Below are 140,903 nucleotides of genomic sequence, written 5' to 3' on the forward strand. Positions count from 1 at the left end.
AAGCCGTGAGCCGCGTCCGCCAAACCCTAGCGCCCCGCGCCACGTGAGCCCTTTCCCCCGTGCACCGAGTGGTTGACTCGTGGGCCCGTCTCCGGATCCGGCACGATGGACCCGGTCCACCGGGCCGCCTCCCTCTCCCCCGCGCCCCCTCTGTTGGGCCGCCTCCCCGTGGCCGCGCCGGCCCAATGGCTCGGCCGAGCCGCTAAAATCCATTGGGCCGCGCCCAAGCGCCTGAGAAAGTCTGAAATTTTCCCCTCCTTCTTTCTTTTTCAAAAAGGGTTTAATTAAATCCTTTTCCTTTGATTAGAAAATCCATTCAACCTTAGAAAATCCATATCTCCTGATCCGTAATTCCGATTGACCCCGTTCCACTTCCAATAATTCCGTAAAATTGAGATCTATCTAATGGCACTATTAATTAGTCTAAATAGGGTCTTTCTTTCGGTCTTTTGTTTAGGTTTTTTATTGTTTGCGTATAATTGCGGTTGCGGATTTTCATCAATCAAGGATTTCTCGAAGATTCGTGAAGCTTCGTGAAGATCTTGAGCAAGGCAAGTCACCCTTTGTTCAAATTGCTCCTATAATTGGAAAATCATTATTATTTTGTTTGCAACTTGCATTATTAGAATCACACACCTAATTTGCTTGGCCTCGGTTTGCGTGCCAAACCGACGGACCTACCCAGTAGTCACACTAATTCCTATAGGTTGTACTACCCTAATTCCTTGTCGCTCCACCCTTGTGGTACTTCGGTATCCGTGCTCTCTGAGCGCGTATACCAAATATCACACATACACCGTTGATTGTCGAAAACTTGGGAAATGGGTTTGACAAGCCTTGAAAACCCGACACGTGGTGTCGGCGTGTTTGAAAATAAAATAGTTTGTGAAAACTCGCGATGCGGGTGCCGTGCCTACGTGGCGTTGTCTCATATTCGCATATAAGGACCGATTCCTGTGGGAAACTCATCGAGCATAATCAAAGTGCAACCACAAGGTGGAATGGGACACCCTGGCTAAGTAACTAGTCGGTTCAGGGAAACCACACATGCCAATATTTGGAGCCAACCCGGGTTCCTGGTAAGGCAAGAACGCGAAGCTTGCCAGATTACCGATCGAGGTGGTTGGAATTTTGTGAAAACTAAAATGGCCTATATTTATGTGAGGATTTGATCCTTCTATGTGGCATGAGGTAACCCTGGATCAGCTTGGGAAAGGCTTTGTTGCGAACCTCCGATACCGACGGGTGTTCGGAATAAGTTCGTATCTTGTGGGTAAAGTGTACCCCTCTGCAGAGGCTAACTAACTGTTCGAACAGGCGTGCCCACGGTCATGGACGGATGTGAGGTGGTTCTCGTTGCGTAGATTTGTTTGCCAGCGCTTTGTGAAAAGTTGTTGTGGTGTGGGAATCGTAACCAGAATCAGCCTATGTGGCAGATGGATGACTTGAGTGGTCAGAAATGAATCTGTGTGATTCGGGATGTCTGCGGGCATCATAGACTAGGCTTCCCAAGTGGAAGCGGATTGTTGTGCTGCTGGGTAGCTGGACTCTGAGAGTCCGCAAAAATGAAAAAGGCTCTGGGAGCTGCCTAATCAAGTGAAATGGCTCTGGGAGCCGAGAAGTAATGATCTGACCCGGGAGGTCGGTACATTACCAATTGAGTTGTTGAAAAGCATCTCTTAAAGTTGAATCGAGACGCAAGTCTCTTTTCGACCCAAACCTGAAAAGAAATAAATCACTTAGTGGTTTCAAAATGGATTTCAAACAAAAGATTTGCAAAACAACCTTGCCTCTCTTCCAAGCTTGCATTAAACACTTAAATTCCCGTGACTTTCTGAGTACGAAAGTACTCACCCTTGCTCTATATAAATATATATAGTTCCTCCGCCCTGAAGAGAAGATGAAGTGAAGTGAAGAGTAGGGTTTCGTCCTGGTTCCCAGTCGTCGCCTGTGGTGTTGAGTGTTAGTCCGTTGGTTCCACTACTGCTGCTGTTGTTGGTATTTCCTCGTCCGTGTCGTCGGTTGCATTCTCGGGCTGTTCTGAGTTGCAACCTAAGTTAAGGTAAATAAGTACTCTATTTATTTTAAGGATTGCAATGATTCATATTTGTCACCGTAGGTACCAGCGCTATGTCCTGGGACTGATACTGAGATCGCGGTTTTGTAGGAAGCGGTTCGCGCCGTTTTTCCTACGGCACGCTCCTGTCAGGTGCCGTTGTACGGCGGTGCCGGATTGGGGTGTGACAGTTCCATGTGTAGGTGAATTGATGCCCGGAGAGTATTTGCGGTGATGGACCGGGAGTCGGCTTGGGGATAAGACGACGTCCAGGGTGGTCAGAGATCATGCGGGATACTAAGGCTAGAGTTCAATACACGTGAAAGGTGAAGGTTCCATATGGCATATGATGGAGGTATTGTGTGCGTATGGGATGCGGAGTCGAATTTGGAAGGAGTCCAAATTTGGTGGAATTGGTTATGTAAAGTTTGTTTCTTGTACGAGAAGGTTTCCTAGGGTGATTAGGACTTCTAGTATGAGTTTGGTTTGTGGCTTTAGGTTGCCTACCTCGGGTATAAATAGAGAGGGAGCGTGAAGCTTCCCGGTATCGCTTTTGAGAGCAATTGAGTTGATAGTTGAGTTAGGGTTTCGAGTTTAGTCGAGATTTTTGTAATGAGAGTTGTTGGTGCACTTTGTAAACACGGAGAGAATCATTAAAGTCGTCATCTACTTTAAGAGTTCTTTGATTTGTGTTTCACCGGGTTTCGGCGGTGTAACCGGCGGCACACCGACGGTCAGACCAGCGGCATCGCAGCGGTCAGACCGGCTGGCACAAGGCGGTCAGACCAGCGACGTTGACAGGCGCGGCAGGCGATCCATCGAATTTGAGAATAACTTTTATTTCCGCTAAAAGTTTTGGTTTTTGGGCATATCAACCATTCACCCCCCCTGGTTGGCTTAGTTATTGTGATTCGATCCTACACTTTTCAGCCGTTTGAAAAAACGTGCTAACAAAAATCGAGGTAAAATCTATATCTTGATCAGAAATTGCTTGTCGATCTGATTTACGATTGGACTTTACCGTTGTATTGTTGCAAGATATATATACTCTCTCCGTACTCGTAAAGGAAGTCGTTTAGGACAATGTTTAAGTCAAACCTTGGGAATATAAATCATGAATAACTCTCAAATTGTTGAGTTTGAAAATGTAAAAATTATATGAATAGATTTGTCTTGAAAAATACTTTTATATAAGTATACATATATCACTTTTCAATAATTATTTTTATGGAAACAAGAGGTCAAAGTTGTGTTTTGGAGACCGTGTCGCTGTCCAAAACGACTTCCTTTACGAGTACGGAGGGAGTAGTTCATTTCTATAGGCGGTGCTGCACAATCACCTAAAAAATCTATTTCGTCAGCATTTTTGTAGTAGTACTTTTTTTAAAAAAAAACAAGATCTTAGATGATTGCACTATGATGAAAAAGATTTATATGTGTTAATCATTGAAATTCGATATTTTACATGAGAGAAGTGAATGTTCTAACTAAATTTCGACCATGTCGAATATTTGAAGTTTTGATTTTTAGTATTTTTTTCAATATTTAATTCGTTGGAACTCAATGTTTTATGCAGTGAATATCAATGTTTCATTCATTTAAAATGTCGTGTCTCTATGAAACATTTCATGTAGTGCACATTTAGTATATAGTATAGTGATAAAAATAACTTTCCACGTGTAATAAATGGAACATGGCCTGACACTTTTTTGGAAAAATCGGGCCCTCCACTCACCCGTACCTTCGGTCGGGCTTCATACCCTTGTTTCATATACGTGTCTTAACATCCCTCAACTATATGTTGAGTTTCATTCACATCCCGGCCTCAACTACAAAATCGGATGTGGACCATACTTTAACTACCAAATTAGTGCAAATCAAGTCCCTTGGCAGTTGGGACAGCGGTTTCGTGAAGCGGTGCAAACCCGATTTTGTGGTTAGGGGACACCAATAAAACTCGATCAATATTAATATTAATGTACATAAAGAGCATCTCCAACGGTCTCTCTAAATCTGACTCTCAGCATTTCTATTTGGCTAGTTTGTTAATTTTTAGAGAGCCAAATTTGCATTTTACTCTAACAGCCTCTCCATTACACTATCCAATCTGACACCCCATTACACTCTCCAATCTAACAATGCGTCCCACATATCAGCCCTTCTTTACTTCATCCTCCTCCTCCCATATGCCATTCACGGCCACCAGACCCTCCCTCCCTCGTCATCGTGCCGCCACCATAGTGTCCTCCCTCCCTCGCCACCGCACGCTCCCTAGCTCCTTCGCATTGTTGATAGCAGCTCTCTCTTTCCACCCGCACCCAAATATGTGTTGTCAGCCCATCTTGAGCTCCCACACAACTGAGACGGTGCATGTACAGAGGCAGTGGAGGCTGCGGGTGCAGGAGCCGCGGAAGCAACCTAGTCCACGGCCATGACCACAGCAGGCGATGAAGCAGAGGCCATCGACGGCGATGCACACCTTCTTCTCAGGCAATCAGGCTTCCTTGCTGAGGCGGAGGAGCGATGAAGGAGGGCATCGGTCCAGGCGGCGGTGAGGACAGGATTGGTGGTGGTCTCGGGGGAAGCTCTTGGTCGAGCACTCCGATGGCGGCAGCGATGGTGGTGGATTGGGAGGTCGCGGTGGGAAAGAGAGGAGGGACGTGGAGAGATGCATAGGCGACAAGGTGACCTCGCCGTTGTCGTCACCGAATTGCTCCTCGTCTTGCTATTTTTGTCACCGAGCTTCTCATCCCCATCCACCCCACGGCCCCTACACCCATCACTAGACGATGAGCTCAATGTGGAAGATAATGACGGCGACGGGGTCTAGAGGCTATGGGCAGCCGTGAATGGCTGTCGTTGGGATCTAGACGCCGGTGTAGATGCCGGCGGAGCTCGGAGTGGAGAGAGGGGTGGAACCGTATGGAAGGGGGCAGCGCCAGGACGATGCACCGTTCTCCATGGAGCCATCGAGCGATGCAAGTATGGGGGAGGTGGTGGGATCCACTTTTGGCTAGTGGAGGAGGCTGGTAACATTTGACCTTTCAAGAGACTTGTTTAACCACCTAGATGGCTTGAAGAATTTGATGGGTAGTCTGTTAGAGCTTTTTTTTTCCTTTGATGACCAAATTTTGGCTTGAAGAGTCTGTTGACGCGAAAAACACACACTGGTCTAGGAGATCTGCTTAGCTCCAGTACAAGTCCAAATCTTGGTGAGGTGTAGGCGTGCCAGTCAGTTTGATCCTATAACTGACAAGATATGTAAACAGTAGATCAATGAGACGATCGGCTGACAAGCTGATGGAGTTATTCCAGCCGATAGCGATAGGGTTTTGAGCTATCGGATATGTGTTTGATGTAGATAATGATATAAAGGCCGTCGGCTGATGATGATGCAATATAACAATAATATAATCCAGTAGAAACCAATCGGCTAACAATATGATATGATAGAACAAGTACTGATCCGATGGTTAAAGCATACATCGGCTGGAGGCCCGATGTCATAAAATCCACAAGATTAGATAAATCAATGAAACCTTTGTTGCCATCGGCTAAATCCAACTTATATGTATATGCAATCCTTATAAGCCGATGCAACGTCCAGATAACTTATCGGCTAGCACCCCGATGAAACACTAGCATGAACCTATCGGCTTAATAAGATTTATATTATCAACAACAATCTAGTAGGTCGAACCTAACCGATGCAGTACAAGATTGTATATGATAATCTAATATTCGATGAGCCGATAGATCTGTCTAATGTGATGGATATAGTAAATCTATTTACAACAGCATTGTGATTGTAGAGATATATCGGCTAAGACAGAAGATCAGACCTAACTGAAACAATTCCAACTAAACCGATGCGTCTCTAAACACAATGCAATTAGAGATAGAATTGAGATATCAGGTAGGCAAATATATCAACCAAACCAGAGCGATCCAAGAGATCGAAGCGATGCAGCCTTGAATAACACCAACGTAGCCAACAGATTCACCAGGGCCGGCGGAACGTATGTAGGACTTACCCCTTTATCGGAGATCGAACTAAACCGATGCAGCCCCACGTCAGGTGCCAAATTTCACCGGATGATAAGTAAAAACCTCGGGAAATAGGGTGGCGATGCGCTGAGAGAAGTATTGATCGAGAAATAATTTACAATGATCCCGGATGTACATATTTATACCCATGGGTAGATACTAGTTCTTGTAGGACAAGAAAGAAACTTTCCTAAAGATAAAAGGAAAACATAAAGTCCTTATTATAGTACACTAAACACACTTTTCTAAAGATAGAAGGAAACTAACAAGTATTGCCTAATTAATAGATAAACCGCCATGCCGCATCCTCTTTGAACTCGGTCACTTCTGGATAAGCTTCCTTTAACAGATTAATTTCCTTAACCGAATATAGCACGAATCTGACTATTGGCGACGTGATAATTCTCTCAGGGGCTTACCAAATTTCACTGTTAACAGTCAAAATAGATATTCTGTTGGTGAGACGCTCTAAAGTGGACTTTTTTCCAATAGGGATGGCAACAGGAAGCACATTAGCTAATTAGCAAGAGCATTGTAGCATAGCTGCATAGGCCCGTGGGCATGTCCTTAGCATATAGAAATTGGGAATAAGTTCACTTGGGGTCCCTCCATTTGTCGCCTAGTCCGATTTTCATCCCTTGATCATAAAACCGGGTAAGACGGGTCCCCCAACTTACAAAACCGTTTAAATAAGGTCCCTCAGCAGTATTGTGTCTGGTTTTAGCCGACGTGGTGCCTATGTGGCTAATTTGACTCGGTCTTCATCTGAAGTGGCAATGACATGGTGCTTACGTGGCAATTTGACTTGGAAAATAAAAAAATTGTGACCCCACATATCAGTTATAAAAAAAATTAATTAAAAATGACGGGGCCCACGTGGACCCCACATGTCATTCTCACCCCTCCTATTCTTCTTCCTCTGTCCCCATCTCTATCCCCTCTCCTCTCTCCAGGCACGATAGGGAGGCTGCAGCGCGCGGCGGCCGGCGGGAGAGGAGGAGGCGGAGGTCGGCGAGCGGGGGCAAGGCGGGGAGGGAGGAGCGTCACCAGAGCACCACCGCCAGGTCGTCGACGCGGAGCCCCACATCGGGCTAGATTACGTCTAGCTCGGTGATCCAGACGGGCGCGCCGCCCGCCGCGGCGAGCTTGTCCAGCGTGGCGCGGATGACCCGCCCACCGACCGGGCTGTGCATGCGCCCCTGCACCCCGATCCCACCCACCACCGCGCCGCAGTGCGTCGACCAGCTCGAGTGGAGGTGGGACAGAAGGCCGTGGAGGCGGCCTTGCACCGCGGCGGCGAGGTCGTCGCGGCCGAGGTCCTTGACCCACTGACCGCTGCTGCACGTTGCCGTCGACGGCCCAGAAGACGCAGTGGCCGCGCGCAGACTTGCCGTGACCCTATCTCTACTAGACTTGCCTTTAACTAATCAAGCACGACTCAGGCCACACACATGTACTGATAAATATGCACGCATGTATGCAACGCCCAATTAATAATCTACTGACTCGGATAAACTCAACGTAAAACTGAACTTATACAGCATGGTTACTTCCAACAGACGGCCCAGTCGAAGTTGTCGCAGAAGAAATCGACGACATTGGACCATCTTGTTGATGCAGGATCCGAACGGGAAGCAGTTCTCCAGCTGCATCACTCGGATCGACGCTCCGGACATGGTCGCGCCGCCGCCCAACTCGAGTCAGTCGCCGTTGTGGCGGTGCCATTCCCGGAGCAGGACCACCTCAACCAGCTCCTGCATCTGTCGCTGCAGCTCGCGTCGCTCGGCCTTGAGGTGCACTACACCGCGCCGACGCCGCACGTCCGCCAGGCACGAGCACGTGTGCACGGCGACGGGCAGCCGGCGGCGACGACCTTGTGTCCCTTCTCCCTCACGACATCCTTCCTCCCTCCTCCCCTCTCCCTCCCGGCATCCTTCCTCCCTCCTCGAGCTCCCTGGCAGGCGAGCGCGCACAAGAGAGATGGCCGGCGGCCGCTCCTCTCCATCTTCGCCGCCGTCGTCATCGTCGGCCACATCTGGTAACCCCCAACCCCCTAGTGCAAGAGAGAGATGAAGAGAGGGGAGATGGGGAGAGAGGAGGAAGAAGAAGAGGGGTGAGTAGACTGACATGTGGGGCCCACGTGGGTCCCACCATTTTTATTATTTTGTGTGTGAAACTGACATGTGGGTCTAGGGCTGGACGGAAAGCTCGTGGCTCGTTAGCTCGCTCGGCTCGCGCCAAGCTCGGCTCGGCTCGTTTCATTTTCCTAACGAGCCGAGCTGGCATTTTAGCTCGTTAGAGATAACGAGCCAGCTCGAGCTGGCTCGCGAGCCTTAACGAGCTGAGGTAGCTAGCCCATGTTGTTGTGGACTTGTGTGGCCATATGTGTTTGAAGGCCCATATGTGCATCAAAACCCTAGCTCTACTCCCCATCCCCAATCCCCACCCAAGCCGCCGCCAGCCCTCAACGCCCGCACAACTCTTCCCCCAGCGCCCGACACGCTCCTCCCCAGCGCCGACGCGGCCGTGGACGCCGCCACCCACACCGCTCTTCCCTGGCGCCCCTCCTTAGCTCCTTCCCTTGTTCGCTTTCTCTCTTGTCCCCAAAACTCACGAGCTAAAAGCTCGAGCTTGCAGACGAGCTTGGTTTATAGCTCGTTACGATAACGAGCCGAGCCGAGCTAGCTCGTTATCCTAACGAGACAGACTGAGCCGAGCCGAGCCAGCTTGACATCCACCCCTATGTGGGTCCCACAGGTTTTATTATTGTTTTGAGATATAATTGCCATGTAAGCGCCACGTCAATGCCACGTGGGACAGAGACCTAGTCAAACCAGCCACGTAGGCGCCACATTAGCCAAAACCGCTATCCAAACCGCCTTAGGACCTTATGTGCCCGGTTTTCGTAAGTTGGGGGACGGGTTGTACCCCGGTTTTGGGGTTTAGGGACAAAAATATCAGACTGGGCGACAAATAGAGGGACCTAAAGTGAACTTATTCCTAGAAACTGTGAGCCGCGTGGTCCACCAAATTAACTAGCCCACCAAAAAAAGTAGAAAAAGAATGTTTATGGGCTCTTGAGGCTGGTGATCCCCGATTCAGCCCACGCAAATTTGGATGCAAATCGGCCCAAAATATATCAGGAAATGTGGTGCATTCATCATTTCTTCATCATTTCATCCCACCTCTGTTTGTGCCGCGCTTGAGCACATACAATTCACCTACAACGCTACAAGTTCACTTAAAAATTAAACTTCAAAGTTCCAAAAATTTTGGGTTATACTCCAAAGCACAACCAAACCAAGCAGTCTCTATAAGGCCATCTTATTAATTGCATTGTTCTCCTACAGTGATAAATTGACGCTACATCACTACTAGGGAAAACCTAATGGGTGTTGGTTGGGAATACTACATAGGAGTTGGATTCCTAACGGCACCCTAATAGCTACACTGATGAGGGACGTCAACACCTATATCATGTTAAGACCCTACACTCATAAAGTTCCACAAGCCAAAAAAAAAAGAAGAAGAAAACCGACTTGATGAAACCGGTGTGATTCATCAAGCCGATGCTTCGAGTGATCCACAACATCCACATCTAAGAACAAGTCAAGAACACGTCACATCCATATACAACAACACATCAGGAAACATTTAATATACCTTCTCCTCTAACATCAAGAACAACTATAGCATTACATCAACACACTAAGAACATAAGATTACATGAATTGGACTTATGGCCACACCTTGCTAGAGAGAGGGAGGGTGCAGTTATCATTGCCAATTCCATGCACAAGAGCCACCGCCGTCACCGAATCTGCCCATGAGAGCTTCCGCCGTCGTGGTCAAGGATTAGGATATGCTTCCCTTGAGTACGTCGACGGGGAGAAGGCCAAGGCGCCATTGAGACGGAAGAGGCCACGATGCTGCAGTGGCGGAGAGGAGAAGGGAATGGGCTATGGAGGCAGAGAGGAGAGGAGTAGGGATTGTGGCGGAGATGGTGGCTCCGGTGAGGAGACAAGAGGACGAAGAGAGGAGATGGAACGGGGATGGACAATGAAAAGGATAAGGATGAGGGGAAAGGAAGCAAAAGTGGAGAGAGGATAAGGAAGCAGGCAGTTTTTTTTTCTCCCACCTCACTCAGCTCGGCGTACGTATCTGCTCGATATGTGTTAGTTTAATAAAAAAAGGCATCGATGATAATTTTATATGTGACGGTTAACTTTTAAAACAGGCATCAAAAACCGACACCTAGAAGATGTTATAGGTGTCGGTTTTTAATTTTGAACTCTTGTGAGGGGTTAGGAAACATGAAAAGCTTCACATATATATATATATATATATATATATATATATATATATATATATCAGTTTTAGATGAACTGGCACCTATGAGCATGTCTCCTACCAAGGGTTCTATAATAGTATGTCTTTTTCGTCTTCTATTAATGCTGCCAACCAAACACCCATTCAAGAATTGTTCGATCTCCCCGCTGTTTGGACCTGGGACTGAAATTTTAGTCCCTGCCACATCGGATGTCTAGACACTAATTAAAAGTATTAAATGTATACTAATGACAAAACCCATTTCATAACCCCGGACTAATTCGCGAGATCTATTGAGCCTAATTAATCCATGATTAGGCTATATAATGCTACAGTAAACATGTATTAATGATGGATTAATTAGGCTTAAAAAATTTGTCTCACGAATTAGCTCTCAATTATGAAATTAGTTTTATTATTAGACTACGTTTAATACTTCTAATTAGTGTTAAACATCCGATATGACAGGGACTAAAATTTAGTCCTGGATCCAAACACCAACCTGCCCAAACCGCAGCAGTTGGAAAACGAAGAAACAATCATCATGATAAGAATCCTTAGCCCACAGCAACAGCAAAGTCATCAGCTACTCTATAACTAGCAACATTTATGCTCCTCTACCTTCTCTCTGACTCTCTACTAGTAATACAGTACTATACTACTCTTCTTCTTCCTTCCAACCTCCTCAACTCCAAACCAACACCTCCCCAATAAATCCATCCAACCCCATCACACAATCACCACCATCTTCTCCATCTCGTTTTGTCAAACCAAACCATACAATCAGAAGCAGCAGAAGCTAGCTAGATATAGCTACTCCAGCCATGGCGCCGCCACGGTGCACCGCTCTACTGCTGCTGGCGTCTCTCCTCCTCTTCTTCCTCTGCATCTCAGCTACTCATGAGGCTGCGAGAACAGCATCAGGCCAACCGATCCAAGAACAAGAACAAGAACAGCATGGCAAGGTATGTGGCAGCAGGCCAATGTCGCCGTCGTCATTTGTTAGAACTAATCGACCACCGCATCGGTTCATGAAATCATGGAGATCGCGCTGCCATCGAGAGCTGATCGAATTCTATGGCGATTTAGGTTTTCAATTACTCTTTGTGTACATATGTGTACTTTGTGTAGGTGGAGGAGGAGACGATGGCGGCGAGCTTCGCGGCGGTGGAAGAGCAGTGTGGAGGGGAAGAAGGAGAGGAGGAGGAGTGCTTGATGAGGAGGACGCTGGTGGCGCACACAGACTACATCTACACCCAGGGAAATCACAACTGATAGTTAGTACAATCTACTACTATATGGTAGCCTAGCTCATGCAGCAGCGAAAATTGGATGAATTTACAATTCGCTTTGATTTCTGTTTGCTCCAATCAGTTCACTTTCACTGTGACTGATTGATGTCATCTTATCTTATCCAATCATTAATTGCTGCTGCTGACTTCTCTCTGTATGATCAATGGATCAAAATGCGTGTCAACTTCAGGGTTTTTTTTTCCAGATAATGTCTCCTCAGTTATATATAGTATATCATATCACAGGTGTTCTTTCAATATTTGTTTTTCGGAATGGCTACAATCTTTCGATTTCTTGGCCCTTAGATGATGCTTTGAGGTTCATAATAGGCATGATCTGAAATAAAAATCGCGTGGACGTGGTTGTAGGGATTCAAACTGACAACCTGCGCGCAGGTTATGAAAGTGTGTCACTGCCAAGTGAACTAACCCCTCTTTATGTTCTTACTTCTTACAATCAAGTTACAAACAACGTACATACTAGTTACATATTCATTACGTATCAATTACAGTCTATTTATACTTTAGGTCATCACCAATGTATATAGTAAAGTGATCCATATAGATGGGACCCACATAAATAGTTTTTATCTATGGCAATCTCCACAATGTATATGGATACAAGGTATCATTAGGAGAAGAAAGAAGAGTAGAGATAGATAATATAATTTATTCCATATGGATAGTCCATATGCATATAGATACCTTTTGTTATTTTTTCTATATGGAATAGTTGCACAATGGCAATAGGTAGCTGAATGGAATATTCTATTGCTTATGTACTACTTTTACACCATATTATGGATGCCTTATAGTTACATAGTAATTACATTTGACAGAAAATTAGTCCAATGTTATATAGCTAGTCCTTTCTTTTTTGAGTTGGGTGTTCAATTATGTAAAAGTAGGTGATCGATCTAGCAAACTTAGTTGTTGTTTGTCTGGTCCAAAGTCACTGTGTTTGGATTGAGTAGGAACACGGGGAAGGGGAAGGATCTGCTGCTTTGTAGGTCATCTAGGACACATGGGATGTTGGTCTTTATAGCCATGATTGCTCAACTTTCGAGGAGGGACACGTGTACGCAGCTCACTTGCTCGCGTGAGCGATCTCTCTCCAACCAATAGGGCAATATATATATATGTTGTCGATAGCCAATTCATCATAAAAGCTTAAGCTTTTATATCTTTAGTTGGTAAGAGTTAAATATAATGATAAATTGGTAGCTAGCATTATTAAGAACCAATCAAATAGATAGGATTCATCATACAAAGTCCTCTTTTTGAAACACATAGCATATATTCATGATTAAATACAATACTCTGTGGGCAGAGAAGTGTATGGATTATAAGCGTAATGCTTAATAGCGAAAAAGACAATTTACAGGTAACATTTTTATATAAGTATGTTCTTAGTGGCTCAAAGGCTAATATAAAAAATAAACTAAGATGAGATGGTAAATGTTGAGCATACGGTGTGTACATGAGACTGTAACCAGGCCAATGGGTTGTCAGTAGAAACAGATTAATTAATTAGTTCAAAATCAATTCAAAACTTCACACAACCACACTTAAATAAGGTTAACCCATACCTAATAATAATAGATCCATCATCAACCGAACATGGACCTTGTTTGATGTTGTCATTTGCTAGCTTGTGACCCTTGTCGCATGTGCCACAGTCTTTGTCATGTTCTTAAGAGTACAAGTTGACTTGCTTGCCACATGAAAATGGACAACGAGTCAGAGCCCAAGGCTGAAAGCACGAGGCTCACCTAATTCGTCTTCTTTCCAAATGTTAATTCAACTTGATCGCTAGATTGATGAGCATCTAATATGGAGCATATCTGCCAAACTACTAATCAAATCGTCTTCACCGGCCAAAGGTTTCAGCCGTACGGCTTTTAATCAGTTGTAAACTAGGAGGAAATGGCCCTTTCTGCCGACGAATCTGGCGCATTCTCTGCCAAATTTCAGTTTGTTGATGTATACTGAATTACTGATCAAGTCATTAAGTCAATCTTGGATTTGTATGCATGTATATTCTGATCTTAGATTGATCAACATAAAACAAGTCAATCTTGGATTTGTATCACTGAAAAAGAACACAAATTGAATTCCATCATTGGAGGATGGTGCACATTGATCAAATTCCTCAGATGATCTAGTCTAATAAACACTGTACAACTGATAGTCCCAGCACTAGGTAGCACACTTTAGTAAAATGGGGGGTCTTTTAGCCAGAAGTTGCAAAACTAATGTTTAACAGAAATTTTATGGTTTTTGAAAAAGTATCTTGAAGTATCTAAATTTTACACTAAATTTTTTGATATCTGGAGGTATCAAATTTTATATTAGAAAGTGTGCTACCTCCCAATACTTTTTTTAAGAATGATAAAGTTACCTAATTAATGTTTAATTACACTCACTCGTGCAGAGGTGAGAGGAGAGATGTCAATTGAGATACCGATGGTATATCTGATGCACAGTAACCCATCAGGCCATATGTATACAGTCGAAAACTCAGCCAAAGCTCATTGTATTTTACCGTGTCATGGAATCAGATCAAAATATCAGATGCAGTAAGAAACAGCTAGCTAAAGTGTCAAACCAGATAATGATGTCATGCCGTGGCATCATCGATCTTGCTCCAGATCACTAGAAGACACATCTTCATCATCAGCTATCGGAATTCGTAATCGTCGTGCTTCATGTGCCACCGGTCTCCATTTTCAAGTTCCAACCATCCATCCAGGTCATCATTATCGTCGTCATTATTTGTCTTCTCTTTTTTTTTCAGGTCTTTATTTGTCTTCTGAAAGAGCAAGTTTAATAGTATAGCCCTACTAGCTCCAAATCATATATAGCCAATGTAATAGCCAATTCATATAATAGTTGCCTACTATACTACAAATACCTAGTCCCACCTATTATACACACATTACGTCTTGGAGCCCGTGCTGCAGCTGGCTACAAATCTGTAGCCCGTTGCTCTTCTCTCTCTTCTTTTATCTCTTTAAAATATGTTTATAGCTGACTTATAGTCTGCTATTGTACCTGCTCTCATAGCTCTTGATTAATTGCTCATCGATTGTGGCGGAGCTAGAAAATCTTCAAAACTCAAAAGCAGGCAAAACTTGCTTATACATCTTATATCTTCAAGGTTTCCACTAAATTTTGACGGAATCTAATAAATTTTGAGAGAATTTAATAGAAATTTTGGAGACAAGCATGACTGCATGAGGTTTAGAATTATGTGAAAGTTAGATACAAGTTAAACTGTAATTACATAAAATAATTACATGTAAGTTACAATATAATTACACTACAATTATACCATATTATACTCAATATTTTTTAAAAAAAATTATCAAGAAATATATAGCAAAATCTTTTCCGACTCATCTGTGGCCATGGCCCATGGAAACGCGATGGGCTGGGCCGCTGTTGTCTAGGATCGGGAGGAGTAGCTGTGGCCTGTTCCCGCTGTTTGGCGGGCTGCTGGGCCTAATTTACGCTCACATATTTCATGGGCTTTGCATATTTCAAACAGCCGATCGATTGTTAACACAGGCAGGCAGGCAGGCAGGCAGGAAGGCACACAAGTGCAGAAAATACAACATGAGCTGATAGGGGAGCTGGATTCATCTCAGCTCGCAGGAAATCGATCTGAACATTGCAATCACCAACGTGGAAAATGGGATGATTCACCCATTGATTCACTGTCTGCACAACACGTTAGAAGGGAAATGTTTCCTCATCTCTAATATATCATCCGAACAACTATAAAAAATAAAAAGATATATTAATATGTACGGTACTATATCAGTCCACAAATATGTCAGTTCAAATAAGATTTATACAAGCTATAAAAAAACAAATATGATTATGAATATACTTGTCAGAGTTTAATTTATCTTTTTTTATAATTTATATAAGTCATATATGGATTTACATGTTTAGTGATATGTATATATTCAAATATGAACCTATCTCTTGTTAAAATTTTGCAATAACTATTGGCATATAGAATTTGAGGGAACATGCTCTCAGGAGTTTAGAATCTTTTTCCCAAGCTTCTGACTATCTGAGGTCGATCCAGGCATCCAGCGCATGCATGTTTGCTGATTAATTATCTGGCACAGACAAGAACTCATTTCCCTGGACTTGAGGCCTTCATCTCCTGCATGATCCAACTTCCAATTCCAAGAAATGCCTTCCCCGGTCAGACTTGAGTTCGCTCCAAGAAATGACACGACTGTAGTATATATTCCCCTCAGGAAGAGAGTTGACCATACCGAGGAATGCATGCACCATCCAATGGCGGAGCTAGGTTTGGAGGAAAGGGGGGGGGCTCAGCCTTCCTCTTCCTCCTCCAGCCCCCTCTCTCCCCCCCTTTTTTTTCTTCCTCTCCCTCTTCCCCCCCCCCCCCCCTCTCCTCCCTCACATTTCCGGAGTCTAGCGGGGTAGCGGGGGCTCGAGCCCCCCCCCCCCTCAGCCCCCATGCTGGCTCTGCCGCTGGCACCATCCGACCATTCTGGAGGGCTTATCCTCCTCTGATTGTCTCGACGACTAGATCAGTGAGGCATTTATATACTTCCTCTATTTTTTATATGATATACTATATCCGTATTTTAATGTAAGACGTCGTTGACCTTTTCATCAGCATTTAATCATTCGTCCTATTCAAAGTTTTTGTGCAAATATAAAAATATTCAATGATAAATCAAGTCACAATAAAATAAATGATAATTAAAAAAACTAAGAGGAATGGTCAAACATTGGTCAAAAAGTCAAGGGCATAATACATTAAAATACAGAGGAATATTAGTTATATCATTTTTAACTAACTAACTTAAGTCAACGGCGTTATCAGTGTATTATAATGTATTTTAATGTATTATGCCCTCAAATAACCCAGATGGTATTTTAATGTATTATGCCCTCAAATAACTTAATCTTAAATTCGCTCCTATAGAGATTTAAACTCAGGACCTTAAAGTACTACTCAGGTCACTACAACCACTAAGCTACATGCCCTCGTGGTTGTTCGACAAAATAACAGCCCCATCGTTTGGCCTAATCAGCCAAAGAATAAGCCAAATTTTAAATTTTTGAAATTTTGAAGTTGATTTTGAAATGCTTTTAACGTAATTTTTGTTAATGTTGGCTTTTAAGTCGCTACGAACAAATCTACAAAAGTTTTACTTATAAATTAATTTTAACTTTTTAATAAGCCATTTTAGACAAAATGGGCAACCGATGGGAGCCTAAGAATGAGCGGGAGAGAGTATTTCCTGACAAAAATTATACAAATTTCAATTTCATACTAGCTGGTTGTTTAAGCTATATATATCGTACAAATATTTGAGCTCTTTATACTGACCAACTCATCCCGAACCAAAAACTTGATTTCCCCGTATCATGTGCATATATATAATAAATCGCTTAAACTACTCCTTCCATCCGATTTTTAGTATGACACAATTAATTTTAGAAATACGTTTGACCAAAAGTTGAAGCATCATCTACTAAAACCCAGATGGTATTATCAGTGTTGAGTAGTATATATATGGTAGATGGGGTGGGTTCCCATTAGATTAATACTTCCATCGAATTTCTATCATTTAGATCTTATACCAAAGTATAGTGATTTTTAGCATTATTTACAGTATTATTTATCACATTAATCACCTCTTTTTCTCAAAATTCTTCCCATCTTTCCCCCACCCATCCCTTTGTTGAGGGTCACTAGAATGGTTATTTTTTTCTTAACTTTAATTTAAACAACCCAGAAATTTTTTTATATTTTACTCCAAAACGGAGGGACTATTTTGTAACCACAGCCGCTTGGGCATGTGGTAACCTGCAACTCTGCAGGCCAGTGGGTTGTCAGTAGAACTCGAATCTCGGATTTGATTCAGAACTTAAATACAGTACTAAAATATAATCGAGTACAAGTTGACATGTTGCCACATGCTCGTCCCAAAATAAATCAATCTAGAATGGGATGTGACTCATTCGACAGGTTTGTCCATATTCGTTGTTTTAGGATGGGTCATATCCTATCCTATCCTAGGTTGAGTTATTTTAGGACGGAGGGAATATAATGAGTCTCATTCTGCTTAAGAAAAACTGGACTGCAAAGCCTTCGGTCTAAAAAAACAAATGGGCAATGAGTCATAGCCCAGCTGAAAGCACGAAGCTCACGTCATTCGTTTTCTTCCCAGTATTAGCTCAACAGTTCAACCTGATCACCAGGTTGAGATGAGCATCTGTTTCTGCTGAAGAATCTGCAGGCGCATTCTCTGCCAAATTTTCAGTTCGCCCCTATGTATTTAAGTCAACCTTGAGATTTTGATGATATGTATAATAATATAAACATGGACTGTATATTTCTTTCACTGAAAGAGGACGAATTGAATTTCATCATTTTGATACACGTTGGAGGAATCAGATAATATTGATCAAATTCCTCAGATGATCTAGTCTCTACACACTGTACAACTGCTAATCACACCACTAGCTGGCTCACTTCAGTAACTTCCCCAAAAAAAGAGAAGAAAATGGGGTCTTGCATAGCAAGTTGCAAAGCTGATATTTGCATTCACTTCGTACAGAGAAGAGAGGAGGTAAATTTTGCAACAGCAGCATGTAGTCGAAAACTCAGCCAAGCCCATTGTATTTTGCCGTGTCATGGAACCAGAACATCAGATGCAGGAAGCTAGAGTATCCAAACCAGCTAACGTTGTCACGCTGTGGCATCATCTTCCTCCAGATCACTAAAAGACACGTCTTCATCATCTGCTATTGGAATCATCGTGTTCCCTGCACCACCAGTCTCCTCCTCTTCCAACCATTCATCCTCGTCATCATCATCGTCATCGTTACTGTTCTTCTGAATGGCAACTCTTGATTGCTCACTGAGGTTAGTGGTCGATGGCTGTTTCTGTCGTTCTTCAGAATTATCCTCTAGTTTTATCCCAGACAACTGTCCAGGCTCTTCATTTGCTACTGTATCTTGTGCAGTGAAATCTTGGATCCTTTCTTCCATCCTGGCTTGTGAGAACTCAGTAGCATCTTTCAATACTGGCACAAGTTGTACAGGTACACTGCTGGTGATGTCATCTGCGCGAAGACCTCCAGAGTCATTGAGTGTATCATCTGATTGCATTTCCAGAATTACTGGTTGAGGCGCGCCATAGTTGACGTTGCTGAAGGATGTGGCCCTTGCAGAATCATCTTCATTCTTTAATATGCCCACAACCTCTACAGGAGAAGGCACATTACCATCTATATTACTGGAAGAAGCAGCTACCATGTCTTCGTTGCTGTCTGGCTTTGACTCAGATTGCAAATTGCGTGATAGCTTCTTTCTAGCTTCCAAAATCTGTTTCAAGTCAATCAGCAGTAAGAGTAAGTATGGTACTATCAATCAATGAAATGGAATGGCAGCAACTGATTGTCTTGATTTGTGAGAAAGCAAAACCATCAAGCAACAGGGAAAGAAAAAGAATGAAAAAGCCCGTTACTTATTATCAAATAGCAACTAGGAATTTCCAGAGAAACCATTACAAAACTTTGTAATTAGGCCAAAAGTAATTCATCCAACAGCGGTAACAGTGAAATAGTCGCTAACTTTATTCATAACTTATAGCAGAACTCAGGATCACACCATCAAAAAGAGGAAGAGAATGTTGGAGGATGCATTTCTTGATAGACTTATATGAAATATAAGAGTTGATTAGCATAATGCAACACAGACTAGATAGGTGAGAAGTTCCACCTGGGCACGGACCTGCAAAGTTGGAACATATCATTTGTGCATTATATGATATTTCTACGATTAGACAATCATGGTTTGTGAGGATGCAATCATATTTTACAACTGCCTAAAAATCCCAGACTCGATATTTTGACAAGATTACACTATGCTTCTAGAGAACATCTTCTCAAAGCAGTAATACAGATTCAACTGAAGGGAAAAAGTACCTCACTGAATCTCACTCATTCATAACTTATTGAAAATGATGCAAAATTCCCATACATTTGGGACTACATTTTCCATGTCGTACAGCTACAATTCCCACATTAGCAAGAATGCCTACTCAGAACACTAACATAATCCCGCACCTAATAGTCTACCTTATCCATCTGGAGTCTGGACCATATCTATCCAGATTAATTGCCCCAAACTAGAGCCTGGACCTTCATGTATTCTCACGCAGTGACCAGTAAGCCCCAACGGGAGCGAATGGCAAGATCCACCTCCTCAGAGCTCCAGCGCAGGTTCAAGTGAACTCTCCCACTCCGAGCATAGACAAGGATACAACGCAGGCAGTTCCATGTGGCAAGGAAGGCGGCTCCTCCAAGCTCTGGCGCTGACAAAATCTGACCAAGGTGCAGACAAGGACACGAGGCAAGAGGTGAGGAAGGCGGCTCCAAGCAGCAAGCCAGCATGGTAGGCAGTGATGGATACAGCATACGAGGGGAGCTGCTTGCGAGCTTTAGCTCTCTTTCTTGATACGAACATTGAGGAGAGCAAACTTGCCTTCATCCCAGCCTTCAGACCTTTACCTTATCCATTAATCAACATTCATACCATCCACCATATTATGTACCATGCGGATTTTACACTCCTCCTTGCAAGAGGGTTCCAGCAACAACATCCTTTATCTTTTTCGGTTTCCCTTTATACCTGGAAGCATGTTCAGATATTCAGAGATCCCACTTTGCGTAAAGGCGTACCTTAAGGCGATCACTCTTTCCGCATTGAATTCAGCAACACCTTGTAATGTGCTGTTCCTCATGTCAATGGCAAGAACCCATGCTTTGTCATCTAAGTAGTTGACCTTAGTCATGAGGTAAACAATGTCATGGTCGTGCATGCTGAGAACAGGATGACCTGTGTGGAGCCGCACCATGGTTAGCTGAGGTATGCCTTGGTCGTCTAGCAGCTCAGGCAGCTTTTCATAATGCACTGGGTTATTTTCAAAAGAGACCTGAGAAGCATCAAGTTTACAGTTCTGGTGCCAATCCTCAAAAGGATTAGAGCTGATCCTGCTCCATGTGGCAACTGTCCAGCCATTGGAAATGTAGTTGCCTCGGGTAAACGAGCCTGGCTTGATGTGAATCTGCAGCTCAACATACCTGATAAGACCTTTGATGACACTAACGTCACGAGTATTTCTTGGGCAGCCTCGCAGCTTCCTGGTTGCCATGAGGGGGGGTGGGAGCGAGACATAGAGGAACACTGGGTTGTCCTTGAGCACGTCACAGAAGAGGATGCCCTTCCAGAGGTCAACCCAGCCTATGGTGCCAGCTTCTCCTCCAACAGTGATGACCTTGGCAAAACTGTGGTCGCCGTGAGACATTGAATGTGGACGTGGCAAGCCCCGTTTGCTGATCCAGCTCTCGGCATTCGAGTGTAATAGGTGGAGGTCGTAACGCCCAGGCACTGATCCGTTAGTGAGGGCGGGGATGACGTACAAGGCAGGATGGTCGATGTGGGGTTGGTAGCGTATGATGCCAACACTGTGGTCATCGAATAACGGGGCATAGGGATCATTAGGATCAAAGCAAGGGCCAGGGTGCGGGAGCAACTTGAGCGAAGGCCAGCCAGCCTGAACCTGGTAGAGGTAGTAGTTGCTCCTGCTAGGCCTGTAGATGGTGCCGCGAGGACCTAGCGCGATGCAGAGGACAAGGACGTCGCCCTGCGTGGCGACGACCTTGGGCACACACGTAAAGACGGTGTGATCGTAGCCAGGGCAATATACACAGACATGGGAGACGAGCGGCGGTGGCGCGGCGCAGATGGTGACCTGCACCTCCATGCCGCAGCTGAGCCTGCAAGTGGCGGTGGTCGCGTTGCGGCAGTCGGCAATGTAGGTCAGCAAGTCAAGTAGGCACGTCGCCGGAAGGGCATCGTCATCGTCATCGTTGCGCCGTGGGTGTGTCGGCGGACACAGCCGCAGAAATTCCTCATCCTCCATGACTCTCATCTCCTTCTCCTCCTTCTCTTGCTATGTTTCTCCAACCCGGGCAAGCGAAGCCGTGAGGTTTATAGTTGGGAAGTGGGGATTTCAGTCGGCTACATGGACATGGATTCCCAATCGGATTGGAAGAGGAGGAATCCTTCCCGATTCGGATTCGTGGAGGCAATGTGGTGGAGGAGGAGGAGGAGGAGGGGAATGACTACCTGTGGGGTGGAGAGGAGGTCGGCGTCGTCCTTGCTGAGCTTGGGATGGAGCAGCACGAAGTAGATCTTCCAGAAGCATCCCTCGCTCATGTGGCTCGGGCAGAGCTCGATCCGCAGATCGGCCAGCTCCGGCGCCACGCTCTCGACGGCGAGCGCGTGGTCCTGCTGCGCGTCGGTCATGTCGAAATCTGCGATTCCCCACATCCATGGATCAATGCAAACGCCATTAACAAGGCGGAGCGAGCGAGTGGAGCACGATGGCACGAACCGTCGTCGTCGTCGGGGAGGAGGGGGAAGTCGAGCCAGAGCTCGGGCCGCGTGGCGGCGTCCCGCGCGAAGGCGACCGCCTCCTCGGTGAACCCGGCCGCCTCGGCCTCCGCCGCCTCGGGGGGAAGAAGCGAGGAGGCGATCTTGGCGAGATCCGCGACGGCCTGACGCCCGGGGAGCCGCGCGAGGCCGGCGCGGAACCGGCCGGCGATCTCGGCCGGGTCAGGCGCGCGCGGGATCCCTCTCCCGCCTCCGGCGTGGGGCGGCGGCGCGAGGAAGGAGGCGAGGCCATGGAAGCGGTTGGCGAGGGCGTCGGTGAGCTCCGAGAGGTCCTCGCGGACGCCGCGAGGCGGGGACGCGGATGCCGAGGCGGAGGCGGAGGCGGCGGACGGGGGGAGGTCTTCGCCGTCGTCCGGCTCCTCGGGGGCGAGGAGGGAGTTGGCGATAGAGCGCGCGAGCCACGCCATTGCCGGCGGCGAGGCGGCGGCGGCGGCGAAGGGGGAATTGGTTTGCTTGTGTGTTTTGCTTGGCGTGTGCGTTCTGCGTTGTCTAGTCACTGTCTGGTGGGGCCGGTAGTTGGGGGAGGTTTAGCCAAATCGCAGTATAAGCGCTAATTACTTGGATACGTATTCCATGAAGGAATACGTAAAATTCGATAATACGTCTTCGGGGTTGCAAAGCCGCACGGTTAGAGCTGATTTGACATGTAGCTTTGATGCCTTTCACGTTAAAATACCTTGATTGTCTAACATTTACATGTAACCTTAACTGCCTTTTTCTACCAAGAGTTTGGCGTAATTTTTTTTAACATCATGATAGCTCCGTTTGATTCACACTTATGAAAAAAAAAGATTTATTTCTATATATATATGTTTGGTGGCTGCATATCGGCCTTTGGATTTTAATCCAATGATCTGAGATTTGCAAAAGTTTAGCTTTCTGATAGATAACTTAGGAAGCTCCTAGACCTTGCGATTTAAAAAAGAAGTCCTAGATTTTCTTTTAAAATAACTTCTGAATTTTATAATAAATAATTCATTCATTCTTACCATGAAATCTTATTATAATATATAAGATAATCTATACTTCGTTCATCCATTCAGACCTTTCACATTGGGGGCTCATATCCCGCATGTGCGCATCGCGAGATTAAATTGCGCGCGGGATTGATGGTGCGGAGTCGCCTTTCTCTTTTTTTTTCTTTTTTATGTTTTCTTTTTGCTTTTTTTCTAGGAAAAAATAACCTCCCACACATTTTATTTCTTATTTTAAGGCGCGGAAAATTGTGATAGGTACAGAGAGTTAACTATAATAAACTTTTAAAAATTTAAGATTTAAAACTTTTTAACTCAAGATTTCAAACTTTCGACGTAGGTTTGAAAGCTTTTAAGTCAAGATTTGAAACTTTCAACTCAAGAATTTTTTTTTTGAAATTTTCGCTTAGATTTGAAAACTTTCAGGTCAAGATTTAAAAATTTTCAACTCGGATTTGAAAACTTTCAGTTCAGACTTGAAAACTTTCAAATCGGATTTGAAAAATTTCAAATCATGATTTGAAACTTTTAACTCGAATTCGAAAACTTTCAACTGAAGATTTGAAACTTTCAACACAAATTTAAAAAAAATCAAGTCAAGATTTGAAAACTTTTAACTTAAATTTAAAAATTTTCACTCAAAATTCAAAATATTCAATTTAAATTTGAAAATTTTCATCTCAAAATTCAAAACATTCAACTTAAATTTAAAAAACTTTCAACTCAAATTCAAAACTCTCAAGTCTCAACTGATATTTAAGGTGAAAGATTCAATTTATAAAATATCGCAAAAAAAAAATCATGCACGTGCGTGGAGAAAAGAAAGGGAGCGGTTTCCATGAAAAAAAAGGAAAAAAGAGAGAAACTAGCCGATTTCTCTAAAAAAAAAGAGAGAGAAATTAGCGCCGTGGCCGTTGGCATCGCAGACACTGCCAACACTTACACGCTAATTAGCAAATTTGTTCACATTAGTCATAGACCCCAAATTTCTTATATGCATGAGGCAGTCATTTTTTTTTCCTTTGCAAAATTTCAAACGCGTGTTGATGTGTCGCTGTTTGAGTTTGACTGTGAGTCTCTGACTGCTTTAGAGGAAGGCGTTTCCTGCCAAACTGGAAAGCACATCCTAGTCGACATATCCTTTTTAAATTTGATGTTGTCCACGTTCAAATATCTTGACACTGATATGTCTAAACCTTATATACCTTTATTCCAGCAGAGTTTGGCATGATTTTTCTGTTAATAACTAGAGTACTTCAATATGAAAGCTCCTATTGGTTCACACTTACGCAAATCAAGCATCTCTTCAAGACTTCAAGACAATAACTTGACTAGTCGGCTACTTAATTAGCCATCCTCTCATCATCCACACATTCAACCATTTCCAGAGATAAGTTGTCTCTGAGAATGGTTGAATAAGATGGCCACGGTTGGGAAATGTGCAGGGGAAGATCAGTTGAAAAGTACAACACTGAATTATTGACTTCTTATAATAATCCTGCACAGTGGAGTCCAGCTCTACACCAAGATATCTAATCCCCTAGTAGTGATGATTAAGCACTAAACATTATTGGTTAACAAATCTTCCAACATTGACACTATCTTCCTTGCTGTTACCAAGTCAAAGACCCCATCATCCCCTTAGTGTTCTTATTCCAAGCTTCATTAATTTTCCTTGGAAAAGAAATTATTTGAGCTTCTCATTTTCTCAATCAATTCCATTTCAGCTAGCCTGCAGCTACCATGCAATTGCTTCCAAGCTGAAGCCAAGAACAGCAGCGATGGCGCAATCGCGTTCACACGCCATGGCCGCGTTCGCCTTCGTCGTCGTCTTCCTCCTCTCCGGCGCGCCGGGAGCCCGGTCGCAGCAGCCGTACGGCTCGCAGGTGGCCGACTGCCCCAACAAGCACAACGACACCGGCCTCCTGGGCTACTTCTGCAGCAGCGGCGGCGGCGGCGGCGGCGCGCCGTCGTCGTCGTCGTCGTCGTGCCAGACCTACCTCACCTTCCACGCCACGCCGCGCTACCCCGACCTCGCCGCCATCGCGTCGCTCCTCGGCGCCGACGCGTCCAGCCTCGCCGCCGCGAACTCCGCGGCGTTGCCCACCGCGGCGCTCGCGCCGGGCGCCAAGGTGCTCGTCCCGGCGACCTGCTCCTGCACGGGCGCCGCCTACTACCAGCGGAACGCGACGTACGTGGCGGTCGCCGGCGACACGCTGCTGGTGATCGCGAACGACACGTTCCAGGGCCTGTCCACGTGCCAGGCGGTGCAGGAGCAGGCCCTCGGCGACGCGCCGGCGAGGTCGCTCCTGGCGGGGCAGCGCGTCACCGTGCCGCTCCGGTGCGCGTGCCCGAGCGCCGCCCAGGCCGCCGCCGGCGTGAGGTACCTGGTGACGTACCTGGTCGACGAGTTCGACGAGGTGGGCGCCATCGCTGCGAGGTTCGGCGTCGACGCCGGGAACATCTCGGCGGCCAACGAGATGGCCATTACTGACACCATATACCCTTTCACAACGCTGCTCATCCCCGTCAAGTCCAAGCCCGACGTGTCGCAGCTCCGGTCGCCGCCGCCGCCGCCTCCTCCGCCGCCGGCGGCGCCTGCTCCGACCACGAACCGCAAGAACCACACCGGAGTCTACGTCGGCATCGGTGCGGCCGCCGTGGCTGTTCTCGCCGTGGTCACCGCCGTTGTGGCTGCCCTTGCTGTGAGGGCGAGGAGGCAGCGACGGCGAGCCACCGCCGCTGTCGCCGCCGCCGGAGGCAAGGGCGGTAAAGGCAACGACAAGGCGTCGCCGGCGTTCACCGGCGGCGAGGTGTCCGTGTCGATCAGCGAGGCGTTCTCGGGCCTCTCCGACATCAAGTCCTCCCTGAAGGTGTTCACCTACGCGGAGCTCGCGGCGGCGACCGACGGCTTCAGCCCGGACCGCCGCGTCGGCGGGTCGGTGTACCGCGCCGTGTTCAACGGCGACGCGGCCGCCGTGGAGGTCGTGGACCGGGACGTGTCGGCGGAGGTGGAGATCATGAGGAAGATCAACCACCTCAACCTTGTCAGGCTCATCGGCCTCTGCCACCACCGCGGCCGGTGGTACCTCGTCTCGGAGTACGCCGAGCACGGCACGCTCCGCGACCGCCTCCTCGCCGGCGGCGGCGCGCCGCCGCTGAGCTGGTCGCAGCGCGTGCAGGTGGCCCTCGACGTCGCCGAGGGGCTCCGCTACCTGCACGGGTACACGCGGCCGCCGTACGTGCACATGGACGTCAGCAGCGACAGCGTCCTCCTCGCCGGCGGCGCCGACCTCCGCGGCAAGCTCCGCAACTTCGGCGGCGCCAGGGTCATCCGCGGCGGCGGCGGCGAGGCGTTCACGATGACGAGCAACATCGCCGGGACGCGCGGGTACACGGCGCCGGAGTACCTGGAGCACGGCGTCGTGTCGCCCAAGGCCGACGTGTACTCCCTCGGCGTCGTGCTCCTGGAGCTCGTCACCGGCAAGGGCGTCGACGAGCTGGAGGCCGACGGCGCCGGCGACCCGTTCGCCGGCATGAACGCGCTGGCCGGAGACCTCGACGGCGGCAGCGAAGACGACGCGGCGGTGACGAGGAGAATGGAGGAGTTCTTGGACCCGGCGATGGCGGCGACCGGGAGCAGCTGCCCGCGCGAGGCCGTGGCGATGATGGTGAAGCTGATCGAGAGGTGCGTCCGCCGCGACGCGGCGGCGCGGCCGGGAATGGGGGAGGTGGCGCAGCATCTGCTGATGTTGCACGGCGTCTCCGGCGACGGCTGGCACAGCTCGCTGGAGCACTACCGGAGCTCCGGCGGCGACGGCGGCGAACAGCCATAGTTCATAGCGGTGGCTAAGCATCAGAGACGATTAAAGATACTTATTAGTAGGATTTTAATTTTTTTTGAGATGAGAAGATACATAGGATGCAATTAGTTCAGTTCATATTATCAAAGATGATTTCACCGTCATTTCAATTTTTCAGCCGGTATAAAAAACAGCAAATGTATTTAAGTGCTCCTATACTTATTTGAAAAAGAATGAAGCGTATTTACATTCTACTATGGGTATTATGGCCCCCATCGTTTCGCTTATTGGTACAAACGAAAAACAATTTTCAATTTGTGAATAAAACTTTTATATACACGTTCTTAGCGATCTAAAAGCAAAGCTGAAAAATAAACTTCTATGAAAAAAACCTCAAAATCAACTCCAAATTTAAGGATGAAAATTCAAATTTTAGCTGATAAGCATGAGCATAAGCGAACCGATGGCCGCCTATGTCGTCTGTGTCACTGTGTGCTCCCCCATATTTAAAATTCTAAAATCACACAACCTAACATAGGATCAACATGACTAAAATGTTTTTTTATGTAGTATCGTATCATATGAGTTGATTTTATGGATTAGTTTGTACAACAACTATCAAAATGTTCTTCGTAAAAAATAAATTAGAGTGCACTTGTGTTGAATATATTATAATATGTAATGGCAAGCAATTACTCCATTTATCAAAAAAAGTCAAATCATGTTATCCCCAAATTTGATTTTTTATGGAACAGAGAGATTATATATTATTGTTGGGATAACCTCGACGGTTGATTCAATGGGATCCCCTATGTCGTGAGTCTTGGAATGCACTTCATTATTCCTATGCCACCGTCCGTCCCTAAATTCCGTAACAGCATACTCCTTTCATTTCAAAATAAGATCATCTTTTCTCATTTATTTGTTCTTGAATAAGTTCATCTTTAAGCAATCACTGTATTAGTATTTGTGAAAGTAAGTAGAGAAAATGGAGGACAGTTGCATTGCGATTTGATAAATTAAGGGTAATATAGTCTTTTTATTTTTTTTATTGATATGTGTAGGACGGTTGAAAAATAAACTTTTTTTTTTGATGAAGTTCTACTCCTGCCCATTTCAAAAATCTGATGGCTCCGTCATCAAACGCCGCTTAAAAATTTAATTCCCTCTAAATTCTACATCTATACTATTTATAAAGTTACAACCCATTACATTCTAAAATTTAACATGTAAAGTTATCACATCATCATCCATTAATAATTATTACCACATCAATTTAAATGGTTTATAGCCTTTTCCAATGATCGATTGAAAATACAAATTCTATACATTTACGTCGTCTAGCTATATTACACGTTACTTTTATTATAATCATATTAAATTTTTACAGTAACACACAGGTTCTCATCTAGTTAAGTAGATGTTCATGTCAGTTAGTTGGTGCCTAATTTTTACTAGCAATTTTAGCTTGCTTATAGGGAGGGGGTTACGGGTTTTGTGGACTCACTGGTTGAGATTAAATCGAACTGTTGTTGAGCAGAATAAAATCACTACAACAAATGAACAGAAATCCATTGTCGTCTAGTCCGGTCAGGATACCTGGCTTTCACCCAGGCGACCCGGGTTCAAATCCCGGCAATGGAAGCTCTTTTTATTTTTCTATTTTTAGTTTTTTGCCTTTTTGGCATTTGTTGCGTTTCTGTTTCACCTAACACTCTGACTGTGAGCATACTGAATTTTTTTAGCACAAATTTGTTCATCTTATTAATGTATATGTGTTGCTGATTCAACTTTAAATGCCTATTTAGCATGGCTCCAGCGCCAGCTAGAGCTAAAATGAAAGTGAAGCTAGATAAAGTACTCTCATAAAATGAAATAAAAAGATAGAGCTGGGTTTCGGTAGTTCGGCTGTTCCACAACTATACTTCATATACTTCAGATCCAACTCCTGAGTTAAATTTTATGAGTTGAAACTCTATCAAATAGACTCTAAGATTGTGTTCGGGAGTGAGGATTGGGAACGTGAAGCAAAGAACGCAGCCTAAATGTTTCCTTAAACATTATCATAAAAAAGAAAAAAATATCACCAAAGATGTACAAATTTCGATGAGAATTTTCATCTTTTTTTGTCACTGTTTGTCTAATATTGCAATTCTCATCTCGGCCGTCCAATCTCCGATCCGACGACCACCGCTCACCGTTGTAGGGTTCAACGCCGCCGCCGCCGCCGCCGCCGTCTGCACCCGCGTCAGCGCTCCACAAAGCAACCCGGCTGCGGCGGCGGCGCCACCCACCTGCTTCATTGCTCACTCCGGCGGCGATGGCCGACGACGTCGCGCCGCGCACCGCCTCCGCCTACCTCGACCCCTCCTACTGGTTTGGTTCCCCTTTTTTCTTTTTCCTTCTCTTCTCTGCTCGCGGCTCGCCGGCGCGGCAGCGGATGGGTCTCGCTGATGTGATGGCTGGCCTGTGTGCGCGCGCGCAGGGACGAGCGGTTCGGGAAGGAGGAGCACTATGAGTGGTTCAAGGATTTCTCCCACTTCCGCCACCTCCTCGCCCCGCTCCTCTCCCCTTCCATCTCGGTTCGTCTCGCCTCCTCTCTTCCCCCCACGAATCCCTCCTGATATCATCTTTGGGTGGGGGGAATTTGTTTTTTGTGGGTTCTTGAAATTTGAAGTCTGGGGGTGAAATGAAATCATCTCGAATTCGTGTTGCGCTAGGTTCTTGAGGTTGGGTGTGGCAACTCGCGGCTCGGGGAGGAGCTGCTGCGGGAGGGCGTCGCCGGCGGCATCACCTGCGTTGACCTCTCGCCCGTCGCCGTCCAGCGGATGCGTGACCGCCTCGCGGAGCAGGGCACCGAGGGTAAATTTTTCACTGGTTTATAGTCGTTATGAATCACTAAAATCTGAAGAAATTGTTTGTGGTCCTTACCAATGGCACTGCCATTTGGGATTTTGGGGGTGAAATGTTGGCCTTCTGCTTCTTGCAGGTGTGGAGGTTGTGGTGGCGGACATGCTTGATCTGCCGTTCGATCGTGAGAGCTTCGATCTCGTGATTGAGAAAGGCACCATGGTATTGGTACTGCTGAGTTTGATGTTGCCATAAGAAATGAAGATTCAGCGTTCATGAATGCGAAAGGAAAAAAAAACTTAGCATTGAACTTAAACACTAAGATTTATAGGAGTCAGGCATCCAATATATGACCCGAAAAATCACTGATAGACCATGGTGTGTGCTGTGTTGATTGCAATTCAAAGAAAACAAATTAACTATAAACCTTACTTTATATATAAGTTAACATAAAAAATGTTTACTTTTGGATATTTTGGAAATGCACATACAGGGAAAGGGGACCGGTCCAACACTCATGCTTATAAATATTTCGTCCTTTAGAACAACTCAATGAGATGCTTTCTGTGCTCACTTCATTCTGAGACCCTTGTCCATCATATAATTCAAATGTCGTGAACCAATGCTGTATCTTTTTGTCAGGACGTATTATTTGTGGACAGTGGTGATCCTTGGAACCCAAATCCTACAACAGTGGATAATGTGATGAAAATGCTTGAAGGTATCCACAAGGTTTTGAAGCCTGAAGGCATATTTGTATCAATTACCTTTGGACAGGTTATTGAGATTCCGATTCATTATGTCTGTTATCTGTATTTGATTTCTGGTTTTTCAGTATGATATTTGTGCATGCTACAGAAATTCTGCAAATATGTAAATACCCATTATGTATAATTACATATATATGACTATATTAAAAAATGATAGTTGCCAAAGAATGTTTCCAGAGGATTATGGAACTAATGTAACTTACCTCACTTTATGGCTTATTCGTTCATCTAATCTTCTCTTTCTAATATTCTGTTTATCTAATCTTATCTGGCAGCCACATTTCCGTCGTCGATTTTTTGAAGCACCTGGGTTTACATGGTCTGTTGAGTGGAGCACCTTTGGTGATGGCTTCCATTATTTCTTCTATATTCTTAAAAAGGTTTAATTGAAAAGCATTCCTTTGATTTCTTGGTCCTCATCAATTCGGTTAAGAGTTTTGCACTGTAGATGTTATGACTCCATTAAAAGTTTTGCGCTGTAGAACCTAACTCTAGATGAAAGTTGCCCTCCTCCTCATGGGAAAGTTCTATTTCTAATTATCTTTTGATTAATCTCCAGGGCAAGAGGTTGTTGGATTCCAACGGTAACCAACATACACAGCCTGCTGCTCCAAGCATTAATATGTTCCATGAAGAGCTTGAGAGTGAGGACTACATATTCCGAACAAATGTTGATGAGTTGTAACTGGCAATTTAACAAGTGCATCATCGGCTTGGGTGGGAGTTTTGATGAAGCTACTACACATCAAGAGAGACGTCCCGTCCAGCATCAACTTGGTAGATGAATGATCTTGGACAGATGCATGGAAAGATCTTGCTTGGTGCTGTACCATTGCCCTGGCTAGGGATTTCTGTGCCAGCTGAATTGACTAGAAAACAGGTACCTTTATCATTGTTCCCAGATTTTTAGTAAACCTTCCAAAGAAGTTCCCTTTTGTTTCCAAACAATGCACTTCTTTGCTACTCCCTCCGTTTCATATTATAATTCGTTTGACTTTTTTAAATTCTATTTTTTTAAGTTTGACCAAGTTTGTAGAAAAATATAGTAACATTTTTAACCCAAAACAAACATATTATTAAAATATATTCAATGTTAAATTTAATGAAACTAATTTGGTGTTGTTAATGTTGCTAGTTTTTTTTTATAAACTTGGCCAAACCTAAAGAACTTTGACCAAGTAAAAAGTCAAACGATTTATATGAAACGGAGGGAGTACTAAAGTAGCAATGATGTTATCTGATGCTGCAAATATGCCTTCTGACGGTGTCAACTGTGGCCTAGTTTGGCACGTCCAAAATCCTGGTCTATCCCATGGGGTGAGTAATTTGGTTCAATTTCCTGGGCATTTGCAAGCTAGGCCTTCAGTTTCATGTTAGGACTTGTCTGGAATTCATGGAAAATTTTATGGGAACCTTGCTTTGTTCTATACTCCCCACTACTAATGACCTACTTTGTGGAGTTCCTAAAAAATTATGACAGATGCCTTAATCAATGCTCCATTTATTTCAAAATATAAGGCAGATGTTTCATAATATAAGGTGTGCATGCATGTATTATGTTCCTAGAATACAAATTACTCGGTTACACTAAACACCCCTAAATCCATCATTGTTTTTGCATTAAAAAAATTATAATAGTCCCAAATTGTCTGCTCCAAATCACTAACTATTGCCGTTTTTATGAAAGAAAGAAATGACTGGTAAATTACTTCCATCCAGTGAAACTGGTACTATTTCATAGCATAAATCAAAACCTTTCGGGGAAAAAAAACATTTTAATAGCCAATAGTAATTTGCCTTGCTTTCAACTGTAGGATCGAACACGTAGGATCGAACACAAAGAATATGTAGAAAACAGCGACATTTATTCACCAAACAGCGACATGTTTTGTTATATTATATTGAATAAGTAAAACAAAATATGTAGAAAAAAATAATACTAAAAAAGGTCCCAAATACTACCCATCAAGTATAACATGTGAATGATTATTCAGACGATTAAATGGGATACGGCCAATTATTAGCTAAAAATGGAGTTTTGATTCGGGCGATCACGTTAACAGAACGGACCGTTTTCCATGGCCTTAAGGCTTACTCTCTCTTCAAAAAAAAATCAAATTGTGAAGATATAAAACTGAACAAACATTATGGGGAGGAAGTACTCCAGTAATTGCGAGGAATGCACCAGTCCTGGCCATGTGCTGGATCCATTTCCGGCCAGTACTGGCACACGTAGTTGTCCGGGTCGCAGCAATTGGTCCGTTCGAACGGCCAGCCGCAGTTGCTGCAGCAAACATTGTAGTTAGGGATGCAGTCGCCGCCGTCCTGAAGGAGCCTCCTTATCCCCACCTTCGACGCCAGGTCGTCGTCGGCGGCGGAGATACTGCTGCCGGTAAGGGCCGGCTCCGACGACTTCGCCGCCGCCGCCGCCGCCGTTGCCAGCAACTGCACCATGATCGCCACTGCCATCCTATTTGTCGCCATCTCTCGACCTCTCTCTGTGATGGTATTTGCTTTGGTTTGCATCTCCCCTCTTACCATATTGCGTCTTATATAGCCGTAGGATATATCCGAAAATATAACCATTTTTATAATAGTGACAAGTCAAATATTCTTATCTTTAATTATTAATATTAAATTTTTTAAAAAAAGATCAATCATGTAAAATTGATGTTACTATATTTATCATTAAACAAACTATCATAATATGTAACTTTTTTTATTTAAAATATCATATTATTGTTCAAAGTAACATCTCGGAGATCGTGTCAAAGTCCAAAAATACTTATATTTTAGGACGGAGGGATTATATCTTAAACAACTACTAAAAGTCATAACCGAGAGATATCATCAATCGATCTGATTATAATGTATTATAAGGCTATTTGGACAAGTGGCCATGATCCGATCATTGATACAGCTAGTGGCCTTGTCCTTTTTTTTTCTCTTTTTCTTTTTTCTTCTGAGGGAATCAATCGATGGAAGCTTGTTAATTAGATATATAGCTGGTAGACCTAACCCAACCATATGTGACTGACCTGTCAGTTTTATATGAGAACGTTCAGATCAACACATGCAATCCCTAAGAAGTCAGCAAGTCAATTTTGAGCAAATATTTTTACGAACTAATCTCTATCTCTTCTCTATCTCTACTATTATAAAAATTAAAGATGTTTTCACGGTCTGTCATCCGTGTTTGAGTCGGTTTTAATTTTATGTTTTGGTTTTAATCTATATATACCTAATAAATAAATAAAATAAATATTATAAATAAAAAACGTCGACTCCCCCCCCCCAAAAAAAAAACGTCCGACTCACTTCTGGTTTGTAAAATAAAAGTGAAAAAAGGCGAGAAAAATCCTTCTGTCAACCAAAAACCAAAAAAAAGGTCCGACTCCCCCCCCCGGGCAAAAAAAAACGTCTGACTCACTTCTGGTTCGTAAAAAAAAAGTGGTCCCGTAAAAAAAAAAGAAGAAAAAACATCTGACTCAGTCCGTAAAAAGAAAAAGAACGTCCACCTCAAAATCTATATACATAATAAAATGTCTACCCATACATTTTATCCTCTAACTAATTGCAAAAATCGATTCTCTATCCCTTCCCACATGATTTCTCCAATCAATTTAGCTTTAATTCACCGGATTTAATCTCCGAACAGTTGTCAATGATGGCGCGCCCGACGATTTTCCCCCCTTTTTATCCCAAGTATTGCGGATTCGCTCCGATTTTGAGAAAAATAGAAGGAGTAGATCAAGTGGATCAAATGCCCTCAATAAATTTTCCAGAGATCGAGTATATTTGATAGGGATGATCGGCTTTGTCATCATACGGACACAACTGTATTCCGTAAGCTAGAAGAGGAAGGCCGAGCGAAAGGAGATAGAACACAACGCTTCTTCAATTTATTCCTCAACTTCGGAAAAATCACCGAACTCAACACGAGGAGAAAAATCGTCGGTTATAAAAATACCGATTTAAAAAAACGTCCGACTCAACGTGAGATAAAAATCGTTGTATATAAAAAACAGATAAAAAAAGTCCTAATCCACACGAGAAAAAGCGGATCGAAAAAACTGTCTGACTCCACGTAAGAAAAAAACATCGTTTATAAGAAAATTGCTCCAAGAAAACTGTTTGACCCAACACGAAAAAAAAACGTGCTTATAAAAAGTCCGGTTTGGCACTGTGCAATGCGAAAAAAAAACTATCTGATTTCAGGAAAAAAAAACATCCGATTCCATGAAAAATAATCATATCGTTTGTATTGTCCATCATCTACTGCGTAGGTTTGGTTTTTCCAAAACGTTCATGGAATGTTCTGATGTGAATTCTTGTTTGGGCTTTTATTATCGGAACGAGATCAAATTGATCGAGGCTTGGGTCGGATAGGATCATCGATATGTTCCATCTCCTACACGCCTTGTGTTCCATGATCTATTCTCTTGTATTGGAGGTGCAGGAGAATAGATCATGCAATTATTAGACTACTTTGTTAAGTATAGCTAATATTCTTGATAGGTATCATATAAAAATAATTATATATTAAGAGAATAGTTCACGGTGGCTCTGTTTTGTCTAGACTTGACCATGCGAGATAGTGTAGGATTTGATTAATCCTATTATTTGTTGCAAGAATGAGACTGAAATAGTATTTCAAATTATATGTGTACAACCACATCAATAATTAAATTCTTTTGAGTAAAGGAGGCATAGGTAATGTTGCTATCGTCGAGGTTGGGCTATTACATTGAAGATGTTCTAAATTTTTTTATGATATGTCTTAACTGTAACGATCGATACAAACATTATCATTGACATGGTTATGCATGTGAAATGCATATTGTCATTGAAAATTTTTCACCCGTTGCAACGCACAGGTATTTTTGCTAGTATATTAATAAATAAATCTGAAGCAAACCGCCCAACAAATAAAATATCGACTAGAGCAAAGAGGGACTCCCATTGGTAATAGATGAGGAGATATTTGATGCACTAAAAATTGGAAAACGCTAGAGTTGACTTCAACTTTAATTTGAAAAGGAGCGGTCGTTCGAGTACAATTTGACAACAACCAAGAGTTGTTCAGTAGATTGGCTGTTTACCATTTAAAAATAGGGTTGAGTTCGGTTTACACTCCTCAACCATCGCAAAAGTCCGATTTACTACTTAATACCGGGCATCTTACATCCTCCATTTTTTTTAAACTGGAGTAATTTTTACATCTTAAATACCTAATTCTCGGTGCAAGATCTTGCATCCTATTGGGTCACATGGCGCCCTATAAATCAGGCGAAGCCCCATTCCAAAATCTGCCACGTGTCTAATGAGATGCTCTAGTATAGTACATCTGTGAATGTTTGGGGAAAAAAGTTCAATTAGATTAGCCCGCCCTCTGAATTCGCTAGAAAGGTAGAGAGATTATCAAGAGAAGATGAAGGTGAACGCGTAGTGACGTAGCCTAGGAGGGGGGGAGGGGTGAATAGGCTTTCCTGAAAAAAATTACTCAAACAATCGCAGTGGTCAAATTTAATAGGGCCCGGAACTTCCTAGTGATAAACACCGGAACTTCCGGGTAGGTATATGTGGCCCGGAACTTCCGGAGTTCTTTAGCCAGGAAGACAGGAAAGAACAAAAACGACAGGGCATTTAAATCCTAGCAAAGTAACCTCAAGCACATAGATGCACATGATGTTGAATAGAGAATAAAAGCAGGCACAATCACAGCACAAGAGAGACAAGGACGATTTTTTCCTAAAGTTCGGATCACAAGGATCCTACTCTCCGTTGAGGTGCTCCACAGAGCCAGGTCTCGATTAATCCCTTGCCTCACCTGTGCAAAGATCCAGAAGAGGTTCATAGCCTTCAACTCAACACCTCTAAGTCATTTTCTAGAATTGAGTGACCACCAAAATCCAACTCAAAATTCCTTTTAGAAAAGACCACAAGTGCAAGTTGCTCTATCTAGGACAACCTCTGAGAACTTAGCACAAGAATCCTTACTCACTTACCTCGTTTCCTTGCGGAGGTGAGGAATACCTTCACAAACTTTTCCAGGACATCCACAAGATCTTTGGAAGCTCGTGGGCGACATCTAATCGTCTAGGAGAAGATCTCCAAGAGTATTAAGCTCAAGTGACAGCCCTCAAGGTATCCAAAGTGCTCAACCAAACCTAATCTTCACACCTTCTCCAAATCACTTCTACACTCTCATCTAATCTCTCAATCTCACAAGATAGGCTTTATATTTGAGTGGAGGAAGCAAAGGCACCTCGGGAGAGGCTAGAAAACCCTAGGAAGTGAAAGAACTAAAGTGGAATGGCAAAAGGGTGAGCTGGGGATGAAATCCATATATATAACGGCTAGATGACGTCACTAGCCGTTACTCACAAGTTTGAACTGGAAAGCTGTCCGGAGGTTTCGAGCCAAAGTGCCAGAAACTTCCGAGCAGCACTTAGGAAAATTCTCGCTACACCTAGGGGCCTGGAAGATCCGGACAGAACCTCCGGGTGGGACTTTCTGTCCCGGGGGAGAAAAATCATTTTCCAAAAATGATTCCAAAAATAATTTGACTCATAATAAAATAAATAATATTTATATATTTTTAGTAGAATGGATGGTCTAACATCATATCAAAAGGCAATGGCATCATCTTTTAAAAAAAATGAAAATGGAGGGAATACGAGTTTGTTGTCTATATAGATAGTGATATAAGGGAGTATCGCATTGCACTTTACTTCATGGTCATATTTGGTTTCGTTAGATTTACTTATATTGCAATGGCATTAAGCAAATTAACCCTTGCCATTAGTACCCATTTTTTTAACATGACTGAACGAAGACTCGGCCATTCAATTTCATCATGAATAATTAAGATGCAACCATGATATGCCACGCAAGTTTTTGTAAAAAGTTTGTAACAATTTTTTTAGCGTGTATCATTTTCCTTCTAACAGGTATAATTAGTTGTTTATTGAAAATCTGTTTTGTGGTGATAGAATTGGGTACCGATGAAATTTTTTTATTTTTTATTTTATTTATTACAATATTTTTTAAAAAAATTATTTGAAAAATTTACAAAAGTAGTCGCCCATCGTCCTCTGGAAGGGCAATTTTACTGATGTGACAGACGGCCGTTGGCCCTCCCATAACGGCTGGCCACCGAGGGCGCCGAAATTTTGCAGGTAACCCTCTTACCGCTCTTTGCTCTTGCCGCTTTTTGGGAGGACGATTTTTTAATGTGCGGGGTCGCCTGCAAAAGCGCTGGGAAGGTGGCCTGGCATTTTTACGGGTGGCCCTCGCCGCCGGGAAAAATGCCACCCCTGCCTGACATCAAGGCCCATCCACGTAGTTGGGCCGGGCTCAAGGCCCATTTAAGAGCTATCCCCACGAACAGAGCACACGCAGCTTGAGAGAGAGAAGGCGGCTCCACCTACCAGGGCCAACACACACCCAGACGCAAAATCGCCCTCCTCGTCGCCTGCCGGCGAGATGGCTTCGTCGGCGGCGGCCTACCTCGACGCCGACGAGAACCTCGAGGCCATCATCTCCCGCATCGAGCAGAAGTCCCGCAAGATCGAGACCCTCCTCAAGCAGTAAGCGCCCCCGATTCGTCTTCTCCTTTCTTGATCTTTTTGATTTGCTGGGTTGGAGGGTGACCCATCTGTGCGCGTCGCGGCGCGGCGCGGCGGCGGCGGCGGCGGCAGGTCGAAGCCGGTGGAGGCCCTCAAGACGGCGCTCGAGGGGACGCCCCTCAAGACCCGCGACGAGCGATGCAAGGTATGGGATTTGGTTTCCGCCATGGATTCTCTGAAGAGGCGCTGAATTTGGTTGAGATGGATGGATTTTGCTTTGCGGCGCAGTCGGCGAACTGGATCGTGGTGCACCGCGCGATGATGGCGATCAGGGACGTCGACGGCATGTTCAACTCGCTGGATCCCGAGTACTACGACATCCTGATGAAGTGAGCCGCGCATCCTGCCTTTTTTTTTTCTCTCTATGACATTTCCATTTTTTCATTCAAGATCCAACTGTATTGATCTGCCCGGAGTAAATTGCTGTGTGCGAAAATGTCAGGGTAGGGTTAGTTGTTTGGAATATGGGTGTTGGTGATGATCAATTTTGTTACTTTAAATTCAACATGTGGCATTGTAGCTTACAATTCTGTTCTAATCTTCGTTGGCATTGTAGCAGGTTTTTTTCTTGATATTTGATCTGCATATTAATTTCATGTTAACACAATTTATCTACTGTGGAAAACTGCGGTGTGCTATTTTGCTCCGCCGTTACTGTTTATATTTGCCAATTTGTTCGGGAACTGTGGAGTTTACAGGCCCCCCCTGGCGCCCCCCCCCCATCTCAAGACTGCAGAAATTGCTTTCCTATAAATTGAATTACTCTTGTTGTTGAGTTGCTAAAGTGTTTCAATCTGGTCTGCTTTCTTGATGTGTGTCGCTTATATACGATAGTTAAGGATGCAAGGAAACTTTGAGAGAACTGCAACAGTTCTACAAATTATGTTCTGCAGTATATGCATCAACAATGCACTTTACAATTGAACAATTATGGCCATTTGCACAAAGACTTGATGAGTAGTTAAATAATTTGGTTTTAGATCTAGTAAAGCACTACTTGTGTGCACTTTATGTTTTCATGCTTGAACAGTGAAATCAATACTGAATAGATATCTGTACTCCCATCTGCATTGCCACTTCACTCATCTCCATTTTTTCTGATGTTCGATTGAAAATTGCAGCAGCATTCTTCATATTAGCCATGTGGCATTTTTCTTATTTATTTTTACTTTATTTATGCCTAATTGTTGCTCATAGATATTTCTAATGGGAGTTATGTTGTCCCTGTGTGAACTGCGAAACGATATAGATTGTGAGGATTTCCTTATTTGCCCCTTGCCTTCAAACTCTACTGCAAAAGCAATGTGTTTCTGATATTCAGTCTGAAGATGATCTCCCTTTAATGATATACATTAATTGTTCTGCTCTGAACTTTGATATGCTGCAGGTACCTGTACAGAGGTTTGTCAACAGGGGATCGGCCAACATGTGACCAGTGCCTCAAAATTCATGAAAAACTCACCGAGAAAGCAGGCTTAGGATGTATATTGCGCTCACTTGCTGATACCGTAAACACCGTGTGAGTTTCATCTCTGTGGAGGGTGGGCAACACAAGGTTTTTTCTCCCAGCTGCCCCATGATATGAAAATATCTCATTAGGGCCAATTAGTTGTATGGAAAATTGTTGTCTAGATGATGTTGATTGTTATCCTCTTCCCTTTCCATTTGGCAGCTAGCTTCTGATAGAGAGCTTCCTTGTACTCTAGTACTAGAGTTGCTGAACTGCTGTACTACTAGTATATATATATTGTTGTTTCCAACACGTTATGTGGCATGAACTATGATAATGAAAATGTTGTGGTTTTCAAGTGAATTTATGTACAACCAGAATTGGCTGGAACTTGTTTCCCACTGTTCACCTTCCAACTGTTTTTCATGTATTACTGATGCAGAATGTGTACAGTTCTTAGTAGTGGTTACTCAGTATAATGTATCTGTAACCAATACTCCCTCCATACCCACAAAACAAGTCGTTCTGGGCTCTTATCCATTTTCACAAAATAAGTCGTCGTTCCTCAGCGGGGTTTAGTTTGGACGCGTATGCCCCTAACACGAGAGCCGAGCAACGAGCGGCGAGGCAAGAAACGAGGCGACGTGATTAATGCCGCCTTAAGCTGAATGGACGTGATTAATGGCGCTCGATCTTTCCTCTTCGTCTCCCGCATGCAGCACACGCTCGTCGCTTGCCGCTCGCACACGCGCATCTCTCTTCCTCGCCGCCCGGCTGTAGTTAGGGTTCAGAGCTTGGTCGTGCCATGGAGTACGTCGAGTCGCTGAAGTCCGTCGAGGTGCTGGACTCTGTCGATGCCCTGGACATCGTCAACGCGCTGGACTCCGTCAAGGGGCTAGAATCGGAGATGGCGTTGGACTCCGTCGAGGTGGCGTCGGACTCCGTCGAGGTGGCGCCGGACTCCGTCGAGGTGGTGCAGTGTCCTCGCTGCGGCACATTCCATGCTGGCGGCGTCTTCGGAGAAGCATGCTTCCAAGCTTGCCGCCGTGCTCGCAGGTGTGCCCGTTGTGGCCTTTTACATGAAGACTACGACCTCATAGCAAGGTTTTTTGCATAACATGGAAAAGTTTGATTGTGAGTTATACATTCCTAATGTGGAGAAACTTCAAATGGATGGTGAAACCATACTTCTTCCTGAGCACGTTATCAAAAAGTTGGACGAGATCTACAGTATGAAGGAGTTGGAAGATGCAAAGATGAAGCAAGAACAATAAGTTACATGTCTCATTCAATCGACCTAACATGCAAGCAAAAACTAATTTGCTGCTAATATTCTTGCTTCGGCTAGCATCTGCAAAGACTAACATGCTTGCATCATCTAATATTCTACTTCTAATTTGCTGCAAGGAGACTAGCAATGCATTCAGCAAGCAAGGATGCTTCAGATGAGATTTGCAATGGCAGCCGATCTTCTCTCTCTAGTTTTTCCTTTTGCATGTGAGGAATTTTGATCTTGTTGCCACCTTTTACTTTCATGGCTTCCTTCAAAACAGTTTGTAGTGTTAAAAACATTCTGTTTGCTTTCCATGGAGAGTACTCTAAGAATGCCTGCAAAACATGTGTGGAATAAATCTTTCACCGAGTACTCTAATTGTTGAACAAAACAATGAAACAAGTGAACAATGGATCCATTTACCTGTTCCACGGCTGGAACTAGATATTTTATTGTCTTTGCCTCCTTTTTGTATTGAATTGCTTGAATAGCTTGAAAAAACCCCAAGTCTAGAATGTTAAAATCTGGAGAATTGGATGGTTGACAAACTAGGCGAATGTCAAACCCTTCTTTCCTAGCAGCCTCACAAAAAACAGGATCATCCAATTTCAAATGAGAAGGTGTATTATCTTGTTGTATAAAAATTGGTTTGTTCACATCTTCTCTTGGCCATTTGGCTCGAATGGCAGGCAACACTTTGTTTACCATGAAATCTCTAATCACATCTCTTGTTATTGAAGTTATTGGCTTGATTACTAGTTCTCCACGAAGACGATTCTGACTACTTCTCACAGCATGTTCATAAGTGACAAGTGGAAAACAACCAATTTTACCATAAAAACACATTCTCCATTCCTAAACCTTGGCCGAGCACAAACACATAAGAACATGAGCCTAGGGATGTAATTCTTGTTCTTACAAGTGCGATGTGGTTCATCTTCCTCGGGTAACAAGTAATACTTCTTAGATTTTTGAGAGAGGTAGAACCATTTTTCATCAATGAACACATAGTCAAAAAAATCCTTAAATCTTGGATCACCAACCAAACTTTGATCAATCATGTCAACACACCACTTCAACCTAGTCTTCTTGTTAGCATCTGTGAGGTATGGTTTGATGCTACTAGAGTGCCGTCTAAGCAAACCTTTTTTCAAATACCTTTGTATCCTAGATTTGGAAATACCAAGTTTACTAGACACATCTTCTATGGTCATTCTTTTCTTGAGAGGAATGTTGCGCAATTGTTCCAAATCAAGAGGGATTGCCTTATGACCAGATCTACCCTTCTTGTGACTAGCAACCACAACCGGAATGTTATGAGCAAGTTGGATTTTACCTCGCTTTCATAAGCGCTGAACTGATCGAATGTGCACTCCAAATTGATCAGCAACCCTTCTTGTATCTTTCTTGCCTAGTTTCCCATTCTTGCTGTCCTTCAACAATGCTTTGTACACTTGTTTTGTGACTTCTTCTGTCATGTTCTTCCTTCGATGCTGTCCTTCAATAGGAGCTTGGTTATGTACAGCATGTTCTAGTCAAAGAAAAAAAACAAGCACATTCAAAAAAAATAGCCACTGCTTTAATAAAAAAATGAAAAAGGAAAGAACAAACTGAGATCAAGATTACCAGCGTGGTTTTGTAAAAAATCTAAATCAACTACACCAAATTCATCTAGTGGCATGTTCAAATCAAATCCTATCAGAAAAAGAAAAGAAAAAACTTAGAATAGAAACTTAGTTGATGTTGTTTCTGTGACTATAAAAAAAAGAAAGAACAAACACATTACCATTAACGTTGTGATCCTCCAATATTGGCTCGTTGAGATGGAAGGGAACATTGCCGTCCTTATCTTCTTCTAGGCGGACATTCAAATCAAAGCCAAAAACAGCTGGAACAGCCATTGCATGAAGTAGATGGAAACTCTCGCGGACTAAAAGTGAGCAGGTTAAGCATAGTAATGGAAAGAGAAGAATCCGTTTAAATAGGCATGGTGAAACTGAAACGGCATCTACCCGTGAAAAGAACGAAAATTATGCGCCCAAACGAAAAATACGCGCCCAAAAAACACCCGCGAGAGCGCCATGCAAAATCAGAAAAAAAACGGAGTGCCCAGACGAAAAAAACGAAAAATACGCACGCAAGCGCCATGCAAAATCAGCAAAAAAAAAAATCAGCCCACCAAGTATCTAACCCAAGCACTCAGCCTTCAAACCTCGCTGCACTAGCCATTTGAGCTCTGTTTGCTTCTCAAATGAATGCACCCGCACCCTCATTTAATAGGGGCAAACATGGAAGAATAGTCTCAAATTAATCACTCATTGGTAAGCACAATCTTATCCTAAACGACTTGTTTTGTGGGTATGGAGGGAGTATATATTTGCAGCTCATTGCTGGCAACTCATCTTTGTTTTCCAAATGTATTAAGGTGTACTCCTGTATTGATTAACACTATGAAGCACACATATATACCTTTCAAATTTTCAATACCTTTCAATGGCTGGAGAAAAAAATCGAAATGGATTTCTGCATGTGCTAGCATGCATATATCAGATATATGGATTCAGAAGTTTCTTGAAAATCAAACAGCATCCAGGAAAGAAATCAAGGCCATTCATCTCAAACCAAGAAAACGATTAATTCCATCTCCAAAAACAACAAGAACATTGCATATCAGGCAACGAATTATGGCAGCTTTAATCCTTTTATTACATCCTTGAGAACTGACAATATTTCTCCAAACCAACCAGATTATTTCCAGGTGGATTGCTTTTTCTTGAGGAAATTAAACCAACGGTTTATTACCGGAAACACAAGATCATCGAGAGAGAGAGAGCATCAAACAGCTAGTACAAGTGCAAATTAACTCAGTGAAATTAAGAAACCTATAGCAAAGAGAGACTCATATGGGAAATTAAGGCTGAGATGATCATCAGAAGTTCAGAAAGTTCAGAACATGATAGGGTCTGCACAGCAGTATCCAGCAGAGATCTCCAAGAACCCATCCATGGCGGCGCTCATGGCCGCCTGCCCCGGCATGTCGTCGAGCAGCCAGTTCTCGAGCAGCGAGAAGGTCGTCGTGGCCGCCTCGCCATGGCCGGCCATTGCCGCAGCCGTCATCATCTCCGACGACGACGACTTGTCATCACCACTGATCACAGCACACATGTGATAATCCTGGTCCTTGGAGACGCCATCAATGGAAGAAGCCATTGCAGCAGCAGCAGCAGAGCCCTCTTGCTCCTCTTGGAGCTCCTGCATGGCCATGGCCTGCTTGTAGCAGCTACCTGCAGCAGCTGTTGCTGCTGATGATGTTGTTGCTGGTGATGGCTTCATCCATGTCTGGAACTGGAAGAGCTTGGGGATGGTGGTGGCCTCATTGCTAGGTGCAGTGGCCATGGATTGCATGGATTCAAGATTGTGGTTGTTGTTATGGAGGTAATTGCTGCTGTTGCTGTTGCTGTTGTTAGGGTTGTAGTAGTTTGGGCTGGTTGTTGCTACTGCTGCTGCATTGGAGGAAGAAGGGGTGGTTTGGAAGGAATGGTGGTGATGATGATCAGGGTGTGATTGTTGTTGTTGTTGCAGCCTCTTCACCTTCTTCTTGAGGTGTGTGTTCCAGTAGTTCTTGATGTCGTTGTCTGTTCTTTGGGGGAGGTAGGAGGCTATTGCTGCCCACCTGCATGCACAATAGATAAATATTTAGGCACTACTCTCTCCGTCCCATAAAAATGTCAATCCTAACATCCCAAGACAAAAATAGTGGAGATGAAGATTGACTAAAATACCCATAATCATTGAAAAAAAGTAGTAAGAGAGATAGATAGGTAAAGGGTATTGAAGGGATAAAACTTCTCGTTTTACGTACTGAGAGTAGGTAGGATGATAGAAGTTGTTTTTTTTAGACAAAATTCAATCTCTAGAAGTTGAGTTTTTTGGGACGGAGGGCGTATGTTATAACCTGTCATGTAATATATGCAAAAGGTAAAGCATGATTAAGGTAAAGACAATATGATTTTGAAAAAGTTCAGATGATCATCAGAAAGTCAGGGTTTGCTTGAGTTATCATAAAACTAAGCTTAAACTATAAACAATATATAGGAGTGCATAGAGGTTTTCTTTCATTCTTGGACTAGAGTTCAGAGGTATATAAGATCTGTGAAGTGATGTACCAAAACCAATATCATAACAAATGAGAGTAGGATTGGGAGTTCACCTATATATTTGTTGGCGTTTTCTTCAATCTTTAAGAGGTATGAGTATTAGTTAGGAGGTATGTACCTTACGTGTAAAACTATGAGGTTATATGCTCCCTCCGTTATAAAATAAGTCTATTTTTTAAATGAATCTGGACATAATCTACATCTAGATTCACATATAAAAGTAAACATTTTATTCATCCCAAGAACCAGGAAAATTCTAACAATGTCAATTCTAATCAGTTCAATTGATTTACAGTTTTTTTTATCTCGGAGTGGTACGGATGTATATATATCTCTTCAAGGATAGAAAATAAACTAAAAACATCCCATTAGATTTTGATGCTCATGTATATGATACAACAATTTATTTAAATTGAGTTATGTACGTGATTACTTGTTGCCAAGCAATGCCTGGAGGTGGATGATGATCCCCTCCTCATGAGGGGTGAAGTTGCCACGCTTGATCCCCGGTCTCAAGTAGTTCGTCCACCGCAGCCTGCAGCTCTTGCTGCACCTCATCAATCCTAAACACATACAAAAAACACAACAGAAACAAACTTATCATCAACTCCTAAACAACAACAGAAGCATAACTAAAACAGCTTCTGATATCAACCATGCAAAAATCAAACACATGCAATATCGATCATTCGACGACGAATGGATCGAAAACGCGAGAGCCAGGGGGAGGGGGGGGGGGCTAACCGGTGTTCTCGGGCACGGAGCGCCAGTTCCCGGGGCCATGCTGCTGGATGTAGGAGACGAGGATGATGTCCTCCTCTGGCGTCCATGGCCCTTTCTTGACGCCGACGCCATTGTCGCAGCATGGAGGTCTCCCCATGTCTGCCTATAGGCTAGTAGCTACCTAATAGTAATATCTATAGCCTACCACAGCTAAGCCTATAGCTCTCCCTTAGCAGCAGCAGCAGCTAGTTGCTTCTTAAGTTGATGGGCAACATGTCTGTCTATCTAGCCACCTTGAGAGCCATGGCAGCATACAGCCACTGACTCCTCTCTCTGAAACTGAAACTAAGACCCAAGGCCTCTACTGGTGGTCTCCTTTTATATTTCTAAGATGACACCAGTGCAGTGCAGCAATGCAACCCTAGCTAATTAAGCAAGCTGGTGCTTTCCTACCTGTCCCCTTACAGGTGCCCTAGCTCTGCATGTGAGTGCTTATATACTACATGACCTCATCATAAGCTTGCCCCTGTGCTTTTAATTGCTTTCCAATGCAAAAAGTCAGCCAGGTGAACACAGCCAATGCAATCTCTCTTTTTCTCCTCTCTCTGTCTTTTCTCTCCTTGGTGTGATGTATGGGATCACATGAATGATCATCTCCTCGGTGATCTTTTTTCTCTCCTCGCTTTTCCTTTCCCAACACGAACATAAGGTTGACGTCTTGCGTATTCGTTGAGGACTTTAGATCGATTGATGGATGGATGGAGTGAAGTCTAGCAGCCTCATCTTTTCACTTATGCTTATGTTTATAAACCAAAATTTAAATTTTCAACCTTAAATTTAAAGTTGATTTTGAGGTTTTTTTATCGAAGTTTATTTTTCAGTCTTTGCTTTTAAATCTCTAAGAACAAGCATATAAAAGTTTTATTCGTAAATTATTTTTCATTTGTAAATATGTCGTTAAGCGAAACGATGGGTACGCTGGGTTCTCTCTTTTTTGCTGTGGCGCTCATGAAAACAGTTATTGCATGCATGCATGTGTTTGTTTGTTTGTTAGTGTTAATTTAATTTACTCTATCTCTCTCCTGATTTCTTGGGGGCATTGATGGGATCGGCCGTGTGCATGATCTGGCAAAAGCACGGGTTGCCCTGCAATTCTACCTCTTCTACCTTCGATCGATGCATTCATGAACGTGATTAATTTCACATATCTTTTTCGACAATGAAAATCAATCATATAGTATATATTTAATTTATACCTCTACAATGGGATATATTCAGCCATTTTCGTTGATCCTTTTTAATTTCACCTTTTTCTACATCATCATCGATCATCCATCTGGCCTCTTATCAGTTAATTTATGTCTGAAATTAACATGGACGAATGGACGCACGGGATGTGGCGCGTTCGAGCCGTCGCATCGCATCACGCACGTCGATTTCGACACCCAAGTCCCAAGCTCAGCTCGTGAGAGGATTTAAAGCTATACGGCCTGAGAGCATGTACACATGGACGCTAGCTAGCTCGCATATATATATGGATCGTCGTTGCGTGGGGACGAGCTGACGAATTCGGTAAAATGTCAATGTTTCTTTAGTTTCTACATCGATCGATTACGGCCGGATACATGCATGCACTCACACTGGCACACGGTTTAGGGCAGATGGGAAGTCAAATGTGTGCTTGCTACTTGCTAGTCAAAACCAGGGGCGGAGTTAGAAACAAAACCAGATTACGACATCTAGGGTTTGTTTGGTTCGATGTCACACTTTACCATGTAAACACATTTAGTCACATCACAGTTTCTTAATTATGCAAGTGTTTGGTTCAATATTTTCACAATAGTGGTTAATTTTTACACTTTTACCCTACCTATCATGATTTTTTCTCTCAAACATTGCCATAAGTGTGGCCATCAAATAGTATATACTTAATCGGCCACCAACAAGGTGATCTTAGGGGAATTCCGTATGTATTCAACCCCCCTCCAATCCCCCCACTCCCCCACGCGCGTGCACGTGTACAGATCAAAGGAGATGCGATGCCGGGTGTGTACCTTCTTCATCCCAGTGATCATGGACGGATCATAAGCCTTCTGACCAGCAACCGCTGGGTGAGTCTTTGACGCCTTTTTCTTTAGTGTTTGCAGATCGGAGTTCTTCAGATCCACATTTGAAGAGGTCACGCCAACCGTTCTACTCTTCTTCAATGAGTAGGTACACAAGAACGATGTTCTTCTCTTGGACATCGACATCAGATCTTCAAGGGGCAACTGTGGTTTACTTTGTTTGGCCAAAGTGATGGCATCGATTGGGTATGCTCCTTGGTTCTATCTCTTGCAAGCGTTCATGGTATCATCCTCTCCATCGCTATAGATACAAGTTGGATTGTTGGTTCCGTTATTCTGTAGAAGAAGCAGAAAAAGGACCTTATTGCCTCTTCATTTTCTTAGATGTCCTCTTCGCAAATTCCAGCATGTATTGTTAATTCGCCTGATTTTGAGGGGGTCTTTATGTGAACGGGATGTACTCACAGTTGCTCCACAACAAAGTACTTGTGGCGCTTTATCCTCAGTTTTCCCTTTTTTTTAAAAAAAAAGACAGTTTTGGACGGAGACGATGCTCTCGCTACATCTAATTTCTTGGTGATATGTAGATGGCTAGGAATTGTAGTGTTTCCTCAACTAGTGGTGAAGGAAGTAGATAGCATCTCCTTAAATGTGGTTATGAAACAAGGGATAGCTAAGCAAGAGATAGTGTCGATATGTCGATGCAACAAGTTGCTATCTCGAACAACAACGAGAAGAAGGTTGGCCCCTTCAACCAAGCCATCTTGTTAGTAGGGAGCATCGACATACTTTATCCATCTTAAAATATAAAAACCTAACACATATTAAACATAAACCTAGCTAGTATACTACAAATTTGAACATATTTATTGTATGTAAAAGGTTTACCCATATGATGCGGATAAATCTCAAACATCTTTTTTTTATCTCACGGTAGTTTTCAGGTTTAGGGTTACATAATTTCCCATATATTGCTCATAGAACCCTGTCACTGACCTCACTCAGTCACAAAATTGGTGACCTGATCAACTTGATTGACTCCAGCTAGCTAGTGCGTGCACACTCTTTGTTTCTTCCCGTGATTAATTCCGGCCATTAAGGACTCTATTAAACATCCAGTAAGCTTAGTTAGCTCCCAATCTGATCATGTGAGGTAGTAACTGATTAACCGTATGTACAAATTAACCATTTCGTCTTTAAATACAGTAAGTATAACTCGATAAGCATAAGTAATTACTCCATCTATTTTTTAATATATGATATTGTTAACTTTTTAAAGATATGTTTGACCATTCGTATTATTAAAAAGATTATATAACCATTATTTGTTTTGTTGGATTTGATTTATCGTCAATTGTCCTTGAAGTATGACATACTCCCTCTGTCCTCTAATATAAGGGATTTTGATTTTTTTTCTTGCACTGTTTGACTATTCCTCTTATTCAAAAAATTTTGAAATTATTATTATCTTTTACTTACTTTATTATCCAAAGTACTTTAAGCACAATCTTTCATTTTTTATATTTGCACAATTTTTTTAATAAGACGAGTGGTCAAACAGTACAAACAAAATATCAAATTCTTTTATATTATGAGACAGAGGGAATACATTTTATTATATTTATATAAGTTTTTTGAATAAGATAAATAAATCAAAAATTTGTTAAAAAATCAACGGTGTCGTATATTAAAAAACTGAGCGAGTAATTAGCTTGAAATTAGTCACGACCTATCGATCCATCTTACGCACGCGCGGGGGACACGTAATTTAATCCTCCCACGTGTAGTCGTCGCACGTACAGCGTCACGGATTTCTGAGGCCTCAAAAAAAAATTTTGTGTTGAAAAAAATGAAAGTTAATGATGCCCATGGGCAGATTTCTCCACTTACAAACCACTTACGAGTAAACGTGCAGTGCCAAATTAAATAGAGCTATATGCCCATGGGAGTATCTCTGAATAACATTTTTTTTTATGTTTCTTAAAGAAGTAATCAATGTTAGGACAAGATTTAATCAATTTTTTTAAAAAAAACTTTGGCAATCAGTAATTTCTTAAATATTGGTGCACGCACACATTTAACAAAATTACAATAGATTTACCTCAACAAGTACTCCATCTGTCCTAAAACAGTTGTCACTTTGTAAAATGAGCATAGCTAAACTGATCAGATTTCCTATGGTGGAGCCAATCTATCCAGATTTAAGTTATAGACTTCACATGAGTATTCGTATTTATAACTAACTATTCTTTCAGTGGTGAGCAACATACCCATTGATCACGAGGGACATTCGTGATTACTTCGTCAATATCAAGATATTTCAGACCAATCTGCCGGAGGTGCTCATACGGATAAGGTGTGCATGTGTTCGTTCATAGGGGTGAGTCCGCGTGCATTGTGAGCATATGCGTTTGTAGTGTACGTATTTCTAAAAATAATAGCTGTCATTTTAGGATTTAAAATTTATCTAAAAAATTGTCACTTTGGATTACTTCTTGTCACATCAATTTAAAATTAATTTTCTCTATTTTATCCCCAACTACCCACTCACTCCTAACCATATATCTTTTAATAGAGGATATTATCATTTCTTTCTTAACCTTAATCTTTCCTGCTGAATAACCTAAAACGACAATGATTTAGGAATGGAGGTCTATAATACAATATTATAAAGTTATTAGATATAAGTGATATTTACGATCATTAACAAGTACTATCAGGTATTATGGTACCTCTCGATACATCTTATGTCTTCAGAGTTTGTTAAAGAAGGCATACTTGCATTTGTATAAGTATATACATGTTTGTGTCTCACATAATTAAAAAAAAGTATTTTTTATTTTCATCTTGTTTGGTGATTTTTTTCCCCCTCAAAATGATCAGGTATTGTGAGTGAGTTGGTCAGCAAAAATTGACAATATGCAATAGCTAAAGGATGGTTTCAATTAAATTAAAGAAGCACGCGTAAATGCTGCACAAAGTGGTTAGATCCTTGCACCTGCATTTTCCACTGCTAGCCAGCCAGGAAGCAATGGGGATTCAATTGCCGCCATTTTCTACTCACCTGCCAACGCCTGCAGATCTGCTAGTAGTATTTGGTAGCGTCTCCTTTTTGTTTCAATGTGCACTCCGGCAATCAATAATGTTGCTGTCTTTGTTTTTCTCGCGAATAAAAAGTATTATTAATCCCTAATATTAGTTCATTGTTGTGAAAGCAAGTTACCCCTAATTCATGAGCTAACCATACTGTTATATTTCTTTTAACAGTTTTCTTTAACTCTGCCTTATGATGTCTGAAAAAGGTCAGGAGCTACATCTATATCCTAGTCAAGTAAATTAGCCTACACAAATTTCAGGCTTTCATTGCTTGCTGGTTGGCTTACCAGCCGCAGCTAAAATTTTAATTTTAAAATTTATTTTGAGATTTTTACAAAGTTTATTTTACAATCTTATTTTTTAAACTGCTAACAATATAGATATAAAATTTTGAGTGCATTATGTTTTGTTCATCTTTTATTACTAAAGTTTCGGTTTAGACCATATTTTGCCTAACCTTTCCACTTTGAACGAGATAACTTTACTATTATGGCACTTTAGACCACCCCCAACTTGATCTTTTGTCCATCTATTTCAAACTTCTACTCGACCTTAAAAGTGGTCTTGTACATATTTATGTTCATCAACATGTGGGAGTCGATGTACTCAAGATTGATGATATGCTTAAGAAGGGATGCAGATCCTCTGCAGTACTGCTGATGCAATAGCAGTGGATGACATGTAGGTCCGGCCCCACACATCAATGTCTATTTCTGCATTCGCAGTACTGCAGACAATTCTCACTAGCTTAAGAAGAGAGTCGGGTGGTCCAAAGTGCAATAATGGTAAATTAACTAGTCAAAGTGAAAGTGTTTAGTAAAAGGTGACCAAAGCAAAACTTTGGTAATAAAAGGTGATAAAAACTAAAATTTACTCTAAAATTTTATTCATAAATTATTTTTGAGCATTTTGTTCACTTTCTACTGCTTACCAGTTACCAGTCGTAGCTTAACTGATCAGAAATCAGATGGAACACCTACTCGAGTCATACATGCCATGAAGATGCTGTAATTAACTAATCAAGAAGCAAAATCTTCAGATACCAGACCTAAAATCTTCAGATATGGACCTTCAGATTTCAGTTCATGTCAGATTAACAAATTAACACCTCAAGCCCCATTAGCCCAACCAGCATGTAGTAACCAGTACCAGCATTGCATTTGCACATTTGTACTGCCACAAGCTTTAAATTGCTCACCAACCTTCAGACCAGCGCCATAACTGCCTCACATCTCACTGGCTACTCCACTCCAATGCAATAACCTCCTCATCTTCAAGCTCTCATCAGCTAGCAATCCATATTCTCAGCAGAGAAAAAGATCTGCATTTTCACTGTGCTTTGCAGAGAAAAAGGATGGAGGAGACGTACACCGTGAAGGTGGGTGAAGCAACTCCGGCCGCCGGCGGCAAGCCGTCGGCCGGGCCAGTCTACCGGAGCATCTACTCCAAGGATGGCCTCATGAAGCTCCCTGAAGATATCCTGTCCCCTTGGGACTTCTTCAGGTTGGTTTCTTGGCATGGTGCCGGTCAATTTGACAATGCATTATTCAATTTGCTTTCATCAAGATTGTGCTAATTTTCTAGTGAGAAGCTTGTATTTCAGTTTATAAGGTTTGAGATTTGAGAGTTATTATGTAAAAAAAAAGATAGATTTGAGAGATTATGATGATTTTTTTTTTCATATTTTTTGGCTTGTTTCTGTTCTTGAAGTGGAGCAGTCAAGCAGTACCCCAAGAACAAGATGCTGGGCCAGCGCAAAGTTTCAGATGGCAAGGTATGTCAAATCTGCATATGTGATAAGAGGCATTCAGATTCTTAGTGATTAAGATTTTTTTAAAAAAAACTTATGATTCAATGTGTTTTGATTTTATTTTGAGATGGTGCATTTTTTTTTAAAAAAAAACAATTGTTAGGCTGGTGACTATGTGTGGCTAACATATGAAGAAGTGTACCAGAAGGTCATTAAGATTGGATCAGCCATCAGAAGCTTACGTGTCAAGCCGGTGAGCAAACGATGTTGATATCTCTGTACATATATGTTGGGATTTTCTTCTGATAATGTTGATCTCTGTACATATATGTAAGTACTTACTGAAGATAATGTTGATCTGTGTGGTTAGGGTGGTCACTGTGGCATATATGGATCAAACTGTCCAGAATGGGTTATGGCTATGCAGGTGAATTCATCATTTTTTTTGGTGTGTGTAAGAATTGTTTTGAAAGAGTAACCTGATGTTGGGTTTACTTTAATTTCATTGTTTGTTCAGGCTTGCAACAGCCAAGGAATATGCTATGTTCCACTGTATGACACCCTTGGTAGGTTCTCCATGCCACAAATACCGACTCACTAACAAAAACAGCTATGTGAATGCACATAATTTAAGAATAAAACATGAAGTAAAAAAATACATCTTTATAAAAATGCTCAGATAAAACAAGCATTATCCGTGGTATCTGTTAGTGTACTTTATAATGTAGCACTGACTGGTTCAGTGCCTTCAAATAAATTGCAGGTGCAAATGCAGTTGAATTCATAATGGATCATGCTGAGATCTCTATAGCATTTGTGCAGGAAAGCAAGATACAATCAGTAAGCAAAGAAATGATCCTTGAAAAATATTCTGTTCTGCACTGTATTAACTGGCATGCCAAATGCGCCTCAAATTTAAAGCTGATGATATGATGATTGATTAATAGTTACTCAGTACCTGATACAGTAGAAGCAGAACTTGTAACCAGTTGAGAAGATCAGTTCTACAAATCATTTTATCTTACATCTAACAAGTAGTTGAATTGCAATCTTCAGGTATTATCTGTAGTCAAGAGGTGCAGAGCCCACATCAAAGGTTAGTTATCTGGACCCTGGCACGGACCTATCAGGATGCCTATATGTAGTTTTATATAATTCATTTCTTTCATTTGTGCAATTTCAGCAATAGTTAGTTTTGGAGATGTGACAAGTGAACTGAAAAGAGAAGCTGAACAGTTAGGAGTATCTTGCTTTTCTTGGGAAGAATTTTCTTCAATGGTTAGTCTGAATTCCTATTTTGCTACTTATTCCAAGCCAAAATATTTACTTCATTACAGGATCATAGGTGTTTTTACAAGTGGTAAGTTATTTTCTCAGGGAAAGCAAAACTATGAACTTCCCAAGAAACAAAAGGATGACATTTGCACAATCATGTATACAAGTGGAACAACTGGAGACCCGAAGGGTGTGATAATCACAAACAGAGCTCTAATTGCCGGTGTTATGACCACAGAACATCTTCTGAAAGTGACAGACAAAGTGGTAAGCCTCTTAAATCAAACACCTGCAGGCTGCAGTTCTCAATAACTAATGAAGAATTGATCATAGCTTGTCCATTAAATATCAATATCTTTATATATTTCCTGAGATGTTATTCTGACCATAGTTAATACTAATATTTATGCAGGTGGCTGAAGATGATTCCTACTTTTCCTATCTCCCATTAGCTCACATATTTGATCAAGTAATTGGAAACTACTGCATTTCTAAAGGAGCCTCCATTGGATTCTGGCAAGCGGTATGAGCAGCACAATGAAGGATGAATAATTCTGTAGACTATCTTCTTTGACCATCTGGCAGGTGACACAAACCACTTTCTTACCAGGACATTAGGTATCTCATGGAGGATGTGCAAATGATGAAACCAACGGTATTTTGTGGTGTCCCTCGTGTTTATGATCGTATATACACAGGTAAAATGCACAAAAAAAGTCAAATAATTGTCTCAATTGCAACCACATTTTGTGATTAGCGGTAATATGGGAATATCATGAATTGAAGGTATTAATCAGAAAATTCAGTCTGGAGGGATGATAGCCAAAAGCCTTTTCCAGTATGCATACAACTAGTAAGTACTGCTTATAAAAAACATTGAAAATACATGTATCACTTAATCCTGTCCAACTTTACAGTTCTCGTATAACTAAATCTGTCACATTGTCATCACTCATCAGCAAACTTGGAAATTTGCGGAAAGGGTTGAAACAGGATGAAGCCTCGCCATTTTTTGACAAAATAGTTTTCAGTAAAGTACGTGCAGATTTTAAGACAACTTTTCATTTTCCCCCTTAGTTAGAACATCTATGAAATAATTTTATCATTTATGTTACAGATAAAAGAAGGGCTTGGAGGCCGGATACGACTCCTTCTATCAGGAGCAGCACCTTTGCCAAGACACGTCGAAGAATTCATGCGGGTTACCAGCTGCAGTGTACTTGTACAAGGATATGGTGAGTTCCAAAATTCATGTGGAAAATGTAGACTTTAACCTGGACCCATCATAACCATATAGCAACTTAGCATGGTTAGTTAGTTGGTCCTGATTCAGTTCAGTAATTGACCTGTTATGGACTTAAAAGATGTAAAATGCTTGTATTTCTTTAATTTCCAAATTAGCATTAGTAATCTTAATCATAAACTCATAGCATAAATATACTTACTTGTACAATCCCGAGAAGCATATCACTCACCATGCTCTTGGTATGCAGGGCTAACAGAGAGTTGCTCAGGATGCTTCACATCAATCGCCAATGTTTTCTCAATGATTGGATCAGTTGGTCCTCCTGTGACGACAATCGAGGCACGGTTAGAATCCATTCCAGAAATGGGGTATGACGCACTCTCAAATGTGCCTAGGGGTGAGATCTGCTTGAGGGGTCACACCTTGTTCTCCGGGTACTACAAGCGCCCTGACCTCACCGAGGAAGTATTCTCAGATGGTTGGTTCCATACAGGTAAAGTCATTTACCCTCAGTTTCACGCCTTACTGAATGATCTGACAGTGGAGATAAATTGTCTCAAATTAGCAATCATCTTATGTATGAAGGTGATATCGGTGAGTGGCAACCAGACGGCACAATGAAGATCATCGACAGAAAGAAGAACATTTTCAAGCTGTCCCAAGGGGAGTATGTAGCAGTGGAGGTCCTGGAAAGCGCATACGTGCAGTCTCCTCTCGTTACATCAGTATGACAACTGAAACAAAAACTAAGTCAAAGTAGTAACACATTTTTTTTGAGGTTCAACTCACCAAGAATCATCTTTGAATCAGGTTTGGGTCTATGGAAACAGCTTTGAGTCCTTCCTTGTTGCTGTGGTTGTCCCTGAGAAGCAGGCCATTGAGGATTGGGCTGCACAAAACAACAAGACTGGTAACTTTGCAGAATTGTGCAACGATCCGAAGGCAAGAATGTACATACAGGATGAGCTAAACAAAACTGGCAAAAGACTAGGGGTATGCCGATAACCGTCATGGAAATTATTATTTAAGTTAACTTCTATTCATGATTAATGACAATTCATAAGACATTATTCTTGTGCCATGCAGTTGAGAGGATTTGAGATGCTAAAGGCAATTCACCTAGAGACAACGCCATTCAGCATAGAGAAGGACCTGGTGACTCCAACTTTTAAGCTCAAGAGACCCCAGCTGCTCAAATATTACAAGGTTAGAGAGAACAAACTCTATAACCATGATTTCCTGGTTTTGTTCTTATGATTTATTTTACGGATGCAAACATGTGAATGAAGTTCTTCATGACATTATTCTGGTGATCTTTATAAGACTAAGCATGTGGATAATGGTAGCACATTTTTTTAATGCAGGATTGCATTGATCAGCTGTACAAGGATGCCAAGGTGGGAAATAAACAGTGATGGTAAAACAGAACCAAGTGGTTATTGAATTTCATGATTATTCAGAAGGAATCATGTACATATCAATAATCATGATTCAAGAGTTAAAGGCCTATCTTTTTAAGATAAAGAGTTAAAGCCTATCTGTTGTGTCTCTAGATGTAAGAACTAATATACATATATATACTATTCTGTCATTCAGGGCCTGAGTTTGACACATAATATTCTGCATTCAGAAGAACACAAATATATAAATGAGTGCTGTAAAACTTCAAGGAGAAAATTCATATCCTAATCTGAACTGAAAAGCTTAATGTTTGATTTACTCTTACTGTGCAAAATCTGCATTTATGCAAAGTTGCAAACTGGCATTAGCACTATTCACCTTTGTTACATAACAGAGGTGCTGATGCGATTTTCATTAGATATAAAATGTGGATAGAATGTGAAATACTAATTCTCTGTCTTCAGAAATACATTCATTTAAGAGGAGTGCAAAAATTATTATTTTCAAACCAAGAGCTATATACAATTAGACATAGTCTGATATTCTTGACAGTTGCTTCAATGGATCAAAAATAGCAGAGTAAGATGCTGCTATATGCTTCTTCAGTATCATGTCTTCAAGTTCAAGTGTCAACAACTTCATAATGCTTTGCTTTTAACCCTACATAACAGATCACCCTCTGCCAAATCTTTTACATGTAAGAACTAAAAAGACATATATCTGATCGTATATTCTGTCAATGAAGCAGAAATAACAAAGCCTCCAAGATTTCTTGAACAATAGGACGCAGAACACAACCCATAGACCGAACACGAACCCCAAACAGTGTCCAAAACCAAAGGACATTGGATCAAAGTCACGCTCAGCTATTTCCTGTCCATCTAGCTTTGATGCATCATTTGCTGAACAATTTTCTCGAAGAGGCGGCCCGCAGAGGCCGCTATTGCCACCGTACATATATGGATGCTCCTCATAGAGGGTGTCAAGTTGCGATCCTGACGGTATTCTTCCTGTAAGATTGTTGTCAGCCAAATCCAAGAAGCTTAGATATGTCAGATTTGACAAGCTTGAAGGGATTTCTCCGGAGAGCATGTTTCTCGATAGGTCAAGCGATTCCAACGACCGAATGATCCCAATCTTTTCTGGAATTTTGCCACTCAAGCGATTCCATGATAGATTCAAGTTTAATAACGCATCAAGAGAAATCATTTCTTCTGGAATTATCCCAGTCAAGTCATTGAGTGATAAGTCAATGCTTACCATATCCAAAATTCCAACACCATAGTTGAGTTCTTGGCCCTTGGTGACCACAGACAAGCTATTTCCAGGCTCACCAACTACACTTGCATACCCTTGGTAAGGGAATGAATGAACTATTCCTTTTGTTTGTGTCATAGCAGTTAAATTCGACAAACCCCGAGGTATGGTTCCTGATATATTATTTCCTGCAAGATTCAAATGATGGAGGAGTTTGAGCTTTGTTAAGATGTTTGGAATATTACCGGAGAACATGTTATAGCTTAACTGCAGAAATTGTAGCTGCACCAAGTCCCCAATCCACATTGGCAGTGTTCCAGAGAAGCTATTCCATCCAAGATCCAGGAAACCCAAACTTGTGCAGCTTTGCACAAATTGTGGGAATTCACCAGAGAGGCTATTGTTACTCAAAAGCAGGTACCTCATGGTTCCCATCGAATCGCATCGGGGTAGTTCTCCAACTAAAAGATTGTTCGCCAAGTCTAAGATAAACAAGTCCTGCGATTCGCAGATGGATTCAGGAATTGTACCTGTGATGTGATTTGAGAACAGAATTAGCGATAGCAATTTCGGAGACTGAATCTTTGGCAAAGGCCCTGACAATGAGTTTATGGAGATGTCCAAGATGGTGATATTCCTTGGTAGCTTTGGTATGTGCCCAGTAAGTTGGTTTGAACTGAGATAGAGTTCTTGAATTGACATGGCCTCCAAATTTGCCGGCAACCCGCCATATATCGAGTTCTCGGAGATATCCAAAACTGCCATCTTTGGAAATGCAGTGCTGAGCCAATCCGGAAGCGTATCATTTATACCTGTGCTTGAGATATCAAGGCAGGAGAAATCCACCTGCCACTGAAGCCATGCAGGAAACAAAGGACCCATTGCGCAATGCGAAAAATTCACTTTCTCGAGACTGAAGGGAGGCTTCCACTCTGAACCCACCTCAATCTTGAGGGGATTCAGAGACAAGTCTATCGTCGTTAACCTCGCCAATCTAGCAAAGTGCTCTTCAGTGATCACACCATCAAGATCATTTCTACTGATGTCAAGGTAAGTCAAATTAGCGAGCTTACCGATCTCGGAAGGAACATGTCCACTGAGGTGGTTACCATAGAGGTCTAGTGTGGTTAAGCTACCAAGATACCCAATTTCTTCAGGGATTTGTCCAGTGAGGAAATTTTCAGACAACACAAGGGTGCTCAAACCTGCAAAACACCCTTCTCCTGCCGGTATCAATCCGGTGAGGTTATTGAAAGACAGATCAAGAATGTCCAAACCTGACAAATTCCCCATCGACCGCGGTATCGGACCAGTGAGATTGTTATAAGAGAGATCAAGAACGCGCAACCCGGTCAGATGCATCAGTTTGTCATAATCCGGCAAGGTTCTTGTCATACCATTGTTTGGCAGGTACAATTCCTGCAACATGTTTGATGATGAACACTGCTGCGGCAGCCTCTGCATCAGCTCGCCGATGTCGCCGCCGTCGAGGGCCGAATCGAGATCTAGCACCCTCAGATTGCAGAGGCCTCTCAGGCTTCTTGGCATGGTGGCCCTGTTGCCATTGTAGGAGAGATCAAGAACCTGGAGGGATGCCATGGCGTCCAGCTCGTCGGGGATCTGGCCGTGCAGGTGGGTCCCCATCAGGTTCAGGTCGGTGAGGCTCGTGATGTTCCAGATCCAGGCGAGCTCGGCTCGGTGGTCGAGGTGGTTCATGGAGAGGTCGAGCAACTTGAGGTTGGTGAGGTTGCGAGGAAGAAGCCGCCGCCATTGTTGCGTGCTCGAGCTCGGGAGCGAGCAGGAGGAGAGGTGGAGGGCTGTGAGGGATGGGAGCATGGCGATGGCGAGAGGCCAGTCTCGCGCGCTGCTCAGGTCGACCGAGCTCAAGCTCAGGTGGCGCAGCGATGGCATGCGGGCGAGCCATGAGAGCTCCGACGAGCGCGCGAGCTGCGGGGAGAAATCGGTGGAGAGGTCGAGGTAGCGGAGGCTCGAGAGGTTCCCGAGGTGGGGTGGGACCTCGCCGGAGAAGTAGATGCCGGAGAGGTTGAGGTAGCGGAGGCTCGCGAGCCCGCCCAGGAACGCCGGCGGCGGGCCCGGCGGCGAGCCCTGGAGGTAGTTACGGCTGAGGTCGAGGTGGCGCAGCCGGCGGAGGGAGAGGAGCGCCGGGCTGATCGCGCCGACGAGCGCCGCGCCGCCGGCGTAGTACCCTCGGTCGTCGTGCTCCGCGCCGCCGCCGCCTGCGGCGGCGGCGGCGTCGTTGCGGAGGCGGAGCGCCACCACGTGCCCGTTCGTCCGGTTGCTGCACCGGACGCCACGCCACCGGCAGCAGTCGCCGCCTCCTCCCCGACGCCGCCACGTGGCGAGGCGCCCCGCGGGGTCGCCGGTGACGCCGTCCCTGAACGCCAGCAGCGCGTCGCGCTCCTCCGGCACGCATGCCAGCGACAGGGTGGCGGCGGCGGCGAGCAAGAACGTCGCGGCGAGGCGGCGCGCGGACATGGCGGCCCCCGGCCGTGGACTAGCATGGACGGCGACGGCGACCGGTTCGTTCGTCTATGTAGGCGGCTGCAATCACTGACCCGCCCGCCCCCACCACCATGGATGATGGATGTGAGCCTCGCCGCCATTGATGATGGATGTGAAGGTCTAGTCGTTGTCCGTTGATTGATCGTTGACCGGATGTATCATCGAGGCGCGCGAGGTAGACGAACCCGAACTCCGTGGAAAATCGGCGCAGTTTTCGGCTACTTTTTGACGGATTCTTTTTTCGAAAATATATATTCTTTTCACATTTTCAGGGCTTCTATAGCTTTCGGTGGAAAAACAAAAGATTTGGATTTCTAAGGATCAATTTATATGAGTGTTAATGAAGTATAGAAAAACCAAAAGAAAATATCATTTTCTACAAGTTGTATATTCCTGTGAATTAATGTGTACAAACATTACGGTCCCATCATTTTCCTTATTCGGGGAATAAGCGAAACAACATATTTACAAACAAAAATAAATAATTTATGAATAAAACGTGTTCTTAATGATATATAAGCAAATACTGAAAAAGTTTAATAAACTTTGATGAAAAAACTCTAAAATAAACTTTAAATTTAAAGTTAAAATTTAAATTTTAACGGATAAGCAGGAGTACAGGAAAAAAGATGAGACTTACTATTCCTTACCTTAATTTTCTATTCCAATGAATACAAATTCCTCCGAAAATGCTCTACTCCGGCGACTGGCCACGCACCCCTCCCACACCCCTCCCACGTGTGTATCTGCTAAACCCATCTACTTCTCCCTCCTTTTTTACATAAAAGATGTTTTATCTAGTATATTTACAATGTTTCACTATTTATTGATTTAATAATGTAGTGAATTAAAATATTCTTTTGCAAAAAACCCCATATTTTGGAAACTCTCTATTAAGAAAATTTAGTTTATTTTTTATTCCAAAAAAATGTTTCACCTGTACTCACAATGTTTCACTATATATATCTAATGTTGCAATGAACGAAACATTCCATTGCAACAAAAAAACCCACATATTTTGGAAACCTCCTATTAAGGGAATTTGGTTTATTTTTTGTTCCACCGAAAAATATTTCACATAGTGTACTCACAATGTTTCACTATGTAAAGAACTGAAACATTCTTTCGCTATTTGCTGAAACATTGTTTTTATATATGGTGAAATAACACCCGATTTAAATGAGTGAAACATTTTCAATCTACTTAATGAAACAATTCCGATATACCTGGTAGAACATCGTGCAATATTTAAAAATAATTCAATAATAAACTTTTTTTTTCATCAGAATATATCCATGTGTGGTTTTGTTATAAAGATTTAATTGCAACGAATTTAATGGTACAATCGGATCATAATTTGATTAAGTAATTTAAGAGATAAATCAGTTTAAAGTAATTTTACACGTAAATCGAGCGCTGACGTCATGTTAATGTTAGCGCCCGATTTTACCCCCCCCCCCCCGATCGGACGCCCGACCAGGAGTCATCTCCGAATTCCTCCGAACATAAAAAAAACCCTTACAGGAATATACTAAATGACAAAAATATACCATCGTTGCAGTTACAGTTATGCTCTACAAACTCGTGGCAGCATGCGCATGATGCGAACTCGCTGCCGGGCTGCCGGCGCCGGCTGACGAGTTCGCTTGGTCCGCTTGGATGCCCAGCGAAGTGACTGGCATAGGCTAATGCCATAATTAATCATCATGATTATTTGTTAATTAACTTGCTAATGACACCAATGAAAGAAAGAATGATTAATTATTTAATAAATAATGACATTAATTAATTAATTAGTCGTGTGAGTTGCTACACAACGATTCGAGCTTGCCGTGAGTTCACATTTTTCCACGCGAAGTTGAACACTCGCCACGAGCTCGTGATGATGTCACCGACACGTCACGAGTTTGCGCAGTCTTCGTGCGACACACGCGGACCATGAGAACTTGTGATGATGTCATGGGCACTCCACGAGTTCGCGCACTCTCGGTGTGAACTTTGGCCTCAAAGGCAGACTTTGCCCTTGCTTCTATCTTAGCCATCCATTCAGCAATTAATGGACCTATCAAAGTAATTAATTCAGCAACCAACCAACCGAGATTAAAAAAAGAAAACTATCTACTAGTCGGATAAGAGCTGCAACATGATCTTTGATTTCACGTTTTTTCAGGACTTTCGACAGTATATTTACTCGATATTTATGGGTCACTTTTTTTCTTTCAAAAACAATTAATTTTTTAACGGTAAACTATATACATTTACACGTTAATTATACTATCACTTTAAAACGAGGATAAAAGCAAATGATTATACTGTCGCTATGTTTAGTTTCAAAATAATTCTTCAAACTTATAATTTTTCCATCACATCAAACTTTTCTACACACAAACTTTCAGCTTTTCCGTCACATCGTTCCAATTTCAACCAAACTTCTAAATTTGGTGTGAACTAAACATAGCCTGTATTCGGCACCCATTTTCCTAACATTTCTCTCGTTTTTTACGTGCATGTTTCCAAAATGCTAAACGATACTTTTTTTTTAAATGTATCTATACGTAAAGTTGCTTAAAAAATCAAATTAATTTATTTTTTTAGAAAATAGCTACTTCCTCCGTTTTACAATGCAAGTCATTCTAGCATTCTCCATATTTATATTAATGTTAATGAATCTAAATAGATATATATGTCTAAATTCATTACCACTAATATGAATATGAGAAATACTAAAATAACTTAATATTGTAAAATAAAGGGAGTACTAATTAATTAATCACAAGATAATGTATCGTTCCGTTTTCACCGGTACGGTTCCCGTTGGGGAACGTCGACTAGCGAACACAGCTCACATAAGGGCATTTTGGCCTGACAGCCACAGCTCCCGCTCACAGAGGAGGGAGGCGGGGCACCTCGCTTCGCGGCGGCTTCATCTTCTTCCCGCGAGAGGAAACCCTCGTCGTCGCCTCCTCCCCCAATCCCCTCCCTAGCTCTTGCCCCGATCGTCGATCCTCGCCTCGCCGGAGAATCCCCGAGCCGCGCCGCCCCTTCCTTCCTTCCTTCCTCCTCGCCCGCGCCGTACCCAGGTATGTCGGGCCGATCGTCGATCGATCCATGCCCCCGCCGTTCCTCCCGAAGACCTAACCCTAACGCTTCCGCATAGATCATCCCCGAGCTCAGATCCCGCTCCTCCACTCCTCATCGATCGGTCATGGCCGCCGCACCAGCACCAGCGCTAGCCCCCGACGCCGCCGCACTCCAGCTGCAGGTACGATCTAACTACGACTCTCCCCTCCCTGAATCGACTTCGTTTTTGCGAGATGATGAGACTAATTTTTTGAGTTTTATAGTGCAGAATCCGGACAAAATTTACAAAGTGCTACCGAGATCCTGTCTGTCTCGATCCCTGGTGTTTGGATTTGGTTGTTCCTCGCGATTGCATTTTGGTTCCTTGTTCATATATGCGTATATGTGTGCTCGGAAATTCGTGGATATGCATATGCTGTAAGGTGTTGCACCCCTTGGTGCTTGGATCAGAATGTCGTGCATATGCATATATGCATATGCATATGCTGGAAGGTGTTGGTCCCCTTGGTGCTTGGATCAGGATGTGGTTTGGTTATTCGCCGCAGTTGGTTTTCTTGTTAATATGTATTCGGAATTCGTGGCTATATCGGAAGGTGTTGTCGCCGGATCTGTGGTTCACTCAGAATGAATTGGTGATTTTGAGGTACAATCTGTCATTTGGCCATGAATTCGTGGCATTATCAGAAGGTTTGCATTTGTTTTCGTTACACATTTGATGGTAATAGTTGTTGTACGGTTCTGTGGCAAAATCTATTCAAGGTAGTTAGATTAAATTTATTCAAGGTTTGCCATGATGTTGAGTACTTCACACGGAAGGTAATTTCTGAAGATATTCATTTTCCTTTCCCTGAACAACCAACAAAAACTGCTAGTCACTAAAGAACAGTGGTTAAAATATTTACATATATTTATTTCCCCAAAGGTTAGGCTGATTAATAGGAAATTACCACATGATAGATCTATAACATGATATGGTAACAACATATGAGTCCTTTTTATAATTTATTTACTCTTCTTTCTCCTCAAAAGGTTCTTTGACGCTTGGTAATATTGTCTTTAATTATTGCTACCTGCTTTGAACCAAGTGTGCAAAAACTCTGCGGTTGCATTTGAAATGTTCTAGATGTGTTAATTGTGGCACACAAGTCATCTTACTGCTGGTTGCCTTTTGGTTATTTGGCTACACCATTCAATGATGGTGTTTTGTGGCAACGTTTAGATCCAGAAATCATCTGCAGGTTTGACCATCGAGCTATGCTTGCCCAGGTGTTCCTTGCAACATCAAAATTAATTCAACTGTGTACCACCATCTATTGTGCTTGCCAGAATAGTTGGCCTGTTCTCGTGTGAGACTTATTCTTGCAGCGTGATCATGTCCATCAATATGCCATGCAAAAAACTATGTCATTGCTGTACTTGCTATCCATACCTTGGTGATTTTAAGATTTAAGTCGCTAATGATTCATAGAACTTTCCTCAAGTATGCTGACTATTGGCAAATAGTGGCCATCCCTATACCAACACGTTGCCATCTGGGATCACTCCCAGCTTTATCTGCTGAAATTGATAAATTCTTGTAGTTCTTTGGCTTTGAAAACTCAATCTATCACTCTCATCTGCCATTGCCTTTTTTTTTTTCTCATGATAATCTTGCTTTTCCTCCTGACGAAATCAAATAGCTTCTGGCAGTGGTCTTAGGTTGCTATCTGCTTAACCACCTCAAAAGCTACTGCTTTTATTTATATTGTGATTTTGGTCAGAGTTCCAATAGCCAATAGGCATTCTGTCACCTTTGTCCCAAGGAACCTCTTTACGTGTCCACAATCAATTGAGTTCCATGTATACAACCAAAGCCATTATAACTGTTGCACTAATAAAGAAGATATTGGTAATCAATTCTAAGATTTTTCTTGGAACTAAAGCTCAAGTAAGAAAGCATTTCACATCCAGAGTTAAACTGTAGCTACCTATACATTCTAGATTTCTAGTGAAACTATAGCTACTGATATATTCTAACTCCATCAGCACATTTTTTGGCTCGAATGTGTAATTTAGCTTCTTTGTCATTCACCATTTGACTCACTTCATAAGGAAATAAATCTTAACCTCTGATTAATGAATGACCATTTTCGCATACTTAATACTAACCTTCAGATGCTACTTGTTTTTTCTTACTATTAAGTTGATTCAATATGCCTTCCTGCTGCTAGGTTCACCGCACATTATATTGTTCAGATTCCATTATTTTAGAAGTCCTTTTGCAAAAACAAATAAACGAATATAGAAACATTAATGAAATATAGAATTGTTGTTCAAAAATAAGCAAAACTTTATCTTTTTGAATATTAAGATATTAAATGTGAAAATCCATACTCTGGCTGATTTTTTTTGTGACACTTGATAGGCAAGAAAAATTAAAAGAAATGCACTTGATGCCAAAAAAAAAAGAAAGAAATGAAGATCCCGCAGGACTGGGGTAGGCTAGTCTGATAGTTTAGATGGTTTCAATATATTTGTTGTGCTGTTGGCTTTATACCTTTTGGGAACCTGTAACCTGTGGTTTCATTTTGTCTCCCTCAAATGACTGGTGGTTAGGAAGTTTACTTGAGTTCCGAGTACTATAATCAATAGTGCTCAATATGTTGGGTCTTTGTTTGATCGCAACCTAAATTATAAGCAGGCATCCACAGCAAACATATCTTATGTTTGCTTTCTTAAAATCAGGGCCCTCGAGCCTTTTCTCTTGAAGACAACTTGATAGTAATAAATCAAAATGCAACTCCTTATTTAACTGCATTTTTTGTTCTTTTTATGTATTCTTTTACCTTTGGAAAGAACATATTTGCAATCTACATTATTGTGCAATAAGGACATTGTGCAATAAGAGCAATGTTAGCAATGTTTTCCTGAAACTGCTCTTATGTATTTTTCCTACCTTTGCAGGCTATAAGGACATTTATTATTGATATTGAGCATGTAGGTGACAGGACCTATCACACTTTAATGAGAAGCATTCATGAGTACAATTTGCAGAACTCTCCATTCACGTGCCTCAATGCTGCGGTAACACCAGCTGGTGGATATCATATGATCTTATTGTACAAGGGACAAAAGTCTGTTAGGCTGCTCTTCAGGGACTCGGACGGATATCTTGTTGCTGTTGAAGATGACTTGGGTTCTTGGTACGGTTCAAAGATATACCAGAGCTACCATTCATTAATTCAGCTGAAATGAAAATGGAATCAGGCTATGGAGACATGGAGACGAGTGAAAAGTAAGGATATCAAAACTCTGTTTCCTCTAGCGTGTTACAATCATATTTCATCTGTTCCATATGTTCTTTTCTAGATTCAAGTTGCAATCCTATCCTGAAGCTCATTACCTCTATTGTGTATTTCAGACCAGTCACCGTGGGCCCGAAAGCTTTGAATGATCTCTTCTATCGTCTTTTGAAGTATGACAACAATGCAACCCTTGGCAGTCAGACTCTTGAATTGCAAATGAAAGCACTGTACCGAGCATGCTTAATGTTTGGTGAGGGTCCGAGAATCCGTCATGTAAGAAGGTTTGTACAAACAATCCATCTGAATATGATTATCTTGAATAGCAATTATAGCATACTGATATTATTACTATTGCCTCTTGTATTGCTTGATAGGTTTGTGTCGAAAAGATTCAAGGTATTCATGGATCTGGAGTTTCCAAGTGATCTGTGGAAGCTTGTCCACAACTGGGGCCATGTGTCTAAGTACATCATCTTCTGCTACGACAACAACATGCTAGAGGCACCACAAGTGGACAATGCTGAGTACATGTCACACATGAGGATTATGTCTTTCATCGAGATCCAGGGTCAAAGAACCATCTACACCCCCACAGATGCAGCTGGACCAGGTGGGGCCCTCCTCCTGGTGAAGGCAAATTAATCATTCGCTCGGGCTTCATGTTGCACGAATTGTGTAACCACTTCAACCAAAGCCATACCGCACGCGACAACATTGCACAGTTCGCACTGCAGCCTGACCTGAAGTTCATGAACTGCATTTATGGCCAGGAAACTGTATATGAAAGTTAAACTGTTCTGAACTAGAGTTGCTTGTTTTCGATGGTTTGGATGTAAAGTGCACCACTTGCTATGTTCTACCACGTTAGTGTAGCACCAGTCCAGTGATATGGATCATCAATGTTTGATCCTGCTCCCTCTAAACCAAATTGGTGTTTGACCATATTTGATTTTTCACATCACTGCTACTTTGTGGAGTATTCACTACCACGACCTGCGTAAATTGTCAGGTTTACTCAGGCATTGTATGATGCAACGAATAATGGTATTCTTGTGCCCTCCTTGCTCGTCGAGTTGAGGTTATAATCCGATACTGTTAACAATTGATGGTGTCTTCGTTCATATCGCTTGTTAGCAACCACACTTTTTTTTTTCGCCGGGAAGGCCGAAGAAGGCCAACCGAGTATATTAAGAAGGAATAAAAGTTCCAAGAAAAAAAACATCAAAATGCACTAAGGTGCATTGCCACACAACGCACTACCACCCAAGCACAAACCGCTGAGGGTGAAACCTAGCACCAAACGACCCCCGCTAAGTGTGGCCAAACGCCGCTAGGCCTACGGCAACACCACAGAGACAAGGCTCCGAAAACGATGCCACCATGGTGGTCACGACATTCAGGATGCTGCCATCGCCTATCTAAAAAGATGTGGTTTTCACCCAGAGAAGCTCGCCGAGAAAGGGATAGGGTAACCCTCGACAACGCTCCAAGGAGATTACGACACCCGAAGACGTAGCCGTTGCTGGCCCGGTGAACCACCGGACTAGGCTTTCGCCTGGGACCCTACAACCTTGACTGCAGATCGCCGTCCACCAACTCAGAACCACCACACAGACAAATGGCAGCACGTGGCATCCACCACACCGCACCGACGCCCCTTCATCGGCCGACTTCAACGAACCACCACCCCTGAGAGCTGGCCCAGGACTCCTCCGTTCCACCACCCGCTGGCCGCCTCACCAGATTTGGCCGAAGGAGAACCCGGGACTAGGTGGTATTGCTTCGGCAGCCTGAGCTTGCCCTACTGACGAGTTGCCGCCTCAATCCAACTTAGAAACTCCCCGCAAAGAAGGGGAGGAGCTCCATGAAGGCCGAGGGTGCCGACCGGCAACGAGGAAGACGAACCACCGCCACCAGCTTCCTTTGCACTGCAATCTAGCCGCCGGTGGTGCTGCTGCTCCGGACCGGCGCTACCGGCCGGCGCCCCCGAAGTCCGGTCGCCGCGCCTCACCTGGCCACCGCGATAGCATCCCGGCTGCCCAGCCACCATTCCGAGCCGCCACCGAGGCCTGGACGACCCACCGCGCCATGGGCTGGCGCCGGGCGGCCAGGCCGAGCGAGTGAGCGGGGGTGCCGCTGCCGCTCCGGGCAAGCTGCGCTGCCCGCCGCCTCCGCGCGCCCGCCTCCTCCGCGACCGGCTGGCCACGACGAGCCGCGGCCATCCGCCGCCCGCTGACGAGCCTCCTCCATCCGCCGCCCGCTGACGAGCCGCCTCCGCGCGCCTCCACGCCGAGCCGTAGCCGTCCGCCGCCTTCGCGCCCGTGCCGGGCCGACCTAGCCGCAGCCGGCCGCCACCACGACCGCATGCCGTCGCGCCGCCGCCGTGCAGATCCAGGCGAGGGAGGGCCGGATCCGGCCATGGGGGCTCTAGATCCGCCACCTCCTCCCCACCTCGCCGCCGTAGCCGCCACGGACCATGTCGGTGGGGAGCTTCGTCGTCTTCGTCCTTCGTGCCGAGGAGGGAGACGCTACGAAGAGAAGAAGGCCTCGCCGCCGCCTTCCCTACCCGCTGCTGGCTTCGCCGCCGGTGGGCTCCAGCGGCGGCGAGGTGGGGGGAGGGAGGGAGAGAAGGCGCGAGCGGCTAGGGTTTTTCGCCCCCGAGCCGCCCGACGCGGGGGAGCAAATGCCTTTCTCCCTTGGGAATTAGCAACCACATTAACAGTGTCAGTCGACTGGCTTTGCAAGTTTCAGAAAAAGAAGAATATCATCTAAAAAGGAAACAGAACAATAATACCAGAGATTTTTTACAGTAGATAGGAACTAAGGGTTGGTATTTCTCGATACCCTAACATTGCCATGCCAAACCTTGGGTATGCCACAATTTGTTATTATATTATTTGGTTGGTTAGTGCACTTGCATCATATCTCACTTTGCTAGTATTTGGGCCTACGCATCATAGACTCATCAAATTCTTACCAAACTTATACATATATGGCCAACAAATTGATAACATCACTTTGTGTGGCATGACATACACGCTTGTGACAAAGTGAGGTGTGGCGGCCATCAACCAAACAACCCATTGTGATAGGGTGATGGTACTGCATCGTGATAGGATGGTGGAAGGGTAATAATGTTATTTTTTTCATTATAAAATTCCCCATGGTTGGATGAGGCAGGCAAAGCAAAAGAAAGGAACTGCCATAGGCGGCAAACGCTAGTTTCCTATCTCCTCTCTACTCATACTCGACGACGCCACTGCTTTCATCGCGATTCGTTGCAGTGTCATTCCCCCTTCTTCCACTCGTGCAACGCTTACGTATAGCAAAAAAAAAATAAATTTTCTCCGTTTCACAATATAAGTTATTTTAGTATTTTCACATTCATATTGATGTTAATGAATCTAAATAGATATATATGTCTAGATTCATTAATATCAATGTGAATGTGGGAAATATTAGAATGACTTACGTTGTGATTTGTGAAACGGAGGGAGTATTATATTTTAGACGGACACAGTAGTTTACAAGTAACTAACTCAAGGTAAATATGTCTATTTGTCACCATTCATGAAATCATTCTTTTAAGGTGATACTAAATCAAAGGAATCATGGACCAGGAGACAGTTGCCAGCATCTTACAGAAGCCAAGATCAAGTGTTCTACAAGAACTTTCAAATCTTTGAGCAGCGAACTCGGCGTGATCTTCAGCAGCAACACCAACCCCATCATACCCACCACTACTATCACTTCGAGCGATGATCGCATGAATCTTCAGCACCCCTGTACTTTCGACGACGGCGACACTCCGGGCAAGCTTGATCACTCCATCATCAGCAACAGCTAGTACTGAACCATCGTTACTGGAATCAGCAAACACCACATCGTCGTCGTAACCATCGGTCCTCGCGACAATTCTTCCGCAAAAACCGCTTGATCCTTGAACAACTCTAACCTCGATCGCCGCCTCCACCGCCCCCGCGAGATTGGCGAAGGTGACCTCTACCGAGCAACGCTTGCCTGGCCTTGCCTTCGACCTAACCTGCCCAACCATGCAATTCGGCCCCATTGTTTCATACACAATGTATCTGGCACTCAACACCTTATCCCTATCAGATTGCGTTTTCCCCCTAACCTTGAGATCGACTTCGAATTCGATACGCTGGGAGCAGTTGATTGCACGGATAGGTCCTGTCAAGACGAAAGACGGGTCCTGCAAATTAAACATCCAGGTTATTTGGTTAAAAACTACTAGTAGCAAACATATATTGTTGTAGCAAATATTGTTTAAAAAAAGCAATATTGACATGATATATTCTCTGAAGTAAACCAGTTAGAACTTCGATCAGCAACCCAAGCAATCGATGTTATAGAGAATGTAGCATCGATGGTTCAAATCTAGGTGAAATTTCATCTATAGATATCTGAAATACTCAAGTATCCATTAAAAAAGAAGTGATCAAATAGGCCCTTTTTAAATTTTATTCTTCAGCACAATGGCACGAAATATTTAACTACAATGAACCACTTGCAAATAGCATATGCAAGATGTTGGACATATATGGAGTTTCAGTTCAGTTAGATTATAACCAATTATTTATGTTGTTAAAATCCGTACCAACTGTCAATGTTTCGGTCTGGAAAAGATTGTTTTCCTCCCCACTTCGAAATCTCAATTCAATGTAATCTCAATTCACCACAAACAAAGACGGTGTTCAATATCGCAAATTTTATTTTTATAAAAAGTATCGGATGGACACAAATTTTTGAAGTACCCTTCCTGAATAGTTACAAATTTGAGCATATTTTAGCCATATCCGAAGAAATATTCCCTAACACAAGGGACTGAAAATCCTGGAATTTCACTCCGAGATATACTGAACCCCACATTTTTACAATTTATTATAAGTATACATCTATATATAATATACCTCCGTGGTGAACGTCTGGGCGTCGTCCCTCGGGCGATTGAAGATGTAGTTGCGCTTGCGGTCGAGCCCATCGCGCGCCGCGACGAAGCCGAAGACGTCAATCGGCCACTCCAATCCGCCCGTGAGGTCGATCACCCTGCACGAGTACACCTCCACGCAGGGGGATATCCGCGCCCCCGGCGTGTGGAACGTCGGACCCCTAGCTGCAGCAAATTGCAAAAAAAAAAAAGAGATCAAATTAGAGATATTATTATATCGATCGTGTTTTGATCTTCTTCTTCTCCTGGATGTATATATATTCGATCATGATCCAGATCGAATTAATTAATTGTTTCTAAGATTTCAGGAATTAGGAGAAAAATTAGTACTACTTACTGACGTCGTCGATCTTGCAGCCGTAGTAGTCCCACAACCACTCGAAGAATACGCGGTACTCGTACGGGTTGGGTTCGGAGTCGTCGTCGTCGTCGTCGACGACGACGAGCTGCCTCTTCGCCTCGCCGTCGCCGGCAACGGCGACGTCGAGGATCGCCGCCGCCTCCGAAACAGACGTCTCCGCGGCCATTGTTGCAGATCGATCGATCGATCGAGTCGGTTCAGTTAATCGGTCCGCTTTTTTTTCCCCTTTATCTTTTAAAAAAAATAGTATCAGAGTTTCCTTTTTCTAAAACTAACACCCGTGCATTGCAACGTGATATTCAAATAATATGTGGATTATTTTTATTCTTTGCTTCTTCTTTTTCTCATGTATATATATGGCGGCAGAAGCAAAAGACGGTAATTAACCTCCTGCATCTATAGTGATAGTGAATTCACCTATTAGAGCTTATTATTTATTTATTTATTGGGCCGAGGATACCCGGTTGGGCGGGGCCTAGTGGGCCACGGGACAGTGACATCGCCGTTCACCAAGGAAAAGCGCATTAAAAGGTCACACAACTTGGCTGGAAAAAAATATACCCCTAGGGTTGATAATACTCATCCTTTTGGACAAGAACACGATTTTAAAAAAACAACTTTAGCCATTATTTTTTATTATAATATATATAAAAGTGTTAACAAATATATTATTTTATTAAAATACTTTTCAAGACTAATTAGTTTATAAATGTAGTCGCCATATTAAAAAGATAAATATTTTAAAAACGATTCATAATTAAAGATTCTAAAGTTTGACCTCACCCTTATCTAAAACGATAAGTATTATCAGCCCGAAGGAAGTAGCTCATGAGGATATCTGAGCCTGTAGTTGTGGCAGAGACGAGTGGACGTTGCGGGTGAGGAGGAGGATGACTGATTTTTTTTCAGGTTTTCTATAAATATGTATACAAATTAAGTTTCCATATTATGTATATATTACATAAAAAATACATATGTATATTATATATATATATTGCATATATACGTATGTGTATACTTTATATATACATATATATACACTAAAGAGAAGAGAGAGACTTTAGGGGGGTGGACTAATCGTACGAGCGCGTGGGCATGCGCCCAGCCGCCAATTAGCCGCCCGTGGCGAACGCAGAATTAAAAACAAGATGGGACGAAGATATTCGTTTCATAAAGACAACTAAAGCAACAAATACCATATTTATACTGTAATCGCATAAAAGTATAGTATAATCAATAAATTAAGGCAAATAAAACCATTTTAAAACAAAGCAATAATCGTTATGCCATATCTAATTCATCATACACCAAAAGATTGATAAAACATGATTGATAGATATCTTTTAAAAGGATAAACATATTAGAAGACATATCGTCAATAAATCACTAAGCCTTTATAGGGACTCTAGGATGTTTAGGCAATTCTATTCGCTGATCATCCATGGCTTGAAACCTCAGTTTAACTTTTTTAAAATCGAGTCCTCCAAGAATCTCCTTCTCAATGTAGGACAATATCATGTCATTGAGCCATTCGTCAGACATCCTATTGCACAAATATGTCTTGATTATAATCATAGCCAAGAATGCTCTTTTAACAACAAGTGCATGATATACCTTGATTTCTTGCCGATGATACTTCTGTCACCAGCTAGGCATGGCATTCGGACTCAATGGACTTCCTCGCCCGTAGCCAGCAGCGGCGATGTTTGTAGGCTCCATCGAGTTGAATGCGAACCGGAACCACGGCCTGTCCATCTATATATGTCCATAGCGGCAGGACGGCAGCGGCTAGGGTGCTAGGCAGCTAGCCACCGCTCGGAGCTGTGTCGACGATGTCCTGTACTCCTGTGGCTGTTGCCTGTTGGCCTACTGTCGCCTGCCCATACCGGGGTACCCTGTTGCCGCCGGTGCGCCCTGCTGTGAGCTGTCGCTGGCGGCTGCTGCCGTGCTGCGCTAGCTGCTGTGGACTGCTCGTCGCGCAGGGACAGCCGAACGCTGGATGGGGGTGGGGCTAGGGTGGCACCGCGGCTGCGCGGCAGATGACAGACACCGTACACGCTAGACGACGAGGCGGGCAGGCAGACGGCGCCGAGCAGGAGAGCGAGCTGCGAGCATGGTCGGGTCGGCTGTCGTCCGTCGCTAGGGCTAGAGCGGGCGTCGTGCCTGTGCGGGACTGCGGACAGTGAGACGCGCCCGGCTTGCGAAGTCGCGGTCGCGGAGACGAAGCGTTGATCACGCGCGAGTAGCGAGATGCGGTGAGTCCGTCATTCCCTGAAAAATCGAAATTGAACACTTGGGCTACTCACTTATGGGCCAATTGCGAATAGGATGCGGTGGTGGGCGGCCCAAGAGGGAAACGGAGAGATGGGGGCGACGCGGGCCGTAGCTGGGCCGGTCACCCCATGCCGCCCAATGGGTACGTCCACCCCTCAATCCCTCATGCGCTGCTGGCCTTCAAGTGGGGGCATTATCAGCGATGGCGCGGGCCTCCTCGCCTCATGGAAGCGAGACGACCATGACTTCTGCCGGTGGAGAGGCGTCCGGTGCAGCAACCTCACCGGCCATGTCGTCAAGCTTTCGCCTTCGCAACAATCGTGCCGATGATTTATCAGACGATGTACTGATGGATCTCTCTTTGGCAAGATAAAGTCCTTCCTTGCTCTACTCGCATCATCTAACGGCCTATGTTCCCGGAGCTCTTGGGGTTCTTTCAAGAAGTTGATATATCTCAACCTATCCAGCTTGGTAATCTCTCGAAGCTGCACTACCTTGATAACTCACTGTGCGACAATCTGTATTCCGCTGATCTCTCTGTTTTTCTTTTAGAGAAGGACATTTTTTACCCGCTGATCTCTCATGGTTAGCATGTCAACCTTTTCATTTTATTTTTAGATAATATCACGTCTACCTTTGATGCGATTCCTCAGTATGGAGTCGGTAAACCTTAGCACCATAGGCCATAGCTGATTGGCCTCATGTGTTGAACACCATTGCTTCATTGAGGGTCCTAGATCTTTCCAATTGCTCTCTTACAAGTACAAACTAGTCATTGTCACACCTTAATTTCACAAATCTTGAGGAGATTGGCCTCTCCTTCAACTACTTTGACCTGACATGCTTGAAGGTGAAATCCCTTCAAGCATGCCAAAATTAACATACTTAAGTACTTTGGACTTGTCCTACAACAATCTTACAAGACTCTACAACAATAATCCGTCTATGTACGATGGCAACGCCGGTCTGTATGGGGATCTTCCTAAGCGGAAATGCCCTGGGACCGACGCATCAAATGATTATATATGAGTTAAAAAGATCGCTGTGAGTAACTGTACGTATCTCTGCTTTGGACTTGTCATTGGATTTGTACTTGGACTTGTATCTCTACCCTTGTTTTCAAGAAATCTTGGAGGATTGCTTATTTCCGCCTTTTCGACAAGGTATATGACAAAGCATATGTGTTTCTGGTTGTTACTTAGAACATTCTGGCTAGCAAGGAGGCCGCCAAACAATTAGTGCTGGTGATCCGCTGCTGCCACTATGACTTAGTGAGAATGATTATAGATTTGTAGTGTACTATCTCTGTTAGATTGTGTGTTTTTTTTTGGTCATTCTTAAGTTGAAAATAATGTTGAATGTTGTCTTGTTCACATAATGTAATGATTGTTGTCTTCTGTTTGCGATTCTTGTACTATCTCTGTTGTCAGGATAAATACAACAATTTGGTAATTTGGTCATTTTCTGTTACTTCCAGTTCCACTCATGGCAGTGCCTGACAACCACAAAGATATCATGCTGAATCTGGTTCAGATATTCCTATCGTCTAACCAAGATATTATTATGCTAAAGAAACTACCCCAGTACCATCAGCTCTGTGCAGCTCTAAGCTTTCCAGGGTGGATAGACAACCTTGAGCCAATATCCTGCCAGTCCAGCCTATTTTGGCCCATACTGAACTTAGCATGGTAAAAATTAATTTGAGTTATAGACTTTTAGGCCCATGGAGGTCTGCACCTGTCAAGATGTGTCACTAGTAGAGAAGACCAATTCAATGCGAGTTTCAAAACACCCATCAGTGCTGGACTTAGAACCGACACCTCTATGCCGGTACTGATGAGATGGGTTTATCGATGTCGAATTGAGAGGCAACACCGATTGGGAATGGAACAACTAAAAATAAAAGCACAAAGATCGGCTCAATTCATCGAGCCGATGTTTCGAGCCATGATCAACATCACAAATTCAGAAATTAAATCTCAAAATCATCACAAATCCAACCAAAATGAAGCAGAAAATATCATCACATAAACATTACAAACTGATAACATTCATCACAAACCTGAATTAATTACAAATAAAATACATTAAGCTACCACTGTCAATGGAGGCCAAAGCCACTGCCCCATCGCTCATAGAAGGCCGAGGTTCACCGTCAACGGAGATGGCAGCAGATCTTGTGGTCTGGACAAACAGGTGGAGCATGTCACCACCAGCGACCGGTCGAGAGTGTAAGGAGCACTCCGGTGATGGGTGGAGCGTCGCCCTAGAGGGATCCAAGGAACAACAGGTAGTAGGTAGAAGGTGGCAGGATCCTTTTCCATCCACCATGCCGACACAGCTCCTCTTCCACCCCTTCTCGCCTTGGTGGGGTTTGTGGCTAAGGGCTTATTTGGTTGTTGACCGGGCCTAGGGGTTCTCGCTCAGGCAGGTCGGTCTAGCCGTAGGCGTTCAAAATCGGACGCCTGAGAGTTGTGCCTTAGTCAGGTGAGATTTCCAGGGCATGAAGTAAACAGGCCCTAAGTCCCACCACTAGGCCACAGGCGGAAGGGCTAGCATAAATCATGTATTGTCTATGGCTGCGTTAGTTTGTTCTCTTTCTCAACACGAACAGTGCGCATGGAAAACGGAGCGGTCCATTAGCACGTAATTAATTAAGTAGTATTAGCTAATTTAAAAATGGATCAATATAATTTTTTTAAACAACTTGCATATATAAACTTTTTTTATAAAAAACATACCATTTAACAGTTTGAACTGGCTGAACTGGATAAACGAGAGGGGAGAGCTGAACTGCCTGGAACGAACGCACCTAAGTTTCAGGACTGGAGCAAAAAAAAACTATTTTGCTCCATGTAGGACAAATATATGGTGTCGTCTCAAGTTACAATCAAGACTGAGTAAAACGATCAACAATGTAGAGTTAATGGACATGTGTCACATCGTTCGAGGTACATCGATCTCTCAGCTACAAGTCTTTTATCAAAGCGACTTATCAACTGAACGCAAGTGACAGCCCCAAAGAGAAGTCGTCGTTGATCTCGTCTGCTACATGACACTAGCTAGAATAAAGTGCTATACTAGGTGAAGTGAGTTGGTGACTCAAGAATCAAGATACCCTTTAATTAGGAGCTTTTTCCTTCAAAATATTATCTGGATTCTCTGATAATTACATTCTTCATAGATTTCTTTTTAAAGATAATGGAAATATTTTACTTCTCCCGTCTTCTTTCCCAATGGACACACAGCCAAAAGTTTTTTTCCCCCAAAAGAAAAGACAAGACATAGAGTGATGGGAACAAGTCTACTCTACTGTCATGTAAACCTTGAAACTTTAAGTATGAATATTTTTCCCAATTATTTTGGTTAAATACAGTAAGATATATATATTCTTGATGCAACTAGATTCCAATTTTCTCCTATGTAAAAGTGCATGCACTATGATGATTTAATGATATAGTATAACAAATGGACAGCTTGCGTACATAATGCATGCATAATGACTTCTTCCTGGTCAAGCCAACTTGCCAGGAAGTAGGAAACTAAATGGATTCTAATCCCCATAGGATATCCACTCCTGTCATCCAAATACTTTTTTAAAAAAAAGATAAATTAATATGCGATATAATACTCCACAGCAAGTTAAAATTCAATCACCAAAAGTCGTAAAAAATACAAATTTAACTCTAACTATAGTATATACGTGCTCTTACAACCATATTTATTGTTTTATAATATGTTTGTAAAGTGATATATCATGTATTAATTTATCTTGATAATTTTTTTAATTTTTCATAACTATTTAAATGAAATGTAAGAAGCGAGAGTACATCATTATTTGAGATTTTTTTTAGAAAAAAAAATTAAAAAACATAAGTCACGCATAAAGTACTCATATTTTATCATCTAATAACAACAAAAATACGAATCATAAATTTTTTTTTTCAAATGAGACGAACAATTAAAGTAGAACACGGAAAACTCATGGCTGCGTTTAAAATGGAATGGAAGGAAGGAGTACTAAGTTGGTCACTGTTGGAGAGGTACAGTGACTTTGACCTAGCTTTCTTGAAATGGCTTTTTAACCACCATGGAGAGTCACTTTTGCTGATGGATAATAACACAAGCATCCATCAAGCCACTTGCTATACCAAAACACACAGTGAACCAGCATCTCACACTGCAGCTAATCAATCACTTAGCCATGCTCATGCGTCATCCGACCATCGCCGCCGCCGCCGCCGCCGCCGCCTCCATCCTCCTCCTCATGATCGCCGCCGATGGCCAGGCGGCGACGACGACACCGCCATCACCACCACCTGCAGCCATCGGCAACTACTGCAAACCGCGCGAGAGAGACGCGCTGCTGGCGTTCAAGGAAGGCGTCACCGACGACCCTGCAGGCCTCCTCGCCTCTTGGCGACGAGGTGGCGGTCAGCTGCAGGAGGATTGCTGCCAATGGCGAGGCGTCCGGTGCAGCAACCGCACCGGCCATGTCGTCAAGCTCCGCCTCCGCAACGACCACGCCGGAACAGCGCTGGCCGGCGAGATAGGCCAGTCTCTGATCTCGCTGGAGCATCTCAGGTACCTCGATCTCAGCATGAACAACCTTGCAGGTTCCACTGGACATGTCCCTGAGTTCTTGGGCTCTTTCAGAAGCCTGAGATATCTGAATCTATCTGGGATAGTGTTCTCCGGCATGGTGCCGCCTCAGCTCGGTAACCTTTCGAACTTGCGATATCTCGATCTCTCCAGGATAAGATTATCCGGCATGGTTCCATTTCTGTACATTAATGATGGTTCATGGTTAGCACACTTGTCCAATTTGCAATATCTGAAACTTGATGGGGTAAACCTTAGCACAGTAGTTGATTGGCCACATGTTCTGAACATGATCCCTTCTCTGAAGATTGTTAGCCTTTCTTCTTGCTCACTTCAGAGTGCAAACCAGTCTCTCCCAGAGCTTAGTTTCAAGGAACTTGAGATGCTTGATCTTTCCAACAATGATTTTAACCACCCAGCTGAGTCTAGTTGGATTTGGAACCTGACATCTCTCAAGCATCTCAATCTTAGCTCGACTAGTTTGTACGGTGATATTCCGCAAGCGCTAGGAAACATGCTGTCCCTCCAAGTTCTTGATTTCTCATTTGATGATCATAAGGATAGCATGGGCATGAGCGTGTCGAAAAATGGCAAGATGGGCACCATGAAAGCAAACTTGAAGAATCTATGCAATTTGGAAGTTCTAGACCTCGATTGTAGGCTAGAATATGGAAATATTATGGATATATTTCAGAGTTTGCCACAGTGTTCACCCAGCAAACTGAAGGAAGTTCATTTGGCTGGCAACAGTTTAACCGGGATGCTACCAAATTGGATTGGAAGGCTAACAAGCTTAGTCACTCTTGACCTCTTCAATAACAGCATCACTGGACAGGTGCCTTCTGAAATAGGTATGCTCACAAATCTGAGGAATTTGTACCTACATTTCAATAACATGAGTGGTACCATCACAGAGAAGCACTTTGCGCACCTGACGAGCTTGAAGTCGATATATTTGTGTTACAATCATTTGAAGATTGTGATGGATCCTCAGTGGTTACCTCCCTTCAAATTAGAGAAGGCTTACTTTGCATCTATTACGATGGGCCCCTCATTTCCTAGATGGCTTCAATCACAGGTTGATATTGTCGCACTTGCTATGAATGATGCAGGCATAAATGATACATTCCCAGACTGGTTCTCTACAACCTTTTCAAAGGCCAAGTTGTTGGAATTTCCCGGTAATCAAATCAGTGGTGGATTGCCAACAAATATGGAAAACATGTCATTGGAAAAATTATATCTGAAATCGAACCAAATAGCGGGTCTGATTCCTCGCATGCCGCGAAACCTCACTACATTAGATTTATCAAACAACTCATTGTCAGGACCTCTGCCACTAAATATTGGATCTCCAAAACTAGCTGAGTTGAATCTGTTATCCAACCGTATCACCGGGAATGTTCCACAATCTATTTGTGAACTGCAGAATTTACATGGCCTAGACTTATCCAACAATCTACTTGACGGAGAGTTTCCTCAATGTTCTGGGATGAGCATGATGTCATTTTTTCGTCTGAGTAACAACAGCTTTTCTGGCAACTTCCCATCTTTTCTTCAGGGTTGGACAGAGTTAAGCTTCCTTGATCTTTCATGGAATAAGTTCTCTGGGAATTTGCCTACATGGATTGGAAATTTCAGCAAGCTAGAAATTCTGCGGCTTAAGCATAACATGTTCTCTGGAAATATTCCTGCCAGCATCACCAAACTTGGAAATCTTTCTCATTTGGATCTTGCTAGCAATAGTATATCAGGTCCCCTGCCTCAGTATTTGGCAAATTTGACAGGAATGGTTCCGAAGCAATATTATACGAACGAGCATGAAGAGAGACTATCTGGATGTGACTACAAATCTCTTGTGACCATGAAGGGGCTGGAACTTGAGTATGATGAAGAAAATGTAACTGTGGTGACCATTGATTTGTCCTCAAATCTTTTGACCGGTGTGATTCCTGAAGACATTACTTATCTTCATAGATTGATAAATCTGAATCTATCGAGTAACTATTTGAGTGGAAAAATTCCATATTCGATTGGGAACATGCAGTCATTGGAATCGCTCGACCTCTCGAAGAACATGCTCTATGGTGAAATCCCACAAAGTTTGTCTGATTTATCGTCTTTAAGTTTTCTGAACCTATCTTATAACAATCTTGTGGGAGGAATACCATCAGGGACACAACTTGGCACCCTCTATGATCAAAACCATCATCTGTATGATGGCAATGATGGTCTTTGTGGGCCTCCTCTCCAAAAAAGCTGTTATAAAAGCGATGCATCAGAGCAAGGTCACCTGATGAGAAGTAAACAAGGTTTTGACATAGGGCCATTTTCCATTGGAGTTGTGATGGGATTTATGGCAGGTCTCTGGATTGTCTTCTATGCCCTTTTGTTCAGGAAATCTTGGAGGGTTGCTTACTTCTGTCTCTTGGACAAGGTGTATGATGAGGTTTGTGTGATTGCGGTTGTTGGTTGGGCAAGATTGACAGGAAGAACAGATCCGAGATTGCTGATGTCGCATGTCTCATGGTCATCCATCGACTCTGACGAATCCTATGAATAGATGAAGATGAAAAAGCTGAAGCAGGTGTAAGACTATTAGTTGGGTTGTATATTTTGTCATGTATGGAGCTTATTAGAGCAAGTACCCTAAATGCATATGATGCATAGATCTACAATGATGTGTATATATCTGTTTGTACTGGTACAGTTGTGTAGTGTGTCAGAAATCACCCTTCAGACTAAATCCTGAACTCACTCTTTCTATCAGAGCTCTGTTCTGAATGTTGTAGGACAGCTACAGTACCTGAAGAAAGATGAAAACAGAACAAGCAGAGCTGGGGCAGAGGTTTTGCGCTGCAAACTTCATCAGCTTTTCTGGGCTTATATTCTCCCTTAATAAGCAACTACGATTGGCTGAAAAATTCTAAATCAGCTAGTCCCTGAAAGACTAAACATTCTAATTACTTCCTGTTGAACTGGGCTTACAAACTAAAGAAATACTAACTGAAATGAGATTAAATCAGAAGGAAAATGGAATGAAGTCCAGTGGCATATCGTGGATTTTAGACATGGGTGATCCAACTTGCATAATTTTTTTTGAATACCGCAAATATAACTAGACGATATTCAATAGAAATATAAAATTAATCAAATGCGCATCATGATATATTAATAATGTTTTTTTCTGTCCCCCTTTTCCCAAGAGTTTTTACAGAATTTACCCTCAAAATTTGGCGCTCCAGATCTTAAAGTACTAATTATGTGCCACAATCACATTACTGGTCAAGTTCCTGGATCTGTTTGCAAGTTGAAAAACATAAAAATATTTGATTTAGCATACAATTTTCTCGAGGGAGAACTTACCAACTGTTTTAGGATGCCAAACTTATATTTCCTACAATTAAGTCACAGCAGGTTTTCAGGAGAGTTCCCATTACGCCTCCCCGCTATACGGTCATTGACTTTCCTTGATCTTGCATTTAACAATTTCCATCCCCGCAATTTCCATGGAGCATTACCAGTGTGGATTGGAGATATGGAGAGCTTGCGATATCTGCAGCTAAGTCATAACTTCTCCTACGGTGATATTCCACTCAATATCACAAATATTGATAGCCTTCAATACTTGAATAATTTAGCTGGCAACAACATATCAGGATCAATTCCTTGGCCTTTGTAAAATTTAACATCAATGACAATAAAACTTTCGGCGAGAATTGAAGTTGATCCATATGATGCTCTTACAGAAAAATATCTAACCATGGAAATTTTATCACTAGTAACTAAGCATCAAGAGCTTATGTACGGTGCAGCCGGAAGTTCTCGTGTGGTTAGCATTGATTTGTCACTCAACCATTTAACTGGTGAAATTCCATATGAAATATATAACTTCTCTTGATGGATTGATGAACTTAAATTTATCAAGGAATCACTTGGGCGGGAAAATGTTGGAATTAATGAATGGGCCTTAGCCCACTCGAAGATTAATTCTTTGGAAAATCACAAAAGCCCACCTCATGGGATGGCATGCATGTGGAGTTTAGTACCACCTTGCTTATTCTAGGAGAGGGGGACCTTATTAAAAGGGAGGATGCCCTCCTAGTCACTTGAAGCATGTGTGGTGGAGAGAAGAGGGGAAACACGCGCGCGCTCGCTCGCCTCGCCTGGCAGGGCAGGCGGCGCGCGTGCACGACGTACGCGTCGAATGGTCCGAAAAATTGGCTCCTCACCCTTGCGCAGATGCAGCCTCCTTTTGCAGTTTTGTTTTGCTGCAAATTCGGATTCGTTTTTGTTTTGGAAACGTTCCGAAAAATCCGGTGCGTGCAAACGGCGTGATCTTGAATGGGGTTATCTTAAACATTAAGCTAATTAGAGGTGAGAATGGGATTACACTCTTGCAGTCCCATTATGTGGAGAAGATCTTGAATCGTTTTGGCTACATTGATAGTAAGCCTTCTCCAACACCTTATGATCCTAGCTTGTTGCTTCGCAAGAACAAGAGAATTGCTAGGAATCAACTGGAATACTCCCAAATCATTGGCTCGTTGATGTACCTGGCTAGTGCAACTAGGCCTGATATCTCCTTTGCTGTGAGCAAGTTGAGCCGATTTACCTCTAATCCGGGAGATGATCACTGGCGTGCGCTTGAGCGAGTAATGCGCTATCTGAAAGGTACTGTGGAATTGGGGCTTCACTATACTGGGTATCCTGCGGTACTGGAGGGTTATAGTGATTCTAACTGGATCTCTGATGTGGATGAGATCAAAGTCACTAGTGGATATGTTTTCACACTGGGTGGTGGTGCTGTTTCATGGAGGTCTTGCAAACAGACCATTTTGACGAGGTCAACCATGGAAGCAGAGCTAACGGCACTGGATACTGCTACTGTTGAGGCAGAATGGCTGCGTGATCTATTAATGGATCTGCCTGTTGTTGAAAAACCGGTGCCGGCTATCCTTATGAACTGTGACAATCAAACGGTAATTGTCAAAGTGAATAGTTCTAAGGATAATATGAAATCGTCTAGACATGTGAAAAGACGATTGAAGTCTGTCAGGAAATTAAGAAACTCCGGAGTTATAACGTTGGATTACATCCAAACAGCGAGAAACCTGGCAGATCCCTTCACGAAGGGACTATCACGAAATGTGATAGACAATGCATCGAAGGAGATGGGTTTGAGACCCATATGAGTTATACTATGGTGGTAACCCAGTCTATGTGATCGGAGATCCCGTGAATTAGATCCTGGGAAGAACAAACCATTAGTAAACTAGAGGAGAGTATCAATATATATACCATCTCCAAGTGAAGATGCATGTACTCTCGTGAGCTGCAAGGCAGGTTGGCTATGCCTTAATGAGTTCTGTTGACTTTAATTAGCAAAGATGTTGTCCTGTAGAGCATTCTTGAAAGAACTCACCTTTGTGAGCTTGACTGTTGGTCGCAGTCTATGAAGATTTTGGGTGAATCTTCTAGGAAGCTTACTAAAGACCTAGGAGTATGACTTATACGCTCCACCCGAGGGGTAGTCTACAGACGGTCTAGTACCAGATAAGACTTTGAGTGAAACTTGCTTGCACAAGACTTGCAATTCAAGGCGTAGTCCATTGTTCAAGTTGTGAGTAAGTGTAGCTTGGAATTCTAGGTGGATGTTCAACCTTAATTGGTCTCCATCGAACCGCTGGTATATAAACAGTACATTGGAAAAGGCAAATCTCAGTGGGATTTTGAGATTTGGTGGGGGATTGTTGGAATTAATGAATGGGCCTTAGCCCACTCGAAGATTAATTCTTTGGAAAATCACAAAAGCCCACCTCATGGGATGGCATGCATGTGGAGTTTAGTACCACCTTGCTTATTCTAGGAGAGGGGGACCTTATTAAAAGGGAGGATGCCCTCCTAGTCACTTGAAGCATGTGTGGTGGAGAGAAGAGGGGAAACACACGCGCGCGCTCGCTCGCCTGGCCTGGCAGGGCAGGGCAGGGCAGGCGGCGCGCGTGCACGACGTACGCGTCGAATGGTCCGAAAAATTGGCTCCTCACCCTTGCGCAGATGCAGCCTCCTTTTGCAGTTTTGTTTTGCTGCAAATTCGGATTCGTTTTTGTTTTGGAAACGTTCCGAAAAATCCGGTGCGTGCAAACGGCGTGGAGTCCGGATAAGTTACGCGCGACTTATCCGGTTCGGTTACGCGCAGTAGAGATCGTGCGGGCGCCCTGATCAAGCGACCCTTCTCTATATAAACCGACCTGCCGTCTTCACGCAGCACACGCAAAAAATCAATCTAGGGTTTGCCTCCTACTCTGTACTGCGCCGTCGCTCGTAGACTACTCCATCCCGCTCGCCGGCGTGCACCAGCGATCGGGAGAGCAGGTCTCCGGAACCTCTGTCTTTGACGTCCTGCACCGGGAGAAGGCGGCAATAAGGTTTTTGGGAAGCGCTTCGCGCGACTGCTCCCTGTTCGTTCGCGACGGCTCGCCTTCCTCTTCGCTCGCGTGTTTCGTGCCTTCGTAGACACCTGCGAAAAGTTTCGACCAAGCAGCCGGTCTTTTCGTCACCTCGGTACGTGTTCAATATGTTGCGCATATTTGATCTGTTCATGTTATACTGTGTAGTTTACATGTGTAGATCTAATGATGCGTTCATGCTAGTTTTCATCTGTAATGTCATGATTTATTTATGGAATAGATTAAATCATTATATGTCTATAATCTCAACAGAAAATTCCAGATGATATCGGAGCAATGAAATCATTGCAATCACTTGACCTGTCAATGAACCGTATTTCCGGTGAAATCCCAATGAGCCTGTCAGACTTGACATTTTTAAGCTCCTTAGACTTATCGTGTCACAATCTTGTTGGAAGAATACCACAGGGACATCAACTTGACACCCTCTATCCAAACAACCCATCCATGTATGATGGGAACGGTGGTCTGTGTGGACCTCCTCTTCAAAGGAATTGTTCGGCACCAAAGCTTGGCAGTCAAAACAAAAGTGTGAACGATTCAGAGCCAACAATGTTATTTTGTTTTGGGATTGTGACAGGATTTTTGATTGGTCTCTGGGTGGTATTCTGCGCTGTAATGTTCATAAGATCATGGAGAGTTGCTTATTTCCGCCAGTTCGACAAGTTTTACGACAAAACATATGTTTTTGCTGTTGTTACTTGGGCCAGATTAAAAAGACAGGCAACTGCAAATTAAGTACTCCAGATCAAATTCTGGTTCTGCTGTAACAAATCTAAGTGGTATACTGATATAAATAAATGAAGGTGGAGAAGCATTCAGATATTTGTATGTTAATCTGTATAATTGTTTAGAGTTTTTTTTCATGTAGTTGATTTTAAAAAAAATGTTGTCTAATGGCTAATTAATTTTGAGCCAACCTCAAGTACGCATAATATAATGTACCTTGTTACATATAATGTATAATGTAATGTATCGCCAGCTCTGATGACTTTTAGTGTTTTTTCGATCGATTTCTTATGTTAATCGTTGTTAGTTTCAGAGATTCCAAGAACTGCAAGGGCGGAAGGGCCCCCTGACAAAGCGGATCCATTTCTTTGTGTCAGATTCCAAGGATCAGTATTTTCAGAGAAAGCACTCCCCCACTCACCGAAATTCTCTTGCTTTCAGAAATCCGAATCACGATTTGATTTCCTTTCACTCATCTGCTCTTAAATTCAACTCTCTAGTTTCATAATTTCATCTCAACTGTTTTTTTACTACATGGATAACAGGTTCATCTAATCCTAGAAATCGATTTTTTTTCTGTTACCCCCGAATTGACCAATTGGACTACAAAGCAGAGGAAACCAGTGTACAGTATACTGGGCAATGACGAGAGGAGGTAAGGAGGGAGCCAGGGAGGTGTCACCTTGGTTTGCTCGAGGAGGACGAGGCTGCCATGGAGAAGGGTCCCAGATTGGGAGGGAGAGGTGGGCTGGGAAGAGAGAAAATGAGAAGGAGGGCCCTGTTTGAACAGTATCCCTTATAATTTTTAGAGAATGAGTTAGGAAGGGGATTTGGATAATTTGAAAATTGAATTTGGATATTTGGACAGAGTAAATTGTACTCTCTCCAGATTGATAATAATTATTATTAGAGTTTGTGTCGAATATGTGTATGTAGTCGGTCACAGTTTATGACTTGGAGTTGTACTAGGTATAGGACTAGATTAAGAGTCGGACTCTGTTCTAATATCTCTTATAAATAGAGGGGCGCGCTTGTTGTAACAGCATGGCGACTTAGTATAGCGAGAGGGAGCGGCTGCCGGCGGCGACCGGCTGTGAGTCGTTGTAATTCTGGTACGCTGTAATATGCTGGATCGGGGAGGAGCGCCCGTAATAAGTGCCCCGGAGATGTAGGCCTCGGCTGAACTCCGTTATCAAATATTGTGCCTCAATGTCGTCATCGTGTTTGGATCTCCTATGACGTTTCTTCCGCGTTTGGTTTCCGATGTGATTTCGGGGCTGGTTTTATAACACTTATCGTTTTGGACAATAGCACAGCCTTAAAAAAACAACTTTGACCATTATTTTTCATTATAATATGCATAAACAGTGTTAACTAATATATGATTTTATTAAAGTACTTTTTAAGACTAATCTATACATGTAGCCACCATATTTGAAAGATAAATATTTTAAAAATGATTCATAATAAAAAAAATTTAAACCTTGACCTCACCGTTGTCTAAAACGACAAGTACTATCAGTCCAGAGGGAGTCCAGAATGAAGAGAAGGTTTCAAAGGAGAGATTGGGAATATTTTCATGGAAAATTTGAATATTGTAGGAAGAAGATTTTGGGTTCTGGATAATTCAAAAGGATTTAGGAAAGATTCAAAATTCGAACCATGATTATAAAATTTGTGGGATGAGGTTTTGATACCAAGAAGGGGCTTATTGAGATCTTTTGGTACTTATACCCTTAACCACACAAAAAAAGGACTTTTGGAAATAGGGTTTTTATTAAATAGTTTTTTAACGGTAAAAAAAATCGGCGCATTACACGGGTTAAGGATAAATGGGGTAGGGTCTTTTTTTGAAAAAAAAAACCTATCGTTTTTTTTTAAAGTACAGTCCTGTTTCTAGAATTTTGTTTCCTTCGTATAAGACATCATAGGACATGGAGGGCCTTAACATAAGAAGGCAGAGCACAGAAACGTACAAATAGATACGGGTGAAAACCGATCAGATAATATCCGATCTGATCCGCTCCGAATCCATCCGAAACGAGGATATGGTATGGATTTTTAGAAATCCAATGAATATTAATGCTGATGTGGATAAGGATATGGTATCTCTAAAATCTGGCTGATGTGGATTATCCGACATTTTTGTCGGATTATCCGATAGGTCGTTTGCTGAATTATCCAAAATTATCAACACATGTAACCACTCAATTTATTGCATATAACATAAGTTAGTCCATCCAATGGCCTAATTCATCAATTAACCTAGATTTTCTTAGTCTGAGGCTTTCATCGTCTCATGTCACACTTACGTAGCTATATTCTATATTATGGACGTCATGTATTCATGTTGTTTAACACTTAAGCATATAATTATTACGATGGGTTATTTATTGATTATTGTATTATTGTTTATTGCATTGCTAACTTGATATTGTATTGATTGCATACACACGTAACATCCGATAAATTTAATCCGTTTCTGAGCCGATTTTACACCGACTCCGCACCATTTCTGATATCCAAAAGAATCCACTCCGCATCCACATACGTACACTATCCGTATCCACTCCGAATCCACTTAAAAAATATGGTTTAAGATATGGTATAACAACTATCTGCCCGAATCCGCTCCGTTTTCACCCCTACAAATAGAAGACTTACAAGCATGCCAGCTAGAAAGCATGTAAATCGAGGTCTTTTTGCAAAATTGCCAGCACCCGCACTAAGAGCAAGGTAACATGGACATCAGACATCAGACATGGACATCCTTTCTTTCCAAAATAAGATTCTTTACCCCATCTTATTTATTCCAAAATAAGCTAATATTTGAACAATCATTATCTTAAAGTTTATGAAAGTAGGAAACACATGTATTAGAACTAGATAAAGTGAAGGATAATTATATTGAGATTTGATAAAGTAAAAGGTATTTTAGTTTTTTATTATATATATAGATGGCTGAAAAATAAAGTTATTTTGGGATGAAGGTATAGTAAAAAACGAGAAAATTGCAATATTAGGACTGCAAATATGGGTGCTTCGCTGTTTTGACACTCTGAGTGGATGACAAATGGGCTCATCTGTGTCTATGAAATATGGATCCAGTATAATTATAGCAGAGGTTAATGTTTGCAGTGTCCTAATTGTAAATCCCCGTAAAAAAACCGTAGCTATGTGGTGGGAGCAATTGGCCTCCATCTTTAATTTCTCTGATATATAGTGTCCAAGTTGCAATCAGAACAGAGAGGTGGGTTTGGCATGATGCACCAACATGTGTCACTCTTGTTATTTTGACGTTCTACCAAGGAATAATGAGCTCATCGTACCAGATTGTTGCAATTCCTTCGCACAGTGAAATATAACTACTAACTCTCTCCTATAATATACTAATCTAATACTCCCTCCGCTTCAGAATGTTTGACACCGTTGACTTTTTAGTACGTGTTTGACCATTCGTCTTATTCAAAAAATTTAAATAATTATTTATTCTTTTCATATCATTTGATTCATTGTTAAATATACTTTCATGTACACATATAGTTTTACATATTTCACAAACTTTTTTAATAAGACGAACGGTCAAACGTGTGCTAAAAGGTCAACGGTGTCAAATATTTTAAAACGGAGGGAGTACTAAATAGGAGACATCATAGTACTATAAATTTAAATAGGTTCTCCTGTATTATTATTTTGCTATATTTTAGAACGGAGGCATTATAATCCCTTTGATCACAAGATTTTGTACATCCAATCAAAATTTTGGAACTTAGGCTGTGTTTGGTTCCATGCCAAAATTAGAAGTTTGAAGAAATTGAAATGGTGTGATGGAAAAGTTGAAAGTTTATGTGTGTAGGAAAGTTCGATGTGACGAAAAAGTTGAAAGTTTGAAGAAAAAAGTTGGAATCTAAACAGGGTATTATTGTCGGCATCTTCTAGTAGTTGTTTATATTAGACACATGGAAAACACGTGTGTTATATGTATGTCTTGTCTAATCTGCATCCGTGGCATTAATTTCAAACATACTCCCTCTCTGCTAAAATATAAACATTTTTAGTATAGTGACAAGTCGAACATTTTTAACTTTGATTATTAATAGAATTTTTTTTAAAAAAGATCAATCATATAAAATTGACGTTACTAGATTTATCATTAACAAACTATCATAACTAGGAAGGTAGCCCGCGCATTCGCGCGGGCATGCGTCGTACGCTAAGTATACGACATTTATAAGAGCGAAATATTAACCGGAGATCAACTGCCACGATTTCTTCATAAATTGTTTTCACTGGTATTAGTTGCTTATATAATTTTCTAACCTATTACTTTTATGTTATATCATATTTAAATAATATCTATAAGCAATTATTTATAATCTTCTTCATCATTTGAAAAACAATATAATCTCATTTTCTTTAGAAAATATGTCAACGAAAGTAAAAGTAATGTGTTTTTCTTTTCTTTAATTGCATATATTATCATGGTTTATTAGAGGATGAATTGGGTGGGACATGAGGCTTCACTAAATGTATGGGTTTATATAGCCTAATATGATTGATGCAGTTTGAGAGGTGATCCATCCATGAACATTTTTATTTAGAGTGGGTCAGAGGCTCCACACAACCTAACATGAATACGATAATGACGAAATATAGTTGCGCGGTAATATTTTTGAAATGTGATGTCCCATGAATACACGCTTGTTTACTATACAACATAGATCTAACGGTTAGAAATAATAATGGTTCCACCAGTTTAAAATGAATAGTAGTATTTCAAAAATCTAGCTTGAAAATTATGGTTGTTTTAATATCCAATATTATTGCGAAGTGAGTGTAGCTCAACTGGTTATGTTCCTTGTGATGGAACATGCCCACTCGGATTCAAGGCTTAGATTTGACACGGATGCTCGCATTTACGGCTAGTTATTCCTTCAATGCTGACATATCCGTTGGCAGCGAGATGCTCGTGGTGATTTTGTTGATCTCAAAATATGTCGGCCTAGTCTTTAGGAGATATTCATAGGGGTAGGATGTGTGTGTGTTTATAGGGGCGAGTGTGCGTGTGTTGTGAGTGCCTACGATTGTATGGTGTTTCTTAAACAAATACCCAATATTATAGATTGTTTATCGCTGTGTGTTTTCATAAGGGTGAGTGTGCGCGCATTCAGAGCGCACGCGTTGTGTAGTCTTTCTTAAAAAACGAATATTATTGAATTGTTTCTCTTTTAGTTTAATAGCTAAAAAATAGGGAGGGGACGGACCATGTTTTGTGCATGTGAGGGTGGGGAGGAAGTGGAGGAGATTTTATTCTTCTACTTTTTCTATATTATTTAAGTGAAATCCAAAATTCTTTCCCTTTTTATAGGAGGTGACACATGGCGACTTAAGATTTTCTTAAAAGTAGATCTAATAGTTAAAAATAATGGATACACCAATTTAATTGGATTGTTTTAGAATTTTAGTATATGATATACAATTAGTTATGAGCGTTCTGGAGAGCGTTTATTGATTTTTGTTATGTACAACAATGATTTAGTACAACGTGTTACATATTTTCAATTATTTTTTCGTTGTTGTTTAATTGGCATGCAAACGATTGTGTCTACCTTCAAATGATGCATTTTTAATTTTGTATAGTAAAATATAGCTAATGCGATCTTGATTTATTTATTTAGTTATAAAATAAAACAATAGCTATGACTATTATTATTTCATGTTAGTTAAAACAAAATAGAATATGGGATAATTGAGCTGGAGAGGGGAGCATGGGAGAGTGATAGAGGGAGTGGATATGACAAGATTATTGTTTTTCAAGATAGATCGAATGATCCTATAAATACAATTTATCTTACAGCTATTAGAAATACTTTGGATATTGTATTTTCTAATTAAACTACTTAAATTTTTCTAATTTAAGTACATGTTATTAATCAGAAGGTTTAAAAATCTATTTGATCTTTTCTTAAAAATATATGGATGAGTGAACAATATATATGTCCCAAAGTAATGAATATCTATAATAATATTAGCTATATGATTTTAATAATATATGTCCCAAACTTGGATCTTCAATCTTAAAATATATTATAATAAGTAATCTAATGGTTTGTACCAATAAAAAATTAGCTATATGATTTAGATAATATAGTTGTTTAAAATTTGTTATCATAAAATATTTTTTCCATCTATCTAAAAGACGAAAATAGGAGAGAAATGAAATAGGTGTAGAGGTATGCACGCACGTACGTACTGGACGGGCGGGGATGAGATATGCGAGCCTTTTTTTTGTCCTTTTCTTTTTGGCTAAATAAATATAGTGGCAAAAAATAATTGGTAAAAATATATATATATATTCCACCTTTCTAAAAGAGGAAAATAGGATAGAAAGGAAATAGGTGGTATTCCTTTTTTTATTTGGACAAATAATTTAATAGTAGAAAACAATGGGTCAGCCGTATATTACAGAAAATCGACGGCTAAATGTTTTGTTTATTCTCAAAATTTTTGTGATTTCTCTAGTTTATTAAAATGTCATGCGGCGACTTAGGAGCATTTGTAGGAGTGCTACGTGGTGTCCTAAGTACGTTTGTAGGATGTTTAATGGACTATTAATATATAATAGACGATATTAAGAGGAAGCGGGCTAATGTAAAGGTATAAAATAACGGATCCATAAATTTAAATATAGTGCTACGTGAGATTATACTGTACTACGTGATGGCCTAAGATCGCTTATGAAAGCACCACGTAACTATATTTGTAGCTAAAGTAATAAAATTTATTTTTTATAGTATAGAAGATCCTATTTAAAAAGGACCGTATATTTTTTTCCGATGGTACGTACATATATTTTCCTTCAGGGCTTTATAGCATTTTTTATCGTGCGTTCACCGTACATACGTACGCATGTTCCTTTGTATTTTTCCATCCAAGTGAACAGTTATCAATGTTTTTTTTCTCTATAGGTTTTTTTTTATCGTACACACGTACGTTCTTTGTTTCTTTTTTAATAAACAGTACCTGAAGATTCATATACGTATGTAAGTACTTTCATACGTATACGCATATAAGTATTTCCATCGTAAGTAACTATTTTCATGTATATAAGTATTTCCGGTAAATTCCTCAGATATAGAAAGCATAAACTTTTTAAATAGATCTAATCCAATAGTGTAAAATAATGGATCCACCAATTTAAATGAAAATCGATGGTGGGATTGCAGAATGCCACATGGCGGCCTAGGAGCACTTGTAGAAGCGCCACATGGCGGCTTAGGAGCGTTTATAGGATGTTTAATGGACTTTTAGTATATAATAGAAGAAGATATACAACTCTTTTTACTTAAAATATCTTATTTTTATAGATATTGTTGATCAAAATAGTATTTCGAAGATCGTGTTAGACTTAAAAAAATACTTATATTTTGGAACGAAAGAAAGGGAGTACATATTAATGCACCGACCATGTAGCTGACGTGCACTGTAACAAGTGGACGGCTTTCCTGTACGATGTAAATTACTCCAGCTTTTTCCTGCTCAGCAGCTAGCAAACACGCACTAGTTGACACACTAGTCAAGAGGTTTCATACACGCATGGCCACAAGGCCCACAACGATGACTTATTTAAGCACCGAGCAAGCAACACATCAATCCAACACCAACAGGAATAAGCTAGCAAAGCAAACCGCATTCTCGTTGGCCATGAATCCACCACTGGTGGAGAAACCCTTTGTAGTCCCGGTTCGTAACCCCCTTTAGTCCCGGTTTCCAAACCGGGAGTACCAATCCGGGACTAAAGATCGCTATCTTTAGTCCCAGGTGAAATAACCGGGAGTAAAGATCGATCTTTAGTCCCGGTTGGTAACACCAACCGGGACTAAAGATGGCTCAGCCACGTGGCCGGCTGAGCCATCTTTAGTCCCGGTTGGTGTTACCAACCGGGACTAAAGGTAGAGCTGACCTTTTTTTTTTTTGCATGCCCCTGTTGCTGCATGGTTTATATATATATATATATATATATATATATATATATATATATATATATATATATATATATATATATATATATATATATATATATATATATATATATAAACCATGCATATATATGTTTCAATACATATATATGCATACATATATATATGTATTTATACATATATATGTTATGCAAATGCATATGTATATAGATATATATATGAACAAAATATATTTACATTATAGAAAATGTGTACACATGCATATAGAAACATATGTAGTCATGTATTAATTACAATCCATTATATGTCCTAGCTAGCTACGATTTTGACGTAGTAGTACTCACTGCTAGCTCAGAAGCTAAGGACCGGTGAATTGTGTTTCCGTCGTAGTAGAATTCACCCTTGGGATCAAGGATTTCTTCGTTGATGAATCCCATGAGTTGTTCTTGAACCGCCGCGATAAATTCCTTGTGTGTGGTCAGGTTATCCCTCATGCGAATAAACTATATGAATGTATGAAATTGATTAGTAATTAAACAAGAAATCGCTACGTAATGAAATTTTGAATTTATTTGTACGTACATCGAGCTCTCTTGTGGTGATGATTTGGTCTGCAAGGCAGTGGCAATACTCGCACACGTAATAGCCGCACAAGTTAGTTCCCTGCTTTTGCTTTGCGCACTACAAATAAATGACAAACAACGAGAGATCTAATTAATATACACTTGTATGTATTTGAATCGGAGAAATATAAATGTAGAGCATGTGTACTCACAGGAAATTTGAACTTCCGCCTAAGTCTTTCTCTCCATTTGCCGCGGACCAAATGACGGAACTGATACCAAGCCCTACATGGAGTTTAAAGCTATGATTCGTAGTAGCAATTAACATAACAAGATTTTCTTAATTAACAAAGGAACTTATGGCGGTACCTGTCTATAAGTTCGAAAACCTTGTCAAACGTAGACTCTTTTTTATCCATTGAGTCATATACGTTGACGGTGCAGGCCTCCAGGTCGATGAGTAAAAGCACCCAGTGGAATCTGCAATGTGCGTGGGATGCATTACATATGAAACACTTAGCAAGTTCGTACGGGAATGAAATTTGGTATGTAGGAAGACAGTAAAATTAAACTAACTCTGTGTTGTATGGCAACAGTATGAACGTCTTGTAATGCTGCGCCTTCAGGAGATGGACGAGATTGTCCTCTGTTTCTTGTGGATATTGGTCGAGCATTGCGACGTTTACTTTCCGAGGGTCGATGAATCCAGTATCGAAAACCCTCCGCCGTCGGGCCCTTTGAATCTCCATTCTACAACGATAAAAGGGAGTATATTATTTTCTATGGTCTACTTATATACAAGGACCTAATTAATTAAAGGAGACGTATAGTAAGAAATCTAACTGAACGATATACTTACAAAATCCAGCAACTCATAATAGAGACGTCGAGGGCGTCCAGCTGGTATAGTTCGTAGATTCCCCTGAAATTGATCTAGAGAATGTCATCTCCTTGCAAGAAGTCCGTGTCCCTGATCCTCGCTCCGATCATCTCTCTACCGGTGGCGCTCATCTCCATGTACAGCTGATGGAACTTGTACATTTGTGTGGGTAGGGACTGCAGCAGCTCAGGCTTGACAAGCGGTTTACCGAGTTCGTACATGTATTTCACTTCCGCCTTTTCAATTGGTGCGACTCCTAGCAATTGATCCGTAGTTAGACCGGTGTCAGTAATAAATTGTTCTATCGTCATTTCTTTACCGGTCACCAACGGCTCGATCTCCTGGTTTGGTTGCTCTCCAAGCTGAGGGACTGGTTTGGACTTTCCAGAAGATGCTTTCTTCAGCGTTCGCTCATAGTCCGATAGCTTGATGGCCTCCTTGACAGATGCAGACATACCCCTGAAGAAGTTCCTGACACTGGGGTCTATAGGAATCTTCTTTTCTGGACTTCGAGGCTTGAATTGTCTCTTGACTTCTGATGCAACGTAAGCGTCAAGCTCCTCTTGCGTGCAATCGTACCCCGGGTCCTTGATCTTGGCGGCGTCAACTTTCGCCTTCTTTGTTGCCCTTGTGTGGGCAAGCGGTGGAGCTGGGGGGGCCCTTGACTTTGAAGGTGCCGGAAGAGGAGCTTGCGGGGGAGTAGGTGTAGGAGCACGAGGAGGAGTCGGTGCAGGATCCTGAGGAGTCGATGCTGGAGCCTGAGGTGGAGACGGTGCTGGCGGAGCATGAGGAGGAGACGGTGCAGGATCCTGAGAAGGAGATGGCGGAGCCGGAGGAGATGGTGCACGAGACGCCGCTTGTCGCCCAGGGAGGATGATGTACCGCCTGCGCCATAGAATAATGGCATGGCATGTGTCTCGTAGATGCGTCTCACCGTCTCCTCCAGGGTAATCCAGCTCGAGGTCCTCGTACGCGCCTTCGACCAACTCAACTTCGACCTTGGAGTATCCTGCTGGAATCGGCCTGCAGTGGTAAGTACCTGAAGGGTCCGTTGGGATGGCCATGCCCGACGCCACCTTCATGTTGTGAGAGATTATTTATTAGTAATCAACATATATAAGCAGCAACTAGCGGAATGGCTAAATCTTACCTTTATTGATAAGTTCTTGAAAGGAATATGCAGCTCACATGGTGTCCGCTGAGTGATGTCATCAACGGGACAGGTCGATTCGTCCTGTGTTTGCATGGCGTCCATGCTCTGTGATCCTACCTGCCCCGTTGAGGCGCAGCTGCTACGGTTTCCTGACGGGCTCACCATTGCAGGAGGAATGGTCGGCTGGGGATCATGGGACCGATGTGCGGCTATGCGTTTATCAACCTTCCTTGCCACCTCCTCTTGCATGTTGAGTTCGTAGCTCGATACCCGGAACTCTAGGTCTGCAATCTTCGCCTCGGTATCTCTCTTGCTCCTCATCCGACTCCTGTACGTGTGGATGTCCTCCTTGAAACCAATCTTCCAAGGAATCACCCCTTTCCCTCGAGTTCGTCCTGGATGCTCTGGAGTCTGCAGGGCGAGTGTCAGCTCGTCCCTATCTCTGTCTGGTCGGAACGTGCCCTGAGAGGAGGCTTCCACTGCATCTGTTAGTCGTCGCGCAGCCTCTTGTATCTGATAGCCGAAGACCAGTGAGCCATCAGCTGGGTTGAGCGTTCCACCGTGAGCATAGTACCAGAACTTCGATCGTTCCGGCCAATTGGCTGTTGCCGGTTCGATACCCCTCTCAATCAAGCTAGCCTCCATCTGCTCCCACTTCGGCATCGCGACGCTATAGCCTCCTGACCCCAAGTGGTGATGGTACTTCTTCTTAGCGGCATTTTCTTTGTTTCTTTCCATCATCGCCTTCCCTTGTTCACCTGTCTTATATGCAACGAACTCGTCCCAGTGATCCCTTAGCTTTGGGAATGTGTCGAAGTTCGGTGTCTGCCCCTTCAGTATATACTTCTGGTACAGATCTCCCTTGAAGCTCTGAAACTGTTCTGCCATTTTCTTCAGAGTCCACCTTTTCACTTTGTCCTCTGTACCCGCAGGAAGGGTGAATGTCTCGAGCATTGTGGTCCACAGCATCTCTTTCTCCGAATCTGGGACAAAGCTCTCATGATCTCCGCGTGCCCTTGTTCTTCGCCAGTACACCGTACTGACAGGCACGTTATCCCGCACAACCCAACCGCTGTGACGTACATAGTTCTTGGCGGCTTCGGCCGGGGCACTAGGACGTCCATCTTCTTCCACTTCCGTTATGATGTGCCGACCCTCAAGCTTCTTCGCTGCACCTCGTTGCCCGCGTGCCCTCTTCTGTCCAACGGAGGGTTGACTACCACTAGCCTCCTCCTCCTGGTTCCCCTCCACATCCCTTTCCACGTGCCCCTGCTGGTTCCCCTCTGCATCCCTCTCCACGTTCCCTTCCTCGTTCAAGTACTGGTTTGGATCCTCGTTCCCCTCTTCTTCATTCCAGTACTGGCTGCTTCCCTCCGCGATTGTATCGTACAATATGTGTTCCTCATCGCGGTCAGCCATCTGTTGATACAAGAAACATCTGCTAAGTCACGAGACATTTATGTTTTAACAATCTAAGTCATGTATGCTAAGTGTAAATGTCGTACATTAGAACCCTACACAACCTTACGTGCTAAGTCTAATTACAAATCGTGATATAAGCTAAGTCTAGGTGACGTATATTATACAACCCTAGCTAGTAAATAATTATATACTAAGTCTAATTACAAATAAAATAATCTTATATTAAAACTCAAATAATATTACATGCTAATACTAAAATAGTCATGTATATGCTAAGTGTTTCGTGCGTATATGCTAAGTCTAATTAAGACTACAATAGTCAATTGCTACTTGTCGCACCAATTCCGTAGTCAATAATTACATACCAAGTCTAATTACAAATAAAGTAATATTATATTAAAACTCAAATAATATTACATGCTAAGACTAAAATAGTAATGTATGCTAAGTGTTTCGTGCGTATATGCTAAGTCTAATTAAGACTACAATAGTCAATTCCTAGGAGTCGCACCAATTCCGTAGTCAATAATGTCATACTAAGTCTAATTTGCAATAAAATAATCTTATATTAAAACTCAAATAATATTAGAACACTACACAATCTTATATGATAAGTCTAATTACAGGTCTAATAATCTTAATTAATTGCATTACAAATATAACAATCATTTATATTATTACGTCACTTGCCTGCTCCAATTCCTTCTAGGGCTAGCTCTTCCACTCAGGCTTGACGGACGACTCCGACAACACGTCTTTTCTGCAAGATAAAAAAAATGTATTAGGATAAATGCGAAGTAACATATATATATATACATGTATATATATATATATATATATATATATATATATATATATATATATATATATATATATATTTATATATATATATATATATATATATATATATATATATTGCATTTCACGTTAACGTTCGTCCTTGTTCGTTCGCTCGTTCACGTTCCCTAGCTCGTTCACGTTCGTTCGATCGTTCTCGTTCTCGTTCACGTTGTCGCGGCAACGTACGTTGACGTGTTCGTTTTCGCTCTCGTTCGTTCGATCGTTCTCGTTCTCGTTCGTTAACGGCGGTGTGGCGGCATCGGGGCGGCGGTTGGCGCGGCGGCGTGGCGACGGCGGCGGCGGCGTGGCGTTGTGGGGCCGTGGCGGCGGCGGCGTGGCGTGGCGGCGGTGGCGTGGCGTGGCGTGGCGGCGGCGGCATTGCGCGCGCGGCAGCGAAGGCGGCGGCGGCGTGGCGACGGCGGCGGCGGCGTGGCGTTGTGGGGCCGTGGCGGCGGCGGCGTGGCGTGGCGGTGGTGGCGTGGCGTGGCGTGGCGTGGCGGCGGCGGCGTGGCGTGGCGGCGGCGGCATTGCGCGCGCGGCGGTGAAGGCGGCGGCGGCGTGGCGACGGCGGCGGCGGCGTGGCGTTGGCATGCGGCGGCGGCGTTGCGCGGCGTCGAAGGCGGCGGCGTCGAAGGCGACGGAGAGAGATCGAGATCGGAGAGATCGAGATGCATGAAGGGAGATGCAGCGGCTCTCACCCCAGAGATGCGGCGGCAGCGGAGGAGGCGGAGGCGGCGGCGAGGACGACGAGCTCGAGACGACGGCGAGATACGGCGGCGTCGGCGCGGGGATTTGCCCTAGGCAGTGGCGGCGAAGGAGAGAGGCCGAGAGAGATCGATCGGCCGAAAACGTTTAAGTGTTGGTGAAGAAGACGAGGGCGCACCGGGAATATATATACCCCTGGATCTTTACTCCCGGTTGTTCTCAACAACCGGGACTATCTTTAGTCCCGGTTGTTGAGAACAACCGGGAGTAAAGAAAAGATCTTTAGTCCCGGTTGTTCTCAACAACCGGGAGTAAATATCTTTTCCCGCTATTTCGAAATTCTTTTTAAACCCGGTTAGGGTTAAGAACCGGGACTAAAGATTATAGCACTGCATATGATTTTCGCTTACATATGTGTTTATAAAATAGAAGTTAATGCATTAACATTATTTAAAGTACAAAGATTGATGACAATTACTTCGAAAAATTATTTTTGTCTGTAATAAATTAAGTGGATAAATCGTAATAAGCAAATATATGACTTATAATTAATAAAAATTCCAATATATATATATTCTTAGCATATATATGAATGATATTATTATATTGGTAAAAACTCTAATTAAGATATTAATGTACATACTGCATGATTTAAAATTAATAAAAATTGTAATCATCATATGTACTTAGCGTAGGAATTATATTAAATTAAATGCTAACAACTCTAATTAACATATGTAAATGCCACATGCATGATTTAAACCTTTTAAAAATTCGAATAGTCATATATAAGTAGCATATGAAAGATAGTAAATTAAATTGTGAAAAACTCTAATATATGAATGATAGTTTTAAAAATATATTAAATTTAATACTTTTAAAAATTCTCCAGTCAATTATAATTAGCATATGAATGATAGTAAATTAAATGTTAAAAACTCTAATTAAGATATGAAATTGCCACTTGCGTGATTTAAAACTTTTAAAAATCCTCTAGTCAATTATAATTAGCATATGAATGCTAGTAAATTAAATGTTAAAAACTCTAATTAACATACATATGAAATTGCCACCTGTGTGATTTAAAACTTTTAAAAATTGTAAGTATCACATATAACTAACATATACATGATTTAAACTTGTTGAAACCTCTAATAATCGTGCGTAATTAACATATGCCATACATCAATTGATTTATATGGATAATCAATACATCCAAAATAGTTTACATCGTGTACACAATAATTACGGCACGTACTTTCTCCTCACTATTGTTCCCTCCTTGTGATCGCTGCGTGAGTAAGGGGTGTCTTCATTTGATAGGAGGATGCTAGGGTCAATCGTCACCGTGAAAGGGGGTTGCCCATCCAACTGATCGTAATCCTCGTCAGTCTTGTCCTCAACTCCGACGATTTTTCTTTTGCCTGGGAGAACCACTTGACGCTTAGGCTCATCAGGCCCTCTGCCCTTCTTTCCTTTGCTAGACATGTCCTTCACGAAAAAGACTTGCGTTACATCATTGGCAAGGACAAAAGGTTCGTCCGAGTATCCAACCTTGTTAAGGTCAACAGTTGTCATCCCACTGTCATCAATCATTACGCCTCCACCAGTCAACCTAACCCATTGGCACCGGAACAGAGGAACCTTGAGAGGACCATAGTCAAGTTCCCATATGTCCTCGATGGCACCGTAATACGTGGCAGTTGTTCCATCGTGTCCCATGGCATCGACACGAACAGCGCTGTTTTGGTTCGTGCTCTTCATGTCTTGGGCTCTCGTGTAGAATGTGTACCCATTGATCTCATATCCCTGGAATGTCGCGATCGACCCAGACGGTCCCCTCGCCAGGAAGGCAAGTTGTTGGTTGATCGACTCGTTACCCATGAGATGTTGTCGTAGCCACGCGGGGAAAGTATCAATGTGATGCCGTGTAATCCATGCATCGGACTTACCGATGTTCCTGGCGCGAACTAGAGCCAAGTGCTCCTCGATGTAAGGAGCTACCAATGAAGAGTGTTGCAGAACAGTGAAATGGGCTTTACGGAATAAATTGTTGTCTACCGTCGTTATTGCTTTCCTTCCGAGAGTTCCCTTTCCCCGTAGTCTCCCTTCATGGCGTGATTCAGGTACCCCGATTGGGCGAAGGTCTTCGATAAATTCTACGCAAAATTCGATGACCTCCTCTGTTCCATAACCCTTGGCGATGCTTGCCTCTGGACGAGCACGGTTACGAACATACTTCTTCAGAACGCCCATGTACCTCTCGAAAGGAAACATGTTGTGTAGGTACATAGGCCCGAGAATACGGATCTCTTTCACAAGGTGACAAGGCAGATGCGTCATTATATTGAAAAATGAAGGTGGAAATATCAACTCAAAACTGACGAGACATTGCACCACTTCATTCTGAAGGGCTTCTAATCTATCCGGATCGATGACCTTCTGCGAAATTGCGTTCATGAATGCACATAGCTTTGTTATTGTTGCCCGGACATTGTCTGGAAGGATACCCCTTATTACAACTGGTAGCAGTTGTGTCAACAACACGTGACAGTCATGAGACTTTAGGTTTGTGAACTTCTTCTCCTTCGTGCTTATTATTCGCTTGATATTCGTGGAGTATCCAGACGGTACCTTTATGCTCTCCAAGCATTCAAACATACTTTCCTTCTCTGCCTTGCTAAGAGTGTAGCTGGCTGGACTCAAGTAATGGCTTCCTTTCTCCTTTGGTTCCGGGTGAAGGTCGCCGCGTTGTTCCATATGCTTCAGATCATTACGTGCTTCCAGTGTATCTTTCGACTTTCCGTATACACCTAGGAAGCCAAGAAGGTTTACGCAAAGGTTCTTAGTGAGGTGCATCACGTCGATTGCGTGGCGTACGTCCAAGAATTCCCAATATGGTAACTCCCAAAATATAGAGTTCTTTTTCCACATCGCCGCGTGACCATCTTCGCTCTCTATATGTTGGCTTCCAGGCCCCTTTCCGAACACTACTTTAAGATCTTTAACCATAGCAAACACTGTTTTCCCGCTGCGATGTTTAGGCTTCGTACGGTGGTCGGCCTTATGTTCGAAGTGCTTGCCTTTCTTCCGTACCGGGTGGTTTGCTGCAAGGAATCGACGATGACCCATGTATACAACCTTCCTACAGTGCTTAAGATACGTACTTTCTGTTTCATCCATACAGTGAGTGCAAGCCTTGTACCCCTTGTTGGATTGTCCGGATAGGTTGCTAAGTGCAGGCCAATCGTTGATGGTTACGAACAGCAGCGCTCGTAGGTTAAACTCCTCCTGTTTGTCCTCGTCCCACACGGGGACACCTTCCTTCTTCCACAACTGTTTAAGATCTTCGACCAGTGGTCTTAGGTACACGTCGATGTCGTTACCAGGTTGCTTGGGGCCTTGAATAATAATCGGCATCATTATGTACTTCCTCTTCATGCATAGCCAGGGGGGGAGGTTGTAGATACACATCGTAACGGGCCAAGTGCTATGGCCGCTGCTCATCTCTCCAAAAAGATTCATGCCATCCGTACTCAAACCAAACCGTATGTTTCGTGCGTCCTTTCCAAATTCTTTAAATTTTCTGTCGATGTTTCGCCACTGCGAACCATCGGCGGGGTGTCTCAGCATCCCGTCCTGTTGACGCTCTTCAGCGTGCCATCGCAACATTCTAGCATTCCCCTTGTTCCTGAACAAACGCCTTAGCCGTGGTATTATAGGGAAATACCACATCACCTTAGCAGGAATTCTCTTCTTTGTTAGCTGCCCGTCAACTTCTCCTGGATCGTCCCGTCTAATCTTGTATCGTAGTGCTTTGCAAACAGGGCATGCTTCTAGGTTCTCATACTCCTCACCGCGATATAGGATACAATCGTTCGGACATGCGTGAATCTTATGAACTTCCAGTCCTAACGGGCAGACTATCTTCTTAGCCTCGTACGTTGTCTCGGGCAATTTGTTTCCCCCCGGAAGAATGTTCTTGACGAGTTTCAATAAATCGCCAAATGCCTTGTCACTAACCCCATTTTTTGCCTTCCATTGCAACAACTCCAGAGTGGTATCCAACTTTTTGTGCCCCTGCTCGCAACCTGGGTACAACGAAGTTCTGTGGTCCTCCAACATCTTGTCCAATTTATGGGCCTCCTTTTCACTTTCGCAGTCTTCCCTGGCGTCCTGCAACATCTGACCAAGATCATCCGCAACGTCGTTACCATCAGCAGCTATTTCCTCCTCGCCCGTTTGATTTCCTTCAAATCCAACATACTGAGCAAAGTCCGGAATATTGTCGTCTTCCACTTCATCTTCTTCCATTTCAACACCTTGCTCTCCGTGGGATGTCCAACAATTATAGCTTGGCATGAACCCCGACTCAAACAAGTGGAAATGAATAGTCCTGGATGCAGAATACTCCTTCTGATTCTTACACTTATTGCATGGACAACAAATAAAACCCCTTTGCCTGTTAGCTTCGGCCACTCTCAAAAAATAGTGCACGCCGTCAATAAACTCTTTGGACCACCGGTCAGCATACATCCATTGCCGATCCATCTACATGAGTCAAAAAAAACCGCACACAAATAATTATTCTTACAATAATGACAGTCATACAATAATTATAAGATATCTTTATTCATACAAAAATCATAAAATATTACACCAAATAATTCTTAAAAACTATTTGTAAAGTTTTAAACTAATTTTAATGTGTTTTACTTCTTTTAATTTTTATTTTAGTTTGTTTTCTATTATTTAATATTAATTTTCACTAGAGTTTTCCTTCTCAACTATTTTATAAAACCTTGTTTAGCAAATGAACTAAATTTCTATATATTCTTTCTTCCCCACACACATTTTCTCTCTCATCAACTTACAACTAAATTTTGGAGACAAAAAAAGTGTGCAAAACATAGGTGCAAATGTAGTATGACAAAAAAAAAACATTGGAGGATGAAGTTGCAAACCTTTTAGGCACCTCCGATTTGTATGTAATCACCAAAATAAATTCAATAGAAATTTTGGCATGACCTCCCCTCTTTTTTGAAGAAATTTTGAAGCTTGCTCGGGCAGTTGAAGGAGGAAGAAGACATATATATAGGGGTGGGACTTTAGTCCCGGTTGGTAGCACCAACTGGGGCTAAAGATCACCGGGATCATTAGTCCCAGTTGGTATTACCAACCGGGACTAAAGTTAAGATCTTTAGTCTCGGTTGGTAGCACCAACCGGGGCTAAAGATCACCGGGCCAACCGGGACTAAAGTTAAGATCTTTAGTCCCGGTTAGTGCTACCAACCGGGACTAAAGATCCCGGGGGGGCCTGACAGGTCCTGACAGCATTCGAACCGGGACTAAAGATGATCTTTAGTCCCGGTTGGTAACACAAACCGGGACTAAAGATCAAATATGCCCGTTACCCTTTTGAACCGGGACTAAAGATCATCTTTAGCCCCGGTTTTTATTGCATCCGGGACTATTGTGGAAATCGGTCGACCGACGAAAGATGGTTTCTCCACCAGTGCACCGGCCATTCTCGTTGCTGTTGTTGCCACCTCCTCCTTCCTCCTCATGGCCGTCGCCACCGCCGACGGCGGCCAGGTGACGAATGGCTGCAAACCGCGCGAGAGGGACGCGCTGCTGGCGTTCAAGGAAGGCATCACCGACGACCCCGCAGGCCTCCTCGCCTCATGGCGACGACGACGACTTGGAGGAGGCCACGAGCTGCAGGACTGCTGCCGATGGAGAGGTGTCCAGTGCAGCGACCAGACCGCCGGCCATGTCATCAAGCTCGACCTTCGCAACGCGTTCCAAGATGATCACCATCACGATGCCACTTTAGTCGGCGAGATAGGCCAGTCTCTGATTTCCTTGGAGCATCTGGAGTACCTTGATCTTAGCATGAACAACCTCGAGGGTCCAACCGGCCGTCTTCCAGAGTTCTTGGGGTCTTTCAAGAGCCTGAGATATCTGAACCTCTCCGGGATAAGGTTCTCCGGCATGGTGCCACCACATATCGGTAACCTTTCGAATCTCCAAATTCTCGACCTATCCATCAGTACTGTCCATCAGGATGATATCTACTATCTGCCGTTTCTCTACTCTGGGGATGCTTCGTGGTTAGCACGTCTATCCTCCTTGCAATATCTGAACCTTAACGGGGTTAATCTTAGTGCAGCACTTGACTGGCCAAATGCTCTGAATATGGTTCCTTCTCTGAAGGTTCTTAGTCTTTCTTCTTGCTCACTTCAAAGTGCAAGACAGTCTCTCCCACTGCTTAACGTCACACAACTTGAAGCGCTTGATCTTTCCGAAAACGAATTTAATCACCCAACTGAATCTAGTTGGATTTGGAACTTGACATCTCTCAAGTATCTCAATCTTAGTTCTACTGGATTGTATGGTGAGATCCCTAATGCGCTAGGAAAAATGCACTCCCTCCAAGTGCTTGATTTCTCATTTGATGAGGGGTATAGCATGGGCATGAGTATCACAAAAAAAGGTAACATGTGCACCATGAAAGCAGACTTGAAGAACCTATGCAATTTGCAGGTTCTATTCCTAGATTACAGGCTAGCATCTGGAGATATTGCAGAGATATTTGATAGTTTACCTCAGTGTTCACCCAACCAACAACTGAAGGAAGTTCATTTGGCTGGCAACCATATAACTGGGATGATTCCAAATGGGATAGGGAGGCTAACGAGCTTAGTCACTCTTGACCTCTTTAATAACAACATCACCGGAAAAGTGCCTTCTGAGATAGGTATGCTCACAAATCTAAAAAATTTGTACCTGCATAACAATCATCTGGATGGCGTCATCACTGAAAAGCACTTTGCGCGTCTGATAAACTTGAAGTCGATATATTTGTGTTACAATTCCTTGAAGATTGTGGTGGATCCTGAATGGTTACCACCTTTTAGAGTCGAGAAGGCATACTTTTCATCTTGTTGGATGGGTCCCAAATTTCCTGCATGGCTTCAATCGCAGGTTTATATTGTTGAACTTATTATGAATGATGCTGGGATAGATGATACCTTTCCAGACTGGTTCTCTACGACATTTTCAAAAGCAACATTTTTAGAGATTTCGAACAATCAAATTGGTGGCGAATTACCAACAGATATGGAAAATATGTCAGTGAAAAGATTAAATTTGGACTCGAATCAAATAGCTGGTCAAATTCCTCGGATGCCAAGAAACCTTACTCTATTAGATATATCAAATAACCATATCACTGGTCATGTTCCACAATCTTTTTGTGAATTACGGAATATAGAGGGCATAGACTTATCCGACAATCTACTTAAGGGCGATTTTCCTCAGTGTTCCGGGATGAGAAAGATGTCAATTCTTCGTATAAGTAACAATAGTTTTTCTGGCAACTTCCCATCTTTTCTACAAGGTTGGACAAATTTAAGTTTCCTTGATCTATCATGGAATAAATTCTCTGGGAGTTTGCCCACATGGATTGGAAACTTTAGCAACTTAGAATTTCTGCGACTTAAGCACAATATGTTCTCTGGAAATATTCCTGTCAGTATCACCAAACTTGGACGACTTTCTCATTTGGATCTAGCCTGCAATTGCCTGTCAGGTACCATCCCCCAGTATTTGTCAAATTTGACATCAATGATGAGAAAGCATTACACTAGAAAAAATGAAGAAAGGCTATCTGGATGTGACTACAAGTCTTCTGTGAGCATGAAGGGGCAGGAACTTCTGTATAATGAAAAAATTGTACCAGTGGTCACCATTGACTTGTCTTCAAATCTCTTGATCGGTGCAATTCCTGAAGACTTAGTTTCTCTTGTCGGATTAATAAATCTGAATCTATCAAGGAACTACTTGAGTGGAAAAATTCCATATAGGATTGGCGACATGCAGTCACTGGAATCGCTCGACATCTCAAAGAATAAGCTTTACGGTGAAATCCCAGTAGGCCTATCCAATTTAACATATTTAAGTTATCTGAACCTATCTTATAACAATCTTACTGGAAGAGTACCATCAGGGTCACAGCTTGACACCCTCAATGACCAGCATCCATATGATGGCAATGATGGTCTCTGTGGGCCTCCTCTCGAAAATAGCTGTTCAAGCAGCAGTGCCTCAAAGCAACGCCATCTGATAAGAAGCAAGCAAAGTTTGGGCATGGGGCCATTCTCCCTTGGAGTTGTACTGGGATTCATAGCAGGTCTCTGGGTGGTTTTCTGTACCCTTCTGTTCAAGAAGTCGTGGAGGGTTGCCTACTTCTGCCTCTTAGACAACATGTATAACAATGTTTGTGTGATTGTGGTTGTTCAATGGGGAAGATTGCCAGGAAGAACATGAGCAAGATTGTGGATGTCGCAGGTTGGTACATTGATTTGACCAGCCCTATTGATAAATGAAGAAAGAAGCAGGCCTGCAGCACAATTAGTTGGGTTGTGTATTTTATATGTTTTCTACGCAAAAGGTGGAGAGACTACCTTATAACAATAATATTGACTAGAAAGAATACATATGCAATGCATGGATATTTTATTTATTATTTATGAGAGGTAATTGTGTTCTTACCTCTATTTTATACTCCGGTTGTGATTTTGCCTTTTTTTTTTTTTAGCGTTCGTGTTTTTACCTTTACTTTTTTTCTAATGAAGCTTCACTTTTCCCCTATTTTGTTAAGATCAGTTAATGGTGTCAATTCAGCCATAAAAAGACATGTATCCCTTTTACATTTGCCCAACTTTTTTTAGGCTGTGTTTAGTTCCATCGGCAAAAAAATTTGCTGGGTCACATTAGATATACGGACACATATTTGAAGTATTAAATGTAGACTAATACAAAACAAATTATATAATCCGCATGTAAACTGCGAGACGAATTTATTAAGCCTAATTAATCCGTCATTAGTAAATGTTTACTGTAGCACTACATTGTTAGATCATGGTGCAATTAGGTTTAAAAGATTTGTCTCGTAATTTACACACAAACTGTGTAATTAGTTTTTTCAATATTTAATACTTCGTACATGTATTTAAACGTTTGATGTGACGGGACAAAAAAAAATTTGCCGGTGGGTCTAAATCCACCACCCCCCCTCCTCTTAGAGTTGATATACATTTTCACACAACTTGCACGGCTGCAAAACTTGACTAAAAAGATTCATGACAAATTTCTCGCAAATATTGAGATAGGAAAAGAGAGAGAGAAAATCAGGTAGCAACGGCATCTCGCTGGTCTTTGTGAACGGGAAACTATTTAGCTCGAGTGGATGTCCACCCGTTTATTGCATGTCATCTAAATGGTTATGAAAAAAATTGAAAAAATATGAATAAGATAGATCAATATAAATATATCAATCCACAAACATGTAAGTTAAAATTTAACTTCTACAAGTTGTAACAAAAATAACAAACAAAACTCAAATTACTATATATATATTTACAATTAAATTTGTTATTTTTGTTACAATCTGTAGAAGTTGAATTTGAACTTGCATGTTTGTGGAGTGATATATTACATATTGATCTATCTTGTTAATTTTTTTGAAAATTTTTCATAACCATCTAGTTGACATGAAATAAACGGATGGACGTCCACTCGAGTTATTAGAATCCTCTCCCGTTTGTGAACGAGTCGCTCGCCATGTGCCATTGTTGTTGGCCGGCTAGCTAGCTTGCCGCGCCATGCTGCTGCGATCGCTGCTTGCCGCCGCTGAGGGGCATCGATCCTATCGTCGTTGACGCACAAGAGGGGAGAGAGCAAACCCTGTTGCAGCGTAGCCGAGGTGCCCTGCCCACCTTCCCCTTCCGCACCGTACCATCGTCGGAGCCCGTACGCTGCCCCGCCGGAGCTGCCACCTTCCGTACGTGCGCTGCGCCAGAGTTGCTGCCCCTTGATCGAGCCGCCGCCTTCCCGTTCCCGTGGTGCTGCGACAGACTCGCCGCTGGCTCGCCGCTGCCTGCTCGAGTGCTGCACGGGCGGATCTATAGTACGTACTAGGACCGGTGTCAGGCGACACCGACGACTCTCGGTAAAAAGGTATAGCAAAACTGCTTATTCATATGTTATAACATCATGATCTAAGCATAATTAGTATACTATGACACCGTTAGACACGTTATGACACCAACGAATCGATTTTCTGGATCCGCCACAGTGCACGGGATTGGGATGGGAACGGCCGACGGACGCTGTGTGTTGGGCTAGCTAGGTGGGGTTGGGAGTTGGGACTAGGTAGGTTATTTTTGCCAGGGGTACAATAGTTCTTTTGCATTTTGTAACTCTTCTTCTTTTTCTTTCGAGATAATCCATTATATGCCATTAACTTTATCGCACGTCTACGATTTGCCACTGACTTTGTCACGTTCTACAATATGCCATCGACTTTTGCTTAACTTCTACGATTTACCATCGCCGTCCGGTTAACCACCTTTAGTACTGTACAAATTTGTTGAAATGACCAAAATACCCCTATGACAAAAATATCCAAAATTTGGATAAAATTATCAAAATATTATATTATAAACATAAGATTGTAAACATCCAAAATTTGACCAAAAACTTGAAATATGATATTTCATAATTTTTATCCAAATTTTGAAACCTTTTCTCCCAGGGGTATTTTGGTCATTTCGATAAATTTGTACAGTACTAACGGAGACTAACCGGACGGCGATGGTAAATTGTAGAAGTTAAGCAAAAGTCGATGACATATCGTAGAACATGATAAAGTCAGTGGCAAATCATAGACGTGTGACAAAGTCAGTGGTATATAATGGTTTCTCTCTTTTCTTTTTTTCTTTTTCTCTCAGAAATTTGGGCCCAGCTAATTTTTGCCAATGTTGTTGCAAGAACTCAACAAGTGTATCAACCTCTCTTCTGTATTCCATCTGCCTTCTATGGGTGATTATTTACACATTTATATACAGGGATATACAAGAGGAAAATGCTTCGGTGCCCCTATCCTTACGATGTGCCTATGCGACTGGCCGGTGGGCCAGCCTTGGTCCTAATGGTAACTTGATGGAGGACAGGAGAGCTGCCCCCGGCATGGGGGCATCGCTGTTCCCGAGGGACCTTGCTACTACCCGGGTAAAGGCATCCCCGGGTAATAGCATGCTCCGTCTAGCTGCCATCAATAGTGTCAATGTTAGTTGGGGCGCGTAGTGCGCATTTATTCGCGCCCGCTAGCGCCTTGTTCTTGACTTGGCTTGCGCGAGCACATCGAGGCATAATTCACTCCGGCTAGCACATCGGGCTTTAGGGGCCCCTCGGAGCTCCGAAGCCCTTAGGTAGCCTCCGGAGCTCCCCTTCCGGACTCCGGGTACCCTTTCGGGCTTCGGAGCTCGGTCACTAGGTGTGTCACCGGAGCCCATGGCGCTGCGACCTCCCGGAGCTCTTCCGGAGCCGGTCGGCCGCCATCCGAAGCCTGCTTAGGTCTTGTTCCTCTCGCCCTCAATGAGATCCGATTCTCTCGGATCTCCGGAGGCCTCCGGAGCAGGGGGGCCAGCCGCGGACCGACATGGCCTTGATTCACGGTCATCTCCTGGGGAGGATGGTTCTCGGAGCGCTGCAGCCCTTCGGAGGCTAGCGTCCCTTGATCCGGAGATACTCCCCTAACACCTTCTTATTCAACCAAGCTAGGACCAATGACCATGACCCTTTTGGATATCAAGATGACCACAGGTTTAGATATCCTCTTAATCAGCCAACCGTTTTCCAGTCTGAAAATCAAGTGTGCCAACAAGTTGCGGACCAAGAATGTTGGTGGTTGGTCAGGCTACATCACTTTTTCTTATATCTGTCTAAGTCCATGAGCTAAACCAAAAACATCTCTCGCTCTTGCTGTCTTAGCTTGCACCGATATTCTCTGCATCTCGGCACGATGATATCACTCCCATTACTGCTCTTCGTCCTCTTCTTCTCTGCGCTGCTGCTCTTCCCTTCGAGCAGTGACGACGACGGTGGTGGTGATGCTGCCGGCGACGAACTCGCGCTGCTCTCTTTCAAGTCATCCCTGCTATACCAGGGGGGCCAGTCGCTGGCATCTTGGAACACGTCCGGCCATGGCCAGCACTGCACATGGGTGGGTGTCGTGTGCGGCCGCCGGCACCCACACAGGGTGGTGAAGCTGCGGCTGCGCTCCTCCAACCTGGCCGGGATCATCTCGCCGTCGCTGGGCAACCTATCCTTCCTCAGGACGCTGCAACTCAGCGACAACCACCTGTCCGGCAAGATACCCCAGGAGCTCAGCCGTCTCATCAGGCTCCAGCAACTGGTACTGAATTTCAACAGCCTATCGGGTGAGATTCCAGCTGCTTTGGGCAATCTAACCAGTCTCTCGGTTCTTGAGCTGACTAACAATACACTGTCCGGAGCAATCCCTTCATCTCTGGGCAAACTCACAGGTCTCACTGATCTTGCACTGGCTGAAAATACGCTGTCTGGTTCCATCCCATCATCTTTCGGCCAATTGCGCAGATTATCTTTCCTTAGCTTAGCCTTTAACAATTTAAGTGGAGCGATCCCAGATCCTATTTGGAACATCTCCTCTCTCACCATATTCGAAGTCATATCCAACAAGCTAAGTGGTACACTGCCTACAAATGCATTCAGTAATCTTCCTAGTCTGCAGGAGGTATACATGTATTACAACCAGTTTCATGGTCGTATCCCGGCATCGATAGGTAATGCTTCCAACATCTCAATATTTACCATTGGTTTAAACTCTTTTAGCGGTGTTGTTCCACCGGAGATTGGAAGGATGAGAAATCTTCAGAGACTAGAGCTTCCAGAAACTCTTTTGGAAGCTAAAGAAACAAATGATTGGAAATTCATGACGGCATTGACAAATTGCTCCAATCTTCAAGAAGTGGAACTGGGAGGTTGTAAATTTGGTGGAGTCCTCCCTGATTCTGTTTCCAATCTTTCCTCTTCGCTTGTATCTCTCTCCATTAGAGATAACAAAATTTCAGGGAGCTTACCTAGAGATATCGGTAATCTCGTTAATTTACAATATCTTTCTCTCGCTAACAACTCCTTGACAGGATCCCTTCCCTCTTCCTTCAGCAAGCTTAAAAATTTACGTCGTCTCACTGTAGATAACAACAAGTTAATTGGTTCTCTCCCATTCACCATCGGTAATCTTACACAACTAACTAATATGGAGGTCCAATTTAATGCCTTCGGTGGTACAATACCAAGCACACTTGGAAACCTGACCAAGCTGTTTCAAATAAATCTTGGCCACAATAACTTTATAGGGCAAATTCCCATTGAAATATTTAGCATTCCCGCACTCTCTGAAATTTTGGATGTGTCCCATCATAACTTGGAGGGATCAATACCAAAAGAAATAGGGAAACTTAAAAATATTGTCGAATTCCATGCTGATTCGAACAAATTATCGGGTGAGATCCCTAGCACCATTGGTGAATGCCAACTTCTGCAGCATCTTTTCCTGCAAAACAATTTCTTAAATGGTAGCATCCCAATAGCTCTGACTCAGTTGAAAGGTCTGGACACACTTGATCTCTCAGGTAACAATTTGTCAGGTCAGATACCTATGTCCTTAGGGGACATGCCTCTGCTCCACTCGCTGAACCTTTCGTTCAACAGCTTCCACGGTGAAGTGCCAACCAATGGTGTTTTTGCAAATGCTTCTGAAATTTACATCCAAGGCAATGCCCATATTTGCGGTGGCATACCTGAACTACATCTTCCGACGTGTTCCTTAAAATCAAGAAAGAAAAAGAAACATCAAATTCTGCTGTTAGTGGTTGTTATCTGTCTCGTTTCGACACTTGCCGTCTTTTCGTTACTCTACATGCTTCTAACCTGTCATAAGAGAAGAAAGAAAGAAGTCCCTGCAACGACATCCATGCAAGGCCACCCAATGATCACTTACAAGCAGCTGGTAAAAGCAACGGATGGTTTTTCGTCCAGCCATTTGTTGGGTTCTGGATCTTTTGGCTCTGTTTACAAAGGAGAATTTGATAGTCAAGATGGTGAAATCACAAGTCTTGTTGCCGTGAAGGTACTAAAGCTGGAAACTCCAAAGGCACTCAAGAGTTTCACGTCCGAATGCGAAACACTGCGAAATACTCGACACCGGAATCTTGTCAAGATAGTTACGATTTGCTCGAGCATCGATAACAGAGGGAATGATTTCAAAGCAATTGTGTATGACTTCATGCCCAATGGCAGTCTGGAAGATTGGCTACACCCTGAAACAAATGATCAAGCAGAGCAAAGGCACTTGACTCTGCATCAGAGAGTGACCATACTACTTGATGTTGCATGTGCATTGGACCATCTTCACTTCCATGGCCCTGAACCTATTGTACACTGTGATATTAAATCAAGCAATGTGTTGTTAGATGCTGATATGGTAGCCCATGTTGGAGACTTTGGACTTGCAAGAATACTTATTGAGGGAAGCTCATTGATGCAACAGTCAACAAGTTCGATGGGAATCAGGGGGACAATTGGTTACGCAGCACCAGGTTAATCCTAAACTGTTTATGTCTACCTCCTTTCATTGTTTTTTTTAGATTTGCTCTGGTCCAACAAAAAATACCTAAAGATACAGATACTTGTACCTCACAATATTAAATAGTTTTCGATCATTGCATTGTTAGATCTAACGATCAGGAAACGATTTGGTACCGTGCCCGTGAGGTATCGGAATCTCAAGATATTTTTTGTTCGACCGTAGCAAATCTATTTTTTTGTTTGTTTTCTTCTCTTTAATGTTTTATGACTATGAAATAATTTTTATTTCTGGAAAACAGAGTATGGTGTCGGGAACACTGCCTCGACACATGGAGATATTTACAGTTATGGAATTCTAGTGTTGGAAACAGTAACCGGGATGCGGCCGGCAGATAGTACATTCAGAACTGGATTGAGCCTCCGTCAGTACGTTGAACCGGGTCTACATGGTAGACTGATGGATGTTGTTGACAGGAAGCTTGGTTTGGATTCCGAGAAATGGCTTCAGGCTCGAGATGTTTCGCCATGCAGCAGTATTACTGAATGCCTTGTTTCACTGCTTAGACTTGGGCTGTCTTGCTCTCAGGAATTGCCATCGAGTAGAACGCAAGCCGGAGATGTCATCAATGAACTGCGTGCCATCAAAGAGTCTCTCTCGATGTCATCCGACATGTGAAGATGTGAGACATGCTGATGTTATGTCCGAGTATTTCGTTGTAATCTAATGTGAAGGGTGAGTGTGTGACTGCTTGGTTGTAAGCTATTTCCTGATCTGCCCATCAGATCATGTATCTGTTCTATTGTTGTATTTCTCAGAACAACCACACACCTAAGTAGGAGTACACAATAGTGTATTTGTGTAATTTCAATATTGATGCATACCCATGCTATGTGCTAAAATTATATACTGAAATTTTGAGATGTCTGAAGTTAACAGTCAATCGGGGAGCGATTCACACCATACCGCGAAATCGACCTAATCAGCTAATCTAATTCTACAGGCTGCCTTTGCATGACAGTGTGATATTAAATTAGCCCAGCCCTTTTTAGCAAACGATGGGAGGGTCAATGCTCTAGAGAAATGGATGCTGTTAGGTTCTCTCCTCTCTCGATTCTCAGAAGAACACAAGAACACAAGGATAGATTATGGAACCAATTGATTTCCACCGTCGCCACCAGGTTCCAACTCACGCCTAGACTTTCTTCTCGGTACAGAACGGGCCAAGCCCAAGACATTACACGGTGAATTTTTTTTATTTATACATTTTCTTATTAAAGTATTTACAAAAATAATTTTTTGTTTCGAAAATTTACAAATATAATCGCTTGCCGCCCTTTGGGAGGGCGATTTTTAAAAATCGCCCTTCTACAGGGCGGCAGGCGATTAGATTTGTAAATTTTCGAAAAAAAAATTATTTTTGTAAATATTTTAATAAAAATATGTATAAATAATAAAAATTCAGTATTTAATGTTGCTTTTACTAATGCGCTTCTCCCTTGCCTTGGCGTAATCTGGAACTCCGCCTTCGATCTGTAGCCCGTCTTCTTCCTTGCCGAGTTGTCGTCCTTGAGGTTCTCAGTCTCAGCACCCAGCACCCTAAACAGATGCCTTTGGTTAGGAAACGTGGGTGGCAGCAACCTTTCCAAGTTGGAATATCTCGAAATCTCCTACACAGATTTATTTTGCTAGGTGAAAGCACCGGGTGGATGGCTTCACCGGGGCCTTCTTTAAAGCTTGCTGGGATATCATCAAAGGGGACATCCTCCTGGTCTTCAACTCCATCTATGACCTCAGATGTACGCACCTGAACCTAATCAACTCAGCAAACATCGTCCTAATCCCCAAAAAGGATGGGGCCGACGGCGTCTCAGACTACAGGCCAATTAGCTTAATTCACAGTATTGCCAAGATCTTCTCCAAGCTGCTTGCTTTACGACTGAGGTCCCATATGCACGCCTTGATCCCGGTCAACCAAAGTGCTTTCATTAAAGGAAGAAGCATTCATGACAACTTCCTTTTCGTCAGAAACATGACCAGACGTTTTCACCGACTGAGACGAGCAATGTTGCTTTTCAAATTGGACATAACAAAGGCTTTCGATTCGGTGCGATGGGATTATCTTATGGCCTTACTGCAGCACAGGGGCTTCCCAACCAGGTGGATAGGCTGGCTGGCGGCCCTACTCTCCACTTCCACCTCTCAAGTCCTCCTCAATGGCTCACCAGGGCGGCGGATCAAACATGGAAGAGGACTTCGGCAAGGGGACCCCCTCTCGCCGCTCCTCTTCATCTTGGCAATCGACTCTCTGCAGCGCATCCTCTCCAAGGCAACAGAGCTGGGCGCAATTTCAAAGTTGCGAGGAAGAACGACTCGGTTGCGGACCTCGATGTATGCGGACGATGCTGTCATCTTCATTAATCCCACCCGAGACGATGTCACGGCCTTTGCGGACATCCTACACCGTTTCGGTACTGCTACTGGGCTCGTTACCAACCTCCAGAAATCCCAAGTTGCGGCAATCAGATGTGATAACTGTCACGCCCAGAAATTCCCGAATAGAATTCTAAGCAGAATGTGCATTAAAACCGCCGTCCAGGACCGGCCGGGGTACACAAACGACAATGTTGACATACAGATCCACGTCTTACAAACATTATAAAAGTCTTACATAAATGCAGCGGAAAACGAAAAATAACAGGAGCTAAGCCTTGACTTGAACTGCAGCGGGAACACCACTCCACATGCATCCTCGACGGCACGGACGAAGCCTACTCCTCGGAGAACCCGCCATCGGACACATACTCATACTCTGGGGTTGGGGGAAAAATAGAGCAAGACTGAGTACTATCCACTGTACTCAGCAGGTCATACCGGAATAGTGGTATGATGCAGGGATTTAACAAGGGAGAGCTAAACAGGTTCATTTGCACAATACTGGCATTTATAAACAGAAGTCGTATGCGAAAATAGTTGTAATAATTAAGCAGTATTAATCATCCACTGTCCAACGTTCCACCACGTTGCAACAGGCCCAACCATCCACCTATACCATCCAATTTCATTAGACTAAACTAAGATGAGTCTAATCACGGTGAGTCTGGTTGACCGCCCATAACCGCGGGCACGGTTATTCGAATAGTTTTACTATGATAAGAGGTGTACAACTGTACCCACAAGACATAGCCCCACGACACGTTTCCGTGTGCTGACATGCCACCATGACATACCGGAAAGAGGCCGTGACAGGACCCTTCGCATAACCCCCTCTAGCCAAGCACACCACACCTCAGGTTTCACCCCCGTCCCCAGCGGGCGACGGGCAGTCCCCTCTCGTGCCTAGGTGGATCCGAAAGCGACAGAGGCCGTCGCAGGGCCCGTCCCGCTCCATCATGCCCACCCTTGCCTGGATGCGTCAGCTAGAGGAAAGCTACACTACAAGCCCAGCCGTTGCCCACGCTGGCTTGTGGTAAGTACGAGGAATTCTTCCAGGGTTTCCTGCGAACCGGTCCTTAATTGCCATGGGTGCGACTAGCAAAACCATGCACCCACAGCCCGCCATGTGATTCATTTTAATTAACCAACACCAGAGCGGTGGTACTAATCCAACATTATCATACAAACCTACAGTCTATGTTTTAAATGAGATTTCCCCATTGTGTGCTAGTTGAACTAAGCATGGCTAAGCAATTCCTAGTCCAAAAACTATTCATGTTATAACCCCAGCTAACAAAGGAGCATGGTATCAAAATAGCATGGTTGTAACAATAGGTAATCATCCCATAGTATTATTGCAAAACAAATGCAGTATTTGAAAGAAAAACATTAGGACATTTGCAATATAGGATTAACATGGTCAAGTGACAAGCATGACTTGCCTTGCTTTGCTGCTGGAGGAACCTCGGCGACTATCTCGAAGTACACCGGAGCGTCGGAAAAGCCGGAATCTAACGACATACAAGGCAAACAATGCAAACAGGCTATAAGACTACTGAAACAGGGAACAAAACCATTTTTAATGGATTCTACGCATTTTTCTTGATTTACTGAGACTTGAATGGGCTTAAACGGAGCTCGGATGAATTAGTTATAAATTTTAGAAGATTCACTGTGTTTTTACTATAAACAGAAAAATCCTTAATTGAATTATTGCGCAATAATTAAATCCCGACGAGAGAGAGGGCGGCGCCGACATGCGGGCCCCACCTGACAGTGACTCGGGAGGGCGGTCCACGGCGGACCGAGTCCACGGACCGGGGAAAACCGGCGCACCACGTGGCGCACACGTGGCACCGACGTGGTGCACACGCGGCGCACACGCGGCGGCCACGCGGCAGCCGAACCGACGGCCCCGATCTACCCTTGGGTAGGCTCGCGCCGGCGCGCGCGGGCATGGCTTAAGCCGGCCCGGCGGCCATGGCGCGCAGCGGCGCGGCGCGCATGCGGCGGCAGCGCGAGACGACGACCGGCGACGACCGGCCGGCGGCGGAGAGCAGCGGCTAAGCGGCAGCTAGCGGCGCGGGAGAGAGAGAGAGGGAGGGGAAGGGGGCCTCACCGACGACGACCGACGACGGCGAGCGACGGAGGGCGGCGGCGTTAGCGGGACGATCTCCGGGACCACCTAATAAACCGAAAGGAAGGGTTAGAGGGGGAGAGGCGAAAGGGGGAGGGCGAGGACGCCGGCCGAAGGCGGCGGCCACGGCCGAACTCACCGGCGCACGGTGTGGAGTGGGTTTCGGCGGCGGAAATCGACGGAGAAGGGGTGGACGGGGTAGCCCTTGGCCACGTGAACCCGGCGGCGGCGACGGCGTGGTGCGGCGGCGAGCCTAGCGGCGGCTAGCGGCGGCCGGAGTAACGGAAGCGGCGGCGGCGGGTGGTTGCACAGCGCGGGAGCGATGGGGAGCACGAGGGAGTTCGGCGAGATGGGGAAAAAGCGAGAGGGGGCGACGAGGGAGCTTAAATAGGGGAGGGGAGTCCCGGACGTGGCCGGTAGGAGCGGGATTCCGCCGGCCAACGTGGGGAGTGGGGGAGGAGAGAGAGGCGGGATTCCAATCCCGCCCATCTCGGGCGCGGGCGCGAGCGCGAGAGAGGGGGAAGTGGGTGCGGGGGACGCGGTGCATGCGCGGGCGTGGCCGACGTGACCCGGGAGAGGCGGAGGCGTGGGCGCGGCGGCGGTTGCGGGCGCGGCTGCGCCGGCTGGAGGAAGGGGACGGGCCTGACAGGTGGGGCGTCCCGGGGAGAGAGGGAAGGGCGGCTTGGGCCGGCCCACAAGGAGGAGGGCGCGCGCGGCGGCCGGGTGGACTGGGCCGACGGCCCAAGAAGAGGAAAAGGAGGGAAAAGAAAAAGAAAAGGAGGAAAAGATTTTCCCTGGGATTTAAAATATTGCATGCTCAATTTTAATTGGTTAAAATTATTTCTAGGGCTCTGAAAATTGCACTAAAAATCTTGTTAGTGAATTTCGACATGTAGAACTCAAGAAAAATTCCACATGCCAGATTCGATTATTATTTGCATTGATTCCTTAGGGTTTTCTCTTGATTTGCACCGGTATTTTCTTAGGGTCATTTATTAATTCGATTTTAGGCTTAGGAGGAGAACTTCAGGGTGTGACAATAACATAGATCTGACAGACGTGCTAGAGGGTCTCCCAGCAATGATGGCAAGTTTCCCCTTAAAATACTTGGGCCTCCCGCTAGTTCTTGGAAGATTGCGGAAGACGAACTTGCAACCTGTTTTTGACAAAATCTTAGGAAAGGTCGCAAGTTGGAGGGGGAAAAACATGGGAGCAGCTGGAAGAGCTACGCTAGTCAAGTCTGTGCTCTCAGCGCAGCCAATCTACCTCCTGACTGCCTTGAAGGTGACGAAAGAATCCCTGGAGCAACTTGATAAGCAGAGACGTCGTTTTCTCTGGGCTGGCACAGGCGATATCACCGGAGGAAAATGCAAGGTCAATTGGACAAAGACGTGCTTGCCGACTAGCCAGGGAGGCTTGGGAGTCCTGAACCTAGAAAAGTTCACAAGGGCCTTGAGACTGTGATGGCTTTGGCACGAATGGAAAGATCCGAACAAGCCGTGGGTGGGTTTGGACACGCCTTGTGATGAAATCGACAAAGACCTCTTCGCTGCCTCAACAAAGATAACCGTCGGTGATGGGAATATGACACGCTTCTGGGATTCCGCTTGGATTGATGGGCGCAGGCCAAAAGATCTTATGCCGTTGGTCTACGCGATCTCCAAAAATAGGAAAAAGTCCCTACACCAAGGGAAAGAGGACGACGCATGGGTGCATGACCTGATCTTTGACGCAGGCTCAACCATCACAGTCAATCTAGTGGAACAGCTGGTCCGCTTGTGGGAAGCGGTTCAGAATGTGCAGTTAGTCAGTGAAGAGCCGGATCAGATTGTTTGGAAATTCACAGGCAATGGCCATTATACAGCCTCTTCGGCATATCATGCACAGTGCTTGGGGGCGCCAAGTACAAACCTCAACTCTTTGATTTGGAAAGCATGGGCCCCGGGGAAATGCAAATTCCATGCCTGGCTCATCATCTAGAATAGAGTCTGGACGTCCGACCGACTTGCAATAAGAGGTTGGCAGAACAACGGCCATTGCCCCCTCTGTCGTTGCGAAGCTGAGACGGGATTGCATCTTGTCGCCACATGCAGATACACAAAGAGAATCTGGCACCACGTTGCCGGATGGGTGGGATATCATCAATTGGAGCCGTCCCAGTGGGAGGAAGCCCGGTCAGTCCGCCAATGGTGGGAAAGCCTAGCAAATACCCCCAACATCCTAAAAAAGGGCCTTCGGTCCCTCATCCTACTAGTAGTCTGGGAAATCTGGAAGGAGAGAAATCGGCGGATTTTCGATCACAAAGAGATGGCGGTAGGCCTTCTCCTAGCAAAAATAAAAGAGGAGGCTAGCCTGTGGGCCTTAGCAGGGACAAAAAGATTGCGCGAATTCGTTCCACGCATTGTATAGTTTATAGCTTAAAGTCTTTTTTCTTTACCCTTAGGGGTTGTATTTTCTCCTTTATATTCAATGAAAAGGCGTACTCTTGTGTCGTTTTCCGTTCAAAAAAAAAGATTGTAACGCTAATTAGTTACATATGTTTATAAAGAGTTATATGATGGTATATTTTTTGTTTTTAAAATTTTAAAAAATATATATCAATTATATAAATGAAAAAAAGAAGAAAAAATGAATAAAAATGGAGGGAGCCGTACGTACTACATACCCATGTACGTACTTGATCACCTGTGCACGGGAGAACGCACAGGAGAGAGGAGAGTGGGACCCATAGCATTTTGTTTGTTTTACGATCAATTTCATCTAACGGTGTATAATATTGGACCCACTAATTTAAGTGAAAATTAAGGGGTAGATGTTTTGCTTTTTTCTTAAAATTTCTAGGATTTTCTCTAATTTATTAGAGCGCGATGTGACAACTTGAGAGCGCTTGTAGGAATTTTAATGGACTTTTAGTATATAATAGATATATTTAAATTATTTGGTCAGTTTAAATAATATTTGTCTGCAAACGAGTTATGCACCTCCTAAATTGCTTCCATATACCTGCATTTTTTCCCTGTTCAGAAAATGGAATAGCTCACCTCTGTGTCAATTGGTAGCATGATGTTTGTAGTGCTAACAGTGTGCTTGTTACGATATTGAAATTAGCGTTCCTTCTGGTTCACATGATATCCAACATACATCTGGTATATTTTCTGAAGCTTTTTCTCTTCCTAGGCTGTGTTCATTAGCACATAATTAATTAAGTATTAGTCATTTTTAATAGATTAATATGATTTTTTTTAAAACAACTTTTATATAAAATTTATTTATTTTGAAAAAACCGCACTGTTTAATAGTTTAAGAAGAGTGCGCGCAAGTGAGTTGGGAAAGAAGGGCGAGGAACATAGCCTATCGTTTAATTAACAGTTTGATTGGATAGCTACACCGACCGACGATTGTGTTCGATCTGCAACACCACCATCGTGATGATGCGTCTTGTATGTCATCCTTTGATGATGCGTTTGAGAGCCAGCACAAAGAGAAGAAAAAGAGCATCGTTTTTCACGTGGTCTTTTGAAAAACTTTCTATAAAAAAAGTTACTTTAAAAACATATTAATCTATTTTTTCAAGTTTACATAATTAATACTTAATTAATTACACACTAATAGCTTATCTCGTTTTACGTATCTTCCCAATTTTCTAATTTCCTAGTTTTACTCACTATGCGCTCATAGCACATCTATCTATGTATCTATTATTTCCTAGTTTTACTCACTATGCGCTCATAGCACATCTATCTATGTATCTATTATATCTTTAAAGTAATAGAAAAAGGAGCCTACACGTTCGCTCTCACGGTATAGAAATTCTCACATTAATCTAAAAAAATAAAAAAAATAGAACTAGATTAGGATTAGGATTAGTTAAAAACTAAAGAAAGGAGAAAAGAAGATGAATCGGACAATCAGTCAAAACGAAAATAAGATTAATCAAAAAAATAAGGAAAAAGAAAAATAGAACTAGATTAGGATTAGAATTAGTTAAAAACTGAAGAAAAAAAAAGATTAATCGGACAATCAGTCAAAATGAAAATAAGGAAAACCGAGTCATACAATACATTGGAAACTGACAATGTTTTGGGAATCCGCATGTTCACACCACTTTTAGAAACATTGAAAGACAAACCAATCCTAATTAAACTCTAATAAAACTCTTGCCGTTTCCGAATCGTATAAGTACTTGTCATGTCAATAAATACTTCAACAAGCTAACCAAAGCAAACCAGAAATCTTCAACAAGCCAAAAAAAAACTTCTTGCAGTGACCGTCGCCGTGATCATCAACAAGCACGCCACAAATTAGCAATTTCACCGGGTTCTTGCCGTTCAAACTTCTCGCCAGCACGCCACAAATCTGCAAGCCAGAAGTTCTCGCCGGAATCCACTTCGTCAATCAAAAAGGCACCCAGGAATTGTTCTTGCTGGAATCACTATGGCATACAAGAAGATTAGTGAGTTGACAACAAAAGGTCAAACATGGAGAATCAAAGCGATATTGAGAATGTAGGAATCGGTAAATTTTGCAACAGATGAGATTATGAGTTTTGATATGCTATTAATGGATGAAGTCCGTACATGCAGAACAAGGTCCGCGAAATAAAACGGACTGGCACATCCTATCTAAGTCCAACAGGATTAGATTAAGCCGACATTCCAGAAATGCAAAAATCATTAAAAAAATAAAAAAAGAATCACTGAAGCGCTCACCATCCGGAGAGGAGTTGAGAGGCTGTTGGGGGAGGATGCGTCGATGCTAGCGCGTGCATAAGCTCCATAGAAGATCAGGACCCGACGCGGCCATGGACGCCCGCCGTCGGCGGCTGGGGAAGGAGCAGCCTCGATCTACGCCTGCGATGGCGTCCAGGGAGGGAGCCGCCTCAATCCGCGCCTACGGTGGCGGCCGAGGACGGAGCCGCCTCGATCCACTCTGGCGGCGGTGCCGGGGACGCGCCGGAGAAGGGGACACGGTGGGGAGGGGAAAAGGGCGGCGCCGCTCGGACGGGGAAGAGAGGGCGGCGCCGCATCGATGCGTTCGATGGGGAAGGAGAGAAGCGAATCAGTGAGAGAAGGGTTGGGCTGACATGTGGGTCATAGAAGTTCAAGGGTACATCTGTATTTTTTTTTTATGTTCTCATAGGGTCTAAAAACATACAAGTTTCAGTAATAAATATTTCAATGACTAAGGTGATCTGCACTAAATTTTAATCCATGTTATACCGGATATTTGACACTATTTAGTAGTATTAAATGTAGCACCATTACTACTGCTCCTTATTATGGGTAATCACTGGATATACTAATACCTTCATATTTTAATATATGACGCCGTTGACTTTTTATCCAACGTTTGACCATTCGTCTTATTCAAAAAAATTTATGCAATTGTCATTTATTTTATTCTGACTAGATTCATCATCAAATGTTATTTAAGCATGATATAAATATTTTCATATTTGCACGAAAATTTTGAATAAAACGAATGGTCAAACGTTAGTCGAAAAGTCAACGGCATCATACATTAAAATACGGAGGGAGTATTAAGCAAGCAATCTAAGGATTATTTAAAGGTCAGCTTTGTTCATAACTTTTGTGCGCTAGGTACAGCGATCGATCCAATATCTCACTTGCTTTTTTTTTTCAAAACAGTAAAAAACATTACAGAATATTTTTCCAATATTTTACAGAATACTTGCTAGGTACAGCGATCGATCCATTTATTATTTTCAATAGAAAAAACATATTTTTCCAGGGGGTGTTTAGATACAGGGGTGTAAAGTTTTTGCGTGTCACATCGGGTATTATATACGGTATCGCATGGGGTGTTCAGGTACTAATAAAATAAACTAATTACAGAATATGTTAGTAAACTGCGAGACAAATTTATTAAGCCTAATTAATACATTATTAGCAAATATTTACTGTAGCACCAAATTGTAAAATCATGAAGCATTTAATCGTAAAAGATTCGTCTCACAAATTAGTCACAATCTGTGTAATTAGTTATTATTCACCCTATATTTAATACTTCATACAGGTGTTCAAACGTTCGATGTGACTGTGTGTAAAATTTTTATGTGGGAACTAAACAGGGCCTAAAACACATTAGCCAACCATTTCTAACATCAAAACAATCTCTTTTTTAGTTTAACAATACCTCCTAACAATTATCTTTCGAGTCCATGTAGAAGTAAAAAAAATATAAAATGTAAATTCAGAATTTAAAAAAATAATAAATATTATAAGAGGAGTAGATTTATGCTCCCATTTTACTATCTTTTAAAAATAAAATATGAAATTATATGACAATACCCTCTATATAATACAATTCAAAGCAGTGCACCGTTCCCGGATCATAATCACCCCCTTATAAACAAGGTAAGGACTCCCCAGCGACCCCCGTGGGCTTATCTCCGCCACTTCACAGTCTGGTGCTCTACTATGAACCATACAATACAGAAAGTAAAGCCGTTGCCCACGCTGGCTTGTGGTTGGCACGGTAAATGTTTTACAACCGAAAATCGTGAACCGGTCCTTAATTGTCATGAGCACGACCATCAAAACCATGTGCTCACAACCCACCATTATCAAGTTTTAGTTGACAAATTAATTAATTAACCATTCATGATTAACCTTCATGAGCTATCATTAAGCCATCATTATATAATAGTGAGGCATAAGTTATCCCAATAGTGTGCTAATGTTTCTAAGCATGGCTAAGCAATTATGCCTAATATCTAGTTGAACCATTATATAAAGCTCAACTAGTCAAGTTATAATAACCCAAGGTATCAAGGAATAAAGTAATCAAGAACAAAAGGGCCATAACAAATAATAGGTTAATTCCACCCAATTACATTCGAAAATAAATGCAGACTTTGAATAGAAACAATAGCTTTAAACGGGATCAACATGCTCAAAGGGTTGTTTGGGATCTGTGTGACTTGCCTTGCTGGCCTCGGAAATCCTCAAAGTCTTCTCCTGCAAATTCGGACTCTCCGGGAACGTCGGAATCTAAAGAGAAAAGAACAAAATCACCAAACAGTACATAAACAAGCATGAACAGTACTTGAACCAACTAAATCCGAGCTAAGATGAATTAGTTATGAATTTTCAAAGATTAAATCGGATTAAATCATTTATATGGATTTTAATTGAATTACGACGCAATAATGAATTATTTTTGAAAAGAAAAAGGGATTTATTGCGTCAGTAGGTCGGGTTTACGGTGGACCGGGTGCACGGCGACGGTTCACGGAAACGGACGGCCGAGATCTATCCATCCAAAACGGACGGCTGAGATCGGCCGGTCCACGACCGGACCACGGCGGATGGCAACGATGACGACGGCGATGACGTCATCACCGGCGACGGCTCGGCTTCGCGTGCTCGCCGGCGATCGACGGCGCGGCGGCGCAAACGGAGGACACCTACGCGTTGCGGACGACACGACGAACTCACCGGTGACCAAAATAGCGACGGAGGAGCAATGGACAATGCCGGCAACGAGGTTGAAACGACGGCGACCTTCGGCTTAACGACGGCGGCGGTATTCCGGCGGTTGACAGCGACGGCGAAGGGGCGGACGAGGACGGCGGCAGCTTGGCGACCACGACGGTGACCTCCCCGAGCAGTGACGACGACCGGAGCGACGGCGGCGCACGGCTGGAGCGGTGGCGACGGCGGCGGCGCGAAGCGGCACGGCGCTAGAGCTCTACCGGCGACGAGAGACTAAGGCGAGGGTGGCAGCGGGTAGAGGGGAGCTCGGGGGTCAATTTATAGGGGCTAGGGAGCGGCGGCGAAGGCCCACGGCGACCGGCGACGGGAAGGAAAGTTTAGGGTTCGGAGGAGAGAGATCGATCCGAATTGAACTCAAATCCGGCGATTTCCAAAGCGATTTAGACGATGTTTCCAAAAGGGAAAAGGTAGAGTGGATCACGGGGATCCTTTCCCCTCAATCAATTCGACCGGAGACAGAAAGGGGCGGCCGGATTTGGAATGGCGGCGGCGGCGCAGCTCGGCTAGGGTTTCGACTAGAGGAAGACGACGACTGACGGGTGGGACCCACATGTCAGCGGCGGTCGCACGCGCGCGAGCGGGCGGGCGCTCGGCTTGGGCCGACTTGGGCCGAGCGAGAGAGAGAGATCTTTGGGCCCAAAGCCAAAAGAGAATTTTAAAAACCTTTTTCCATTTAAATTATTCATTAAATGCAATTCCATTTATTAAAAATACTTCCTTAGCTCAAATAAATCCCAGAAAAATCTAGGAATTATAGAATTAAGCAAAGTATTTAATGAAATTTTATCTGGCCCCATTTTATATTGGAATTTATTAATTAAAATTAGATCTTATCTTCTAGGCTTTTACAATAAATTCTAATAATTCCAATTAAACAACAATTTATATTTTTGGGATTTTTAGGGTATGACAATGACATTGAAAAAAACTCGATGTTCCATGAAATAGGATTTTCTACTATTTAAAATAAAATATGTTACTAATATACGTAGTTAAACTAGATCTTCTATAATATAAAATAAAATATCCTATCAATGTTTTTAAAAATATATATGTAATTTGTGTTCCGGTCAGATTTCTCAAATTAAATAAACTATTAATGTCTATGTTCCTAAATACATCATAATACATGAGGCCGATATATAATAAATAATATTATGATAATATTTTAAAGGAAAAATAACGAATTACCTCTAAACTATTATGATAGACCGAATTATCCCCATAAACCTAAAAACCAGACATCTCACACCCTAAACTATTAATACCGAACGAATTACCCCTGACTCAACCCGAAGTGGTTTCGGTTCTACCTTGTAGTCCCGTCAGCATTTTCTTAAAAAAAAAATCTCTCTTTCTTCTCCCTCCGATCCACGTCTGTCAATCGGCAAGGCTAGGGGCGGCGAGCGGGTGGATCGGAGGAGCTCGAGTGAAGAGCGGTGGAGGCGGCTCGTCCTCAGCCTCCATCGGCACGCACCTCCTTGATGGACACGTGACCTCTTCTTGGCCTCCACTGGCGCGTGAAGAGGACGATAGTGGCGGGGCGGAGGAGCTCGAGCTCCGTAGGCGGCTTGGGGGCGGTGAGCAGCGGAGGCGGCTCCTCCTCGACTTTCTCGGCCGCCACATGCACACTCCAGTGGAGGCTGTTGTCTCCATCCTTTTCGTCGCATCTCGTCGTCGCATGATGAGCGTTGTGGCTGCCGGAGGCAAGCACCTGCGCTGGTCTTCTATGGCTAGGTTTGGCTACGCCCCCCCCATCGAGAACTCCCCAACAAATAAGGCCGCAACTCTATCTAGCTACCATAGCATGTCGTCGCATCACGGTTCTTAATCGATCCCCACCTAGAGGCATGCCTCTCTCCCGACGAGACAGAAAGCACCAATCAATCAAAGAACATCGAGGTGGATCAATCAAGTGATCAAGAGCAGGGGAATAGACAAAGATGAAGGAGAAGAGCGGCGAAGCGACAGTGCGCCTGCCCGGCTTGTCCCTGTAGCAGGGGGAGGGAGAAGAGAGTGGCTGGGGAATGGGATTGAGGAAGAGAGGGAGAGAGATAGGTGAGAGGGGAGATGAATAAAGAAGGTAGAAAGTGTGACAGATGGGCCACACCTATTTTATTTTTTTAAAAAAGTTAACTGTACTGCCACGTAGGTCCAAAACCACTCCGGGTTGAGTGAGGGGGAAGGGGTAATTTGTCCGGTATTAATAGTTGAGGGTGAAACATATCTGGTTTTCGGGTTTATGGGGTAATTCGGTCTACTGTAATAGTTAGGGTAATTCGTCCTTTTCCTATTTTATATAATTCCCCATCATATTTCAAGTGTCAAATATCACTTGACGACTATACAATGCTAATTTAAATCAACATAATAAATGAAAACACCACAATTTAGTTGTGTATCTTTAAGTATATATGATTTAATTTTAATTTGTTTAAGATTAAGATTCTCAAACATTTTTTGAATTTTTATAACTATTTCATTAGTATATGATAAGTGGGCCACATAAATGTTACATAGAATAAAAAAATATGAAAAATATTTCAAGCCAATGATATTGCTATAATACAACCCCTTAGTCCATCGTGAGACTTATGATCATAAATGTATGTTTTTCTCTTTGTCAAATAGTTTTCAAAACAAATGAACTACCGAGTAAGTTGTGCAATACACTATTCATGATATATTTTCTTATAGTTGAGGAATTCCAACATATCAGGCATAATTTGATGAATGTATGTTATACACTCTATTGACGTGACTATAAAGTATACTTCAATAAAGCGTTGAAAATCACCGGACACAAAACTATAGATATTTATCAAAATATATCCAATAATATGGTGCTTTGGAGATTATCGTGGTAGTACTTAAAAAAACCTTTATCTTTGTTAAAAAAATCACATACAGTTGTTTAGGATAGAAAATTACGAAAATGTATCCCTCTATGTTTAGAGAGAAAATAAATGCGGGCGTGCCAGTGTACCTAGATACACAATGTAAAACAAACATAAAAGAGACACAGAAACACATGATCTTTATTAACCGAATTAACAAGATACAGTTTCCATGTATGATATAAAATACGCGTGCCATTGCCTGTCGTTGGACAGATCTTGACATCAGCGATGTGGTCTTCTGGTTCCTATGGTCTCGAAAGACTCCCAGTTAATTACCTCCGCAGGTCTAGGCCTGCAGAGCACCTCCGATTAAGCTGCTTGTGGTCGTCTCATCGTCTTCGCTTCACGTTTTCCATGCATGGTTGTGATGATGGTGTAGATGTGTGTGTATATATGTGAGGGCGCCGGTAGCGATCCACGGCCTCGTCGGTCCGTGCGCTGGTGTTGGTGGCGTAGCCTTCATATAGACTCCGCCCGCCCTCGTCGCTCCGCCTCATCACTCTTGAGCGACGTGTCGGTGTAGATTGCTTGAAGAAGACATGCATGGAATCGCATAGCTTGGACGGCTCGACGTCATAGCAACAGCATCGGAATGGTGTTTAAAGGTAAGATGAATTGGTGAAGTCAGTTGGTGTACACAACAGCCGAATAAACATAGCTGGGCACCTCTTGACTAGATGAGATCAAAGTAATGAAGAGTTGACGAAGACAGTCGGTGTAGACGACAGCCGGATTAAACATGGCTGGGCACCTCCTGACCCGTCATCAAGATCAAATGAATGAAGAGTTGACGAAGACAGTTGGTGTAGATGGCAGCCGGATGAACGTGGCTGGGCACCTCCCGACTCGTCATGCCCCTTATACAACAGGGACTTGTAACAAAGATGTTGATGAAGAAGTCGATGCAGACAGCAGCCGGACAAACGTGGCTTGGCACCTCCTTTAGATGATGGACCTATTATTGATTCGGTTAATATGATAACGAACCCATGAAAGGGGCTCTATGAGGGCGCCGGTAGCAACGGTGACCTTGGAAGAAGTAAACGTCTCATCGGCGGGATGACCGAGGGCATTTGTTGGTGTAGATCTGGCACGAAGGCATCACAGATGGCACCATTCTTGCTTTACGTTGATGTAGACAAGCGACGCTCCAATACACGAACGAGCGGCGACATCGATCTTGACAAAGAGGGAGAGAATCCTGGACGAACGGCGCTAATGTCAATGTGACAGAAGAGAGAACATCACGGACAAACAACGTCTCATCATCTTGGCCCGGTGGAGGGAAGTCTTCATGGCCGGACGGCACGACGACTCCGGCATGACGATGGTTTACGGGCACCAAGCAGTGGTGCTCCGGCGGGATGGTCACATGACGTCATGAACGACCCCAGCATGATGAAGTGAAAGCGTCGCGGACGAGCGGCGAGCGGCGAGCGGCACGACAACCTCGGCTTGATGAAGAGAAAGAATCACAGATGGACGTCATGACGACTTCGACTTGACGAGATGATGACGATATGCTCCGGCGGGCGGCGTGATAGTGTTCTATCGGCATGAACGAGCACTGCATGGCAGTGCTCGGCTGCTTGATAATTATAACGAGCTCTCAAGTGCTATAGTCGAGAGCAGCTCGGCGACGTCGATCCGCGGGTGCTCCGACTATCCGTGGCACGCTCCAGCAAGACGGCGTGCGGGCACCAAACCATGGCGCTCCGGCGTGATGAAGTGAAGGCATCATGGGCCGGTGGACTTGACGACAGCGTGCGGGCACCTAGCAGTGGCACTCCGGTATTGCATAGGTTGAGTAGATGTTGATGGTGTCGCAATGCATAGGTTGCGACCAGCAAAGTAAGGACACCCGACGTCTTGGCGACGTCGTACACTAGTACAGATCCTCTCATCTGTGACGGCCCATCATATGCCTGGACAACGTGGGCTGTCAGAATGAAGTCATCTCAATCGGGCCTAAATTTTTGCCATTATAGATGTACTCGTCGGGGTGCATATTCCTATAGCCCGTCACCGATGACACTCATCTGTGACGGGCTCGAAGTTAGGCCCGATTGAGATGACCTCCACTATCTCAATCGGGCGCAAATACTGAGCCCGTCACAGATGAGTGTCATCGGTGATGGGCTCCAAAGAAGGCCCGATTGAGATAGTTTTAATGCCCATCACCGATGACTCTTATAGGTGTCGGGCTTCTATTTGTGTCCGTTAGAGATTAATGTGCGCCCGTTAGAGATGACATTTTTTTGGCCCGATTGAGATATACTTTGCACACTATATATACTCCAGCAGTCCGTTGTCTGTAGTTTATCCCACTGTTCACTATTTTGGTGGGAGGTTGAAGGGGGCGAATTTTTGTAATTTTTTTGCAAACAAAAACAGGAAAATCATAAAAGTAAGTAAAAGGATACTAAACATTTCCTATTAATTTAGTAGTACTTATGTTATGAGATGTTAACTAATATTTTGTTCATTGTTCAACGATGGATCGAAGTTGGATGTACACGACTGGCTTGAGGCGTCAGTAGAAGGAGTATAGAGATGGCGTATTAAGTTTTATGAAAGCCGCAGAGGAGGATAGGATAAGAAGAAACGACAAGTACATGTGTTGTCCATGTAGCGATTGCAGGAATGAGATTTTGTGGGAAGATGAAAAGGAAGTACACGCTCACTTGATACGCCGGGGATTCATGGAAAGATACACACGTTGGGTGATGCATGGAGAGCAAGATCTGGGTACTGATGGAGCAGCTACAGACGGAAGTGGTGTAGACAATCATGAAGAAGGAGATGAAGAAGAGCATGACATGTTTGTCCCATCTCCATTGGGCAGTGAAATGGTTGATGTGTACCCTGATATGCTGCAAGACATGTTATGTGACATTAATGACCTAGCTATGAACGAGAGAGATTCCATGAAGTTCAACAGGTTGGTCAGTAACTCGGAGACTCCTCGATACGCAGGATGCAAGCCAAAGCACACCAAATTATCAGCAACATTAGATCTAATGAAGTTGAAGGCTAGTAGTGGATGGTCAGACAAGAGTTTTACATAACTTTTGGGAATACTGAAGGACATGCTTCCTCAGGAGAACACATTGCCCGAGACGACATATGAAGCAAAACAGGTTCTGTGTCCCCTAGGGTTAGAGGTCCGGAGAATTCACGCGTGTCCAAACGATTGCATATTGTACCACAAGCAATACGTGGACTTAGATGCTTGTCCTGTCTGCAAAGCTTCTCGATACAAGCGAAAGAAGAGCGCGGGCAAGAGAAAGAAGTCAAAGCGGGGTGGTCCGGCAAAGGTTGTGTGGTATCTACCAATCATTGATCGTTTCAAGAGAATATTTGCCAACCCCAATGAAGCAAAGTTAGTACGTTGGCATGCCACAGAGAAAAGGAATGACGATTTGCTAAGACACCCTGCGGATTCGATTCAATGGAGGAATATCGATCGAAAGCACAAAGACTTTGCTGCCGACCCCAGAAACATGAGGATATGTTTGTGTACGGATGGCATGAATCCTTTCGGAGACATGAGCAGTTCTCACAGCACTTGGCCAGTTCTCATTGCGAACTTTAACCTCCCGCCATGGTTGTGCTTCAAAAGGAAATATATTATGTTGTGCTTGTTAATCCAAGGTCCGAGACAACCCGGCAATGACATCGATGTGTTCTTGAAGCCTGTTATCGATGACCTTGAGATTCTGTGGAAAGAGGGTGTGGAAACTTGGGATGCATATGGTCAGGAGAACTTCACACTACGAGTTCTATTGTTCTGCACCATTAATGATTATCCCGCGCTGGGTAATCTTTCTGGACAAACTGTGAAAGGAAAGAAGGCATGCTCTGACTGTATGGAACATACACGTAGTAGGTGGCTGAAGAAATCAAGAAAGATGGTTTATATGGGTCATAGGAGATGGCTCCCCCTACGGCACACCTTTAGAAGAAAGAAGAAAATTTTCAATGGTAAGAAAGAACTTGGGTCTGCCCCTGCGGATTTGTCCGGAGATCAGGTACACAACATGGTGAAGGACATTACTAATGAGTTTGGGAAGAAAAGAAAACGTAGCAAGGAGGACAAGAAGAGGATGTAGAAGAAAAAATCCATATTTTGGCGGCTACCATATTGGGAAGATCTTGAGGTCCGTCATTGCATTGATCTGATGCACGTAGAGAAGAATGTGTGCGATAGCTTGCTGGGGCTATTGTTGAATATGCCTGGCAAGACAAAGAACGGGTTGAATCTGCGTCTCGATCTACAGGAGATGAACATTCGCAATGAACTTCATCCTGTTACAGATGAGAATACGGGAAGAGTGTACCTCCCACCAGCTTGCCACATATTGTTGAAGGATGAGAAGATCGCAATGCTATCATGTCTGGCAGATATTAAAGTTCCTTCGGGCTATTGCGCGAGAATAAGTAAGTACGTTAAATTGGAGGATCTTAAGCTGGTTGGAATGAAGTCTCACGATTGCCACGTGCTAATCACACAGATCTTGCCAGTTGCTATAAGAGGCATTCTACCACCACAAGTCCGTCACACGATCCAACGGCTTTGTGCCTTCTTCAATGCAATCGGTCAGAAGATTATAGATCCAGAAGACCTAGATGGGTTGCAGGCTAATATTGTCAGTACCCTGTGTCACTTGGAGATGTATTTTCCACTAGCTTTCTTCGATATCATGGTTCATCTCACTGTTCACCTAGTGAAGCAAACAAAAATATGTGGGCCAGCTTTTATGAGAGAAATGTGGCCATCGAGAGGTACATGGGAATTCTGAAGTCCTACGTTCGGAACAGAGCAAAACCAGAGGGGAGCATCATTGAAGGTTACACGACCGAGGAAGCCATTGAGTTTTGTATCGATTACATGGCCGAGACTGATCCTATCGGAGTTCCTACGTCTCGCCACGAAGAAAGGTTGGCAGGTGTCGGCACAACTGGTAGAAAAAGAATTGTTCCCGATCAAGCTTCCTACGCGCAGGCTCATTTCGCAGTGCTGCAACATATGGTTGAAGTAACCCCATACTTTGAGGAGCATTTAGCGAAGGTCCGACAGGACAATATTGATCGATCAGATATTTGGATCAACAGAGAACATGGTGCTCGCTTCAACGAATGGTTCAAGGATCGTGTAGCACGGTCGATCGATGGCCCAAGTGAGATATTACAAAGGTTGGCAAGGGGTCCATCTTGGGATGTAGACACATGGCAAGGGTACGATATCAATGGATACACATTTTACACTGTCACACATGATGAGAAAAGCACAGTGCAAAACAGTGGAGTCCGTATAGATGCATATCAGGATCAGGTTGGATCGAGCACATACTACGGCCGCATAGAGCAGATATGGGAGCTGAACTATCTGAACTTCAAAGTCCCTTTGTTTCGTTGCAGTTGGGTGAATATCCGCACAGGTGTCAAGGTCGACAAGGAGGGCTTCACATTAGTGGACCTGGCCAAGGTTGGATACGCAGACGAACCATTCATACTAGCGAAGCAGGACGAACAGATTTTCTACATAAAAGACCTCGCAAACAAGAAGATGCACGTCGTTAGGGATGGCAAGCGAGGAATTGTGGGGGTGGACAACGTCGTCGATGAAGAAGAATACAACAAGAATCTTCATGTCAGACCTCATATCGACCTTGACGATGATCCCGAAGACAAAGTGGCTTACGTTCGTTCAGACCATTTGGAAGGCATATCACTGTGAATGATGTATTTAATTTGTATTGGAGACTTAATGAATGAATTGCATATGTTTCATGCCATTCCAGTTAAAACTCTTTGAAGAAATGGATTTGTTAATTATGTGGTTTTAAAAAACTATACTTGTTATTTTAAACTATATGTGAGATAGCCAATTGTTAATTATATGAATTTAAAAAGAGTAATATGAATTTTAAACTATATGTGAAAAAGGCATTTGTCAATTAGATGATTTTAAAAAAATAATAGGAATTTTAAACTATATGTGAGAAAGGCAATTGTCAATTATATGAATTTAAAAAATTAATAGGAATTTTAAACTATGTAAATAAGACATTTGTTAATTATATGTGATAAATCAAATGCAATAGCAATTTTAAATCGGGTAGAAGATAATTATAAATGATTTTTATAACTTAAAAATATTTTAATAAGTCATCTGTGACAGGCTTTAGTACTATGCCCGATAGAGATTATTCCATCTCTATCGGGCTTAGTTCTAATGCCCGTCACGGATAGGTATCATCTGTATCGAGCAGAGTACTAACACCCGTCACGGATGAGTGTCATCCGCATCGGGCATAGTAGTCTGCCCGATAAAGATGAGGATTGACTAGGGTTTACTTAGTCAATCCTCATCCACGGGTCCTTATCCACCGCCGACGCCGCCTCTCACTCTCTCAGATCCACCGCCGCCGCCGCCTCCTCCTCCTCCGCCACCGCTGATGCCGCCTCCTCCTCCTCCAAGCCGTCGCCTCCCGACCGCCGCCGCCTCCTCCTCGACGCCACCATCGCCTCCCGGTTCAATATCCACCACTGCCTCCTCCATAGTCGTGGATCCGGCCTTCCTGACCGCCCCCGCCGCCTCCCGGTTCAAGATCTGCCCTCCCCGACCGCCAGCGCCTCCTCCACGCCCAAGACCGCCGCCGCCAGCCTCCTCTCCAAGTTCACCGCCGCCAGCTTCCTCTCCACCAAGTCGTCAAGACCGACGCCACGGCCGCTTCAGCGACTGACGTCAAGCCCGCCGCCAAGACCGACGTCAAGCCCGACGCCGCCGGCCTCCTCTCCAAGTCCTCCGCCGTGACCGGCCTCCTCTCCGCCGCTTCTCCTCCCAGGTACGCTTCCTCTCCCTTGTTTTTTTTATTCATTGTGGATGCATTGTGGACGCAGTGTGTGGATGAATTAGATGTATGGATGCAGTGGATGCAGTGGATGTTTTTTGCATTGTATAGTTGGATGAATTAGATATTGCTATGCAGTGGATGAATTTTGCTTGATTTTTGGGGGAAATGCCATGTTGGGATGCAGTGGGCTGTGATGGAATTAATTTGTGATTTTTGGGGGAAATGCCATCTTGGGATGTTGTGGGCTGTGATGGAATTAATTTGTGATTTTTGGGGGAAATGCCATCTTGGGATGTTGTGGGCTGTGATGGATGTATTTGTGATGAATGGCCAATGATGATTGCTCAAGAACAGACCCTATACACTTGTGATTTTTAGGGTATTTTCAATAAGAACAGACCATCTACACTTGTTCATTTTATTTGGGGGGGGGGGAGTGGCAATATGAGATATTTTGCAAAATGGATGCATTTTTTGGCCGGCCTTACTCTTGTTCTTGTTTAGGTTTAAATGTTGGTTTTTAATGCATAAGAATAGACCATATACACTTGTGATTTTTGGGTTTTTTCAATAAGAACAGACCATCTACACTTGTTCATTTTATTTTGGGGGGGGGGAGTGGCAGTATGGGATCATTTTATATGGCTGTTGTTTTTTTTTTTTGCATAAGGACAAACCCTCTAGACTTGTTCTTATATGGTTCTTTGCAAAATTTTTGGGATATTTTTGGTCCAATGGGATGGATGAATTGATGTGGGTTGTGATGGTTGAATTATTATGGCTGTTTCTTTTTTGCATAAGGACAGACCCTCTACACTTGTTCTTAATTTCTTTTGGGGGTGGGGGCAGTTGCAAATGATGATAATTGAAGCATAATTTCTGAGCAAAACTGAGGCCAAACTTATTATATGTCATGACTTGTGTTTTTTAGGTACAAAAATAATATATATGTGACTTGTGTAGTATGGGCTGTTTTGGGTTATTTTGAGGGAAATGGGATGGATATGCATAGAAATCTGTTATTAAATGAAGTTACTGAAATTATGGCATTTAGGAGAATACGAAGTGTCCTGGTTGCCAAATCTGGTTTGGTCAGGTTACTGCCTGCACGATACCGACCAAGACAAATTGGTAAACAGAACATTTCGTTCAAATACAACATTTCTAAAAATCTTTTATCGTTACCAACATCCTAGATTGCTTTCAAGGTCATTTCTTTATGGACCCCATTCCCATAAATTCAGTATCCAAAGATGGTTGCTGTATCTATGGGAATAAGGGTTCCATAACGAAATGATCTTGGACGCAATCTAGGAGTTTGCTGATGATAACGTTAGGGATCTTGGATAGGAAGGGTTTTGGTTGCCTGTGTGTTCTATCTGCATCCACCTCGTCAGCAGATATGTAGCATCCATATTCCTCAGCAGACGGGATCTCGACCTCGACATTCATATCCCACTAGAACTTGCTACCGTTGCCACTTTCTTATGTTAGTGACATTGGTAGCAAGTTCGAGTGGGACACTGATGTTGAGGCCGAGTTCCCGGCTGCTCCGGCTCTATTGAGCATGGATGCTATGGTTCCGTCGACGAGGCGAATGCAGGTAGGAGATAGAGGTATATCAAACCATAAGAGAATGTGTTTAAAAAGTACTTTCTCCCCGTACAACAGTGACATAGGACATGTCGCAGCAAGGCGAACCGATGTCGACAACCACTATTGGGACTACATCGAGCCGGAATCCTAGGACCCAGAATAAGATTCCTAAGGAAGTCTACACCATAACAGAGGTGGACGATGTTGGATATCCGACGGCTCCGACGAAAGTTGTCAAAAAGTTCCCTACGATATGCGGAGTCCTAGGGAGGCGGAACTTCACTATTCTGAAGGACCACATCGATCTGGTCCCTCAAGAAGAAAAAGAAGAGGCCTGGAGGCAATTCAAAGAAAGCTTCCGATACCCTACAGAGGCCGAGGCAGGACTGAAGCGGCAGGCTATCCGCAACATGGGGAATTGTTGGAAAAATTTCAAGACAACGCTGGTCACGGAGTATGTCCTCAACCTCGCCCAGCCAGAACCATTTGGGAAATACGCATTCATCACCCAACCCGTGTGGGATGAGTTCCATGCCGCCAAATCAACGAAAGAGTCTCGGGAAAAAAACCAGACCTACCATGATCTGCAGGCAAGGAACCTTCACCCGCACCGGCTTGGCACCGGAGGCTACACGGGGAAACAGGCAGAATGGGACAAGGAGGATGAAGCTGCAGCGGAATCTAACACCCCGCAAGTGCTTGCTGATATCCCGGTCCAGCGGGCAAGGAACTGGGCAAGGACAAGGGTGAAGAAGAATAGTGACGGAACTCTTTCGTTCCCAAATCCTGAAGATCAAGCGGTGTACCAGAAAATCGTAAGTTGAACACATAGAATAAGTTTCATTATGTTGTATCTTGTTCTTCGTCTAACGCGTCCTAACTGTACCCCAGGTCGAACTGAATGCTGAGAGACAGGCCTCCCAAGAGGTCTGCCCACAAAAACGCGAGGATGACATTCTCACGAAAGCGTTGGGAAACGAAGAACACCGTGGACGAACAAGGGGCATTGGCTCCAATGTTCCATGGAAGTTTGGGTTTCCCCAATACGCGTGGCAGTACAAGAAGCACAAGCTTTCCAAGGCGCAGAAAGCTGCACGCATTAAGGCCCAACTTCGGGAGGAGCTTAAAGAAGAGCTTAGAGAAGAGCTCACTGCCGAGCTGTTAGGTATAGAGGCTCAGATAGAGGCACGCATCAGGGATAGGTCGACCGATGCCACTCCCGGTCCCATAGTACAAGTGAGCCCCACGCAGAGGCATAGCAGCTGCGCATCAACTGAGGCTCCGGCAGAACAGCCTGAAGGCCCCGCCACGGTGGACCACATAACGGTAAGCACAACTTAATAACACATATATTATATTAGCACCACAATACATTGCAACATATACTAAGGACACTAATGAATCTATCGCAGGAACCCACATCGTGTACCCTAGTCGTTAGGGTGACACCAGGATTTGCAATTCCTGCCGCAGAGGGTCAAGCATTCAAGCCTACCCAGGAGACCCGAGTGCATGGGGCGCAGCTGCAAGCCGGCAATGCCAAAGTTCAGGTGGACTTAGTGAAGCCCGATTGGGTTGGCTACACTATCCCACACCCACCTAATGACGAGATTCTGACCCTTGGGGCTGCACGTGGGACCTTTATTCAATGGCCCAAGCACAGCATTGAGATCAATATAACTCCAAGGCTAGCGCCAAGTTCTCGTCCGCCGCCGACGCGTCCCCATCAAACTGTTGTATCTCTCCCTTCTGCCGTTGAACAAAGAGATGAAGATCTCCAATTACAGTATGATACTGATTTTGGGGACGACGGTATGGAGGTTGACAGCAGGCCGCACCTCCCCCCTCCTGCCAAACGGAGCAAGAGGGCGAAATCTTCTCCACCCAAGCTTGACACACGCAGAAAAGCTGCTGGAACGGGGAGAGGAAAAATAAAGGTGCCATTAGCCCCAAAGAAGCTTGATCTTGGCAAGGCGCCAGTAGCTCCTCCAAAGCCTCTAGCCAAATTCATATTGGGCATGCCATTGGTCGGAGACGATGCCTTATTCAAGATGGGCCCTGCTTGCAAGGAGTTGCATAGGTACATGGAGAAGTCCAACGCAAGGAGGAAGAATAGAGAGACCTCCATGTTGGGCCAGCACGATGGTCAGCCGTTCCTCGGGCCTACTGCCTTCATCGCCGTAGACTTCAAAGATCTATGGGACCTCTACAGGGTGCGAGCGATCGACACCAACCTCCTTAAGTGCTACTCCTTGTAAGTATTTGTTAGTACGCGATATGGTAGTGACTGTCCATAAATTACGCTTACCCTGACTCTTGTCTTGCTCGTAGGTTAACCTGGAAGCATGTCCATCGTAAAGCACCCCATGTTGCCTTACTCGATCCAGCTGTCGTCAACGAGACAACGCTGAAAAACGATCGAGCAAACATAGTGGCCTATATCAAGGACTGCTTATTTGCCCGTCAAGACAAGGACTTCATTATGTGCGCCTACAATTAACAGTAAGCATGTACCGTACTTATACTCAAATACTCAACGCGTACAACTGTAGTATGTAACTGGCAATTTAATAATTTCGCGGGCGACATTGGATTCTTCTGGTAATAACGCCGAAGTGGAGTTTGGTACACTACCTTAAGTCCAATATCAAGCCAGAAATATACGATTGGTCGGCCATCGAATCTGCCTTGAACGAGGCATGGGACCAATACGTGGCAAGAGGCGGGAGGCATAAGGATGGGCATCCCAAACTCGGTCACAAGAAATACTTCCCAATACGTCAACAAGTTGGCGACCAATGTGGGTTCCATGTCTGCGATAATATGAGGAGCTTCGCAGACAAGGTGACATTGCTCGACCCTGAGGTGTGTAATTCAATTGTTTATACACACATAGGACGACAAATTTACAAGTATGTAGACTAACTTGGCGCCGAACATGCAGGAATTTATTTCAAGGATTCCGGAAATCAACTTCGAAATCATTAGAGAGGAGATAGCACAATTCATACTAGATGATATCTTGTCACCGAAAGAGATGTTTAGAGTGAAGTCCTAGGTAGCTCATCTCGGAATGGCAGAACATTTGCAATGCATATGCGACAAACATTTGATTTTTGTAAATATTCTTTGTAATACAATTTTATTCTTTAGAGTAAAGTCCTAGGTAGCTCGTCTC

General features: G+C 43.3%; 15 protein-coding genes, 2 long non-coding RNA genes, 1 other non-coding gene and 1 pseudogene across 22 annotated transcripts; 11 read left to right on the plus strand and 8 right to left on the minus strand.

Annotated features, from left to right (window-relative positions):
• The first annotated feature begins 11,174 nt into the window (after nt 1–11,174).
• On the plus strand, nt 11,175–11,982 carry LOC4350720 (phytosulfokines 4-like). Its single transcript, XM_015760205.3, has 2 exons — nt 11,175–11,397; nt 11,564–11,982. The coding sequence occupies exons 1-2, from the start codon at nt 11,257–11,259 to the stop codon at nt 11,705–11,707; spliced, it is 285 nt and encodes a 94-aa protein (XP_015615691.1). The 5' UTR covers nt 11,175–11,256; the 3' UTR covers nt 11,708–11,982.
• A 6,105-nt stretch (nt 11,983–18,087) lies between these two features.
• Nucleotides 18,088–22,744, minus strand: LOC112935991 (uncharacterized). The gene is made up of 3 exons (XM_015759597.3): nt 22,188–22,744; nt 21,920–22,107; nt 18,088–19,111 (listed from the first exon to the last, which is right to left on the minus strand). Exons 1-3 carry the CDS (start codon nt 22,651–22,653, stop codon nt 18,473–18,475), a joined length of 1,293 nt encoding a protein of 430 aa, XP_015615083.1. The 5' UTR covers nt 22,654–22,744; the 3' UTR covers nt 18,088–18,472.
• Nucleotides 19,715–21,881, minus strand: LOC4350721 (uncharacterized). The gene has a single exon (XM_015759596.3). The coding sequence runs from the start codon at nt 21,720–21,722 to the stop codon at nt 20,394–20,396; it is 1,329 nt and encodes a 442-aa protein (XP_015615082.1). The 5' UTR covers nt 21,723–21,881; the 3' UTR covers nt 19,715–20,393.
• Nucleotides 22,745–24,897: 2,153 nt separating the features above from the next.
• On the plus strand, nt 24,898–27,280 carry LOC9272540 (lysM domain receptor-like kinase 4). The gene has a single exon (XM_015760158.3). It carries the CDS (start codon nt 25,002–25,004, stop codon nt 27,054–27,056), a length of 2,055 nt encoding a protein of 684 aa, XP_015615644.1. The 5' UTR covers nt 24,898–25,001; the 3' UTR covers nt 27,057–27,280.
• A 1,313-nt stretch (nt 27,281–28,593) lies between these two features.
• On the plus strand, nt 28,594–28,667 carry TRNAE-UUC (transfer RNA glutamic acid (anticodon UUC)). Its single transcript has one exon. It is a non-coding gene; the product is annotated as a tRNA-Glu (tRNA).
• A 648-nt stretch (nt 28,668–29,315) lies between these two features.
• LOC4350724 (uncharacterized) lies at nt 29,316–31,647 on the plus strand. Its single transcript, XM_015762557.3, has 7 exons — nt 29,316–29,399; nt 29,509–29,605; nt 29,744–29,885; nt 30,013–30,095; nt 30,516–30,650; nt 30,919–31,023; nt 31,203–31,647. The coding sequence occupies exons 1-7, from the start codon at nt 29,344–29,346 to the stop codon at nt 31,326–31,328; spliced, it is 744 nt and encodes a 247-aa protein (XP_015618043.1). The 5' UTR covers nt 29,316–29,343; the 3' UTR covers nt 31,329–31,647.
• An 859-nt stretch (nt 31,648–32,506) lies between these two features.
• On the minus strand, nt 32,507–33,167 carry LOC4350725 (uncharacterized). Its single transcript, XM_015762558.3, has one exon. The coding sequence runs from the start codon at nt 33,125–33,127 to the stop codon at nt 32,789–32,791; it is 339 nt and encodes a 112-aa protein (XP_015618044.2). The 5' UTR covers nt 33,128–33,167; the 3' UTR covers nt 32,507–32,788.
• A 4,876-nt stretch (nt 33,168–38,043) lies between these two features.
• LOC4350726 (actin-related protein 2/3 complex subunit 5A) lies at nt 38,044–40,087 on the plus strand. The gene is made up of 4 exons (XM_015762546.3): nt 38,044–38,235; nt 38,347–38,419; nt 38,503–38,603; nt 39,662–40,087. The coding sequence occupies exons 1-4, from the start codon at nt 38,132–38,134 to the stop codon at nt 39,795–39,797; spliced, it is 414 nt and encodes a 137-aa protein (XP_015618032.1). The 5' UTR covers nt 38,044–38,131; the 3' UTR covers nt 39,798–40,087.
• Nucleotides 40,088–40,896: 809 nt separating this feature from the next.
• LOC136353929 (uncharacterized) lies at nt 40,897–42,871 on the minus strand. Its single transcript, XR_010737474.1, has 5 exons — nt 42,784–42,871; nt 42,624–42,692; nt 42,334–42,528; nt 41,421–41,488; nt 40,897–41,332 (listed from the first exon to the last, which is right to left on the minus strand). It is a non-coding gene; the product is annotated as an uncharacterized lncRNA (long non-coding RNA).
• Nucleotides 42,872–43,670: 799 nt separating this feature from the next.
• LOC4350727 (transcription factor MYB60) lies at nt 43,671–46,350 on the minus strand. The gene is made up of 3 exons (XM_015762545.3): nt 45,899–46,350; nt 45,588–45,717; nt 43,671–44,670 (listed from the first exon to the last, which is right to left on the minus strand). Exons 1-3 carry the CDS (start codon nt 46,032–46,034, stop codon nt 43,944–43,946), a joined length of 993 nt encoding a protein of 330 aa, XP_015618031.1. The 5' UTR covers nt 46,035–46,350; the 3' UTR covers nt 43,671–43,943.
• Nucleotides 46,351–52,325: 5,975 nt separating this feature from the next.
• LOC4350728 (probable CoA ligase CCL6) lies at nt 52,326–57,029 on the plus strand. Its single transcript, XM_015761355.3, has 19 exons — nt 52,326–52,542; nt 52,750–52,813; nt 52,953–53,042; nt 53,160–53,216; nt 53,307–53,355; nt 53,553–53,629; nt 53,846–53,885; nt 53,973–54,067; nt 54,167–54,331; nt 54,477–54,587; nt 54,675–54,762; nt 54,851–54,917; nt 55,024–55,099; nt 55,182–55,299; nt 55,558–55,803; nt 55,896–56,035; nt 56,121–56,303; nt 56,397–56,516; nt 56,675–57,029. Exons 1-19 carry the CDS (start codon nt 52,394–52,396, stop codon nt 56,723–56,725), a joined length of 1,986 nt encoding a protein of 661 aa, XP_015616841.1. The 5' UTR covers nt 52,326–52,393; the 3' UTR covers nt 56,726–57,029.
• A 110-nt stretch (nt 57,030–57,139) lies between these two features.
• On the minus strand, nt 57,140–60,584 carry LOC4350729 (receptor-like protein EIX2). Of its 3 annotated transcripts, XR_010737632.1 has the most exons (3): nt 59,042–60,584; nt 58,237–58,962; nt 57,273–58,156 (listed from the first exon to the last, which is right to left on the minus strand). XR_010737632.1 is itself a non-coding variant. In XM_066305477.1 (2 exons), the coding sequence occupies exons 1-2, from the start codon at nt 60,462–60,464 to the stop codon at nt 58,150–58,152; spliced, it is 2,235 nt and encodes a 744-aa protein (XP_066161574.1). In that variant the 5' UTR covers nt 60,465–60,584; the 3' UTR covers nt 57,273–58,149. The 3 variants fall into 3 exon arrangements, 2 of the variants coding, with proteins under 2 accessions (XP_066161573.1, XP_066161574.1); XM_066305477.1 differs by having other exon boundaries at nt 58,237–60,584; XM_066305476.1 differs by having other exon boundaries at nt 57,140–60,584.
• Nucleotides 60,585–63,840: 3,256 nt separating this feature from the next.
• On the plus strand, nt 63,841–67,958 carry LOC4350730 (uncharacterized). Of its 2 annotated transcripts, none has more exons than XM_066305525.1 (4): nt 63,841–64,259; nt 66,516–66,846; nt 66,973–67,137; nt 67,231–67,958. In XM_066305525.1, the coding sequence occupies exons 2-4, from the start codon at nt 66,803–66,805 to the stop codon at nt 67,496–67,498; spliced, it is 477 nt and encodes a 158-aa protein (XP_066161622.1). In that variant the 5' UTR covers nt 63,841–64,259; nt 66,516–66,802; the 3' UTR covers nt 67,499–67,958. The 2 variants fall into 2 exon arrangements, with proteins under 2 accessions (XP_066161622.1, XP_015616843.1); XM_015761357.3 differs by having other exon boundaries at nt 63,870–64,215.
• A 2,433-nt stretch (nt 67,959–70,391) lies between these two features.
• Nucleotides 70,392–72,527, minus strand: LOC107276000 (uncharacterized). Of its 2 annotated transcripts, XM_066305645.1 has the most exons (4): nt 72,163–72,527; nt 71,788–71,990; nt 70,992–71,069; nt 70,392–70,898 (listed from the first exon to the last, which is right to left on the minus strand). In XM_066305645.1, exons 1-4 carry the CDS (start codon nt 72,350–72,352, stop codon nt 70,452–70,454), a joined length of 918 nt encoding a protein of 305 aa, XP_066161742.1. In that variant the 5' UTR covers nt 72,353–72,527; the 3' UTR covers nt 70,392–70,451. The 2 variants fall into 2 exon arrangements, with proteins under 2 accessions (XP_066161742.1, XP_066161741.1); XM_066305644.1 differs by having other exon boundaries at nt 70,392–71,069; nt 72,163–72,398.
• Nucleotides 72,528–78,604: 6,077 nt separating this feature from the next.
• On the plus strand, nt 78,605–81,831 carry LOC4350731 (receptor-like protein EIX2). Its single transcript, XM_015761353.3, has one exon. It carries the CDS (start codon nt 78,665–78,667, stop codon nt 81,623–81,625), a length of 2,961 nt encoding a protein of 986 aa, XP_015616839.1. The 5' UTR covers nt 78,605–78,664; the 3' UTR covers nt 81,626–81,831.
• A 383-nt stretch (nt 81,832–82,214) lies between these two features.
• Nucleotides 82,215–86,270, plus strand: LOC136354208 (receptor-like protein EIX2; annotated as a pseudogene).
• A 19,098-nt stretch (nt 86,271–105,368) lies between these two features.
• LOC107275602 (receptor-like protein EIX2) lies at nt 105,369–108,173 on the plus strand. The gene is given in 1 exon segment (XM_026021694.2): nt 105,369–108,173. A coding segment is annotated over 1 exon segment (2,805 nt).
• A 3,416-nt stretch (nt 108,174–111,589) lies between these two features.
• Nucleotides 111,590–115,202, plus strand: LOC9271075 (receptor kinase-like protein Xa21). Its single transcript, XM_015761352.3, has 2 exons — nt 111,590–114,292; nt 114,581–115,202. Exons 1-2 carry the CDS (start codon nt 111,673–111,675, stop codon nt 114,955–114,957), a joined length of 2,997 nt encoding a protein of 998 aa, XP_015616838.1. The 5' UTR covers nt 111,590–111,672; the 3' UTR covers nt 114,958–115,202.
• A 7,658-nt stretch (nt 115,203–122,860) lies between these two features.
• On the minus strand, nt 122,861–123,915 carry LOC9266944 (uncharacterized). Its single transcript, XR_001541367.3, has 2 exons — nt 123,562–123,915; nt 122,861–123,284 (listed from the first exon to the last, which is right to left on the minus strand). It is a non-coding gene; the product is annotated as an uncharacterized lncRNA (long non-coding RNA).
• Nucleotides 123,916–140,903: the final 16,988 nt, after the last annotated feature.

The sequence above is a fragment of the Oryza sativa genome, chromosome 11 (genome assembly GCF_034140825.1).
Source record: "Oryza sativa Japonica Group chromosome 11, ASM3414082v1".
NCBI lineage: Eukaryota > Viridiplantae > Streptophyta > Magnoliopsida > Poales > Poaceae > Oryza > Oryza sativa.

Coding starts and splice junctions, on each gene's coding strand:
- LOC4350720 (XM_015760205.3), top strand. CDS start 11,257: ATGGCGCCGCCACGGTGCACCGCTCTACTGCTGCTGGCGTCTCTCCTC. Junction 11,398..11,563: donor AACAAGAACAGCATGGCAAG/GTATGTGGCAGC, acceptor TACTTTGTGTAG/GTGGAGGAGGAGACGATGGC.
- LOC4350721 (XM_015759596.3), bottom strand. CDS start 21,722: ATGAGAGTCATGGAGGATGAGGAATTTCTGCGGCTGTGTCCGCCGACA.
- LOC112935991 (XM_015759597.3), bottom strand. CDS start 22,653: ATGGCGTGGCTCGCGCGCTCTATCGCCAACTCCCTCCTCGCCCCCGAG. Junction 22,108..22,187: donor CCTCCCCGACGACGACGACG/GTTCGTGCCATC, acceptor GGGGAATCGCAG/ATTTCGACATGACCGACGCG. Junction 19,112..21,919: donor ACCTCCTCTCCACCCCACAG/GTAGTCATTCCC, acceptor GACTTGAAACAG/ATTTTGGAAGCTAGAAAGAA.
- LOC9272540 (XM_015760158.3), top strand. CDS start 25,002: ATGGCGCAATCGCGTTCACACGCCATGGCCGCGTTCGCCTTCGTCGTC.
- LOC4350724 (XM_015762557.3), top strand. CDS start 29,344: ATGGCCGACGACGTCGCGCCGCGCACCGCCTCCGCCTACCTCGACCCC. Junction 29,400..29,508: donor TACCTCGACCCCTCCTACTG/GTTTGGTTCCCC, acceptor GCGCGCGCGCAG/GGACGAGCGGTTCGGGAAGG. Junction 29,606..29,743: donor TCCTCTCCCCTTCCATCTCG/GTTCGTCTCGCC, acceptor GTGTTGCGCTAG/GTTCTTGAGGTTGGGTGTGG.
- LOC4350725 (XM_015762558.3), bottom strand. CDS start 33,127: ATGGCGACAAATAGGATGGCAGTGGCGATCATGGTGCAGTTGCTGGCA.
- LOC4350726 (XM_015762546.3), top strand. CDS start 38,132: ATGGCTTCGTCGGCGGCGGCCTACCTCGACGCCGACGAGAACCTCGAG. Junction 38,236..38,346: donor ATCGAGACCCTCCTCAAGCA/GTAAGCGCCCCC, acceptor CGGCGGCGGCAG/GTCGAAGCCGGTGGAGGCCC. Junction 38,420..38,502: donor CCCGCGACGAGCGATGCAAG/GTATGGGATTTG, acceptor TTTGCGGCGCAG/TCGGCGAACTGGATCGTGGT.
- LOC4350727 (XM_015762545.3), bottom strand. CDS start 46,034: ATGGGGAGACCTCCATGCTGCGACAATGGCGTCGGCGTCAAGAAAGGG. Junction 45,718..45,898: donor CTCCGTGCCCGAGAACACCG/GTTAGCCCCCCC, acceptor GTATGTGTTTAG/GATTGATGAGGTGCAGCAAG. Junction 44,671..45,587: donor CAGGCATTGCTTGGCAACAA/GTAATCACGTAC, acceptor TTGTGCATGCAG/GTGGGCAGCAATAGCCTCCT.
- LOC4350728 (XM_015761355.3), top strand. CDS start 52,394: ATGGAGGAGACGTACACCGTGAAGGTGGGTGAAGCAACTCCGGCCGCC. Junction 52,814..52,952: donor GCAAAGTTTCAGATGGCAAG/GTATGTCAAATC, acceptor AACAATTGTTAG/GCTGGTGACTATGTGTGGCT. Junction 53,886..53,972: donor GTGCAGAGCCCACATCAAAG/GTTAGTTATCTG, acceptor GTGCAATTTCAG/CAATAGTTAGTTTTGGAGAT.
- LOC4350729 (XM_066305476.1), bottom strand. CDS start 60,464: ATGTCCGCGCGCCGCCTCGCCGCGACGTTCTTGCTCGCCGCCGCCGCC.
- LOC4350730 (XM_066305525.1), top strand. CDS start 66,803: ATGAAAATGGAATCAGGCTATGGAGACATGGAGACGAGTGAAAA. Junction 66,847..66,972: donor GACATGGAGACGAGTGAAAA/GTAAGGATATCA, acceptor TGTGTATTTCAG/ACCAGTCACCGTGGGCCCGA. Junction 67,138..67,230: donor AGAATCCGTCATGTAAGAAG/GTTTGTACAAAC, acceptor ATTGCTTGATAG/GTTTGTGTCGAAAAGATTCA.
- LOC107276000 (XM_066305644.1), bottom strand. CDS start 72,352: ATGGCCGCGGAGACGTCTGTTTCGGAGGCGGCGGCGATCCTCGACGTC. Junction 71,991..72,162: donor CTGCAAGATCGACGACGTCA/GTAAGTAGTACT, acceptor AATTTGCTGCAG/CTAGGGGTCCGACGTTCCAC. Junction 71,070..71,787: donor CCCAGACGTTCACCACGGAG/GTATATTATATA, acceptor TTTAATTTGCAG/GACCCGTCTTTCGTCTTGAC.
- LOC4350731 (XM_015761353.3), top strand. CDS start 78,665: ATGCTCATGCGTCATCCGACCATCGCCGCCGCCGCCGCCGCCGCCGCC.
- LOC9271075 (XM_015761352.3), top strand. CDS start 111,673: ATGATATCACTCCCATTACTGCTCTTCGTCCTCTTCTTCTCTGCGCTG. Junction 114,293..114,580: donor AATTGGTTACGCAGCACCAG/GTTAATCCTAAA, acceptor TCTGGAAAACAG/AGTATGGTGTCGGGAACACT.